Genomic DNA, 136854 nt, shown 5'->3' on the forward strand with positions numbered 1-136854 from the left:
GAATAGAGAGGCAGTATCTGTAAAATAAAACAAAACTTCAACTAACTTGTAGACAGGTCAATGGGTAGTACACATGCCATTCATTCTAATATGTTTATGTTAGGCATTGTTTAGTAAATAAACTTGGACATCACATGAACAAGAACAAAATACAATACGATATTAATATGAATTCAGACTTTACTTTCTTAACTTTTTCAAAAAAGAAATCACTTTTCCTGGAGGAATTTTCTATCTGTTTTCTTCTTTTTTTTAAGGTTGATTTGGTGGACATCCATGTCTGCTTAATTTGTTTCTTTTAATTTCCATGGAATGTTATTGGAATGTTATTGTATTGAATTGCACTGTGGTATAATTGACTCTTGGATTGTAGCTTTGATTTAAAATGTCAGAGGTACTGTCAACATAGATTATGTCGTTTATGCCTCATCCAGTTGAGGGCAGCAACACCCCTCACGTTCTGCTAATCTACTGCAATTATACAGAAGAAGAAGTTTCCGGTGTAACAGCTAGGCATCATCATGCCTACTGCTGTGATTATGGAGGAAAATTTTGATAAATTATTAGAGCAGTGTGAAGCTCAAGAGCTCGAGGTAAGTACTGAATCGCGAAATTCATTATTTTTTGTGCCAACAATAAATGTTGTCTCATAGGCTTTCTGTCTTTGAAGGCTCGGTAGTAGTGTTTCTGACAGTTAGATAGCTCATGACCAGTTTAGGCTAACGTTATGGCTAATAAGCTAGGCTGTTTTCACTACTCTAGCACAAATTTTACCTTCAAGCACTATTAAATTAACTTGTGCTAAGAGGTAGCTCGTAAATGAACCAGTGCTAATAATGCCAACAAAATGTGTCCTCGTTTAAACGGAAGTGGCAGGTTTAGCGTTACTCTGCTTTTACTTCTACTACTAGTAGGTAACGTAAGCTACTTAGCTAACTTTGATAGACACATACCGCTTCGTTATGTTGGTAAACATAGCTAAGTTACAGCTAATACTACAGTATTGTTTTTTTTACACTCTCACGTAAATGCTATTGCCATGTTTACTGTGTGGTTTCGGGTAACCTTAGGACTGACCATGTATCTTCATAAATATAGAAATATTGTAAGGTAAGGGACCAGTGCTATAACGTTTGCAGAAGCTAAGGGAAATAATAACATAACTGACTGGACGGCTAGTTCTGGCTGTCGGTAGTACAGTCTGTAGCTAATGTCTATTAGCGAATTATCTTTAAGATATACAACATGGATTGTTTAGGGAAGTCACAATAGCTTGGTTTTCTGCTTAATTTTAGCTTCAAGCTTTAATATCACACCTGCATCTGTTTCTAACAGGCTCCAGGGGGCATTGCAACACCTCAAGTCTACGCTCAGCTGCTTGCGCTCTATTTACTTCATAATGACATGTAAGTCAACTCTGTGTCTGTCTTCAGTAGCTGACAGGGTTTTCTCTCACTTTCTCTACATGGACTCATTTACAACTTTCACATTTTTGCTTCATGGATACCACGCATATTCTTTTTACTTCAGCAGTCCTTATATTCGAAGCAAAGAAATACAAAGCATCCTTAATTTCAAAATAACATGGCAAATACTTGGGATGAGCTTTTTTCTCTTCAGCTTTCCATGCTATGACTTTTTGTAGCCCATATCATAGTGCATAAAACACATGCACTATGACAGCGAAATACATTTGGTTTGGTAATGAATATGTGTGTGTGTAGCACACTACAGTAGTTACCTGAAGTCTGTTCAGTTATTTCACTGCTAACTCTGTGTTCTATTGCTGCCTGCACCTGCAACTTTATTCTGTGTGTTGTCTAACTTGGTGATGTGGGTCCAACAGGAATAATGCCAGGTATCTCTGGAAACGGACTCCCCAAGCAATAAAATCGGTAAGCATGTTAAAACATATGTGGACACTGCTAAGGAAGTACTACTGAAATCCATTTCAATATGATACATGTGATTGTCTAGCTTGTGCTGCTTTATATGGTAATTACCATATTTACCAATTTCCAACTTGTAAATACCTTTCACATCAACATCCAATGGTAATTGCAGCTCTAAACCTTGTCCTTTTTTTTTCTTTTTTTTTTTTACTCCGATATACCTGACTTGACAGTAAATAATAAAGAAGAGGCTAAAAAGCAAACAAAGATGGATGTCTGACATCAGCTAAAGTCTATTAATCAAGTTGAACACACCATATTTAACACTTTAATGCATGTTATACAACAAGTATATCCGACCAAGCAATCAGATTAGTCAACTAGACATTTAGAACGGGCTCAAATCAGCATGACAGCACACTGTGCTCATCACTAAAAATATTACTCCGCTAAGTGCGTGTCTCCCTTGTTTGCAGCTGGAGAGCAAACAGTTTTGTGACCGCAGAGAAAATGTTTTTTAAAGGTTAAACGCCAACATACATGGATTGAAGCAGAATATTTCTAGAATAAAAACGTTGTGAATTTTGGAAATTATTACATCTATCTTTTTTCAATAAATTTTGACTTTTGAACTTTACAACACTCTGGAGTTATGGAAATGTTTGGATCACATGGAAACTGTTCAGACTTGATATTCTTAATACTTGGTATTTATTATTTGGGAAGCCCCACGATCTATAGAAAGCATTAGCTCGAGTTTCCTGGCTGACTCAACAGGGACTAGAAGTCGTCTCTGTTGCTTGGTTGTTACTAAGGGTCGGAGTAGTAAACTAGGCTTCATCACATAGGATTCTACTGACGTGCCTGATTGCTTTCCAGTTATTAGTCAAATCCCATGTGTTTGCAGGGAAACGGAAATAACACTAGCAATAATTATTATTATTATTATTTTGAGAGCGAATTGCCCCACAATGTGAATACATTTTGATTATATGTTTTGTATTGTTTTGGTAACTGTTGTATAATCGCAATATTTCACTTGAGGGTGTGCTTTAACAAATTTATGGGAAATTCAGTGATGTCGTTAAAGCACACCCTCTCATGTAATATTGCTTAATTTAATGCACACACCTCCATGACCAACTCTGCCCATTATAGAAACATATGTCAACCCTATGTTAAATAATAACACGTTATTAGTAACACATGCAATTGATGTCTGATTGCATAAACACTGGAAATTAGGGTTGGACGATATGACAGTAAACCGTGTGACGGTAGAAATGTGTCCACCGGTAGAGATTTGGCAATACTGTTTCCACCGTCCCTTATTGTTTCTGCTATATATTCGGGACAGGCTTTGTAGCAAATCAGGGCTGGATTCTCACGTGATATCGCGATTCTCGTGTGATCTCACAAATCCAGCTGCCTCGCAAGGTGATGTGATTTGGGCAGCAGGACTGCTTACCATGTTCTCACATGAGAGCAGCAGTTGGTGGCAGTAATGCACCTCTAAGAGCAGGAGGAGTTGTTTTTGTTTGTATGGAAGTTCCAAATAAAAGAAGAAAATAATCGAATGTGATGAAGTACGGTATGGTTATTTAAAAACATTTCTTAATTGAATGTACAGAACAATTACTGTATCGTGATATATACCGTTACTGTGATATAAAATTACATATACTGTGATAGAAGATTTTGGCTGTATCTCCCACCCCTACTGGCAATTTATAACTGGGAAAATTTCACATCACTGTGTTCTGTCCCACAGGACAACAGTCCATGCCTGCTGAGGCAACCAGAGCTCTTTGGTTTTGCTTGTGACTGTCAACTGTACAATAAGAAATGGAATAATGTTATTGCCAGTCAGATCATAAGTCCTTGTCAGATGCTCAGCTGAGGGCATTTTAAAATGGACAGTACAGTTAAAAAAATGTAACCACTGTGATTCAATATCAAGTATTTGGGTGTGACTGCTCTTTACAGTAGCATGAAAACCATTGCCTTGCCAAGTGACGAATGCTGAAAGATTTTGAAATGCTTATCTACTTGTTGTATACAGGCAAACCCTGAATTAACAGCTATTTGGGCCGTTGGCCAACGCATTTGGCAGCGAGACTTTCCAGGAATCTACACAGCCATCGCAGCTTACCAATGGTCAGAGAATATCCTTCCGGTCATGGAGGCCCTGCGAGGTAACAACAGCAATCATGTCTTATCTGACCTTTCACAGCTTTTTATATTATGAAAACAATTCCAAATTATATTTTTATGTTTTACACATTTGGCTCTCTCATTTTAGTGAATTAAATATTTACATTTCCTCTGCATGATGTAGAATTACGATCAGCAGGGGGCACCAGCTGAACACACTTTTGGCTATGATGCAACCCAAATAACATGTTGGAAAATTAAGAGACAGTGTTTGACTGTTTATAACACTTTTTAATCTCCAGCAGTGTCACATATCAGCTTCATGAAGGCTAGTTCAGGTAGTTACAACACAGTATTCTAAATAAAATATGATTGAAGATGATATTGATATTTATTCATACCTCTATTACTGCTGTGCAATATCCTCCATCTCATTATAAATAAGCTACACTTTTTTTTGCTTAGTACTTCTGTTCCTGTGTGCACTGACCTGATAGTGAGCTGCTGTAGCAAAAGATTTTCCCTTCGGGGATCCATAAAGTATTTCTGATTCTGATAAGATATCAGAAATACTCAGGACCTCAGCCCAGACCAAGACTACGGTCTGTAGCTGTGGGGCTCGTTTAAACGATTTTTCTTACTCGTCGTGTCTCGGGCAGTCTCTTGCAACGTGTTTATTGCGCATTTTCATATCGCGACGAAAATGCGATTTATCAGTCAGCAGTAATACTTCCACTGATATGCTCTCATAATTTAACTGAATATCTAAATATTTCTGTTGTCTTGATCTTACATCAAATACATCATTTTGAGAAACATCTATCTTCATATGAGATTATTGCCCTCATGCTCACAATTGTTGGGGCATTGGCATCATGTGATGGTTCTCTTGTGCAACAGTTTAAGAATAGCTTCTCCCTCATGTTTACGGTACTTTGTGTTGATTTACCATGGATGGTGACATACAGTATGTCATAAGACACTTGGGCAACCATTGATTAGAATTTCTTGGTGTCTGTGGGAAAATCAGTGTTTGAATCTAAATGCACACCTTTTACTGTTTTAAAAACATTTTTAATAAAGCAGTTTTAAATAAGGCATAATTTCTTTATTATATAGATCATTTCTTTATGGGTATATAAAGTTCGTATTAGAAAGTGAATTGGTAGTTGTATATACACTTTTTATTGACTAAGTTAGGACTATCTTCTTGCCAGTGTTTGTGCAAAAATAACATTTTGCAGTATATCTAAATAACCACTGCATCACAAGCAACTGTCAAGTCCCAGCAGCTTATATGCCGTAAACATTAGGCTCTAAAATTAGAAAAATATCACCAAGTGGGCATCACAAATTACTAGAGCCCAAGTGATGTCTTAGTCTTTCAATTTGTCTGAAAGACAGGTGAAAACCCCAACATACATTTATAAAGAAGTAAATCTTCATATTTGAAAAGCATTTATAAGCAAATGGTTGGTATTCTTTCTAAAAAAAAAAAGAGAGAGAGAGAGAAAGAGACATAAACTTTATGTAATCATTTATTTAATCAAGCAGAATTAATCATAAAAGCTGCCAATTTTCTGTCAATTATTGCCATTGGCTGATTTAAATGTAATTATTATAACATTAACATTATAACTAATGTCAAAAGTATATGAAGAAAATTCTCAATGATAAAGTTACAGTATTTTCTGTAGTAAACAAAACAGATTATATAAATAGCAAACTAAGTAAATGACAACAAATCAAAGGAGATAAAATGGTCAAAACAACTGAGCCACAGGATGTTGACATTGACTTGTTTACCATTTAGATTGAGCTCCCTCTCTCAGGTGGAGCTCCTCTGAGCCAGTCACATGGAACCTGGTTGTCTCTGCTTAGTCCACCACTTCTGTCAGTGTTAGAGGGGACACAGTGCCCACTGGGACATGTGACACATGCAGCACTGGGTAGGAGGGGGGTCATTTCTGTGAAAAGATCCCAAGGCAGCAAGCAGGCAGGAATGTGTGCTCTGGATGGTGGAAAGGATCAGATGTCATCAGCTGTGAGGGGCTGGTATAAAGGACAGAGCTGCTAGCTCTCAGCCAGAATAGATATCGGCATTTCACAAGTGACAGCACACACTAAGGATAAGTTCGTAGAGTCTGCCTTTTTATTTTAGTTACATTTTGAAACCAACAGAAAGAGAGTGAAGCTCTTAGTTTTCTCTTGTGAAAATTAGGAAACTTGCCGGTCTAGCTGTAGGCTGAAGCTTTTCCATTATGGACGTTCAGAGGACAGGATCCATGGTTCGGCCCCCGAGCCCCATGGATAGCCTGGAGAAGCAGCTGAGCTGCCCCATCTGCCTGGACATGTTCACCAAACCTGTGGTCATCCTGCCCTGCCAGCACAACTTGTGCCGTAGTTGTGCCAGCGACCTCTACGACTCACGCAACCCATACCGCTTTTCTGGTGGCGTCTTTCGCTGTCCTACCTGCCGATTTGAGGTTGTGCTTGACCGCCATGGTGTGCATGGGCTCCAGCGCAACCTCTTGGTAGAAAATATTATTGACATCTATAAGCAGCAGCAAGAAGGTAGCAGCAGTGGAGGCACAGAAACCACCCTGAAGCCTAAAGAATCCAAAGAACCGATGTGCCAAGAACACGAGGATGAGAAAATCAACATCTATTGCGTGACCTGCCAGGTACCCACCTGCTCTATGTGCAAAGTCTTTGGCCAGCATAAGGACTGTGAGGTGGCACCTTTAGCAAGTGTTTACCAGGCCCAGAAGGGTGAACTGAGTAATGCTATCGATACCCTGGTGGCCAGCAATGGGCGCCTGCAGGCCCTGCTCAACCAGATGGAAGATGCCTGCCGTGCTGTGCAAGAGAATGCTCAGCATGCTAAGCAAGGGCTAGCTGAACGCTTTGACCTGTTATATGCTGTCCTGGAAGAGCGCAAGACCATTCTACTGGAGCAGATTGGTAAAGAGCAAGATGAAAAGGTGGCAGCTCTGCGGGCACTGGCTCAACGTTATGGTGAACGACTGCAGGCCAGTTCAGAACTCACAGATACGGCTGTGAGGGCATTGGAGCAGGGTGGTGCTGCTGAGTTTCTGGTGGCCTCCAAGGGCCTCATCATGCAGACCAAAGATGCAGCTAAATGCTCACTGGGGGACGATAGGCCAGAGCCCGGCTTCGAGAAGATGGACCACTTCACTTTGTCAACAGAGAACGTTGAAGCAGTCCTGGCAAAAATGGACTTTGGAGTGGTTGATGATGATGAATTTGAGGATGCAGAGGAGGAGGAAGAATAATGACAATTGAAGTGGTTATGGACTTGTAGGAAATACTGTAATTTGTGCTGTTGAAAATTTTTTGACACAAGTGTTTATGGCAGGGACACTGCATTTGATGGTGAAAGAAATATCAGGTTACGGTGGATGTGGGCTAAAATGGCTTGCCCTTACTTTCAGTGCAATATTTAATTTCAATGTCGTATTCGTACCTTTTCTTAACTTCTTTTTATACTTTTGTACTTCTAAGCCAGTTAAATGGAAAAATAGGTCTAGATAAATGTAAATATAGAATATCTGAAGATTGATTACACATAATTTTTCCTCATATGTAGGTTATGGAAGTAGTTATTTGTGTTTTTCTCACTTTGTCTAACTGTGTTGAATTGGTGATCAGCTGTACTGCCTGTAATCACCGAATCTGTCTTTAATGGAACGTGGAATAAAGCTGCATGAAGTTAAGCATCTATTTGCTTTATTGCTAAACGAAACCATGATGTTTAAGTTAAGGGAGTATACAAATGAAGAAAACATATGAAGACCCAGTATTATTTTGGGCCTATACATCTTCCTTGGAGTATTTCCATCACAATATTCCCCAGTGTGTCGCTGCTCTGACTTGGCAATAGGCTGAATTTAAAAATAAAAGCCCTTGCCATGTCCTGTCTGCTTTGCCTTTGCCGGTGAAGAGTGGGGGCTATTTTTACGAGGTGAGAGGGTGAGAAATGATAGCAGCCTCAGAATAGACTGTCAGGGAAGGACAGGCCAGGTCCTGTTTCTCCTCCATAAAACTCCCATCCTCCCACTCATGGACGTCTTGCTCAGCAGCTCCAACCCAACTCCGGAGTGTCAGAAGGGCATACTAAGAACGGCTGGTCCAGTTGCCACACAAGTCATCTCCTAACAGTCAACAGGCCATGGTAAAAATACATGTCTGCCTGGGGACTGGGTTACAAAAAGCCCCTTGAGATGACCTGCTTTGCTGTGTTGGTTTGCTGAGTCCTCATGTCTTTTCTAATATGCACCCAGTCAAGTGCAAGAAAGTTGTTCCAACACAAGAAGCAGTTTTATGAAGTGTGAAATATGGTTCACTTAACAGATTGGAGTTTCATACGGACTAGAGAGGGGAAAACAACTCAGTTTCCTTTGAAGTCATTCATCAATAGTGAGACACCACAATGACAAAACAGTAGTATTTCATCCACATTTGTCTGTAACCATGCCATTAAGAAAGTCTGCTTTAATCATCATAGTGTCTGAATAAGGGCTAGATATTACTCTACTACCATAACTTTGATTAAAACCATCACAAAATAATGAAGTACCTTCAAACACAATTTATACATAAACACTGCCTTGACAGTTTTCCAAGTTAATATTTTCAGTTTTTCCAGTTTCTTTTTTTTATTTTCAGGGTTTTTTTTAGACAAGTACAATAACAGAGTGAACAGGAAGCCCTTTGGACAGCAGAATGAGAAAGCGCTCTTGACAAATCTCCGGCCTTCCCCTCACAGCTGTCTTTTCTCATCCCGCTTGTTATTGTTACTGCTGCTAGCTGCTGCAACAGACTCGGGGCTGAATGTTGGTACATATAAATTGTTGCTAGGCTATAAAACACAAAAGGCCACAACCCTGAGGCATTTATGTGATAGCTGCTGCAGGAGCAGCAGCAAATACGTGCTGGTGTATGTTGTTCCACGCTGTCTCTTTGTTATCTCCACAAACTACAGCACCATGTCAAGTCAAGCTAGATAAATAGGACAGCTTTAACATTTTGGAAGCCTAAGCCAGTGTCTGCTGTGACTTGAGTGGTTTGTAGTGTAAACACTACACAGCATATAACGTTGATGATTCATTTTAAGCATGCTTCATTTAACATGAGCTATTAAGTATTCTTGATTATGGAAAATCTTAATTTCTTATTTCTTTTAGCGCATAAGTTCATCACGATCAAATCAAAGGTTCTCTAACAACAAAATACACCATTTGATTTAAACCAAACCCAGATGTTTAAGGCAATTGAACGCAGCCAACCCAAAGTTTTTTGTTCAGAATAGCTTCAGACCAACTCCTGTCAGTTGTTAAGTTGTTTGTGATCGTGTGTTTGTTTGGGGTGAGGAGTATGGGATCATTTTCCTATCTTAATTCAAGAGCTTGTTCTTTTCATTTGAGAGCATGCAAGCATTTGAGACTTATTGATTTCAGTTCAGATTTTGTAATGCGAGGAGGAGATGGAGTGGTGAGAGGAAGCGATTTCATAAACTCAAACACACCAAATTGCCATAACCAAACTGTAAGACGGAAAATTGGCAAGAGCAGGAAAAACCTGAAATAAAAAATGCACACCTCCAAGCATCACTAGACATTTTACCAGAACATACTCACCTGACTGCTAATGATCATAGCACAATACTGTTTTTTTTTGTTTGTTCGTTTGTTTTAAACAGCCCATGGCTTTAAAACCCTACTTGTCACTCTTGATTAATTGTTATTCAGTGTAGAACCTCCAATGCTGTTGCTAATTAGCAGCTTTGTTTACAAGAAACATGACTCTTAAATACAATGTTAAAATGACGTAACATACTGTTCTTGTGTCTGCAGGCTCACAGTAAGTTGCTGTTGCCCATGTACTGTATGCACTTTAAATAGAACCACAGCACAGTTTTAGCACATATGCACTCCTATACTCATATATACCTGTCTGATATTAATGTCTCTGTGGTTAATGCACCCTTCACAGAGAGCACACGGCAAAGGGCGTACAGTCTAGTGGCACAGGCATACACTTCCATCACAGCAGAAGATTTTGCTGCCTTTGTGGGATACTCTGTGGAAGAGGCAGTAAAGGGTAAGATTGAATTTACACACCCTCTTTATAGGAAATGTTATATCATCACTGTTAATTGTGTATAAATAATTCAAAAGATAAGAGTTTTCACTGATTGGGGTATTTTCTTCTTTTTCCCACCTCTGTCTTTGTCCAAAGGTGTGGTGAGCCAGGGCTGGCAGGCAGACCCCACTACTAGGATGGTGATGCCCAAAAAGCCAGGTAGGTGGCAGTATTGCCCTTTTAATTTGTACCATGTATCATTAGCCGACTGTTTTGTTGCCCAAATGGTTTTCTCTTCATGAGTAATCCTGCACCCACCTTCCTGCTGCTCTAGATTTCATTAGGCATATGTAAAAAAAAATGAGCAGGGATTTAGGAGACATTCTAATCCCAATGAAAGACGCATGACATTTTCCTTTTGCTAAATCTCCCTTGTCTGATGTCCATATTTCCAAAATTTCCCTCATCCATTCCCTATCTTATCTACTCCTGCACTCACTTATTTTGTCAAAATTTTTATCACATCATCACATGTCCTCAAGTCCAAAGAGCCATGGATTGATCCATCTTGTAAAAGAAACCTACTGATTTATGCAAACAGTCAAGAAGGAGGTTGCGGTCTATCCTCCTCTCTGTAATCATTGGACATCTGCTGCGCACATGTCCAGCACAAAACGCTAACCCACTCACCATTAATCCTCGCATGTCGGCTTTTTCCCCCTCCACAGCGTTCTGGGACTTAATAGTGCTTGGTAATTTTGGTTGTAGAGTGGATCTCACACAGGAAATCATTCTGGTTGAGATAAATGTAAAGTGTTGTAATGATCTCCAGGCTGAATGTCTCACAGTCACATGGGGAGACTCTGTAGGTAGTGTTGTTAAACAGGTTGGGGGGAGTGGTGAGCTCAGATGGCCACAGGGTGATTAACTTGAAACCTATGGCCTGCAGAGTCTGTCTGAGTTAGAACAGCCCACGTGCTCTAGCCACCGAGTTAAAACTGGGGAGATGTAAGAAGATCGATAGTACTTGGCACAGTGAGGAATCCCCCTCTGACTCAACTTCTCCTCTGTCTCTTTCGCCTCTCTCTCAACAGATCCTCCCCCTGTCTCATTGGTTCCAAATGAGCAGCAGTTGGCCAGACTCACTGACTACGTGGCTTTCCTCGAGAACTGATAACCCACCACAACCACTGCCACCCTTTTCCCCTTGCTTGGTACAGAGGGAGAATACAAGTTTGGATAGACTCTTCCTCCTTCCTACAAGTCCCACTCCCCTGATTAAGACGTACCAAAAACACATCTGTCATCTTGCATGAATGCTGCACGCTCTTCTCCAAGACCTGCCTATTTATGCCCTGTTAATACATATGTTGAAAACTGCTTATCTTTCAGACACAATGTTGTATTATATCCCTTTTTGTTCTCTTGCTCTCTACAACCCACCTGATGTATAAATTAGGGTCTGATTTCAAAGGAGGTATTACAAGTAATGTTTCCCATCACTGTCAGTATGTTTTTATTGCTAACCTAACAAACCTTCCCACACAATAGTATAAACACAAACTAGTATGTCCAGTACGTCCATTCTGTTTTAGCACTTACAGGTTGCCTTGAAACTAATTTTGTCAGGTAATAGAAGTCTTGGCATGCATGCATCACCGTGTGGAGTTCAGTCCCTCATGTTTTGAAGTTTATGTTTTGACTGGTGAATAAATATTTTGCTGTTTCTAATTTAGTGTTCTTTTATTTATTTTATTCAAGAGTTTCGTTTCATGTTGGTCTTTACAGAGCAGGCTGGGCTCAATCAAGGATGATGAATATTTAATTATTATTATTATATGGCCTTCGGGGCTTACCGGTGTCACATTTGTCTCACATGAAAATATGTTGGCCCTTTTCTGTGGCCTGGCATTAACAATTCATATACATAGGGAATAACATTATGTGTGAGGAAACATATGGCTGCTGCTGTTATAGCCACATTAGACCTTAATATTAACCATTGGTGATTTTATATTATAGTAAATAATCAGAATGAAAGCTATTTTGGTTTGTCCACATGTATACCTCAAATGGTATGAATTGCTTTGGGAAAATTAAAGTTGCAGTAACACCAGCCTTTAAGTCCACAAACCTTGACGTCTGTTGCATTACTAACATGCAAAGCAACGTTACTGTCAGTGTGAAGATTTAAAATTGCTATATGGATTTTTTTAGCTTGTTTCATAAATGGTTTCATCACTTCTTTGAAGTATTAGTAGAAGTCATTGTTAAATATTATTACCATTTAAGCTTGAATTAACATGAAGAGGTGATGGGCCTTTTATCTTGTAAAGGCATATGTGGCTGCCATCTGTTATCTGCCATCAATGCTACAAAATAAGTCTGGTAGTGATTAGATTTTTTTTTTTTTTTAGTCCCGTCTGCATCCTGTTTTGAAGAAGAATTTGAAACATACTACTTATTTATTTGATCTACAGTGTAGCTTGACATAAAAGGAAGTGGCAGAAATTTGATGTGATTGAGTGTGAAACCATGTATATCAGGGCCATTCCTTCCATCTTTGTGGCGGAAAGGAACACATTTATTTCATGACATGGTTTGCTTTGTTTTGAAAATGACACACTGGGGATGACTGCAAACCTGGAAAATTCAATTCTGTTTACATTTGCTGTGTTGGTTCTTACTGGCCTTGTAAAGTCTATTTCAGTGCAATCAAGGCTACATCCTCCTGTATGTAAATGGAAATCTTTTGTATTGTTTTTTCTTTAATATTCAGTGAATGTGGCTTTTTTTTTCTCCTCATTCCGTAATGTATCGAATGCATTTTACTGGTTTAGATCGTTCTTGCTTATAGCCTATATATAGAAATGTTATGGTATGTGTTTGTATTTGCTGTATATACACGTGTTGACTCAAACCCATGTCCAGGAATGTGTTGAACCAGCATCGGCCTCATGACAGCACAGCGTCCCAGAGGCAGTCAGCACGAGTGTGAGTGTGAGAAGGTAACTGACCCTGATCACTCTGTGTTCCAGTCTGTCACAGCGGTACTACATTTGTACACAGAGGCACATGCACGCACACAAATCAATTGGAATACTGAAATGCTGAGCTGAAGTTGCACAGCCTGAGGTACGCCACTGCAAAAATACATTTTAACTATATTGATATGGACAACCTCAATGTGTTTCTGGTGTGAAAGTCTTACAGAAAGAACTTACAAGTAGGCTACATGTTTTAACTTACTGTTTTCCAACTGGCTTGCGCTAATTTAAATGAAACTTTGGGAAAATGCACAACTGAAGCAAAACGTCAAATTACATGATACAGGCCTTAAGGACTAAAATGGGCGTGGATGCGGCTGTGTACTATATAAGGCATCTGTGCCAGCAGGCGTGTTTTCATGTAGGCCTACAGTCTACGTGAAATTTATTTTGTAGATTGGATCCCCGAGACACATACTTAGTATGTGTCTCTTCCGTCTACATGTCGAACTGACACTGAATATGGAGCCCAGAAAATGACTTATTTAAGGGCACATAAATACAAAATGAAATGCAGGAATGGAATTAATAAATACAACGCTTACATACATAAATGATGATCATTAATCAAGAATTATATTAATTATAAATAATTTGTTTCTACAGTTCTACAAAACTACATTTATTTCTGTAGGCTGACTTCTACATTTTTTTTATTTCTACATTTCTTTTATTTATGTGTCTGTATGTTAACAGTGCTGGGCAGTAACGCATTACTTAGGAACACATTACAGTGTTTACACAGTGTTTACAGATTACTTTTTAAAAGAGTACTAGTGTAAGGGATTACAATTTTAAAGTCAGTACGAGAGTTTGATGGCAGGCTGATATCAGTTTGGTTTTGGTCTGTGCATTAATTTCATTCTCTACATGTAGCTTGGAGCAGTAGCTGGAGGTGCTAAGGTGTTACCTTCGCTGTTGAGTAATTAGTTAAGTAATTCCATTTTCAATGAAGAATTGATTACATTTTTCAAGTAACTTACCCTAGACTGGTTAATAACTTAGGTAGTACAGACCTCACTCTGATGTGGTCAAAAGATCCTGCAGCTGGGGCACCAGTCAGCTAAACACCAGTTGCAAGGCAAACATAAGAGAGGGATCAATCACACTGTGATTTCATAAATATATATATATAAATGCACAAATGTATGTATAGAAATATAGATAAATAAAAGGCATTTATTTATGTCCTGATTTGTTAATAACCTTTAGTTTATATATGAATATATACAGTAGGCGATTTGAGGGGGAATGCCATCCCCCTTGTTAACCTGCCAACCCCCCCCCTCTCCATCCCCTAGTAGCAGAGAGAGTGCAGGGGCAGAGGGGTTGTTTAGTTGAATGTGTTAGTTTAGTCTGCCTGACTTATTGATCCTTTATCTGACTGAGGTTTGTGCAGGTTAGAATCTATGGCCCCGACCATGGCTCTGAAATATCAGTAGCCTAACTGTGCTGTGGATTGATAACTCCATGGCGCTGTCCGTGGTGCTGAAGTAGCAGACGGATTTGTAATTGCGACTTTTTCTTTGAGTCCCGCCCTTCTGTCAGTTTCGTCTTGGATCTATAATATTCTCTAAACTATATAGCTGGGGGAGGGGAGGGGGGGACCAAAAGAGTCGTTCATGAGTTGGTTCGCTAGTAACGGGTGAATGAAACGGTTTAGTTATTTATTTATGAATGAGTAATTTTTTTGTCCTCCACAACTGAACCCCAATTACATGGGTGAATGCGCAATAAACACTAAAGTGCTTTGGATAAAAGCATTCCTCAGAACTTCAAATGCACTTCAAATGCTGTGAATGAAACATTTTGCTCAAACTTTTGTATTTACACTGACAGATTTCATACAGACCAGAAGAAGCCCTGTACAGCACAAAACTGGACATCTTTGAGGCAATCAGTAAGGGAAACGAGCTCATTTGAAATCCTGCATGTGGATACTAAATCAGTCTTTACAGTACAGTTTTGGTGCTCTTTAAAACCATAGACCGTAAATACTGAGTAACGTGATGCATGCACATAACCAACACAGTTTTACAGGTTCATATGATACTTAAAATATGTCAAGGCAATGTTGTGAAACAGCTGGAGGAATGCTTTGAAGTGAGGACACAAGGTCATACCGTATTTCAAGAATAGGCTCTTATCATTTTTACTGCCATGGATCCAGCAGTTTAATAGTCACTTGTTGGTTCAATGAAGAAGGCCAGTGAGGTTTTAGACTTCTTTTAATGGTGATCTTTTCTGTTTGTTCCATGCATGTATGACCTGTATTTCAGCCTGAAAGTAAAGTGCCCCACAGAGGCAAACTGCAGCAACTACTTGCTTTAGTAAAACTCTACATGAGTTGTGACCTCGTGTAGAGTTCAACTCTACAAATGGTAACATTAATTGAGCTTCATCAACAATATTTCTGTTGGACAAAAGGCTGACCTTTGGTACAATTTTTCATTTTCACCGGTCACTGCTGTTTGTACCATGAAATACCGAGACTAGACTGTGCTGTTCAACACAAGTAATAACACACTGTAATAAGCTAGAGCCATTGTTACAGAAATAGTTGTCAGCACTTAAAATCAGTCTTACCTTTGCTGAGTTTCTCACAGCACAATACAAATGCCCTGCACATTTTAGAAGTCACGTTTCACTCCACCCTGCTCCCTTTGAAGTGGCTGAGAACACTGTTTTTATTATTTGTACATCCTATTTTTGTTTGCAGTGAGCCTCCAGACAGATAGCAGTTTTTAGAAACAATTAACATGAACACAGAAGAAACAGAAAAGCAGAACGAAAGACATTTTGGATATCATCATAATGTTTTTTTTTTCTTTTGGTATGTTTTGTATGTATGAAAACAGAAAACTCGTGGGACCTTAACTGGGTCAATGACCTTGCGTCTTATGAACGTCCTTTTGAAAGAGCCAGGGGCTCTTGTTCGTGAGGTAATGTTTTCCAGGGGTCAAAGGTGACTTCTTCCACACATCATAGCACATTCCACTGATATGATGTTATAGAGGGCTGCAAGGGTGGTATACAAAAACAATTCTGCTAAAGCAGGGGATTTATGGTATCACAACTGTGTTCTGATTTGCCTGAGTTATGACTCGTTTGAATTTTGCTGTAAATTGTGGCAATAGGGCGCTAAGGGTTTTAAAGTACCTTTATTGCCTCCATGAGCTGTGTGTCACAGCCACTGCTAAAGTTCCAACTGTTGACCTTGTTGATAAGCGGGACAAATCAGCAGCCAAACTACAAAAACTAACTTCCCTGCGTTTACCTGTCCGTTTCACTGCCCTGGGGAGGCACGCCTCACAGTTTGAAATATAATGTCTCTTAATAATTATAATTAGTTTTGCCTTTTCATTTAGTACTTGTTAAATCATGCTCATGAAACAGTGCAGTGTTGCTATATATACATTACATATCCATAATCTATTATTCTAGATCTTAATGGATACATTTGTGTTGTGTGTTCTTACATATTTTGATGACATATATAGCTCAGCAGTTCTGGCAGTGTCTAAATCAGGTGGAGATGATCTGTCCGGCAGTCTCATGAAAGTTGGAAAAGTTTAAGCTAACAGGGAATGCCTTGGATGTGGGAAGAGGTTACATAAGAGAGGAGATGAACCAGTAGGGGGCAGTCTTCATTTACAGTTGGTGTAGTCTCAGAGAGTGCACATTCGCCTGACATGACACATACTGCTCGCTATTACCAGATACTAAAATGCACCATAGACAAGTTTATAAAGCTTTCATCAAAAGTAGCAATATTTGTATAAGAGGAGAAAAAGCAGATTTCCTTTTTTTACATTTTCCTTTTGCTCCAACATGGGGGTGCGTTGTTTAAATTTTCATCAACAGCAGTAAAAGCTCCCTCACATCCACAGAGAAAATGTTTCCATGTGGGACGATGACTCATGAGCATGAGACCAAGAGAAGACTCCAAGAGGATGTGGGAGACTGAACAGAGGACCGTGATGAGAAAAAGAGGGAGAAGAGGGGGATCAGAGAGAGGAGGAGGAGGAGGAGAGAGATGGTGCATGGGGCCGGTAGGAGCTAAAGCGAGAGAAGTGGTGGGAAGAAGAATGAGAAGGAGAGTGAAGGAAACATTGCAGAGGCATTGCTGCATGAGTGCCAAGTGAACAAATATCTGCAGCAAAGAGGACCAAAGACAAAGATAGAGATTGGAAATTGAATATAGCTGTAGTAAAAGTGAATTTTCCAGCATTATATCATTGAGATTTGGGAATTTTTAATGATTACTGCATGGCTACATTAAAAAGATTTATGTTTCAAATTATGTCAACAAACAAATATATGAATCTGTGGCAGCTGTTCAACATGCACTTCAGTTTGTGTCATTACAAGCCACATCCAAACAGATTCTACAGCCTTGTGGACTGGAATGTGAAAAAATGTGCTTACATTTGTCTTATATGCATACAACAAAAAAACACTTGAAGACTTCCTAACTCCGCGCAGCACCACCAAGTCTTGCATCCTCGAACAAGCTCATGAGAACCAACAAAACGTGAAAATTCCTTCTCACAAACAGAGAATTAGATGCAGTGTCTCGATGCAGCTGTTTTCCAAGCCATTGGACCTCAGTAAGAGTTCCCAGATAATGGCCACAGGCTCTCACATCTCTTATCCAGGATATTTCCTAATCCACTATTAAAAGTCAAGATATCCAGCAGGGCTTGACTTGACTTAAACGGTTCTGCTGCCAGCCAAAACTGAATGGGTCTTTTATGAGCCCACCATGTACCCTTCATTCATGTCCTGCTCCTGGGGACGTCACCTTTAGACTTTGTGTAATTGCAGAGGAAATTAAGTGAGGAAAATGAATACAGATCACTGGCAGAGTATAGTGAGGACGCACAAAATTATGTTTTCATTTTATTCAGCTTTAAAGTCTGCTCTTATTTAAAAAAGACACTAAGTTAAATATAAATTCCCTCTTAATGGCAAAAACATTTTTCAAATTAAGACTGCTTTAGTGTTACATAATACTTTTTGGAAAGCATTAGGCTGAGAGAATGACATGGCTACGGGGACACGACGGCATGTAAGCCTCGGCCAGCTGGACTACACACATTGCTCTTCACCAACTGTCTATTTCAGTCATTAGTGTGACTTTTGTTACAGGCCATGCAGGCTTATATCAAAGACATTTTTCTTTTTTGTTTGCTTTCAGAAACAGGAATATTCATTTCTCATATATAATGTTTGCTCTTATACTTGGAGAACAGTTATATATAGAAAAATAACTTGTCTTACCATCAACAAATCCCATGAAACTAAAACCAACAATGGATTGATCCCGCTAACAAGTATTGTCTGTTTCTCATTGTCTGTTTCAGATGTATCGTCTCCCTCTGTGCCATAGAGCTCCATTGTTGTCCAAAAACTGCTAAAAACACATCAGACAGCCACGCTGTTGCCCTGGGTGACATGTTCCTTCATTAGCATGGAATGGGCGACTGTGGCTTAGTGGTAGAGTGGGTCGTCCATCGACCGAAAGGTCAGCAGTTCGATCGCGGCTTCCCCCAGTCCACATGTCGAAGTTTCCTTGGGCACATGACACTGAACCCTAAAGTGCTGTGAATGATGACTTTGATTGTGATATGTAGTTGCAGTGCTTTGAGTAGTCAGAAAGATTAGAAAGGCGCTATATAAGTATAGTCCATGAACACACACACACTGTAGTTTATTTTGACTCAGTCCCACACACACCGTCCTGCTGCCCCAAATACTCACTAGAGCACCAAATGTGGAAAAGAAATAGTCCCCAAAAGCACAATTTACTCCTGTTTGGATAAAGTTTGCTAAACAGTACGGTGCTCAGCTGTTTTTAGAAATTACGGAGCATTTTTAGCCATGCCAGTGGCGTGGCTCTCGGCATGGCAATGTCGGTCACTTCATCAGTTTGGTCCAGACTGAAATATCTGTACTACTATTGGATGGATTGCCATGACATTTAGTAGAGACATTCATGTTCCCCTCAGGATGAATTGCAATCACTTTGGTGATCTCTGCTTTTCATGCAGTCATCAGGTAATTCTAATGACATTCCCATCAGCCTCAGCTGTACTTTGTGTTTAGTGCTAATTAGCAAATGTTAGCATCCTAACATGGTAAATGTAGGAGAATCAACTACTTTAATCAAATAATTACACTTTAATTCACTTGTTGGAGCACCACCCGATATAATCGGGAAAACTGAAATTAATAAAGTTAATTAATTAAACTCGGATCATTAAGTTGATCAGTCTCTAAGAAGGGTTGAATTCTTTTCGATAGATTGACCTTTTCTTTAGCCAACTGTTTTGAAGCGCTGGCCAAGATGAGGCGTTTCCGCTGGCTTTCGGATGTGATGTGCAGGGTTGAATCAGCTCTGCAGAGGAAGGTGCCGGTGTGTCTACGGTAGGCCGCTCCCAGGTGACTCCGTGAAGACAGTTGGTCACCGAGCTGATGAGGTCTCCTCTGGCGGTCTCGTTTCAGGCCGAAGGTCCGGTCCAAGTCGCTACTGGCACAGTTCTCTGGGAGATGCAGGATTCAAAGTTTCTTCGGTAAACAAGAGGTTCATTCCCTGGATTCATAACTTGCTCGTTTCATGTCCTACAAAAATAAAAGTTGGGTTACACTTCAAGAAAACATGTGCTGATTAATGTTAGCTGGATTACTGATTGGTTATATAGCTAACTCACATTAATTCAGACTTGATTGCAAAGCAAGAATAACACAGTTCTTTCACTTAGGAATGCACTTTTTATGATAAGTGTCTGGCAAACCTTATCTTAGAGCACATCAGGGGGTGAGAGAGAAGAAGGAGTGTTTGTTTGGGTGTGTGTGTGAGACAGATAAGGGAGGAGAATATGTTGTTTTTAGTCTCTCCTCCTTTCTAATCCAGAGAGTCAATTTATTGTCTTTAATTTTTTGCTGTTGATCCATTAGCATGACAAGATATGCCTTTCCTCTGATCTTGTCTGGTAAGTATCCAAATTGGCACCTTTACTGCTTGAGAGGGGGTAGAGGTCAGCTGGGTCCAGAGATCTGAACAGACTACGCGGCTGTTCTCACTACATACTTGTAAACTAAGATGGTGAACATGGTAAACATTATACCTGCTAAACATTGTGAGCAAGAATGTTCGTAGTTACAGCCTTACAGAACCACCTGGCTGAAGACTTTAAGTCTTGTTTAAAAATTAAACTATATATTTCTGACCCCTTTTTGAAGATTTACATCTTCAGTAGTAGCGAATGGGTGCCACAGACAGGGTATGGAAATTGGAAGGTATTGAGACGCAAAATAATACATTGTTGGTTTTGCTGTTATTATGGAATTTGTTGACAATAACAAAAATATAGAATAACACTAGCCTTATTCTTCAAGGAGCTCTACAGCTGTAACAGAACTATTAGAAGTAGCTAATTTAAAAAGGCTCATCAGTACATTATTGTATAACTCCTTTAACTCACCATCCTGCACTGTGTGAGCTTGTGTTCCCAAAGGATCATTCCAAACGTCTCATTGTGGTTTACAGTGAGCCACAGCCTCCCTGTCCCATGTTATTATTTTTCACTTTCTCTGAATTCTCTGGATATTTGGAGGTATGAGTCATGTAACGTCACATTACACCGACCCAACTTAAACTTTGGATTGTTGTCACACAGGACATTATCTTTGATGTACGATATTCTTCTCCCCAAGCTTCAGTGTCTGTGCAGGTTGTCAAATTTCTACTTGGTCTCCCTTCTCCTCTTGGAAAAGATAAAACCCTGGAGGCCAGGTCCTTAAGCCCTGGATTGAAGAGCTTGTTTTGCTTTTCTTTACCACCACAGTATCCACCATGCAAAGGCACAAATCCAAGTCCGCACTGCAGGAAATCGACTCAAGTCTAAAATCAGCCTAATCTGTGTGCTACTTCAAAACAGGCTTGCAAATAATGCTAAAAATGGACAATAAAAAAGGATCACTCCACCGATTTTACACATGAAGTTCAGTTTACTCATCATGGTTAGTACTATGCCCGGGACTCTGGTGGGAACTCTCTACAGTCTGAGAAAATAACCCAGATGATGTCATCAGGGTCATCCCTGCCTGGGTTTTGAGACTACAAATGTATTACAGAAAACCTGCGATACAAACATGGGCATGGAGTTTGAAAGATGTAGGCATTTACAAGGTAGGGTGAGTCTAACGAGAGATGCTATTGAGTTGCATTATGGGAAATGTAGGATTGAGCATTTTTGGAGCTCACCATCTGCTGCTTCAATTGTGACCATTCCTTTTTCAATGTGTCACTCGCAAGTCCCCAACTTTGTGGAATTGTAATTATAAATCGCCGAGCATCACTTTAAATCAAGTAAAATAAAAAATTAACTACTTTGTTGTACAGTGACTGAAATTTCAGGAGTTTACCAGATTGTGGCTGATATTTTTCCAACTGGGCTTTTGTAAAATCCTCACAATCTGCATTTTGAACTGTGGTTAATAAAACTTGAATAAGTGTGGCAAAAATCATGTTTTGTCCCCAAGTCTTGGAATTGAATTGCGTTCAAGAGCCACAGCTGCACAAGATGTGAGCGTGTGTAATAATGTTGTGAAATTTCACTGCTTAGAGAATTTGCTTTGGTTACAGTTTTTTTGAATCACATCTACATAAATTCTGCTTTAACAGATTTTAAAGGAGGAAAGGATTTTAGGAGTTTGTGACAGGATGAAAAAAAAAAACAGAACAAAAGGCGCTGAGCTGGAATATGTGTAGATTGCCACTTCACACAGCAAACAAGGCTGGTTGATTCCGACAAGGTCACGCACTTCAGAAGAATGGTCTACTTAAAACAAAAATGCAAAGCTCTGGCGCCGCGGTTTAGAGAAGATACATAAGCTGCAAAACAGATTTTTATGTGATTGTCATTTTTTCCTTTTAATTAAGTTGTGGTTAGTGTGAGCTTCATTGGTAAACATGTCTATTGCTGAATTGTTGTCTCTGTAAATAATATTATGAAGAGTACAGTCTAGACCTGCTCTATAGGAAAAGTGCAGTGAGATAAATTCTGTTATGAATCAGAATGAGAAGTACTTTATGAATTGCCACTATATAAATAAACTTGAACTGAAATGTATTTAAGATCAATCACAAGCTAGTTACAGTACAAGGACTTGATCACCAGGTTGCTTAATTGGTTAATCTAATTTCACCTAAACTGCTGCTCCCTAAATAAAGTAAGTCAGGTGTACATGAAAACTTATATATTGTTACTACAATGTCATTAGTCCCACAGAAAGAAAATCTTGAAATATTTAGGTGTTGTGTGATTTAAATTTCATCCACATTGCTACACATTGTTTGGTGCATTTCTTAATCCACTTCATGATGTGTTAGAGCCAACCTGAAGGAGCAGGGGCCTAAACTATGAAGCAAGTTCAACATACACCAGATCTCATTATCTGGCTGCACTAACCCCAACAACCGCAATCAGGATAGGTGGTCACACGACGCTGGTCATCAACTCGGTAAATCAACCCAGGTTTTCCCAATCTAGTCATGAGCGCGTTCACATAACAGGGGCGGTGTTTGCAGCATATGACCAATCGCAAACATGGAGTCTACTGGCAGCAGTATGGCATATTTTACAAACGAAGAGCAAACTATGATATTAGAGAAATACGAAGAAGTTAAACACATAATCCAGGCTGAAAGCAACACAGCTGGCAAAAAAATCACTGACTGTGTGAATGCGTAAATTAATTAATTGGCTTATAATATCACTGCCCCATCATTAGGGCAAGATATCTGACTATAATTACATTTATTATAATACAGTTTATTTGTATAGCACTTATCAAAACCAGCTTTACAAAGTACTTTACACATAAAACACAAAAACACAACAATAAAATAAACAGGCAGGCATAGGGAATAAAAGAGGATTAAAACTTAAAACACTATGGATGATTCAAATTAAAACACCAAGGCTAAAATGTAAAGACAATGACTGACTTAAAACTTAAATTAGAGCAGTGCAAGACTTAGGTGCAGCATCAAGAATAAAGTATAGGCCTAATGTAACTCAATGTAACAGAACTGAAGCCCTCCACATGTTCCCTTGACTCAATTCCTGCCTCCCTTTTTAAAAACTCGCCAGGTTCCCCCATCAATCAACCTCCACGAGATCCCTCGGCGGAATACTAATTACACGCACCTGCTCCCCATCAGCATCAAATCAGTACTGGATAAAAGATCATCACTCACCCCAGTCAGTTGTCCGGTCTCGTTTAGGACGGAAAGGACTCCTCTCGACTTGCTACTGCTACCTCGTGTTTCATCCTGTTCGTGCTTCTCCTCCAGCGTGTTCTCCATCCCTGTCCGTGCCAGTGGGTTCTGTCTCCAGAGTGTGTTTTCCTGCCAGCTCTCCATTATGCTCTTCACATCAGTAAGACTAAGGACAGTATCTGGGTTCATACTTCAACGTCTGTACTGCCATAGCCTGCCATCTGTATCTGCTCTGCTGTTGTCTGAATAAAACTCCATCTTGTCTCACATTGGTGTCTCCCGACTTTCTGTCCGTAACAGAGAGCACATGTTACACCTATTTTAAAGTCTTTACACTGGTTACCTGTTAGTTTTCAGATTGATTTTATTAGTTTATAAGGCACTACATGGCCCTTCACCAGACTACCTCTCAGAAATGCTTTTAGTTTATGAACCAGGAAGGCCCCTCAGATCCTCCAGTTCTTCTCTTTTAGCTGTTCCATAAACCAGAACAAAAACATTTGGAGATGCTGCATTCAGCCACTACGTTCCAAGCCACTGAAACAGAGGATCTGAAAGCAGCTGAAAACATCGATTTATTTTTTAAAACGTGAACTAAAAACCCATCTATTTAGTTTGGCTTTTATGTAGTATTTTTATAATTTTATGGTTTTATTATTTATGCATATGTTATCATTATTAATATTGTACTCCTATTATTTATTTATTTCTTCTTTTTTTACTATCTTAACTATACATCTTTTATTGTTGTCTTAATCATTTAACTTTTAGTTTTTGATTATTTTAAATCGATTGAGTATTATTTTTAATGTGCATTAGTCTCTAAATCCATTTTTTATATCTTAAATTTTGTCAATACCTTGTAAAGCACTTTGAATTGCATTTGATTTGTCTGAAAGGTGCTATATAAATAAAGTGTGATTGATTGATTGAATACTTAAGAATGAAAATAAACCTAAAAATTGTAAGACAAAAATATAGGAAGGTAGGAGGATTTGTGTATTCCGTTAAATTAATGTGTCGGGACCTAGAGTAGGCCTACACTTCTACATCACTGCAGCCAGGTGAGAAGTTAAACCACGAGAGGTAAACAAAGACGAGCTTTTCAGGGGGTGTTAAAGAGTACTCCACTGATTTAGCATCACACTCCCATAACATTGTCAGATGGACAGTTTTTAAAAAAGGATCAAAATCCATGAGGCAGAAGAAGAGATATTGTTATTTTTATTACACACATTTTTCTACCTTGTCAAAACGTGCTGGCTACATTACCCACAATGCAACTGACAGTTCGGTCGTAGATTCGGGTGTGTTTTGTTAGTAACGGCTAATGTAATCTGGAGCCGCTATAGCCTCAGGCAGAGATGAGGAGCGGGCCACAGAGGTCTGGTAACTTCACTTTTTTCTAACTCCACACCATCAGATTTTTTTCATCTTCAAACACAACTGACACTGACTCAAGTGACATCACTTGAGGACATTTATCAGACTTCACAAAACGCTTTAAACTACTTTTTTTCACATATGCAGTAGTACTCCTCAACACCTGTAAACAGACTTTTAAATCTGTGGAATTCCCCTCTAAGTTACCCTTTACATTTCTGACACTTTTTGTCCACGCAGTAAATTCAGTTACAAAACTCTCTTGTTGGCGATAAATACAAATAACCTAAATAAACACTAAGCACATAAAAAATAGGTGAGCTTGCAAAGACAACAATCTGGACTGCAGGCTGATGTTGTTAGGAAACAAGTCAACAAAACCACTTCCAGAGGGTCTGTGCACATGTGACTTTGCACTAGTTGGCAATCTGGCATTAATGTTGTCAAGCCAAAAACTTGATGGAGGGAGCTGCTTGAAAGAAAGCTGTTGTATCCCAGTTGTAAACCAGTATCCCTCTTGTGAATTATACAACATCCCTGACTAACAGAGGTTAAGTAAGGCAACTTGTCATTGCAGTCTAATTTGAAAAGTCAATAGCTGCGGCACAAGCATAATAACTGCTCTGTAACATTACAGGAAAGCATGATGTAGATGACCACTCAGTTGAACTTCTAAAATAATTTTAATGTTATATACACACTGGGACAATACTCCTGATAACAATGACGTGACTTGTTATCAGCATTCTTTGTTGTTTTCTTTATCTGAAAAAAGAGATCAACACAGCTCAGATTAATCTTTTGATCTGATTTATCTTCTCTAAGAACACTTTCCACACCGCTGAACTGAGGAATGGGTTGAATTTAAGTTTGACTGCTATCTGATTAAACTGCCACATCATGAAGAGGAAAAAAAGGAAATAGAAACATGAAGGTGACAAAAGTTGTTTTTCAATTTGCTGTTTTTTGAATTATTGACCAATTTGGTGTGACAAAATCCACCATGTTAATTTTTATTCATAAGATACTCTCTAATTGTCTCTAACTCAAGACTCAAGAAGCAGTAATGAAATATGACTGGCCTCACTCAATGTCACCCCAGATTTTCTTGTACATCTATGGCTGCTTGTGATAGACACGTGGAATTTCCCAGTATGTCAGACTGCATTTGAAGTGACCAAGGCAAGTACTTTCCTGGTCAGCTTCCACACACCCACCTTTCTGAGAGTTCATGGTCATTTACTTACTTGCTGCACTGGCACACCCACACAGGTGATTTCACTTCCGGCTGATTAGACCTCTGCTCAGGTTGAAGTTGGGCACAGCTGTCCTGGGAATTACATGAGGTCACCAAAGTTCATGTACCAATAAGAAACACAAGATTTGATTAAAGGAGCTTTATTGTTCGTAGTGTGATTTTTCATTGATTGAATGATAGAAATTAGAGCAGATTTAATTCTCCATGATATTTCTTCTAGAATTTGTTTTTTTGTCATGATTGCAACAAAAGATCCTTACTGATTGACTGAAGTTGTAATAAATCAGAATTATCCTTTAAAAAAAAAATCTCAAAATTACCTATATTCCACAACCAGTGTCGAAACACCCCAGACTACATGCAAAACTTTAAAAAGCTTAAGCGTATCTACACAGATGTGTTAGTCACAGCCCTAACACTCTTTTTATTAGGATTACACAAACACACTTACCATACCCTAATTAGCAGTAAAATGTTTCAACTTTATGTTAAGACTAAATTGGGAAACACTGCTGAGTCTGCTCATAAACCGCATAAGGTAGTGTTTTGTTGCAATAGTCTACATAGCAAACTCTACACACATTTGAAGATGTCAGAGTGAAAACATCTGTCTCACTTGAGAAAATCTGAAGAATGCAGTCAGAAAAGACTCCTGTCATCAGAATGTGTTTTTAATATGATCCTCTACGGAGATCCAGCTGAATTCCTCTTGTGATGATAGTGTTACCTTAACTGGACCTTAAGGAATCACAGTGAATAAGATGGAATCTCTTGTCTTCAGTGCTAATTTGGTTTCTTAATTCTCCTTAAAAGTCACAGTTCTTGTTAACAAACATATTTCTAGGGCAAATGTGTGTTTATGGCTTTAATATATGGGTTTGCCTTAAAACAACTCACTAAGAACAGAGCTGAGTACAGACACCAAACTGCATCTAATCAGTGAGTTCTGTTCTGTGTTTATTGTTGGAAACCTCAAAGGCAACTTAATGCTGATCATTTAACCAAACTAATAGGATATGAATGTAGAACTCATTTGCGGAAAGAGAACTTCATAAAAGACTGTAAAAATAATCCTTGTAAGGTGTGTTTCATGGAGCATAAACACAATACAATTTGGAATAGTGCACATCATAAATGAACATAATTGATTGCAGCCAGTTACCACTAACAGACAGGCATTGAAGCACTTATATTCAGATTTCTATTTGTATTTGTATATACAAAATATAATCTACTGCTAAATGAGGTGTGTCATATTGTTCCGTTAATATTCACTTTTGAAAGGGGTTATTTATAATTGGGGGCCCTCTTTCACATTTTTATCAACACAATGTGTGATTGATATATACTAAGAAATTATTGCTAATCTAGTAAACATGCGGGCATTTCTTGCATGAGCAAAATCCACATACTATGCAGTTGGAACGCACTACATACTTAATTTGACATCATACTTTGTATGAATAGTATGTGATCCCGAACACAGCCTATAGGCTTGTTTGAGATGAATTGCTCCTCACCTGGAAAGTGGACGAGATCAGGCGGCAGCAGGGGGCGGTGACAAAAAACTGTAGTCAAGTTGAACCGTTTCCAGCAGTCTTCAAAGAATATACAGGAAACATGGATGTATTATTAGGATTGGATAAAATGCCACTGCAGCCCAAAAAGCATTTTCCCCATAGGCCACCATTATCATGTGGGCTGCATGCCACGGAAGTAAACTCGAAAGCTAGAAACTTTTTTTGGCGTATGTGCCAGGCGAGCAATTCTTATTGGATTGAATAGGTGCCATCTTGGGGTCCGGTATCCAGTTCTAATAATACATCCATTGGAAGTCATTTATTTAATAACTAAGCACTGTCGTTTAAAAATCATACAACCATAAATTTAAGAAATTGGACAACTGAAACAACAGTCCAAACATTTGTTTGTAATTATATATATGTGGAAATGTGTGTGTATCTAGCATTGTATGCTATCCTTTGTTCTTTTTATGTCTGCCTTGTAAAGCACTTTGTAATTGCTCGTTTTGACAAGTGCTATATAAATAACCTTTATTATTATTATCATCAACAGATTAAACCTTCATTGTGTTATAGTGCACAGTTTAAGGACCCAAATGCAGAAAACAAGGAAGTGGTATATGGATGAAATTGCAACCGTTTTTATTATATACTGTAAGTTAACACTGGGGGATGTGAGCTCTTCCAGAGCGGCGAGGCTCCGGGAACGAAGATGGGGAGTGTAGGTACTGGCTCGGTTAAAACCAGGGAGCAAGTCCAAACAGATCAAAGCAAACAAATCCGACAGGGAGCAGGCAAAGATACAAAAGTCGACAGTACAGGCAAGGTCCAAGGAACAAAGAATCAATACAATTGAACTCACAATAAGAAATGCCGGGATGCTGGACACGGGAACAAAGTACAGTGAAAAATGCACATTATAGGGACAACGACCCGACAATGAACAAAGGAAAGACCCGGACTAAATACACTAAGGTAGGTGAGACAACGAGACACAGGTGCAAACAATCTAAACTGGAGGGAAAGTAAACATAGACAGGAAGCAAAACCACAAGACACACAAGGGGAGGAGAACACTACAGGCCAAAACCTCAAACTATGACACAATGCACAACATGAGACAACAACAATATCCTACAATCTAGTGTTAAATATTACAGTTACACAGAAAATTAGGATTTTCTACAAAACGTGGTATTTGTGATCAAAACTAAGAGCCAGTCAGCTCTTTGATCAGGAGATCTAACCAGCATGCATTGTGCAGCGATTGCCAGTGATCGATTCTGCGCAGCCTGGCTCATCTCTTACGAGCGTTATATCTTGCTGAAATCCACAGGAAGTGGATCTCCATTCACATCACTGACAAAGACACAGAGTTTTTCTATATATATATATATATATATATATATATATATATATATATATATATATAGGAGGGTCTACCTGGGGGCTGCCAGGAGAGCAACTGTGTAGATGTTGTGCCACACCAATATGTCAAAAGGGTAAATTTTTGATTTGTTGTTTTGGGCTGTTTAACAATTTGGAACTTTCCCATCCACCCTTTTACCCATGAAATAAAACCAGAAGCCAGAAGAGGCTAAGAAGCCGGAACAGTTACTATCACCATGAACCTCACAAGAGGACGTTGCATTGCGTGGGTGAGGTGAAGGTGTGGTTGAGACAAACCTGTTCCCCCAGGCCAGAGAAACAGAACACACTCACTTAAGTGGCAGGTTGGCCATGTTTTCAAACCTGCTGCAGTTACCTGTAGTAACATTTTGTCACGTAATACCAGTGTTGAGTGTTGCACCGTGTGTTGAGAGTTTAACAAACAGCTTGGAATCTAAAGTAAATTGGTAAAGGTGTCTTATACAAGTATTTGCTAGGCCAACATATAGCATATCTTTTCATTCATTTTATACCAGGGTAATAAGTGTATAAATCTGTTTTATTTTCTTATTCTTTGGAGAAATGGGCTAATACAGGTATTTCTCTTCCCCTGCCTGTAACCTCTGCTGTGTGCCTGACTGCTGATCAGGTGAGAGGACAGCCAATGAAACTCCACTCAAACAAGGCTGCAGGCCCTGATGGCGTTTGCCCCGGGGTGCTAAAAGCCTGTGCCCCCCAGCTATGTGGAGTCCTTCACCATATCTTCAACCTGAGCCTGAATCTTCAAAGGGTCCCTGTTCTGTGGGAGACATCTTGCCTCTTTCCTGTGCCGAAGACGCCGCGTCCCAGTGGCTCCAAGGACTACAGACCGGTGGCACTGACCTCCCACATAATGAAGACCCTGGAGAGACTGGTGCTGGAACAGCTGCGGCCGATGGTCAGACCCCTCCTGGACCCCCTTCAGTTCGCCTACCTACTGGGAGTTGAGGATGCCATCATCTTCCTGCTGAAATGCATCCACACCCACCTGGACAAGCCGGCAAGCACAGTGAGGATCATGTTTTTTGACTTCTCCAGTGCTTTCAACACCATCCGGCCAGCCCTGGTGGGGGAGAAGCAGGCGGCGATGCAGGTGGATGCCCCCCCTCGTGTCCTGGATTGTGGACTACCTGACTGGCAGACCACAGCATGTGCGCCTGCAGCACTGTGTGTCGGACAGCATGGTCAGCAACACTGGGGCCCCTCAGGGGACTGTCCTCTCTCCCATCATCTTAATAAGCTACACTTAACTTGACAGAACTCATTATTGCACTATTACTTATTACTTACTTTATGCATTGTATTGTACCGTACTATACTTATCAACCTGTAACTCCGCTTTTGTACTTTACACTTATTTTAGCTTTTATACTTTATATCCACTTTTATACTTAATTTATCCTAGCTGTATTATTATGTATTATATTTTGATTTGCACATCTCTTATTTCTTACTAGAAATAATTGTCTTGTTGCAGACTTATTTTATCATTATTTCAATTTCTATTCTATTAGTACTTCTATTCCTGTGTGCATTGACGTGATAGTGAACAGCTGTAACAAAAGAGTTTCCCCTTGGGGATCAATAAAGTATTTCTAATTCTGATTCTGATTCTGATTTTTTTTTTTTTTAAACACTCGAGATCACTGAAAACGGGTCATGACAAAATTGTGGATAGTGTGATTCGCATTGGCAAATACGTTTCCAAACATTCTCCAGAACAAACTTCATGATCACTTTGGACTTTAAACTGTGCTTGATTTAACCACATGAGATTGATATAAAGAAATACAGTCAAATTTTCTCTGGTTCACAAAAGAATATTAAACGTCAAATGACAGATATTCAAAACCGTTTTATCATCTCTGGTTTGGTGACAGTCTATGAGAACCATGAGGACCATGTTGACCCTGCTGTCATTACATAATTATTCAATTTTTGAGGACAAAAAACAAAAGTAACTTTTGCTCCTCCTGTTCTTTCAGATCTCTTTGCCCATTTACGTCAGACGTTTAACTTGGCAACATTCACCACTCCAGAGAGATTTGTATACTGTATGCTCAGCATTTAGCCTGACCATGAATGGGCAATAGCTGACAAGTATGTTGGGGATGCCACAGAGTGCCTGTTTTAGGCCAAGGGAGCCAAAGGAGACAATGGGAGAGGGAAGAGATGAGTCTGCTGGTGGTTTCTGCTGTGACTCAGGAGCTGCAGATAGTGGGAGTGAATTTACAGCTCTGCTGCTCAATGTGAAAGTCATTACAGGCCCCTGACTTTTATGGCTCTTGTGGAAAGATGCAGAGCCAGCTGTGTGAGTCATCGATGGAACGACTGCATGTGTGCTGCTACAGCAGTAAAAAATCCTCAGTGTTTTCCCCAACTCTTGTTCTTTTGGCCACATACAATATAAAGCCGCCAGGGACGGAGCAGAGCTCCCACGCTCGTAGTTGAACCTTGCCAAGTTCATCAATTGGAAAATAGTTAACCAAACCACAACTACATGATCGTTCACCAGGAGGATCACTTCAGCTTCAAGGCCCCATTAAAGGGTCTTTTGCTTGGGTTTCCTAACATCAAAACACATTTTAAACCCCCAATTATTATTTCACTCATCTTCAAAAAAGTTCATGCAGATGAAACCAATGCACTTTGGTTTTCAAAATGTCTCCAGACCACACGTTTTTCAATGATGTCTTTGAACAGTTTAAGTTTGTGGCACAAAGCTCAGAAACGGTCTTTCCTCCAACAATGTTTACACTGGCATTCCCATGGCTCTATATGAATCATCAGCCTGTGGAAATGACCATACAACCACTGGTTTGGTAAAGGCACCATATGGTGGAACCAAGGAGCCTGTTCAGTTAACTGGAAGCGAACAGAGCCCCTCTCGTCGTTTTGGCTCCTGATAATGTTAGTCTGTCAGAGTGGATAGGAAGATGTTGCACATGAGGACATAAGGCGGACATTGTTCATAAACTAAATGAAAAGGCTTGAAATGGCATGGGAAATTAATGGCTTTCCAGTTTAAGCAATTGAGTGCTACAGCCACAGATGCAAGATTCAAACAAAATGTGGGCATATCATAAGTCTTAATTTACTTGAGAGGTTTTTTTTTATTTATTTATCAAGACCAAAATCAAAATATCCACTGGGAAATCTACTATGGAAACTGTGCTGAGTTCACGTCTACAAAAATCCACATAATCACTGGACCTACCAGTAGTGGCTTATTATGTGAAACCACACATACTGTAATAAATAATACATTCCTGTACCAACATAATGTCCAATATTTTGATAGAGAAAGGTTTGAAAAGGGAAAAACAGCCAGAGAGAAATGGTAGCTTTTAAATAAAATGTCTCAAAGTCTCAAACAGAGGAAGAAAGTAGTGACAGGGTAGCATGAACTAGTTGGGATAGAAAGGAAGGAGAGAAGGATTACCCTTATTTCACATGTTCTTTATGACCCATTCATCACCTTATGGAAACCAAAATAATGATTTGCACTGTTTAACAGAGCTAAGGATATTTGTTTTAATTCATATTCTGCTGGGTGGTTGGATGTTGGAAGAGACAGGGTGGTTTGCTTTGGCATGTGCTGAACGCCTCTGCAGTGTACCACAGTGAGCTGCTGTTAGTCACTTTCTGCTCATTGTGGAAATTCTGACACAGAATTGTCAGTTGCTGTGGCCTCTGTTTTTTGTTGTACATGGAGGATTGGCAGTGTTTTTTATTGTCTTTTGCTCACTTGCTCTACTTTTTAACTCCTGTGGCCCTAAAGTACACCTAACAGAGTGTCACATCAAACAAATCTGAAAATAATGGATACATTTAAGCAAGATGGCTGTGTGCCCACTGGTTCTACAACTTGTCAACTTGGATTGCAAAAAGCCCTGTGTTATATGTTTTGGTTGTGGCATGTTGCTCCAGGTACAAGTGAGAAGATGAAATATGATCCAGGATGTTCAATTTGAGAAAAAGTACTCAGATCTTTTACTTAAGTAAAAGTAGTAAAAGTAACAATACAACATTGTAGAAATACTCCATTGCAGTAAAAATCCTGGATTCATAAGTTTACTTAAGTAAAAGTATTATCAGCAAAATGTACTTGAAGTATCAACAGTAAAACTACTGAGCTCCTGTGACTGATATATTATTATATATGACATTATTAGATAGATGATAATGCTGATGCATCTCTGTGTAAGCAGCTTTCTACTGTTGTAGCTGCTAGAGGTGGAGCTAGTTCTAACTACTTTATCTTAGATGTATTATAATTAGAGGTGGGTAGTTTAGTCCAGTGGTTCCCAACCTAGGGGTTGGACCCCTCCAAAGGATCACAAGACAAATCTGAAGGGCACACAAACAGTTATTTAAATAAAACCATCTGAGAGGTTTTGAGGAAAAAGTACTGTACTTGAGTAAATGTACTTATTTACTATTTACTGCTGTTGATTGGCCAGTGCAGTACGTTGCCGGATGACATCACACTGACTTGCAGCAAAAGCACCTCCACTGCATCAGTGCAGTGGCCTCACTGAAATGAATGACGGGGCTGCATTTCTTCAAGGAATAGTTCAACATTTTGGGGAATTTGATTATTTGATTTCTTGCCGAGAGTTAAATAAGAAGATCAATACTACTCTCATATCTATCCACTAAATAAGAAGCTGAAGCCAGTAGACGGTTAGCTTAGCTTAGCATAAAAATGGAAAACAGGGGAAAACAGCTAGCCTGACATTGTCCAAAGGTAACAAAACAATAATAAATTTCAAACTATTTCTTTAACACGATGCTTTTGTCAGTCTGAACACCACTTTACACCAATCACAAGCCTTTGAATCTGCTTCATCTAGAAGAATATGTTCTGGAAAGTATCTGAAAAGAACATGAACAAGTTGAAATATATTGTATACCCTGTTATCTTCAGCGCTAACATGGTGTTGGCTTTTGGAGCAGTGATGACAGCATGAGTTGGTGATTCACTTTATCAGCTTTCGCATACATAATTTGCAAAGCACAGTGTGCTGTCATAGCTCACAATGAAGCCTGGGATGGCTGTGCAGTGGTGGATGTACACAGCGAGAGAGAAATGGCTGCTGAGACGGGCGTGTGACAGATCAGCTCCAACTGGAAAAACTGTACAGTGCATCATGTCAGTGTATATTCAAGATATGCATGTGTGTACAGGTGAAGGCAAGTTATTACACTCATTGGCAAGCCCCATACAGCTGTTTGAAAACCCCCATACATCTGTCCAAAAGTACAAATTCCCACCCACAGAGAAAGAACACTGTGGGTAAATATATCAAGTCTCACCACTAATTGTGAGCAGTTGCTTTCAGTTATGGTTTTGTATTTGACTAATTGTCCTCTGGTGTGATGTTAAAATGTGCTAACGGGATTTAACTCTATGTGATGTGGGACATTCAAAACAAGTCCCACATTAACGAAAGGCTTGAGCAACAAAATATGCAAAACCAAAAAGATCAAATCAGAGTGTGAGGTTTTTCACTAATCATGCATAATGATTAGAAATCTGTGTATGCTACTCAAAAAATTATTCCATCTGCCTGTCACAGTTATTAATATTTACATGGCCATACGCTTGTGGACACCTGAACATCTCATTCCAAAACCATGAGCATTAATTTGCTGCTGTAACAGCCTCCACTCCTCTGGTTTCAAGCTTTCCACCAGATGTTGGAGCCTGGCTGCAGGGATTTGCTCCCATTCAGCTACAAGAGCATTAGTGAGGTCCAACACTGATGTTGGGTGATATGGCCTGGCTCGCAGTCGGTGTTCCAGTTCATGAGGAGGCTGTGACTCAGGAGGTAGAGTGGGTCATCATTAATCACAGGATTGGCGGTTTGATCCCTGGCTTTCCTGTCCATGTGTCAAAGTGTCCTTGAGCAAGACACTGAATATTGTTGCTCCCGATGGGCAGTGAGGGCGTGTGTTTGTGAATGAGAGGCAAAATTGTAAAGTGCTTTGTCCAATAATGTAGAAAAGTCAGGTCAAGTTCTTCATCCCACATGTTGAAACAGGAAAGGGCCAAACACAAACTGTTGCAACAAAACTGGTCTGAAATATAACTGAAATATAATTTCCCTTAATTGAAATTACTCACTGTGGACAGGGTTGTGTGCATACTTCTGGCCACATTGTGTGCACTATGTTAAATTCAGTATTTTGCCCAAAACTTGGGTTTGGTGGAGATGAGGTTTTCAAATCATGAATACCACACAACACAAAGCTTGTTTTCATCACAATACTATTTGTGCCACATTTTGTTCAACTCTTACAAATGTCAGACTGTGTTCCATGATGGGGAAAAAGTGGTGGACCATGGTGTGAAATGAAGTGGTGATGAAATACTGGCGTGAAGTGGTGAGTCTGGGAGGAAATCAGGGGAGTTTATCAAAACAATGATCTCCTTCAAACACCCAGGAGAAATGACATCTGGAAGTTTTGCCGGGATTGGAGAGAGAACATATCCCCAGGCCTTATAAATTCACTGACCAAATATTTAATCTTCTACTCTCCACACAGTGACAAAGCTTGCACTTCTCACTTCTTTACTTTGTTTGCTTTCTGATCTCTCAAGGGATGTCTGCACCCTTGTTCAAACAGTCCAAACCTTGGAGTATACAGTGTAACATGGTCATTTTTGTAGTGTATTGTTTTCAGCCTGTAAAACTGGCCGTGGAAATAGTTTCATGTTTGAAGAGTAATGATTGGCAATAACCACTGAGCATGCAAACACTCTTTTTCATATGAAACCCACCACCACTAAGTAGTAAAACAAACTTGCTGTGGCTGCTACAGTATGAATGGGTGGAGCTGTGATACCAAGAGGAAAGCAAATTAATTTCTTGAAAACATGACGGCCAATGGAATCGACAATGATAACTACAAGTACTAGACAGTCAAAGGTCTATGAGAGTTGAAATGTGGAAATTGTGGATCCAAAGCTGGAAGATATAAAGACACTCAGTCTTATTTAAAAGAAGGATTTGTCATCTTGTCAAAATCACAAAGACCTCAACAGATAATTTGATATACTGACAGAAACATTTTGATTTCATCACACGTTAGTCATAGTCAGGATTTTAAGAATACTGAGGTCATGTGAAAGAATAGGTTAATTCCAGAACACTGTCAGCACTGAATTTATTACAGACACGGTTCGGTCATGAACCTAACCCCCAGTCACATTTAAAGAATTTGATGCAAAAACCCACTTGTTACAATTTGTCTGTAATTGTAGAATGAAACTCCTCCTCATGTTGTTAAAATCCCCAAATTCCCAAACAATCATGAGAACATGACCTTAGTGTCCTCAGTGGTATGACCCTGGTTTCTTTCAAAAAACATGTGCTTGGTTAGTTACTGTTACAGAGCCCTTTTAAAAGTATGTTGCTTCTCTCGTCTTAAACTTCGCCCATCTGTGAAAATTTGTGTAGTCAATTGCACAACAGCTCTTTACTATTTAACAAGTGTGATCCAGGTTGTCTTTTTCTTTTTTTCCATGTGAATGCACAATGTGCTGACTGTTGCGGTGTTGCTGCTAATGGTGGAGTGACCTTGGCAAACCATGTACGGTAACATCGTGTGCACACACTATGGTTAAATGGAGCACTGAGTCAATGCTCATCAACATTTACAGGGTATTTGCATCCAGGTTGTCATCAGTCACCAGCAAATATATGACATGAAGTAGAGCTTCAGCAACTGGGATACATTGTTAAATATAGGGCTTATATTGTACAAATTTATATTTACACTTCAGCCTGGTATATTGTTTGCTACTGTTTACAGTACAACTTGTACTATAAACACAGGTTTCATGAACGTCTCCCAGTTTAAAGCTGGTATTTTCTCAGCTGTTTGACAGAAGCTTTACTGGTAATCGTAGAAAAGGTTTCAGTCGTAGTCATCTGGACACTGTTTTCAGAATCAAGACGTTTCGGCTCCCATCCGGAAGTCATGACTTCAAGTGTTCCGATAGAACACTCCTGGACGAATGAGGGACTACACCGCCTTTACTGGTAATAAACTTGGAGATGTTTGACTTTACAAGTTAAATATAAAAAACACACCATTAGTTTTGGTCTCTGCAGCTAGACCGTTTTAGTCAGGGAGGAGGTGCAGGTGCGGCCTGGCCTTCAGGTCCTCTGGAAGATCCACATTAGTGGGCCACAAAGTTCAGAGGATCCAGCTTCTGGAGGTGAACACATTACGGGTCTATTCAAACTGTTTGGGCCGAGACTTTCGTCTGGGAGCTCAGTGTCACCAAACCACAGGTGGCAGCATTACACACTTAGATTAATTACCTGACAAGATAAACCTGGAGCAACAAAGAGTTCACGATAGACCAAAAAAACATGCATTAATTATATAAAACATTCGTAACAGTTTTGACATGTCACAGTAGAAAAACACAGGTGTAAAGAATGCTTCAGTTTCAGGGTCCTGGTATTGTTCATGCTGGCTCACTGTTACACTGTCATGGCTCACTGGGACACTTGAATAGAAGAGAACCATTGTTAATGTTAGTAACACCTGTAATTTTCTTACTACAACGAGTCAAAATGGCTGCTGTGAAGAAGGCCTATTTATATGAATTGATTTTGACATGACTTACTTCATGTTTAGTGAATGTTCATTCAAATAGCAGGCAGCTGGAGAGTTAATGTTTCACTTTTGCTTCTAAATTGTTGTCATTATACAGATGACAGGGACATTTTAGAGTATAAGAAACATAAATGGAATTGAATTTGAATTTGAATTTATTGAAAGGATAGTCCCTTGAGATGTAGCATCTCATTTTCAAGGGGGTCCTATAGACACAAATACAAAATAAAACACATACAAACAAAAACAGCTTTACATAACAAACATACACTGCAAATACACAGAGACAGCTCGCTCACCCTCTCCCACCCACACCCCCAGCTCTCAACTGTTAAATTAAATGTGATTCAGCCTGTGGCATGAAAAGTGTCTCCTGGGTCTATCACATGGAAAATGACTGTTTGGAATAACCATAAAAAATGAAAGGCTCAGCTTACAGGGAAATGTGTCTTAATCAGATAGTCTCGTAAATTAGGAAATAGTTTGTTACAAAATCTCAGCAGAGTATCAACTGCATGAGCCATTGGTACCACTCCTCAAAGTAAGCTAATATCCTTTGACCAAATGTCTAATGTCCCCAGTGGTAGGGCTGTAAGTATTTACCGGAGTAAAGAGCTTTCTTGTAACCTTACTTTTTGATACCTTACTTTGGTGAATAGTGGCATGTTTTTTACAAAATCCCAAAGTTGTCAATGTTAAATGTGGTCTAAACACAAGCAGCCATACAATAATGTTTATTTAAAAGCTTGGCATAAGCATACAAGTCTCAATTGCCTCATATAGATCTCAGTTAGGGATAAATCAGATTGTGATGAATTCAGGATTCTGGAATCAGGCTTTGCTCTTCTTCAGAACAGAGCTAAGAAGCAGTTAATTACAACTCATTAAATATTATTCTGTGTAACTGTACTTTCTAAGGTACTCTTAAAAGATTTTTGTTTTGATGCTTGTTTTATGGTTATGAGTTTAACCAGATCTGTCATTTACAGTGATAAATATTAATGAGTTTGGTAACATAGGACCAACATTAAACTTTGGACTGATTTCATTAATTAACTAAACAGCCAGAAAGATCATCTTAATTGCCACTTGAATATATGTGAGCACTAATGCGTCAGCTGCTCCTTATTTCACTCCAATTCGAGCAAATTTTGAATGAACTCTGGAAGAGTAAAAGACAGTAAAATAATACTAAGTACATGAAAGATGACTTTTATAGAATGGTATTAGCTTCTAGTTTTATGCAATCTTCAGCTCCTCTTTGAGCTCCACCTGAAAGGAGGTCAAATATCATTTGTACTTCTGAATCTCTGTAACTGTTTCTTGTGTACAAGTCTTAATTCAAAACAAGAAAGAAAAGAATCAGTTGCTCATGTTTATTAGAAAGTCTAATTCATTTTTATTTCCCCTATACCCAGATGAAACACAAATTTCAGTAAAACCAAATAAAACTAAAATAAAAACAGCTTGACAAGTACATTTCATTTCTCAATCGCTGGAACTTTGAGGCAGTGGATCCAGAAGTGCACTTAACATTACATTAATGTTTTAGCATTTGAGCAGTTGGTTACTGTCATTTAAATACACACACCATACACGATTTGTGTAAACATTACTGTGGATTCTGTGACTGTAAAATAGTGAATGAATGATTCCATGTGGATCAAGTGTGTTTAAAAACAATATAGATCAAAAAAAGCCAATGTTGCTATGTGAATGTGGAATGTAAAAAAACACAATGTAAAAAAAAGATAACTGCAGTGAATAATGCCAGTCCTGCATGTACTAATTTATTGCTAATCTCTGTCCAAGATATTCATATATGTTTCTTGCTTAATTGCAATTAAAACTGCATTTTAAAAAATATGAAAACTCATATGATGTCATTGTTCCAGAAAACCCGACTTTACAAAACTGAACGCACCTAACAACTCCATCTGTAAAACAAACATACTATGTAGCACCTGTAGGTTAAAACAAATCATGCAGCAAATCGTGTTGCCTTCCATCTTGGTGTGAAAAAGACTACTTCAAGAATTTTGGGGATTAAGTCCATTTTTGTGGAATCCAGTGCAGCCACCATTGCTTTGGTATTGCATCTTTACAGTATGGCCATTTTGGATGGTTCTCCTCAGAATCCCCTAAACAGAGGTGAAAGTTGGCCATGTGTGTCACTTTTGTCCTATGTTCTTATTGCCGTGATGACTCCTTGGTTGACGGGTGCTGGTGATGAACAGAAAAGAAAAACATGTTTAGCTATTTAATATGTAAAGATACTTCTTTACATATTAAGATTATGTCTCAATATCTTTTAATAACTTGAAACCATCTTTTAGCTAGACAGTGTAACAAATTATAACTGTTAATTGAAATGGCAGATATTTACCAAATGATCTGCAGAAATTTACGGAAGTGCATTGTATTCACAGAAAAATTGGAGATGTTACCTGATAATTATGACTTCTGTGTCTCATAATTATGATGTACTGTAGACTTATCTCATAATTCTTATATCATAATTACAATTACAATTTGTGTTTATTGTCTTTTATTGTGAAGCACTTTGTGAGATCTGATCTATAAAGGTGTTTTTTACTTACTATTTATTACTATTTATCTCATCACACAAGATAGATTTATTGATCATTTTACAACACAGGGTTGTATAATAGGTTTTAGTATATAAGATCCTTCTAATTAATGTAGCCATAGGTGGTGTTGTGGTAGTCAGGTAAGTTAAAAGGGGCACATTAAGATTTAGCCATATTCTAATTGCTATGTTTCATTGTTGAGCATTAACTGAGCAGTCAAATTGCTGCTTGTGACAAGTTACACCCATTTCATTGGATTGCGTTGCTATGGAAACAGCTTAAATCGAAGTTTCTTTGCTGTGAACTGATGACAGCAAACACTGAAATAGCAAGAGCCATTTATACAGTTAATGCTTCTCTTTGAAACAGTGAAAGAGATTCCCAACAATCGGGCCGCGGACTGGTACTGAGCCTCGAAACATTTGCTACAGAAAGAGAATGATGTGACTTGGCAAAAAAAGCTGAATAATAATTTCATAACTTTAAAGGCTATATTAGGCCATTTTTGTAGTTGAAGCCAGTCCATCATCACCACCTTTCAGCATTCAGCAGCACATGACATCTGTGTGGAGACAATACCTGAGTGTTGCTGAGAAGTCTGTCTTTATTTTCTAATTTAATTAATAAGCACAGTGAAACACAAACCAAATTAGGTAAAGTTTCATTTCTAGTTTAGTTTTATGGTCGCCAACACTTTCTCTTGTGCGCTCTCTTTTTTTGACTCTCTCTCTGATCTGAGGGGTTGTGAGATGAATAATTGGGTAGGAAAGAAAAAAAAATGTTCTGTATACACAGTTTCTATTGTATTTTTCGGACTTTTCTCTGATATTTACTTTTTCATGAAATATTGGATACTTTTCTTAATCTAAAAGTAACTAGAAACTAAAGCTGTGAAATGAATGCAGTGGAGTAAAAAGTACAGTATTCTTCACTGAAGTGTAGTGGAGTAGAACTATAAAGTAGCAAAAAAATAAATCAAATAAAAATGGAACTGTACTTAAATATTTTCCACCGCTGTGTGAACCCACAAACAGACTAATGGGAGACCCTGTGTCATAACTTTATCTTCCAGTGTGCATACTGTGTAATGTGTAGAACTATTACTATTGCTGAGATACTAGGTCAGAATTTTGAGACATGGAACTTTTTATTGAAATACTAAATTATCACAAGAAAACGTTAAATGTTTTTTCTTTGAATAATGTAATGCGCTTCCATAGACATTAGGCTAAGAGAAGACAGTGAAGCAGTTTATCAGCATGACTCATACTGTATACTGTAAATGCTGTAATTGCTAATTTGCAGAAATAGAAAATGGGTTAAGTTGTATTGGCAACTTTGCATGCCAACTCAAAATGCAAGACCTTGGTTTTTTTGGTTTGCTGCATCAGATAACTGCCAAAATAAAATTTAACAGCACAATAAAGGTTTTTTATATATATTTTGTTACTGCTTTTATGATTTATGTGAATCAAAGATTATGCCTTTTGATTGATTGTCTGTTGTATTCATTGGGACTTGATGTCTTGTTACATGTATCCTCTACTGAAGAAAAGCCAACCTGCAGCATAATCCACAGTGCTGCTTTCATTCAGGTGTTTCCCTTCATTTGTCAGGTACCTGTATAGACAATAACTGATCACTGAAACTGGGAGATTACTATGAACAGGACATGTACCTGGTTTTCCACAAGCCTTCACACACTGGTCATGCGTGTCAAAGCGATTCTGGTTTCCACCGCAGCCTCCATACCAGAAGCGTGTGCAGCTCTTGCTGGGGGCATCATAGTGCCACTTGAGGACAAATTTGGCACAAGTACCTTCCTCTTTGGGAAGCTGGCAAATGTCCACGGCTGTAGAGGCTGCTGTTAAGGAAGTGACAAAGAATAACAATCAGGGACAACAAGTATGAGAACACATGCTAGAAGAGCACATATCTCTGGCAAGGCTGTGTGCTTTAACTAATTGCAAATACACTAAATTAGACTTTGAATAGCAGCAATGTGCAATCAGCTGTAAGTATATCATTACCATTGTACATAATGACTAATAATAAAGAGATGATGGCAGTATTTTGCCAGTGACCTGTTTGTGTTGTGGAATGGAAATCAGTGTAATGCTTATAAATGTTTCAAGAAAAGAATAAAAGCACTTCTCTCACAGTAGACTTCTTCCATAATCATGAGATATAGCGCATTTGGTTTAGAGTACACTTTGTATTACAGTGAGTATCTTGTGCCAATTTACTCCAACGCTGACGAGATACTGACAAATTGAACTTGCTCTGTATGACAACTGCTGCCAAAAAAAACAATGAACCAGTGAACAAGGCTTTCCATTCATTTTCTCCGTGGTTATGACTTGGCTCACTCTTGTGACAAAAGCATAGCCTTCTCATTTTTCCATGCTTGGCTTTTACTTGTTCCATCAGTCATTTAGATCATCTGAGGGGCAGTGGAGGAGGTGGGTGGGTTTGCAGTTAAACACAAAGGACTTGTTGTTTTGCAAAGTGAGCACAGTTTGTGGAAATTGAATTATGTAACAGTGATATAACATGCAACACTGGTGACTTGACGTCCAGATATATGCCCAACATTAGGGGTTGTCTGAAAAGGTTTGATTGAAATCATGTTTTGCGCATGTGGATTTGCTTGTTTAAAACTAGAAGTAAACTAGGAAGTGCTTATTCTTTCCTATTGGCTAGCATTTGCATTAGAAGGCAGTTAGAAGGGAAGGAAAAGTAACATAATACTGTAGGCCTTCAGAAAACTCACCAGGAGCCGGGAGGATCTCCACCTGTTCAACCTGCTGCACTTTTGGTTGAGGTTCTGGCACTGTGGAAACATAAAAATATAAATGTGCTTTCAGCTTAAAGGAACAGACCTTCACCAGCTGCTGAAAAACAGCAAATCAGGAGGATTTTCAACATGGTGTCAAGTGCAATGTGGCTATAAATGACCAGACATTAACTCAGATGCAATCCTCATTATCTGTCACAAATTATCCACATTGGCAGGTTGCTTTTCTTTTCCTACTTTAACTCCCCCAGCACACTTATCAAACGTCTGTATGAAGATAGGAATATGCAGTAGGCGATTTGAGGGGGGATGCCATCCATTGAAAATTCACACTAATTTCTTAAACAATGGGACTTCAATTTCACAAGTGAACAAAGCATATGTCTCATTTCTAGGCAACAGCAATGGAGTTTGTCAGCTGTAGCTAGCCAGAAAAAGCTAATGCTAAAGCTAAAACTTTGCGAGTTGGTTGAATACTCTGTTTCCGGCTAACTTTTTAATATTTCCAGCTGATGTTTTAAAACAAAAGCACAGAAAAGGGTCTTAAATATGCACATGATGGCTACATAGATTATATCATGCTAAAAGACTGAGGCTAAAGCTTCTAACACGTTCTAACATAACCACTGGATGGTTTAAAAGCTTACTATAGAAAAACATACTTGGAAAAGCTAGACGGTGGTTTGATGAGGATGAGGAAGAACTGATGAGTTTGTCCAATGGAACAGCAAGTTTGGCTGGAGTTGCTGGACTGAAAATTTCCCCAAGCCAAATAAAGAGCAGGATAGAGCTGCTATCATTAGTAGCTACTAGACATACTAGTAACTTGGCTCCCACACAGTGAATGTTCCAACCCACATTCCCTCCTGGCACTAACAACCACTTACCTGACCTCATGCAGTTTTTCAAGCAGAGGGCCTCAGTGTCGAACCTATTTTCATTGCCTCCACAACCTCCATACCAGAACTGTGTACAGATCCCGTTCTTTCTGTCAAAGAACCACTTAGCCTGATAGTCTTTACACGGCATTCCAGGGTCATACTCAAATGAGCATGGGTCTGAAAATTCATTAACTAGAACATGCAAAAAAGAAAAAACAAACAACAGCAGTGATGGAGGACAGACAAGAGAGAGAGGAGGAGTTTGTGTTAAGATTAAATGAACAACTATGTGAGACATACAGCAGTTACTGTATGCTGTTAAAGAAGTTTAACTGTTTGGTAAATAGGGGTGTTCAAAAGGGTCAAATGAGTCTTATTGCTGATATGGTTCATTCTCACAGGACAAAGGAAATAGCATTCAACATAATGGCATAACATGCTACAGACAGCTTAGGATTCTTGCATTACTAGGAGTTTGGACATCTAAAAACTAAAATTAGTCAGCAGAAAGAAATAGGTTAAAATATAGGTTTCCATAGGTGAACTGAAAAGTTAGTTTGTTATAACTATAGGTTCTGTCTATAGTTTTATGTTAGTTAATTTAGTCATCTGGGATCTGCATGGCTGTGTGGTCCAGGTTAATAAACAATGAGTACCTTTGTATAGTAGTTCAGCTGAATTTGGCTGCATTACAGCATAGCACTTTATGTTGTTTGAGTTAAACCATCAGGTTTTATTTATATGACTAACATTCTGCCTAGGAAACCCCACCAAACACAACTCTGTAGATGCAGTTAGCATTAATGCACCAGGCAAATACAGAGTAAATATTGAATGGATTTGTTCTGAAAGTTCAAAGACAGCACATTGTTTAACCCTTTTTGGTTCCCATTGCAGTGCATTGTTGTTCGATATGTGGCTGATAAGGCCAGAGGTCAGCAGAAATACTAAATCCAAAGATGTTTCCTATTTCCCAGCAATGAGCACAAAGTCATATTTACACTCTTAGGGTATCACTTCAAGCTTAAAGATCCCCAAAGCATGTGGTACTGTGCACTGCATATCAATTTCATAAAGCAATATACAGAAATAGAAGAAACATTTTTTCTGCTAAATAACAAGTTATGCAGGTTCAAAATTAAGTCAAAGAAGAAAAAAATATTATGCACACACACACACACACACACACACACACACGCACATATGCACAGGCATGCACAGTCACTCACCAGTTTCTGGTTTGTCCAGTGGTGTGGTATTAACATTATCGGTGCCTTGGCTGGCTGGCTTAGGCTCTGCTGCTTCTGTCAAAGTGAAATCAGCAGTCATGGAGCAGAGTGTTTAATATTTAGTTTTCATTTTAGTTTAGCTTAGCTTTCGTTTATTTATTTGTATTTAACAACCCCCCGCCCCAAGACTATAATGCATTAAAGGAGTAAAAAAGGAATAAGGATTGTATGTATGTATGTATCTAATATTGTTACTCTCCATTCTCCAAATTGGTGTATGTTGAGTGACAGGTCAGAGCCTAGAGGCCAAATATAAAGTCTGTACATCTAAATTTACACATGAATAAATCCATGCCACATGATTTGGCTGAATACAATGCCATATTTATAAAGAAGTGCTGAGGTAATAGCAGGCTATAACACAATTATATTTTTTAAAACTATTGAGGAGTGACTAAGGCAATTACAAAAGAGATTTAAAAAATCTAAGCTTTTGTTCTAAAACTTATATATATTCCATATATACTCAAATATTTTTAGTACATTGCTATCTTTTGTGTTATGGGGCAGGGAAAATATTGCATATTGCTCTTTTAAATAATATGTCATCTTGTGGGATAAAAGGAAGCTTACAACAAATAAGTCTAGGTGTGTTTATGGACTTACTGGTAGTAATGATGCCTTTGCGGGTGGAAACAATCTGACCCTCTGCAGTGTGGGCAGTGACCACAGCATGATATGTTTGAGAACTCTCTAAGTTGTCCACGGAAAGCTCTGTGCCCGACACGTTGGTCTTCAGCACCAGAGCATGGTCGTGCAACCGTGTCACCACTACCTCAAAGTAGACAAAGAGCTTGGGGTCTGGGCTGGTCCAATGCAATTTCAAGCTGCTGGAGGTGACGTTGGAGACGTGTAGCTCATCTGCATCTGAGGGAGTAAGATATGCACAATAAAACACATGTTCACAGTTTGCAGAAAACAACAGTAGTCCAGTAGCTGTTGTGGATGAATGTCAGTGTGACTAAGATAAAGTTACTTTTCTTGTCTGGTCATAACTTTAGAGGTCAATTTTCTGTTGTGAAATGTACAACGAGTCTGAGAGATGTGTAGACCACGGTGCTTGCTGATTTATGGGCAGCCTAAAGTAGTTTAAGTTCATTTTAGTACATCCAACATCTTACCAGTGTGCTTTCTTTGATGAACTGCTTGGTGATTTTCATGATGTTTCTGATGTTTCCTATAAACGTACCAAGAAATAGTGAATAAAACCATCAATGTTTCCAACAAACTAACAACAACCAATGATACTGCATAAAAATACCACAATACTTACTCCTGTTGCTGTGATGATGTAAAGGGGTTTTTTAATGGCTGGTCACTCTGGAACCACTTGCAGTTTTTGGAGACTTCAGGGGACATGTAGAAAGCATTTTCAACTGAAAAGAAAAATAACATAGACAGACAGTATGACAAAGACAGTATGTCTCTCACAGGGACTTGATTTAACTGATGCAATTAATGACATTAAGCCTAAAGTTGCAAAAAGGCATTAAAATGGATTGATTGACAGACTGATATCTATCTTGAACTTACTGCTGATATACTTTGGCAACAGCTGGCCAAAGTTCTGGATGTGTTTGTCATAAAAGTGTGAGATGCTGTCCAGCCGCTTGAAGAAGACATCTGAGGGCTCACTGGACATGCGTGACAAGACACGAGCATCTCCAGCACTCAACTTCTCACCCACACCCAGGATGACCAGGAAGTAGCCTCTGCACTTGACCTCAGTGGCAATACGCACCAGCTGCTCCTCTTCTTCTTCCACATTTCCTGTCACAAAGATCATCAGTACTTTCCTGTCACGTTGGAGAGGCGCCTTCTCAAACACCTGCACCACTGTTGATTCGATAGCCGCTGCCAGTGCCCGGCCACCCTCTAACTGCGGTGTCTTCTCCAGCAGAAATTTGACTATATCCTGAGCTGAGTGGTGCTCGGTCAAACCGATATCCACATGGATGGGAGAGCCAGTTTTGTTGTGGAGGAACTCATAAGGTGCTTGCTGAATTACAGACACTCTGGCATGGTGTGTGGATGATGTGGGATTTGAAGACACTTGTAGTTGCTCCACTATGTATGCTATGTAGCGTTTAATCTCTGTAAACACTGTTGGGTAGGTGGACTCAGAACTGTCCATGACAAAAGCCATGTCGATGTCCACGTCTGTGGTGAAAGACCTCCTATCTCGGCCAGCCGATGGGGGCACATAGTCACACATTTGGTCCGGAGAGCAGATGTCTAAAAAAGGAAAACACGTAATGTAATGTAACTTTCATTTCTACATGGAGGTATACATGGATGTATCTCTAATTGACAAAATATGTATTAGTATTCTGCTTAAGCCAGTATACTGTCGTACCCCTGAGAGTTTATTTGTACAATGGTTATGACACACAAGGTTAAAAATATACTAATTTTCAGTTGCTCACAGAATTGTCTGAACAGAAATATAATTTTCTCACACCAGGAAACAGAACATCTTTTGGATGCATACAACAACAAATCTGGGTTTTTTTCAGAGAAAATGTGAAAAGTGAAAAAGTAAAAAGAATAAGCCTTAACTGCGATGTCATTATTAGTGCACAAACACAGAGCTCTTACCTAGGCAGACATGGCAGTTCATAACCTTTTGGATGACTGAATTGTACTGTGCACTTGTAGGGCTGGGAAGGACTATTACCTGGGCCAGTGCTGTGTTATTGACCTGGTGTACAAAGAGAAACAAAACATTTTGAAAATATAATGTACACTGTAATTTTTTTCTTTGGAGACAGACACTGTAAAGATGCCTTACAAACCTACTGCAAAGTTCCCCTTTGAGATATCTGTTTTGTTTTTGTTTTGTTTTACCTGCAGTGCTCTGCTGAGTGCTCTGTCTTCACGGTTGACCAAGAACAGGGTAGCAATTCCAGCATCATGGAGGCGAAGAGCTGCATTAGTAACTGTTTGTGCCTGGCTGATTGGCCCACCGACAAAGAAGATGGCGACCTTCCTCATAAGGAAACCACTGCGTACTCTCTTGAAGGTGTTCTGGGCTACAAAGCTCATGGCCGTCTCCAAGCTACGCTTCTTCTGGGTCTGCAGGGTCTGCAGTCCCTCAATTTGCTGCACCAGGGCGCGTTTCTTCATTGCATCAGCAAACCGGACCACAGTGGTCACTTCACTGTTGTACAGGGTTAAAGCAACACGAGCTCCTCTTGGACAGTTACTCTCAGAGATGGTGATGTCTTTGACTAGGCGCAAGACTGCGTCACGCATGTTGTTGAAGGCTGAGCGGCTACTGCCATCAGAGACATCGAGGGCAAAGGCCAGCTCAGTGGGGTAGAGCGGGCATTCCTGCTGACCTAATGGTGTACACATAGATGATTTTGTTCTCTGTATAGTAGTGCGTACAGTACATACACAGTCATTCAAACAGTTATCAAATTTATACTATTTTTTGGTACTTACCATAACAGCAAGCTGGTAGAAAAAAAGGACACAAAATATTGTGAGACATTTTTGCAGCACATAACACGTGAACCTCTTTACTTTTCCTTGTCATGGAAGGACATTGTTGACAGTTATTAAATTATACTCACGACAGTTTTCCCTGATTTTCTTGACCAGGTCACATTGCTGAAGACAAAGAGACATTTGGAGAAAAATATTGAAAGATTTTGATAACAGGCACCAGAAATGAGTTTTGCTCTGTTCAGTCAATATAATTTTAAACATTTGGATAAATGAGCACATACCACAACACCTGGTCCTCTCGGTCCTTTCTGACCCTGTGGTAACAAAAACAGTTGTGTTAACAGCTGGACATGGCCAGTGATAAAATAACATTTAAATCATGTTACAAACTTAACAATATTACATTGTGCAGTATATAGTATGTGTCATACGTTTGAATGATGTGAATTCATGAGAAGACACAAGTAAAAACAGACCACTCAAGATAGTATATATTGTAAATCATAGCTACACATATTCTGCTATGGTGGCACCATGTCATTTATACGGAATTTTCACAGTTTATAAGCAAAGGGTAGAATTTTAAGCTGCTTACATATGGCCCAGGATATCCAACCTCTCCCTTCTGTCCGGGTGTACCAATATTCCCAGAGACACCCTGAAAAAACAGTAGGAGAACAAAAATTCACTTTTAAAGCTATTTAACTCTAAATAGTTCATAAAAGAGCTTGGCTTAAAAGATTCACTCTCTTCAAAGACTCAAAAGTACCAAATGTGCATGCTCATGCAGCTCATCCACTGCCAAGACTGCATACTATGCATTTGAAACAAAACTTCAAAACCAGTCCTCTAGTGTATCACGCCAGTGATGTATCCAGTGATGGTCTTGAACAAACTAAGTGTTGGGAGGATCATGCAAAGTGATACCATACAGTATGTACTGTCAGATTTAACGTATATGTTCATATTAACCTAATCTAATTGGGGTCTGAAAACTTACCCTCTGTCCACGATTTCCTCTGGGTCCAGGTCCACCCTTGGTGCCGGGGTCACCAGCTGCTCCCTGAAATGATGGAAGTAAAGAGAATGAATGCAAATGACCAACATCAAAAGGGAGGCACACTGGCCAAAGTGTACTGTACAGCGTAACACTATAATTTGTAACCTCTGTTGAAATTTCAATTCAAGAGTCAGTGTTTTCCATTACCTTGGGTCCAGGGAATCCGGGGAAGCCCTCATCACCCTGTAGAGGAAAATGCATAAATACTTTAAGTATTATTTCCATCATTATCGTCTCATTGAATGAGTGTATAATTGCATTTGTAATATGGTTCACTGATAATTGTTAAATGGGCCAGAGCCATAGCATTCTTAATAGTGCTATTCAGTTTCACAGGAGGGATGTACTGTATGTGTGTTTGGTAAAGGATTTCATATGTCTTAAACGACAATAAACAGTTAAACAGTTCTGTAGCTCCTGTTTATCATCCTTCTTTTCATTTCTAAACTATCACTGGATATTTGAGGCTAAATCTAATTTTATCAAAGTCTATCTAAGTTTAATCAAAATAAAGACACACCTTCTGATTACCGTATAAATTACTAGAGGTCAAAATTCACTTGCCTTTCTTCCTTTAGGTCCTGCAACGCCAAACCCATCTCTACCATCTTCACCCTATAAGAAAAACAAGAAAAAAAAACTGCTCGACCAATTTTCTTTGTAAAGTGCTTATTAACTGAGCTGCATACACTCTAGGTAGTATACAGGAAAAAAGAGCAACACCCCCCCTCTCCCCTTTGTCGAAACATAACAGTGTTACGCACTGTTATGTGATAGTAAGCAATGATATGGTACTCATTCAAGATAGGACACATGGAATACGATAATTCTCATCAACAATACCAATTCCTCGATTAAAAACACACCAGATACATTTTCAGACACAGCAACATAAGTCTTGTTTGAAAGCTTCTTCAACTTGCAGCCTAAAGCAGAAGCTTATCTAATAATCATCTACTGTATTATAAAATATAGACATTTTGTTTAATAAACAACATGATTAACCATGTATGTCTGATGTTTTAGACAGTGGAAAGTTCTTATTTAGCTCATTTGTAGATTACGGTACATGCAAAGAAGATGTGGATTCATTCTTACAGGCTCTCCACGGGGACCAAGAGGTCCAACAACACCCTTAGGTCCTGGCTCTCCTGGCTCTCCCTATAAAGGCACAGAGATACAGAGAATGAGACAGAGACAGAAATAGTTAAAGATTCAAAGAGAATGTCAAGACTTTAAATTAAGAGTGAAATATTCTGTCGGGTCAGTTTCTATAGATTTAATTAAGCTCATTTGCTTCTTTTTTTTTGCAGTAGATCTCAAGCAGAGCCCTGATGTTTTCTTATAGTGCTTTCATGTTTGCTCAAATAGATTACACATGTGTGTCCAGTAATCTGAGAGAGCTAGGCTCAGGCCAGTGTGTTTGTAAATGAAACAAGCCTGTTATGGAAGAACATAAGCCACACCAAATTATGTTCCACTCAGTACCTTGCGACCAAGAGCTCCTCTTCTACCCTTATCTCCAGTGGGACCTGGGCTACCTCCAGGACCCTAGAAAACAACACATTAGGACATTAGAAGACATAACTTTTCTCAAAATAAAAGTATATTGTGCACATGATTTTCAGACAGTTAAACCAGTATTTGTTTGTGTGAAATTAGATTTTAATATGTCTGCTCTGTGTTCCCTATCTGCATTTTACCATGGTTTAAAACTGATGCTGATTTTAAATGTGCACCATAAATATATATGATTTGATTTGAATTTTAACAATATTATGTGTTTAATATGTTACAGACACAGCAGAAAAAATGTATTTAATAAAATGGCCCTAACAGGTTCACTCACCCTGGGTCCAGGGTTCCCATCTTCTCCTCTGGGTCCTGGTGCACCATTCGGTCCAGGTGGACCCTTAAAAAAGACAAACCAGAGAGCTATGATGCACCAGTTTCTTGCATATTAGAGCTGGACTTCCAACCCATGAGTAAAGAATGAACACATATTTCTAGATATATAAATACTCCAGTCAAAACTATTTATCATATTGTTATGCAGCCAAGAAAAGTATTAACATTAATGACAACATTCGCTATGATACATGTTTTGGCAAGTGCATTTGTAGATTGAATAATCTGCCAAATACTGTGAAAAGAATGATGAACTTACTCTAGATCCTCCAATACCAGGCTCTCCCTGAACGCCATCAGCTCCTGGCTTTCCAGGATTACCCTTTAGTGATATGCAAGCAGAAAAATGTTATAATTACTGCCATTACAAGCGTTATTGCAATAAGTATTAAACAATGTATGCTATCACTAAAAAGGAACTTACAGCCTGTCCAGGTGAGCCTCTTCTGCCATCAGCTCCCTAATGAAATGGGAGTAGAAATGAGTCGTTATTAACAAAAAAAACAGTGGCAAAAAAGTATTTAGCAAAGATAATGAACACAAAATTGTTTACCCTTCTTCCGAGTTCACCAGGGCCTCCCTTCTTTCCATCTTCACCAGGATCCCCCTATAATTTCAGAGCAGAAATCCCAGTGAAACAAACCCATACAAACAAAAACAACCATGTAATTTTAAACTGCTAAAACTGTTAAAAGTATGTTGAAAATGCATTGGCAGGACCACCTCAATGGTATTTGGCTTTTTTTTATAGCAATACAATGTGTGAAGGCAGACATTACCACTGGTCCAGCATCACCAGGGTCTCCTTTAGGTCCTGCGCGGTTGTTGTCTTGTCCACTTGTACCCTATAGACATATATGACTTTTTCAATTTCAGCTACATTCAAACATCCAAAAACACATTCACACACATTCTTATTCATACAAACTGCCCGAGAAAGCAATGGCAGGCTGAGGGAGGGATGTATACAATCACGTATCAAATTATCAGACACTGCAGTTTTTACCACTGGCCACTGTTGAGAGCCTAGCTCAAGGGCAGTAGAACAGTGGCCATAAAGGAATGAATGAATGTAACTTTATGACTCAATCGAAGCTGGTCTGGAAATTCCTAATAGCTGATTAGTAGCATCCTACTTCTCTGACCTTCACTTTATTATGTACTGTGTGTGCATACAAACCATATTACTAGCACTCCACAAGTAATGCACACAATAATACTTTATAATCAGCCTAGATCACTTCAGGTATCCATGTTTAACACAATATGCAATTGTATAGATGAATGTTAATTCAGAGAGTAAATGGCATTCCATAATACTCACAGGGTCTCCTCTGATTCCCATTTCTCCTCTATCTCCTGCTTGTCCTTTGGTACCTTTGGGACCCTAAAAACAATAAATATGTTTAGTGAGCATTTATCAGTACTAACCATATGAGATTTTTTTTAAACTAAAATTGTATCCAGAGTCCAAGAGTCACTCACTCTTCTGCCAGGATTTCCTCTGTCTCCTGGGGGTCCAGCCACTCCACTTTTGCCCTGAAAACATGCAACAGATGGCAAATAAAGGCCACAATCATGCATAAACCAAAGTAAATTCACGTAAATTCATGTATTTGCCACATGAACACATTGGTGGGATTCACTTGCCACACAGCCAAAAGACAACAAACGATCATACATGATTCTGTATGATGTGTTAAATCTAAAACAAATGGACTGAATAACAAAATCTAATAAAACACACACACTTACCTCTTCTCCATTGATACCATCAAGCCCAATTTCTCCAAATTCACCCTGCAAAAAGATAGCAGTGGGTTAGGTAATCAGTGTATTAGCCTTTTTTTCTGACAGGTTTATCTAATAATGAAGACTTAAAAAAAGAACACTCACCTTTTCTCCTGAGTACCCACGAGAACCCTTAACAAAAGACAAAAAATTTATTACACCATCAATTTACAATAACAACAAGTTTAAGTTGAATGTTACAGTCAATATCAAAGCTTTTACCTTGACACCTCTCTGTCCAGGACATCCCTGGAAACCCTGAGTTCCATTCACACCAGGAGGACCTCTCTCTCCCTGTCATTACAGAATAAAGACAATAAAATGTGTTGACAAAAGGCAGAAGGGATGTAATATGAAGGAACATGAAATGGTGAAAAACAACAAGAACATTGAAAGTTGTCACTGAACTTCCTGAGAACAAAAAACATGGTTAAACAACAGTTATAGATCTGCACAGTTTACAACAGGTGTCTGAAAGTCTCTCACAGAAACGTTGTCAGACTGTGACCACATACATAAGCAATGCATTCAAACTTACAGGTCCACCCTCATCTCCAGGATGTCCTTGGCTTCCTGGTGATCCTGGACTACCCTGAAAGGCAAAACAACAAAGTATTAGCTTCTGACAAACAATTATTTTCTGGTATAATTAAAGGGATGGTCTTTGTATTTTTGAAGTACTGTACATCAAAAAATATATTTTCTTTTTTTGACATTGGATACCTTCAACCCTGAAAGTCCAACTGCTCCTCTGTCTCCTCTGGTGCCAGAGCATTTGCATGGCACTGCACAGCACTCCCTCTCTGCAATATTGTCCTGTGCATCAAAAGAAAACAAATATTAAGTAATTCAACGGGGGGGAGCTCACGAAAGTCTTCTGTCTGACTGGTTAATACTCACCAGTTCTTCCATTAGCTCATAGTCCAAGTCCATGATATTTACTCGTAAGGGTCTGGTGTACCTGAAGCCCCGACCAAATTCCAGCAACAAAGCCTCCTCAAATTTGGGCACTCGCTCCAGCCCGACCAGGATGAAACTGTTCACTCCTGGTTTGCACATACAAGAGTTTCGGGAAAAGATTTATCCTCACTAATTACTTCTGAATATGATATGGCTAAAGTTTCACAGAGGTTTAAGGATAGATAGTCATCAAAGGCTGTTTGTACTGTATCATCTTTTTACCTGACAGCCGAAGCTCCTCAACTCGCCTTTTCATTTCAGCATATGGGGCATCAACACCATCAGTCAAATGAATGACAACCTTCAGGGGAAAATCACAATTCAGTTTCACACTTCCTTACATTTTTCACGAGTCTTTTCATTGGTAAGTTTGAACTGGATGTTCCGATGAAGATTGGGTAGCTGCCAATAGTCCAATTAGATACTTATATTTACCTAAATGTTGATTAAAATATAGATCTGATACATTGAAATAACAGCTGTAGTCTACCATATTTTGCACACCTTTTTTTCATGAGCTCCTTGATTCAAATACTGGAGGTCCTGGTTCAAACTGATCATCTTAAATTATTTATGTGATAAGAATGAAAGATGTGAAGAAGTGACACTATCCACTACAGAGAAGACATATCACTGTGTTGGAACTACAGGAACACTCCAGTCGCAGTTGTACAATTGTTTTGGCCTGCCATCAAGTTACTCACAGAATTAATGTTAATTAGCAACAGCTGATATGACCTGCCATCAATAAAAGCAATGAAAAAATAAGAAGCTGCTATCTGGATGTTAATGAATATACACTGCCCTTTGCTAATGAGAGAGTTAGAGTTGGAGATAAGAGAATCTATGTAACATTATTTTGCCAATGCAGGTGAACTCAAATACATTCACATTAACATTCACATTAACACAGTCTCATTTTTTCTGGGATGCGAGCAACATGCAGCAGTGAACAGCCGGGCAACGATGCAACACTGGCAGGCTGAGGTGGACTAAACACACTAGAGTTCAGTAAGGGAAGGATCTTATTTTGATTGGCTTTATTTTAGCTGATACCAATCCTTTAAAATATGCCCAGATCGGCCGCTATGCTGATCCTCAGGATCGGCTCGGGATTTCTCTAGTTTAAACTTTTTCAGTAACCAACCTTGACAACATTGTCCTGTCTGGGTTTGAACCTATTGGTGTAAGCTGAGATGGTTTTGCCATTGAGGACAAAGGGGCCACGACTCCGTAGGGCTCTGAATGCCTCAAAGAGCTCATCAGCATTGTCTGTGAAGTCCAGCTGGACAGGCTCAGAGGCAGAGTCCATGGCCAGCATGCCCACATGTACAGAGGGAAGCTGCCCAGAGGAGCAACTGATAGCTGCCATTTTGGAAATTCTTTGTAGAATGGCACCCATCTTGCTCTGGAGGTTGATCTGAGCACTGAAGATGTTCTGGGCAGAAACATCAAAGCCCACCAACACCTCTATGTTGCAGGCTGTAAAACAGAGCATGGTTTTATTTTAGGCACTTTTTTGTGAACCACAAGAAAGCAAAACTTTTCAGAAATTCTAAGTTGCAAATTAAATGTGAAACAACTTAGCTATGTCCATTAGCAAGAAAAAAAGAATACTGTCTTACTTTTAGGAGTTTCTTCTACACCAACACACAGCTTCCCCTTCACTTCATCATCCAAAGTCTCCAGGATTTGCTCATTGAGCTCTGAAAGTTCCTGAAAGGTGCTTGCTCGAGCCACAGTGGAAGACTCACTTGCTAGGTTTTCTAACTCATTCTCAGTGTCGCCCACTCCTACAGCAAAGACTCTCACACCTTTTTTCTTCAGACCAAGGGCTGCTGTTTTGCTGTCATCAGCTGAGCGTCCTCCAGTGATAACCATTAGGATCTGAGGAGTGCCCTCATCCATCCTACTGCCTTTTTCTTTGGTAAAGTGAACATCTTGAATATGTCGAATGGCTGCACCAGTGTTGATTTTTTGTCCACCTTTGTACTCTGCACGGCCAATGGCACTTACAATGTCTTGCCTGCTCTTGTATGTGTTGAGGTAGAAGACATCAGTCACATCTGCAGCATAATGTGCCAGGCCAATCCGCAGGTTGTCTCTCTCATTGAAGAACAGATCAATTAGGTTGATGATAAACGACATCACTTCATTGAAGTTGCCCCTGCCCAAGTTAATGGAGCCGTCCACCAAAAACACTATATCCGCCTTTTTTGGTGGGTCTGCTGCTATGAGAAGGAAGAGGAGATATTGAAGAGGACATGGTGAAGAAATGGATATGGATATATATAATTAGTTTAGGGTAAAATATGTCAAGTCAAGTCAATTTTAGTTATGTAGCCCAATATCACAATCACAAATTTGACTCAAGGAGCTTAGATACTACTTTAATATGTGTACGTTGTGGCACAACTTACTAGGACCCTCATATTCTGTGGGTGTTTCCTCAGGGATGGTCCCACTCAATCTGGCAATAAATCTTTCCTGGATTGCTGGCAGACCAGGGAATGTAGGGACCTGAAGAACATCATCTGCGGTGGTGGCAATTTGTGTTAGTTGCCTTGTGTCAGCACCACCAGCTCCAACACCAATGCAGTTGACTCTGGAGCCCTTAAGCAGAGGTCCATAGATAGAAACATCTTGGGGGGAACGTCCACCTGTGAGAACCACAAGATGCTGGGAGGCCTCAGCTAGACGAACACCGGCAGAGGGTTTTAACTCTTTCTGTATAACATGCTCAATGGCATCAGCCAGATCTGATGACCGGCCACCCATCTGACGAAGTCTTTTGATAGCAGAGATAACACCTGGCTTGTTTTTGTGAGAGTTGAGTGAGAACTCTGTTTTAACTCTGTCTGCATACTGAACAACAGCCACACGCACTTGATCAGGCTGCACATTGAGTTGTTGGACAATGTTGAGGATGAAGTCACGGATATGAGCAATGCCAGCAGCACCTGTATTGTCTGAGCCATCAATAAGGAAGATAATGTCCTTTCTCCCAAGATTAAGGTTGCCTGCAAAATAAGCACAACAAAGAGAAAGGGAGATATGCTTTATTTTGAAGTATATTAGAAAAACATGGATGCATTTTTTTAAAAATCTAACACTAAAATAAAACAGACTCGAGCTCCGGGGCTTTGCAGTGGTGGACGGAAACTTTACCCGTGCACCACAAGTGTGCTATGATGCATGTTTTTGCAATTACATGAGGAAAGAAAAACAGTCCAAAAAGCAAATGATTAAAACATTAATTAGTTATTGGTTTGAGCACTTACAACTTGAAGTTAACTTAATCCTTGGATATACGAGATAGTATTTCTTACCTAAGTCCACTGAGGGAGGCACATAACTACTGATGATATCAGTGGTGGATATTGTTTTGACAGAATCAATGAGCTGCGACTCCACTACTGGAAGCTGCTGGAAACTGTCAACTGTATATACAAGTTCAGGCTTCAGGGAAATCTGTCTCAGTTCATCAGGGTCTGCATTCCTTGAACCAATGGCAAGAGGTGCAACTTGGTTTCTCTTAAGTTGGTCCGCTGCAGTGGATACATCATCTGTAGACTTGCCACCTGTAACTAGAATGAGGAACTGAGGCACACCATCTTCAATGCGGCTACCCGCTGACCTCTGGTAGATGTTTCTGGAGACCCACTCAAGAGCACGACCTGTGTTTAGACGGTTCCCGCCTTTGCTTCGAAGTTTCGTCACAGCCTGGCGTACCTCATCTTTGGTGGAGAATTCATTCAGAAGAAATTCTAACTTCGGGTCATCACTGTATTGTACCACTGAAACTCGGACCTTATCCAATCCTACATCCAGCTTCTCCACAACTCTTCTTATCATTTCACGGATCGAAGGGAACTCACTACGCACCGCTGATGTGCCATCAATTAGAAATACGACATCTCTCTTTTCTCCTCCAGTAGATGATGGTGTGATTACTGCTCAAACAGAAGCATGCAAGATGCAAGCACAGTAACAAGGTATGATTACTAACTACAGAGTTCCTCATAGATTTAGAGGACATACAGTATGACTAGGAAAGTCAAATATTATGTAAAGAATAATTCACATGTAGAACTTCAAACTTGATTAAGTGGTGTGTGAGAATGTGTTTTGGCTGTAAATAATTTTTTAGACATCATTTAATTGAGTAAAATTACCATGAGAGGTTGGGAATACTGGACGCATCCCGGTGATGGCATCATCTGACAACTCAGTGAGAGTGGTGATTAAGTTTTCTTGGACTGTGTACAGGCCAGGGAGATCATCTACAGTGAAGGCAAAGTTAGGCACATATGACACCTCAAGGAGCTCTGTGGGGTTAACATCCCTGGTCCCAATGCTGAAGGGAAGAACTCTAGATTGTTTTAGAGAAGACGCTGCACGACTAATGTCATCTGTCGAAGACCCACTGGAGACGACAATTACAAACTGTGGTACACCCTCTTGCTTCCTGCTACCACGTGCTGCTGTCAGAACATCCTGACTGACAAACTGCAAGGCCTGACCCAGGTTACGTTGTCTTCCTCCTCGTTGCCTCATTCCCCTGACGGCATTCAAAACACCTTCTTTAGTTGTATGTGTGTTCAGAAACATGTCAGCCTGAGCAAAGTCACCATACTGGACCACGCCAATCCGGATCTTATTCTCGCCCACATTGAGACTCTCCACGACCCTGCGGATAAACTCTTGGATGATAGGAAATTCCCGCCCAACACCATCAGATCCATCGACAAGGAAAACAACATCCTTTCGGGGGCCCTGTGACTCAGCTGAAAGAGAAAGAGAAAAGGTAATATTATGTTCTGCTACAGAAATGATCAAAAAAAAAATTACAGCAGCAATTAAACACTGACATATGATAGCCTTTTAACACTGTTCGACTCCTTCTTGACTTGAGCCCACAATCTGTTTCAAAACTATGTATATATATATATATATATATATATATATATATAGACAGTATGTTATATTGCCAAATTTGTGGTAATCTGGAGCATGTTCAGGTCATTTACATTTTCTCCCAATTTTTCTTATATTTTCTTTTAGTGAAACCATTTACTAAAATTCAAATAATGTTTATATATGCTTTATAAATATTTGTTAAGCAAAAGTTTTATAAATATCAGTTGCAATTTTACAATTTTACAACCATCCAGTTCATATTTATGGATGGTTTACAAACCAATTATTAACCAAATTTATCAAAAAAATGTTGCTTTACAAAGTATTTAGACTGCACACATGAGAAGGAATACATTCTGCTGAATGAAAATGTCAGCAGTCAGACACTTTTTAAACCAAAAGCAGAAAACAACACAAATTGAATTTAAAATAAACACTACATCATATCCGAATAATTTATTACCAGATATATGAGTTTCCTAATGTGTCTAATAATGTTTCTTGTATTAACTGAAGCTTGTGTTTACAATATCTGTCATGTCTTTCTAGTTTGGTTTAGTCTTGAAAATGGATTTTAGCCTTTTCTTTACTAATTACATGAAAATACAGTAGCCATTATTCATCATTCCTTGTGTTGCCATCTTAAAACAATGGTGATAATATTCCCTTTATTCAAATAAGAGAATAACTGCACATGTATTTTTATTTTTCGGGACTCAAGCTTTTTTGTCCCTATTGTCATTTGGTAGAACTAGCAAACAGAAATGATACGACCTAGGCAGATCATTCCAAAGTACTGCTTGAATGTAGAAAAAGACAGGTCACTTGACAATGCTACCAGAAATGGAAAAAATATTAAAATTGCTCTCTTCTATACAAAACGGAATCAATAAGTTTACTAACAAATACTGACACAGACTGTGGATGTGAATATGAATACAAATAATCAAAAGAGAGAATATGAAAAAAAGAAAAAAAGGAAGAAAAGAAATAATAAAAAAGAAAATTAAGAATATGAATGAGAGGAAAAAGTGAACACTTTGTTGCTGGCAATAGAAAGATGTCCTTGACTGACTGAGAATCAAGAGCGTTCTCAAAATCAAGAATGTCTTTATTGTTTGAAGAGTGCTGATCTTTGAATAGAATTTGCTTCAGCTTTTGTTGACCAAAAGAAGAGACTTTTGTCTGTCAAAAAAATGACAAATCATATGAGTTCTCACTTTAAAAAAACATGAAAAATAGATTGCAATATATTAAAACTAATAATTGCAATACAGTAAAAACTAATACCTACAAAAGTGAAGGTTAGATACAGCAGCGAAATGCGCAAAAGGGCTAGGTGAAGTGGAAAATACATCAGTAGTTGTTGTAAAACTGATAACATAATTGTTAAACACAGCATTGTAAGAATACAACATAGGAGTTTTACTAATGAAGTTGGAAGGGATGCCATCACAAACAAATTTACACTGCAAAATTACATTAATTTGCACTTGATGCCAAGATCAACAAATTGCTAATTAAATTACTTTATAACAGACAAAAATGTGGTTCTGAGACATCTGTTATCATGGCATTGTTAACACAATGCAATTTCCAAAAACTCGCCTGGGTTGCCTTGTTAAAAATAGGACAATAAATAGGTACCTTAACTACATTCACTTGGTGTACATTTTCATGTTAGAAAGAGCCATGCTTGTTAACATACCAAATACAGTTGGTGATTTTGAGGTGACATCAATAACCACAGCCTCCACAGAGGACTGAAGTTGCTGCTGGATACTGGGAAGGTCAGTGAATTCAGATACAGATAGAGCATAACTGGGATCGTGGGATATCTTCTGCAGTTCCCTGCTATCAGGGCTCCTGGCTCCAATTGCAAAGGTCAAGACACCCAGCTGTTTAAGAGCAGAGGCTGGTGCATCAACACTGTCAAAAGACCTTCCACCACTTAGCAATATTAGGACCTGTGGAACGCCTTCCACGCGCCTGCTTCCGGCAGAGGCCGTGAAGACATTATCCCTCAAGTACTGGAGAGCTGCTCCAGTGTTGAGGGGTCTTCCGCCTTTGTGCCTCAAACCTCTGATAGTGTCAAGGATCTCGCCTTTTGTCGCGTATGTGTTCAGATAGAACTGGACAGTTGGATCTCTGCTGTACTGAACCACTGAGACACGGTCTTTGTTGTTATCCACGCTGAGTGTCTCTACTACTCTTTGGACAAAGTCTCGCATAGCTGGGAATCCAGTTCTAGTACCATCAGATCCATCCAACAAGAACACAACATCCCTTCCTGGTAGCTGTCTCTCCACTAGGGAACATAAAATATGAGACATATTTAGATTCATGTGTCAAATGTGAAAGTCAGATGACAAAAGCTAGACTCAATGTTTACAACTTACTCTATTAATGCTGGCAGAACTGTTTTGTCAAAGTGGAAATGGCTGACCTCAACTCAGTAAAATAGTTGAATATAGTTCAATCTGTGTCCTAACATAATCGTGGAATGTAAAAATCGGTCACTTTCTTACCAGTTACTGTTGGTGTCAGGGGCATGGCCCTCACTGGCACTGTGCTCATTACAGAGGAGAGCTGTTCTTGGACACTGGGGAGGTCAGTGAACTCTGACACTGATAAAGCATAAGTAGGATCATATGATATTTTCTGCAGCTCTCTACGATCAGAGTTCCTTGTTCCAATGCCAATCACAAAAACGGACTGCTGTTTGAGAGTAGAGGCTGGGGTATCTACATTGTCAAAGGACCTTCCACCATTTAGCAGGATCAACATCTGTGGAACACCTTGCAGGCGCCTACTCCCAGCAGATTGTATAAAGATGTTGTCCCTAATGTATTGGAGGGCTGCACCGGTGTTGAGGGGCCTGCCTCCTCTGTGTCTCAGCCCTCTGACCGAATCCAAAATATCATCTCGTGTTTTGTATGTTTTCAGATCAAAGTGGACCTCTACATCTCTGCTGTACTGGACCACAGAGACTCGGTCTTTGTTTTCTCCCACATTGAGTTTCTCCACCACTCTCTCAACAAAATCACGCATGGCAGGGAAGCCATTCCTTGTGCCATCAGAACCATCCAGAAGGAATACGATATCCTTTTTGGCAGTGTCAACTAAGAAAAGACAGGAAGACATCAAATAATAAACCTTTGCAGGAACAACTCTGATGCACTAATCATCAAGTGTTGGACTACTTTTTTAAAATCACCTAGTACTGCCTACTTCAATTGTAAACAGTAGGAAAGCACACCACCGCCACCACCTCTCTTTCAATGCACACCTGGCGCTAAACATGTATCACACTTCATTTCATTGCCTCAGCTTAGGTGAAACTAGTCATGTAGCCTTTTAGGCCAGCAAGACGCCATGCTTGTTAACATACCAAATACAGTTGGTGATTCTGGGGTGACGTCAATAACCACAGCCTCCACAGAGGACTGAAGTTGCTGTTGGACACTGGGAAGGTCAGTGAATTCAGACACAGACAGAGCATAACTGGGATCGTGGGATAAGAACTCGAGATCACTGCTATCAGACCTCCTGATTCCAACTGCAAAGGTCAAGACACCCAGCTGTTTGAGAGCAGAGGCTGGTGCATCAACACTGTCAGAAGACCTTCCACCACTTAGCAATATTAGGACCTGTGGAACGCCTTCCACGCGCCTGCTTCCGGCAGAGGCCGTGAAGACATTATCCCTCAAGTACTGGAGAGCTAAACCAGTATTGAGGGGTCTTCCGCCTTTGTGCCTCAAACCTCTGATAGTGTCAAGGATCTCGCCTTTTGTCGCGTATGTGTTCAGATAGAACTGGGCAGTTGGATCTCTGCTGTACTGAACCACTGAGACACGGTCTTTGTTGTTATCCACGCTGAGTGTCTCTACTACTCTTTGGACAAAGTCTCGCATAGCTGGGAATCCAGTTCTAGTACCATCAGATCCATCCAACAAGAACACAACATCCCTTCCTGGTAGCTGTCTCTCCACTAGGGAACATAAAATATGAGAAATATTTAGATTTATGTGTCAAATGTGGAAGTCAGATGACAAAAGCTAGCCTCAATGTTTACAACTTGCTCTATTAATGCTGGCAAAACTGTTTTGTCAAAGTGGTACAGGCTGACCGCAACTCAGTAAAATAGTTTAATACAGTTCAATCTGTGTCCTACCATGATCGTGGATTGTAAAAATCGGTCACTTTCTTACCAGTTACTGTTGGTGTCATGGGCATGGCCCTCACTAGCACCTTGCTCATTACAGAGGAGAGCTGTTCTTGGACACTGGGGAGGTCAGTGAACTCAGACACTGATAGAGCGTAACTAGGGTCATATGATATCTTCTGCAGCTCTCTACTATCAGAGTTCCTTGTTCCAATGCCAATCACAAAGACGCCCTGCTGTTTGAGAGTAGAGGCTGGGGTATCTACATTGTCAAAAGACCTTCCACCATTTAGCAGGATCAACATCTGTGGAACACCTTGCAGGCGCCTACTCCCGGAGGAGTTTGTAAAGACGTTGTCCCTGACGTATTGGAGGGCTGCCCGGTGTTCAGGGGTCTGCCTCCTCTGTGTCTCAGCCCTCTGACCGAATCCAAAATATCATCTGGTGTTTTGTATGTTTTCAGATCAAAGTGGACCTCTACATCTCTGCTGTACTGGACCACAGAGACACGGTCTTTGTTTTCTCCCACATTGAGTTTCTCCACCACTCTCTCAACAAAATCACGCATGGCAGGGAAGCCATTCCTTGTGCCATCAGAACCATCCAGAAGGAATACGATATCCTTTTTGGCAGTGTCAACTGAGAAAAGACAGGAAGACATCAAATCAAAAACCTTTGCCGAACAACTCTGGTGCACTACTTATCAAGTGGTGGGCTACTTTTTTGAAATCACCTAGCACTGCCTACTTCAATTGTAGGAGCTAAACATGTATCACACTTCATTTCTTTGCCTCAGCTGAGGTGAAACTAGTCATGTAGCCTTTCAGGCCAGCAAGACGCCATGCTTGTTAACATACCAAATACAGTTGGTGATTCTGGGGTGACGTCAATAACCACAGCCTCCACGGAGGACTGAAGTTGCTGTTGGACACTGGGAAGGTCAGTGAATTCAGACACAGATAGAGCATAACTGGGATGGTGGGATATCTTCTGCAGTTCGCTGCTGTCAGAGCTCCTGGTTCCAATTGCAAAGGTCAAGACACCCAGCTGTTTGAGAGCAGAGGCTGGTGCGTCAACACTGTCAGAAGACCTTCCACCACTTAGCAATATTAGGACCTGTGGAACGCCTTCCACGCGCCTGCTTCCGGCAGAGGCCGTGAAGACATTATCCCTCAAGTACTGGAGAGCTGCTCCAGTGTTGAGGGGTCTTCCGCCTTTGTGCCTCAAACCTCTGATAGTGTCAAGAATCTCGCCTTTTGTCGCGTATGTGTTCAGATAGAACTGGACAGTTGGATCTCTGCTGTACTGAACCACTGAGACACGGTCTTTGTTGTTATCCACGCTGAGTGTCTCTACTACTCTTTGGACAAAGTCTCGCATAGCTGGGAATCCAGTTCTAGTACCATCAGATCCATCCAACAAGAACACAACATCCCTTCCTGGTAGCTGTCTCTCCACTAGGGAACATAAAATATGAGACATATTTAGATTCATGTGCCAAATGTGAAAGTCAGATGACAAAAGATAGCCTCAATGTTTACAACTTGCTCTATTAATGCTGGCAAAACTGTTTTGTCAAAGTGGTACAGGCTGACCTCAACTCAGTAAAATAGTTTAATACAGTTCAATCTGTGTCCTACCATGATCGTGGATTGTAAAAATCGGTCACTTTCTTACCAGTTACTGTTGGTGTCATGGGCGTGGCCCTCACTAGCACCTTGCTCATTACAGTGGAGAGCTGTTCTTGGACACTGGGGAGGTCAGTGAACTCAGACACTGATAGAGCGTAACTAGGGTCATATGATATCTTCTGCAGCTCTCTACTATCAGAGTTCCTTGTTCCAATGCCAATCACAAAGATGCCCTGCTGTTTGAGAGTAGAGGCTGGGGTATCTACATTGTCAAAAGACCTTCCACCATTTAGCAGGATCAACATCTGTGGAACACCTTGCAGGCGCCTACTCCCGGAGGAGTTTGTAAAGATGTTGTCCCTGACGTATTGGAGGGCTGCCCCGGTGTTGAGGGGTCTGCCTCCTCTGTGTCTCAGCCCTCTGACCGAATCCAAAATATCATCTGGTGTTTTGTATGTTTTCAGATCAAAGTGGACCTCTACATCTCTGCTGTACTGGACCACAGAGACTCGGTCTTTGTTTTCTCCCACATTGAGTTTCTCCACCACTCTCTCAACAAAATCACGCATGGCAGGGAAGCCATTCCTTGTGCCATCAGAACCATCCAGAAGGAATACGATATCCTTTTTGGCAGTGTCAACTGAGAAAAGACAGGAAGACATCAAATAAAAACCTTTGCCGAACAACTCTGGTGCACTACTTATCAAGTGGTGGGCTACTTTTTGAAATCACCTAGCATTGCCTACTTCAATTGTAGGAGCTAAACATGTATCACACTTCATTTCTTTGCCTCAGCTGAGGTGAAACTAGTCATGTAGCCTTTCAGGCCAGCAAGACGCCATGCTTGTTAACATACCAAATACAGTTGGTGATTCTGGGGTGACGTCAATAACCACAGCCTCCACGGAGGACTGAAGTTGCTGTTGGACACTGGGAAGGTCAGTGAATTCAGACACAGATAGAGCATAACTGGGATCGTGGGATATCTTCTGCAGTTCGCTGCTGTCAGAGCTCCTGGTTCCAATTGCAAAGGTCAAGACACCCAGCTGTTTGAGAGCAGAGGCTGGTGCGTCAACACTGTCAGAAGACCTTCCACCACTTAGCAATATTAGGACCTGTGGAACGCCTTCCACGCGCCTGCTTCCGGCAGAGGCCGTGAAGACATTATCCCTCAAGTACTGGAGAGCTGCTCCAGTGTTGAGGGTCTTCCGCCTTTGTGCCTCAAACCTCTGATAGTGTCAAGGATCTCGCCTTTGTCGCGTATGTGTTCAGATAGAACTGGACAGTTGGATCTCTGCTGTACTGAACCACTGAGACACGGTCTTTGTTGTTATCCACGCTGAGTGTCTCTACTACTCTTTGGACAAAGTCTCGCATAGCTGGGAATCCAGTTCTAGTACCATCAGATCCATCCAACAAGAACACAACATCCCTTCCTGGTAGCTGTCTCTCCACTAGGGAACATAAAATATGAGACATATTTAGATTCATGTGTCAAATGTGAAAGTCAGATGACAAAAGATAGCCTCAATGTTTACAACTTGCTCTATTAATGCTGGCAAAAGTGTTTTGTCAAAGTGGTACAGGCTGACCTCAACTCAGTAAAATAGTTTAATACAGTTCAATCTGTGTCCTACCATGATCGTGGATTGTAAAAATCGGTCACTTTCTTACCAGTTACTGTTGGTGTCATGGGCGTGGCCCTCACTAGCACCTTGCTCATTACAGTGGAGAGCTGTTCTTGGACACTGGGGAGGTCAGTGAACTCAGACAATGATAGAGCGTAACTAGGGTCATATGATATCTTCTGCAGCTCTCTACTATCAGAGTTCCTTGTTCCAATGCCAATCACAAAGACGCCCTGCTGTTTGAGAGTAGAGGCTGGGGTATCTACATTGTCAAAAGACCTTCCACCATTTAGCAGGATCAACATCTGTGGAACACCTTGCAGGCGCCTACTCCCGGAGGAGTTTGTAAAGACGTTGTCCCTGACGTATTGGAGGGCTGCCCCGGTGTTGAGGGGTCTGCCTCCTCTGTGTCTCAGCTCTCTGACCGAATCCAAAATATCATCTGGTGTTTTGTATGTTTTCAGATCAAAGTGGACCTCTACATCTCTGCTGTACTGGACCACAGAGACACGGTCTTTGTTTTCTCCCACATTGAGTTTCTCCACCACTCTCTCAACAAAATCACGCATGGCAGGGAAGCCATTCCTTGTGCCATCAGAACCATCCAGAAGGAATACGATATCCTTTTTGGCAGTGTCAACTGAGAAAAGACAGGAAGACATCAAATAAAAAACCTTTGCCGAACAACTCTGGTGCACTACTTATCAAGTGGTGGGCTACTTTTTTGAAATCACCTAGCACTGCCTACTTCAATTGTAGGAGCTAAACATGTATCACACTTCATTTCTTTGCCTCAGCTGAGGTGAAACTAGTCATGTAGCCTTTCAGGCCAGCAAGACGCCATGCTTGTTAACATACCAAATACAGTTGGTGATTCTGGGGTGACGTCAATAACCACAGCCTCCACGGAGGACTGAAGTTGCTGTTGGACACTGGGAAGGTCAGTGAATTCAGACACAGATAGAGCATAACTGGGATCGTGGGATATCTTCTGCAGTTCGCTGCTGTCAGAGCTCCTGGTTCCAATTGCAAAGGTCAAGACACCCAGCTGTTTGAGAGCAGAGGCTGGTGCGTCAACACTGTCAGAAGACCTTCCACCACTTAGCAATATTAGGACCTGTGGAACGCCTTCCACGCGCCTGCTTCCGGCAGAGGCCGTGAAGACATTATCCCTCAAGTACTGGAGAGCTGCTCCAGTGTTGAGGGGTCTTCGCCTTTGTGCCTCAAACCTCTGATAGTGTCAAGGATCTCGCCTTTTTGTCGCGTATGTGTTCAGATAGAACTGGACAGTTGGATCTCTGCTGTACTGAACCACTGAGACACGGTCTTTGTTGTTATCCACGCTGAGTGTCTCTACTACTCTTTGGACAAAGTCTCGCATAGCTGGGAATCCAGTTCTAGTACCATCAGATCCATCCAACAAGAACACAACATCCCTTCCTGGTAGCTGTCTCTCCACTAGGGAACATAAAATATGAGACATATTTAGATTCATGTGTCAAATGTGAAAGTCAGATGACAAAAGATAGCCTCAATGTTTACAACTTGCTCTATTAATGCTGGCAAAAGTGTTTTGTCAAAGTGGTACAGGCTGACCTCAACTCAGTAAAATAGTTTAATACAGTTCAATCTGTGTCCTACCATGATCGTGGATTGTAAAAATCGGTCACTTTCTTACCAGTTACTTTGGTGTCATGGGCGTGGCCCTCACTAGCACCTTGCTCATTACAGTGGAGAGCTGTTCTTGGACACTGGGAGGTCAGTGAACTCAGACACTGATAGAGCGTAACTAGGGTCATATGATATCTTCTGCAGCTCTCTACTATCAGAGTTCCTTGTTCCAATGCCAATCACAAAGACGCCCTGCTGTTTGAGAGTAGAGGCTGGGGTATCTACATTGTCAAAAGACCTTCCACCATTTAGCAGGATCAACATCTGTGGAACACCTTGCAGGCGCCTACTCCCGGAGGAGTTTGTAAAGACATTGTCCCTGACGTATTGGAGGGCTGCCCGGTGTTGAGGGGTCTGCCTCCTCTGTGTCTCAGCTCTCTGACCGAATCCAAAATATCATCTGGTGTTTTGTATGTTTTCAGATCAAAGTGGACCTCTACATCTCTGCTGTACTGGACCACAGAGACACGGTCTTTGTTTTCTCCCACATTGAGTTTCTCCACCACTCTCTCAACAAAATCACGCATGGCAGGGAAGCCATTCCTTGTGCCATCAGAACCATCCAGAAGGAATACGATATCCTTTTTGGCAGTGTCAACTGAGAAAAGACAGGAAGACATCAAATAAAAACCTTTGCAGAACAACTCTGGTGCACTACTTATCAAGTGGTGGGCTACTTTTTGAAATCACCTAGCACTGCCTACTTCAATTGCAGGAGCTAAACATGTATCACACTTCATTTCTTTGCCTCAGCTGAGGTGAAACTAGTCATGTAGCCTTTCAGGCCAGCAAGACGCCATGCTTGTTAACATACCAAATACAGTTGGTGATTCTGGGGTGACGTCAATAACCACAGCCTCCACGGAGGACTGAAGTTGCTGTTGGACACTGGGAAGGTCAGTGAATTCAGACACAGATAGAGCATAACTGGGATCGTGGGATATCTTCTGCAGTTCGCTGCTGTCAGAGCTCCTGGTTCCAATTGCAAAGGTCAAGACACCCAGCTGTTTGAGAGCAGAGGCTGGTGCGTCAACACTGTCAGAAGACCTTCCACCACTTAGCAATATTAGGACCTGTGGAACGCCTTCCCACGCGCCTGCTGCTTCGGCAGAGGCCGTGAAGACATTATCCCTCAAGTACTGGAGAGCTGCTCCAGTGTTGAGGGGTCTTCCGCCTTTGTGCCTCAAACCTCTGATAGTGTCAAGAATCTCGCCTTTTGTCGCGTATGTGTTCAGATAGAACTGGACAGTTGGATCTCTGCTGTACTGAACCACTGAGACACGGTCTTTGTTGTCATCCACGCTGATTGTCTCTACTACTCTTTGGACAAAGTCTCGCATAGCTGGGAATACAGTTCTAGTACCATCAGATCCATCCAACAAGAACACAACATCCCTTCCTGGTAGCTGTCTCTCCACTAGGGAACATAAAATATGAGACATATTTAGATTCATGTGTCAAATGTGAAAGTCAGATGACAAAAGCTAGCCTCAATGTTTACAACTTGCTCTATTAATGCTGGCAAAAGTGTTTTGTCAAAGTGGTACAGGCTGACCTCAACTCAGTAAAATAGTTTAATACAGTTCAATCTGTGTCCTACCATGATCGTGGATTGTAAAAATCGGTCACTTTCTTACCAGTTACTGTTGGTGTCATGGGCGTGGCCCTCACTAGCACCTTGCTCATTACAGTGGAGAGCTGTTCTTGGACACTGGGGAGGTCAGTGAACTCAGACACTGATAGAGCGTAACTAGGGTCATATGATATCTTCTGCAGCTCTCTACTATCAGAGTTCCTTGTTCCAATGCCAATCACAAAGACGCCCTGCTGTTTGAGAGTAGAGGCTGGGGTATCTACATTGTCAAAAGACCTTCCACCATTTAGCAGGATCAACATCTGTGGAACACCTTGCAGGCGCCTACTCCCGGAGGAGTTTGTAAAGACGTTGTCCCTGACGTATTGGAGGGCTGCCCCGGTGTTGAGGGGTCTGCCTCCTCTGTGTCTCAGCCCTCTGACCGAATCCAAAATATCATCTGGTGTTTTGTATGTTTTCAGATCAAAGTGGACCTCTACATCTCTGCTGTACTGGACCACAGAGACACGGTCTTTGTTTTCTCCCACATTGAGTTTCTCCACCACTCTCTCAACAAAATCACGCATGGCAGGGAAGCCATTCCTTGTGCCATCAGAACCATCCAGAAGGAATACGATATCCTTTTTGGCAGTGTCAACTGAGAAAAGACAGGAAGACATCAAATAAAAAACCTTTGCAGAACAACTCTGGTGCACTACTTATCAAGTGGTGGGCTACTTTTTTGAAATCACCTAGCACTGCCTACTTCAATTGTAAACAGTAGGAAAGGAGCTGGCGCTAAACATGTATCACACTTCATTTCTTTGCCTCAGCTTAGGTGAAACTAGTCATGTAGCCTTTCAGGCCAGCAAGACGCCATGCTTGTTAACATACCAAATACAGTTGGTGATTCTGGGGTGACGTCAATAACCACAGCCTCCACGGAGGACTGAAGTTGCTGTTGGACACTGGGAAGGTCAGTGAATTCAGACACAGATAGAGCATAACTGGGATGGTGGGATATCTTCTGCAGTTCGCTGCTGTCAGAGCTCCTGGTTCCAATTGCAAAGGTCAAGACACCCAGCTGTTTGAGAGCAGAGGCTGGTGCGTCAACACTGTCAGAAGACCTTCCACCACTTAGCAATATTAGGACCTGTGGAACGCCTTCCACGCGCCTGCTTCCGGCAGAGGCCGTGAAGACATTATCCCTCAAGTACTGGAGAGCTGCTCCAGTGTTGAGGGGTCTTCCGCCTTTGTGCCTCAAACCTCTGATAGTGTCAAGGATCTCGCCTTTTTGTCGCGTATGTGTTCAGATAGAACTGGACAGTTGGATCTCTGCTGTACTGAACCACTGAGACACGGTCTTTGTTGTTATCCACGCTGAGTGTCTCTACTACTCTTTGGACAAAGTCTCGCATAGCTGGGAATCCAGTTCTAGTACCATCAGATCCATCCAACAAGAACACAACATCCCTTCCTGGTAGCTGTCTCTCCACTAGGGAACATAAAATATGAGACATATTTAGATTCATGTGCCAAATGTGAAAGTCAGATGACAAAAGATAGCCTCAATGTTTACAACTTGCTCTATTAATGCTGGCAAAAGTGTTTTGTCAAAGTGGTACAGGCTGACCTCAACTCAGTAAAATAGTTTAATACAGTTCAATCTGTGTCCTACCATGATCGTGGATTGTAAAAATCGGTCACTTTCTTACCAGTTACTGTTGGTGTCATGGGCGTGGCCCTCACTAGCACCTTGCTCATTACAGAGGAGAGCTGTTCTTGGACACTGGGGAGGTCAGTGAACTCAGACACTGATAGAGCGTAACTAGGGTCATATGATATCTTCTGCAGCTCTCTACTATCAGAGTTCCTTGTTCCAATGCCAATCACAAAGACGCCCTGCTGTTTGAGAGTAGAGGCTGGGGTATCTACATTGTCAAAAGACCTTCCACCATTTAGCAGGATCAACATCTGTGGAACACCTTGCAGGCGCCTACTCCCGGAGGAGTTTGTAAAGACGTTGTCCCTGACGTATTGGAGGGCTGCCCCGGTGTTGAGGGGTCTGCCTCCTCTGTGTCTCAGCCCTCTGACCGAATCCAAAATATCATCTGGTGTTTTGTATGTTTTCAGATCAAAGTGGACCTCTACATCTCTGCTGTACTGGACCACAGAGACACGGTCTTTGTTTTCTCCCACATTGAGTTTCTCCACCACTCTCTCAACAAAATCACGCATGGCAGGGAAGCCATTCCTTGTGCCATCAGAACCATCCAGAAGGAATACGATATCCTTTTTGGCAGTGTCAACTGAGAAAAGACAGGAAGACATCAAATAAAAAACCTTTGCCGAACAACTCTGGTGCACTACTTATCAAGTGGTGGGCTACTTTTTTGAAATCACCTAGCACTGCCTACTTCAATTGTAGGAGCTAAACATGTATCACACTTCATTTCTTTGCCTCAGCTTAGGTGAAACTAGTCATGTAGCCTTTCAGGCCAGCAAGACGCCATGCTTGTTAACATACCAAATACAGTTGGTGATTCTGGGGTGACGTCAATAACCACAGCCTCCACGGAGGACTGAAGTTGCTGTTGGACACTGGGAAGGTCAGTGAATTCAGACACAGATAGAGCATAACTGGGATCGTGGGATATCTTCTGCAGTTCGCTGCTGTCAGAGCTCCTGGTTCCAATTGCAAAGGTCAAGACACCCAGCTGTTTGAGAGCAGAGGCTGGTGCGTCAACACTGTCAGAAGACCTTCCACCACTTAGCAATATTAGGACCTGTGGAACGCCTTCCACGCGCCTGCTGCCGGCAGAGGCCGTGAAGACATTATCCCTCAAGTACTGGAGAGCTGCTCCAGTGTTGAGGGGTCTTCCGCCTTTGTGCCTCAAACCTCTGATAGTGTCAAGGATCTCGCCTTTTGTCGCGTATGTGTTCAGATAGAACTGGACAGTTGGATCTCTGCTGTACTGAACCACTGAGACACGGTCTTTGTTGTTATCCACGCTGAGTGTCTCTACTACTCTTTGGACAAAGTCTCGCATAGCTGGGAATCCAGTTCTAGTACCATCAGATCCATCCAACAAGAACACAACATCCCTTCCTGGTAGCTGTCTCTCCACTAGGGAACATAAAATATGAGACATATTTAGATTCATGTGCCAAATGTGAAAGTCAGATGACAAAAGATAGCCTCAATGTTTACAACTTGCTCTATTAATGCTGGCAAAAGTGTTTTGTCAAAGTGGTACAGGCTGACCTCAACTCAGTAAAATAGTTTAATACAGTTCAATCTGTGTCCTACCATGATCGTGGATTGTAAAAATCGGTCACTTTCTTACCAGTTACTGTTGGTGTCATGGGCGTGGCCCTCACTAGCACCTTGCTCATTACAGAGGAGAGCTGTTCTTGGACACTGGGGAGGTCAGTGAACTCAGACACTGATAGAGCGTAACTAGGGTCATATGATATCTTCTGCAGCTCTCTACTATCAGAGTTCCTTGTTCCAATGCCAATCACAAAGACGCCCTGCTGTTTGAGAGTAGAGGCTGGGGTATCTACATTGTCAAAAGACCTTCCACCATTTAGCAGGATCAACATCTGTGGAACACCTTGCAGGCGCCTACTCCCGGAGGAGTTTGTAAAGACGTTGTCCCTGACGTATTGGAGGGCTGCCCGGTGTTGAGGGGTCTGCCTCCTCTGTGTCTCAGCCCTCTGACCGAATCCAAAATATCATCTGGTGTTTTGTATGTTTTCAGATCAAAGTGGACCTCTACATCTCTGCTGTACTGGACCACAGAGACACGGTCTTTGTTTTCTCCCACATTGAGTTTCTCCACCACTCTCTCAACAAAATCACGCATGGCAGGGAAGCCATTCCTTGTGCCATCAGAACCATCCAGAAGGAATACGATATCCTTTTTGGCAGTGTCAACTGAGAAAAGACAGGAAGACATCAAATAAAAACCTTTGCAGAACAACTCTGGTGCACTACTTATCAAGTGGTGGGCTACTTTTTTGAAATCACCTAGCACTGCCTACTTCAATTGTAGGAGCTAAACATGTATCACACTTCATTTCTTTGCCTCAGCTTAGGTGAAACTAGTCATGTAGCCTTTCAGGCCAGCAAGACGCCATGCTTGTTAACATACCAAATACAGTTGGTGATTCTGGGGTGACGTCAATAACCACAGCCTCCACGGAGGACTGAAGTTGCTGTTGGACACTGGGAAGGTCAGTGAATTCAGACACAGATAGAGCATAACTGGGATCGTGGGATATCTTCTGCAGTTCGCTGCTGTCAGAGCTCCTGGTTCCAATTGCAAAGGTCAAGACACCCAGCTGTTTGAGAGCAGAGGCTGGTGCGTCAACACTGTCAGAAGACCTTCCACCACTTAGCAATATTAGGACCTGTGGAACGCCTTCCACGCGCCTGCTTCCGGCAGAGGCCGTGAAGACATTATCCCTCAAGTACTGGAGAGCTGCTCCAGTGTTGAGGGGTCTTCCGCTTTGTGCCTCAAACCTCTGATAGTGTCAAGGATCTCGCCTTTTGTCGCGTATGTGTTCAGATAGAACTGGACAGTTGGATCTCTGCTGTACTGAACCACTGAGACACGGTCTTTGTTGTTATCCACGCTGAGTGTCTCTACTACTCTTTGGACAAAGTCTCGCATAGCTGGGAATCCAGTTCTAGTACCATCAGATCCATCCAACAAGAACACAACATCCCTTCCTGGTAGCTGTCTCTCCACTAGGGAACATAAAATATGAGACATATTTAGATTCATGTGTCAAATGTGAAAGTCAGATGACAAAAGATAGCCTCAATGTTTACAACTTGCTCTATTAATGCTGGCAAAAGTGTTTTGTCAAAGTGGTACAGGCTGACCTCAACTCAGTAAAATAGTTTAATACAGTTCAATCTGTGTCCTACCATGATCGTGGATTGTAAAAATCGGTCACTTTCTTACCAGTTACTGTTGGTGTCATGGGCGTGGCCCTCACTAGCACCTTGCTCATTACAGAGGAGAGCTGTTCTTGGACACTGGGGAGGTCAGTGAACTCAGACACTGATAGAGCGTAACTAGGGTCATATGATATCTTCTGCAGCTCTCTACTATCAGAGTTCCTTGTTCCAATGCCAATCACAAAGACGCCCTGCTGTTTGAGAGTAGAGGCTGGGGTATCTACATTGTCAAAAGACCTTCCACCATTTAGCAGGATCAACATCTGTGGAACACCTTGCAGGCGCCTACTCCCGGAGGAGTTTGTAAAGACGTTGTCCCTGACGTATTGGAGGGCTGCCCCGGTGTTGAGGGGTCTGCCTCCTCTGTGTCTCAGCCCTCTGACCGAATCCAAAATATCATCTCGTGTTTTGTATGTTTTCAGATCAAAGTGGACCTCTACATCTCTACTGTACTGGACCACAGAGACACGGTCTTTGTTTTCTCCCACATTGAGTTTCTCCACCACTCTCTCAACAAAATCACGCATGGCAGGGAAGCCATTCCTTGTGCCATCAGAACCATCCAGAAGGAATACGATATCCTTTTTGGCAGTGTCAACTGAGAAAAGACAGGAAGACATCAAATAAAAAACCTTTGCCGAACAACTCTGGTGCACTACTTATCAAGTGGTGGGCTACTTTTTGAAATCACCTAGCACTGCCTACTTCAATTGTAGGAGCTAAACATGTATCACACTTCATTTCTTTGCCTCAGCTTAGGTGAAACTAGTCATGTAGCCTTTCAGGCCAGCAAGACGCCATGCTTGTTAACATACCAAATACAGTTGGTGATTCTGGGGTGACGTCAATAACCACAGCCTCCACGGAGGACTGAAGTTGCTGTTGGACACTGGGAAGGTCAGTGAATTCAGACACAGATAGAGCATAACTGGGATCGTGGGATATCTTCTGCAGTTCGCTGCTGTCAGAGCTCCTGGTTCCAATTGCAAAGGTCAAGACACCCAGCTGTTTGAGAGCAGAGGCTGGTGCGTCAACACTGTCAGAAGACCTTCCACCACTTAGCAATATTAGGACCTGTGGAACGCCTTCCACGCGCCTGCTGCTTCCGGCAGAGGCCGTGAAGACATTATCCCTCAAGTACTGGAGAGCTGCTCCAGTGTTGAGGGGTCTTCCGCCTTTGTGCCTCAAACCTCTGATAGTGTCAAGGATCTCGCCTTTTGTCGCGTATGTGTTCAGATAGAACTGGACAGTTGGATCTCTGCTGTACTGAACCACTGAGACACGGTCTTTGTTGTTATCCACGCTGAGTGTCTCTACTACTCTTTGGACAAAGTCTCGCATAGCTGGGAATCCAGTTCTAGTACCATCAGATCCATCCAACAAGAACACAACATCCCTTCCTGGTAGCTGTCTCTCCACTAGGGAACATAAAATATGAGACATATTTAGATTCATGTGTCAAATGTGAAAGTCAGATGACAAGAGATAGCCTCAATGTTTACAACTTGCTCTATTAATGCTGGCAAAAGTGTTTTGTCAAAGTGGTACAGGCTGACCTCAACTCAGTAAAATAGTTTAATACAGTTCAATCTGTGTCCTACCATGATTGTGGATTGTAAAAATCGGTCACTTTCTTACCAGTTACTGTTGGTGTCATGGGCGTGGCCCTCACTAGCACCTTGCTCATTACAGAGGACAGCTGTTCTTGGACACTGGGGAGGTCAGTGAACTCAGACACTGATAGAGCGTAACTAGGGTCATATGATATCTTCTGCAGCTCTCTACTATCAGAGTTCCTTGTTCCAATGCCAATCACAAAGACGCCCTGCTGTTTGAGAGTAGAGGCTGGGGTATCTACATTGTCAAAAGACCTTCCACCATTTAGCAGGATCAACATCTGTGGAACACCTTGCAGGCGCCTACTCCCGGAGGAGTTTGTAAAGACGTTGTCCCTGACGTATTGGAGGGCTGCCCGGTGTTGAGGGGTCTGCCTCCTCTGTGTCTCAGCCCTCTGACCGAATCCAAAATATCATCTGGTGTTTTGTATGTTTTCAGATCAAAGTGGACCTCTACATCTCTGCTGTACTGGACCACAGAGACTCGGTCTTTGTTTTCTCCCACATTGAGTTTCTCCACCACTCTCTCAACAAAATCACGCATGGCAGGGAAGCCATTCCTTGTGCCATCAGAACCATCCAGAAGGAATACGATATCCTTTTTGGCAGTGTCAACTGAGAAAAGACAGGAAGACATCAAATAAAAACCTTTGCAGAACAACTCTGGTGCACTACTTATCAAGTGGTGGGCTACTTTTTTGAAATCACCTAGCACTGCCTACTTCAATTGTAGGAGCTAAACATGTATCACACTTCATTTCTTTGCCTCAGCTTAGGTGAAACTAGTCATGTAGCCTTTCAGGCCAGCAAGACGCCATGCTTGTTAACATACCAAATACAGTTGGTGATTCTGGGGTGACGTCAATAACCACAGCCTCCACGGAGGACTGAAGTTGCTGTTGGACACTGGGAAGGTCAGTGAATTCAGACACAGATAGAGCATAACTGGGATCGTGGGATATCTTCTGCAGTTCGCTGCTGTCAGAGCTCCTGGTTCCAATTGCAAAGGTCAAGACACCCAGCTGTTTGAGAGCAGAGGCTGGTGCGTCAACACTGTCAGAAGACCTTCCACCACTTAGCAATATTAGGACCTGTGGAACGCCTTCCACGCGCGCCTGCTTTCGGCAGAGGCCGTGAAGACATTATCCCTCAAGTACTGGAGAGCTGCTCCAGTGTTGAGGGGTCTTCCGCCTTTGTGCCTCAAACCTCTGATAGTGTCAAGGATCTCGCCTTTTGTCGCGTATGTGTTCAGATAGAACTGGACAGTTGGATCTCTGCTGTACTGAACCACTGAGACACGGTCTTTGTTGTTATCCACGCTGAGTGTCTCTACTACTCTTTGGACAAAGTCTCGCATAGCTGGGAATCCAGTTCTAGTACCATCAGATCCATCCAACAAGAACACAACATCCCTTCCTGGTAGCTGTCTCTCCACTAGGGAACATAAAATATGAGACATATTTAGATTCATGTGTCAAATGTGAAAGTCAGATGACAAAAGATAGCCTCAATGTTTACAACTTGCTCTATTAATGCTGGCAAAAGTGTTTTGTCAAAGTGGTACAGGCTGACCTCAACTCAGTAAAATAGTTTAATACAGTTCAATCTGTGTCCTACCATGATCGTGGATTGTAAAAATCGGTCACTTTCTTACCAGTTACTGTTGGTGTCATGGGCGTGGCCCTCACTAGCACCTTGCTCATTACAGAGGAGAGCTGTTCTTGGACACTGGGGAGGTCAGTGAACTCAGACACTGATAGAGCGTAACTAGGGTCATATGATATCTTCTGCAGCTCTCTACTATCAGAGTTCCTTGTTCCAATGCCAATCACAAAGACGCCCTGCTGTTTGAGAGTAGAGGCTGGGGTATCTACATTGTCAAAAGACCTTCCACCATTTAGCAGGATCAACATCTGTGGAACACCTTGCAGGCGCCTACTCCCGGAGGAGTTTGTAAAGACGTTGTCCCTGACGTATTGGAGGGCTGCCCCGGTGTTGAGGGGTCTGCCTCCTCTGTGTCTCAGCCCTCTGACCGAATCCAAAATATCATCTGGTGTTTTGTATGTTTTCAGATCAAAGTGGACCTCTACATCTCTGCTGTACTGGACCACAGAGACACGGTCTTTGTTTTCTCCCACATTGAGTTTCTCCACCACTCTCTCAACAAAATCACGCATGGCAGGGAAGCCATTCCTTGTGCCATCAGAACCATCCAGAAGGAATACGATATCCTTTTTGGCAGTGTCAACTGAGAAAAGACAGGAAGACATCAAATAAAAAACCTTTGCAGAACAACTCTGGTGCACTACTTATCAAGTGGTGGGCTACTTTTTTGAAATCACCTAGCACTGCCTACTTCAATTGTAGGAGCTAAACATGTATCACACTTCATTTCTTTGCCTCAGCTTAGGTGAAACTAGTCATGTAGCCTTTCAGGCCAGCAAGACGCCATGCTTGTTAACATACCAAATACAGTTGGTGATTCTGGGGTGACGTCAATAACCACAGCCTCCACGGAGGACTGAAGTTGCTGTTGGACACTGGGAAGGTCAGTGAATTCAGACACAGATAGAGCATAACTGGGATCGTGGGATATCTTCTGCAGTTCGCTGCTGTCAGAGCTCCTGGTTCCAATTGCAAAGGTCAAGACACCCAGCTGTTTGAGAGCAGAGGCTGGTGCGTCAACACTGTCAGAAGACCTTCCACCACTTAGCAATATTAGGACCTGTGGAACGCCTTCCACGCGCCTGCTTCGGCAGAGGCCGTGAAGACATTATCCCTCAAGTACTGGAGAGCTGCTCCAGTGTTGAGGGGTCTTCCGCCTTTGTGCCTCAAACCTCTGATAGTGTCAAGGATCTCTCTTTTTGTCGCGTATGTGTTCAGATAGAACTGGACAGTTGGATCTCTGCTGTACTGAACCACTGAGACACGGTCTTTGTTGTTATCCACGCTGAGTGTCTCTACTACTCTTTGGACAAAGTCTCGCATAGCTGGGAATCCAGTTCTAGTACCATCAGATCCATCCAACAAGAACACAACATCCCTTCCTGGTAGCTGTCTCTCCACTAGGGAACATAAAATATGAGACATATTTAGATTCATGTGTCAAATGTGAAAGTCAGATGACAAAAGATAGCCTCAATGTTTACAACTTGCTCTATTAATGCTGGCAAAAGTGTTTTGTCAAAGTGGTACAGGCTGACCTCAACTCAGTAAAATAGTTTAATACAGTTCAATCTGTGTCCTACCATGATCGTGGATTGTAAAAATCGGTCACTTTCTTACCAGTTACTGTTGGTGTCATGGGCGTGGCCCTCACTAGCACCTTGCTCATTACAGAGGAGAGCTGTTCTTGGACACTGGGGAGGTCAGTGAACTCAGACACTGATAGAGCGTAACTAGGGTCATATGATATCTTCTGCAGCTCTCTACTATCAGAGTTCCTTGTTCCAATGCCAATCACAAAGACGCCCTGCTGTTTGAGAGTAGAGGCTGGGGTATCTACATTGTCAAAAGACCTTCCACCATTTAGCAGGATCAACATCTGTGGAACACCTTGCAGGCGCCTACTCCCGGAGGAGTTTGTAAAGACGTTGTCCCTGACGTATTGGAGGGCTGCCCCGGTGTTGAGGGGTCTGCCTCCTCTGTGTCTCAGCCCTCTGACCGAATCCAAAATATCATCTGGTGTTTTGTATGTTTTCAGATCAAAGTGGACCTCTACATCTCTGCTGTACTGGACCACAGAGACACGGTCTTTGTTTTCTCCCACATTGAGTTTCTCCACCACTCTCTCAACAAAATCACGCATGGCAGGGAAGCCATTCCTTGTGCCATCAGAACCATCCAGAAGGAATACGATATCCTTTTTGGCAGTGTCAACTGAGAAAAGACAGGAAGACATCAAATAAGAAAACCTTTGCAGAAAAACTCTGGTGCACTACTTATCAAGTGGTGGGCTACGTTTTTGAAATCACCTAGCACTGCCTACTTCAATTGTAGGAGCTAAACATGTATCACACTTCATTTCTTTGCCTCAGCTTAGGTGAAACTAGTCACGTAGCCTTTCAGGCCAGCAAGACGCCATGCTTGTTAACATACCAAATACAGTTGGTGATTCTGGGGTGACGTCAATAACCACAGCCTCCACGGAGGACTGAAGTTGCTGTTGGACACTGGGAAGGTCAGTGAATTCAGACACAGATAGAGCATAACTGGGATCGTGGGATATCTTCTGCAGTTCGCTGCTGTCAGAGCTCCTGGTTCCAATTGCAAAGGTCAAGACACCCAGCTGTTTGAGAGCAGAGGCTGGTGCGTCAACACTGTCAGAAGACCTTCCACCACTTAGCAATATTAGGACCTGTGGGGCGCGCCTTCCACGCGCTGCTTCCGGCAGAGGCCGTGAAGACATTATCCCTCAAGTACTGGAGAGCTGCTCCAGTGTTGAGGGGTCTTCCGCCTTTGTGCCTCAAACCTCTGATAGTGTCAAGGATCTCGCCTTTTGTCGCGTATGTGTTCAGATAGAACTGGACAGTTGGATCTCTGCTGTACTGAACCACTGAGACACGGTCTTTGTTGTTATCCACGCTGAGTGTCTCTACTACTCTTTGGACAAAGTCTCGCATAGCTGGGAATCCAGTTCTAGTACCATCAGATCCATCCAACAAGAACACAACATCCCTTCCTGGTAGCTGTCTCTCCACTAGGGAACATAAAATATGAGACATATTTAGATTCATGTGTCAAATGTGAAAGTCAGATGACAAAAGATAGCCTCAATGTTTACAACTTGCTCTATTAATGCTGGCAAAAGTGTTTTGTCAAAGTGGTACAGGCTGCTGACCTCAACTCAGTAAAATAGTTTAATACAGTTCAATCTGTGTCCTACCATGATCGTGGATTGTAAAAATCGGTCACTTTCTTACCAGTTACTGTTGGTGTCATGGGCGTGGCCCTCACTAGCACCTTGCTCATTACAGTGGAGAGCTGTTCTTGGACACTGGGAGGTCAGTGAACTCAGACACTGATAGAGCGTAACTAGGGTCATATGATATCTTCTGCAGCTCTCTACTATCAGAGTTCCTTGTTCCAATGCCAATCACAAAGAGCGCCCTGCTGTTTGAGAGTAGAGGCTGGGGTATCTACATTGTCAAAAGACCTTCCACCATTTAGCAGGATCAACATCTGTGGAACACCTTGCAGGCGCCTACTCCCGGAGGAGTTTGTAAAGACGTTGTCCCTGACGTATTGGAGGGCTGCCCCGGTGTTGAGGGGTCTGCCTCCTCTGTGTCTCAGCCCTCTGACCGAATCCAAAATATCATCTGGTGTTTTGTATGTTTTCAGATCAAAGTGGACCTCTACATCTCTGCTGTACTGGACCACAGAGACTCGGTCTTTGTTTTCTCCCACATTGAGTTTCTCCACCACTCTCTCAACAAAATCACGCATGGCAGGGAAGCCATTCCTTGTGCCATCAGAACCATCCAGAAGGAATACGATATCCTTTTTGGCAGTGTCAACTGAGAAAAGACAGGAAGACATCAAATAAAAAACCTTTGCAGAACAACTCTGGTGCACTACTTATCAAGTGGTGGGCTACTTTTTGAAATCACCTAGCACTGCCTACTTCAATTGTAAACAGGAGCTAAACATGTATCACACTTCATTTCACACTTTTGCCTGCCTCAGCTTAGGTGAAACTAGTCATGTAGCCTTTCAGGCCAGCAAGACGCCATGCTTGTTAACATACCAAATACAGTTGGTGATTCTGGGGTGACGTCAATAACCACAGCCTCCACGGAGGACTGAAGTTGCTGTTGGACACTGGGAAGGTCAGTGAATTCAGACACAGATAGAGCATAACTGGGATCGTGGGATATCTTCTGCAGTTCGCTGCTGTCAGAGCTCCTGGTTCCAATTGCAAAGGTCAAGACACCCAGCTGTTTGAGAGCAGAGGCTGGTGCGTCAACACTGTCAGAAGACCTTCCACCACTTAGCAATATTAGGACCTGTGGGCGCCTTCCACGCGCCTGCTTCCGGCAGAGGCCGTGAAGACATTATCCCTCAAGTACTGGAGAGCTGCTCCAGTGTTGAGGGGTCTTCCGCCTTTGTGCCTCAAACCTCTGATAGTGTCAAGGATCTCGCCTTTTGTCGCGTATGTGTTCAGATAGAACTGGACAGTTGGATCTCTGCTGTACTGAACCACTGAGACACGGTCTTTGTTGTTATCCACGCTGAGTGTCTCTACTACTCTTTGGACAAAGTCTCGCATAGCTGGGAATCCAGTTCTAGTACCATCAGATCCATCCAACAAGAACACAACATCCCTTCCTGGTAGCTGTCTCTCCACTAGGGAACATAAAATATGAGACATATTTAGATTCATGTGCCAAATGTGAAAGTCAGATGACAAAAGATAGCCTCAATGTTTACAACTTGCTCTATTAATGCTGGCAAAAGTGTTTTGTCAAAGTGGTACAGGCTGACCTCAACTCAGTAAAATAGTTTAATACAGTTCAATCTGTGTCCTACCATGATCGTGGATTGTAAAAATCGGTCACTTTCTTACCAGTTACTGTTGGTGTCATGGGCGTGGCCCTCACTAGCACCTTGCTCATTACAGAGGAGAGCTGTTCTTGGACACTGGGAGGTCAGTGAACTCAGACACTGATAGAGCGTAACTAGGGTCATATGATATCTTCTGCAGCTCTCTACTATCAGAGTTCCTTGTTCCAATGCCAATCACAAAGACGCCCTGCTGTTTGAGAGTAGAGGCTGGGGTATCTACATTGTCAAAAGACCTTCCACCATTTAGCAGGATCAACATCTGTGGAACACCTTGCAGGCGCCTACTCCCGGAGGAGTTTGTAAAGACGTTGTCCCTGACGTATTGGAGGGCTGCCCGGTGTTGAGGGGTCTGCCTCCTCTGTGTCTCAGCCCTCTGACCGAATCCAAAATATCATCTGGTGTTTTGTATGTTTTCAGATCAAAGTGGACCTCTACATCTCTGCTGTACTGGACCACAGAGACTCGGTCTTTGTTTTCTCCCACATTGAGTTTCTCCACCACTCTCTCAACAAAATCACGCATGGCAGGGAAGCCATTCCTTGTGCCATCAGAACCATCCAGAAGGAATACGATATCCTTTTTGGCAGTGTCAACTGAGAAAAGACAGGAAGACATCAAATAAAAACCTTTGCAGAACAACTCTGGTGCACTACTTATCAAGTGGTGGGCTACTTTTTGAAATCACCTAGCACTGCCTACTCAACTTAAACAGTAATTGCACAGGAGCTAAACATTTATCACACTGGCGCTAAACATTCACACTTCATTTCTTTGCCTCAGCTTAGGTGAAACTAGTCATGTAGCCTTTCAGGCCAGCAAGACGCCATGCTTGTTAACATACCAAATACAGTTGGTGATTCTGGGGTGACGTCAATAACCACAGCCTCCACGGAGGACTGAAGTTGCTGTTGGACACTGGGAAGGTCAGTGAATTCAGACACAGATAGAGCATAACTGGGATCGTGGGATATCTTCTGCAGTTCGCTGCTGTCAGAGCTCCTGGTTCCAATTGCAAAGGTCAAGACACCCAGCTGTTTGAGAGCAGAGGCTGGTGCGTCAACACTGTCAGAAGACCTTCCACCACTTAGCAATATTAGGACCTGTGGAACGCCTTCCACGCGCCTGCTTCCGGCAGAGGCCGTGAAGACATTATCCCTCAAGTACTGGAGAGCTGCTCCAGTGTTGAGGGTCTTCCGCCTTTGTGCCTCAAACCTCTGATAGTGTCAAGAATCTCGCTTTTTGTCGCGTATGTGTTCAGATAGAACTGGACAGTTGGATCTCTGCTGTACTGAACCACTGAGACACGGTCTTTGTTGTTATCCACGCTGAGTGTCTCTACTACTCTTTGGACAAAGTCTCGCATAGCTGGGAATCCAGTTCTAGTACCATCAGATCCATCCAACAAGAACACAACATCCCTTCCTGGTAGCTGTCTCTCCACTAGGGAACATAAAATATGAGACATATTTAGATTCATGCCAAATGTGAAAGTCAGATGACAAAAGCTAGCCTCAATGTTTACAACTTGCTCTATTAATGCTGGCAAAAGTGTTTTGTCAAAGTGGTACAGGCTGACCTCAACTCAGTAAAATAGTTTAATACAGTTCAATCTGTGTCCTACCATGATCGTGGATTGTAAAAATCGGTCACTTTCTTACCAGTTACTGTTGGTGTCATGGGCGTGGCCCTCACTAGCACCTTGCTCATTACAGAGGAGAGCTGTTCTTGGACACTGGGGAGGTCAGTGAACTCAGACACTGATAGAGCGTAACTAGGGTCATATGATATCTTCTGCAGCTCTCTACTATCAGAGTTCCTTGTTCCAATGCCAATCACAAAGACGCCCTGCTGTTTGAGAGTAGAGGCTGGGGTATCTACATTGTCAAAAGACCTTCCACCATTTAGCAGGATCAACATCTGTGGAACACCTTGCAGGCGCCTACTCCCGGAGGAGTTTGTAAAGACGTTGTCCCTGACGTATTGGAGGGCTGCCCCGGTGTTGAGGGGTCTGCCTCCTCTGTGTCTCAGCCCTCTGACCGAATCCAAAATATCATCTGGTGTTTTGTATGTTTTCAGATCAAAGTGGACCTCTACATCTCTGCTGTACTGGACCACAGAGACACGGTCTTTGTTTTCTCCCACATTGAGTTTCTCCACCACTCTCTCAACAAAATCACGCATGGCAGGGAAGCCATTCCTTGTGCCATCAGAACCATCCAGAAGGAATACGATATCCTTTTTGGCAGTGTCAACTGAGAAAAGACAGGAAGACATCAAATAAAAAACCTTTGCAGAACAACTCTGGTGCACTACTTATCAAGTGGTGGGCTACTTTTTTGAAATCACCTAGCACTGCCTACTTCAATTGCAGGAGCTAAACATGTATCACACTTCATTTCTTTGCCTCAGCTTAGGTGAAACTAGTCATGTAGCCTTTCAGGCCAGCAAGACGCCATGCTTGTTAACATACCAAATACAGTTGGTGATTCTGGGGTGACGTCAATAACCACAGCCTCCACGGAGGACTGAAGTTGCTGTTGGACACTGGGAAGGTCAGTGAATTCAGACACAGATAGAGCATAACTGGGATCGTGGGATATCTTCTGCAGTTCGCTGCTGTCAGAGCTCCTGGTTCCAATTGCAAAGGTCAAGACACCCAGCTGTTTGAGAGCAGAGGCTGGTGCGTCAACACTGTCAGAAGACCTTCCACCACTTAGCAATATTAGGACCTGTGGAACGCCTTCCACGCGCCTGCTTCCGGCAGAGGCCGTGAAGACATTATCCCTCAAGTACTGGAGAGCTGCTCCAGTGTTGAGGGGTCTTCCGCCTTTGTGCCTCAAACCTCTGATAGTGTCAAGGATCTCGCCTTTTGTCGCGTATGTGTTCAGATAGAACTGGACAGTTGGATCTCTGCTGTACTGAACCACTGAGACACGGTCTTTGTTGTTATCCACGCTGAGTGTCTCTACTACTCTTTGGACAAAGTCTCGCATAGCTGGGAATCCAGTTCTAGTACCATCAGATCCATCCAACAAGAACACAACATCCCTTCCTGGTAGCTGTCTCTCCACTAGGGAACATAAAATATGAGACATATTTAGATTCATGTGTCAAATGTGAAAGTCAGATGACAAAAGCTAGCCTCAATGTTTACAACTTGCTCTATTATTGCTGAGAAACGTGTTTTGTCAAAGTGGTACAGGCTGACCGCAACTCAGTAAAATAGTTTAATACAGTTCAATCTGTGTCCTACCATGATCGTGGATTGTAAAATTCGGTCACTTTCTTACCAGTTACTGTTGGTGTCATGGGCGTGGCCCTCACTAGCACTTTGCTCATTACAGTGGAGAGCTGTTCTTGGACACTGGGGAGGTCAGTGAACTCAGACACTGATAGAGCGTAACTAGGGTCATATGATATCTTCTGCAGCTCTCTACTATCAGAGTTCCTTGTTCCAATGCCAATCACAAAGACGCCCTGCTGTTTGAGAGCAGAGGCTGGGGTATCTACATTGTCAAAAGACCTTCCACCATTTAGCAGGATCAACATCTGTGGAACACCTTGCAGGCGCCTACTCCCGGAGGAGTTTGTAAAGACGTTGTCCCTGACGTATTGGAGGGCTGCCCGGTGTTGAGGGGTCTGCCTCCTCTGTGTCTCAGCCCTCTGACCGAATCCAAAATATCATCTGGTGTTTTGTATGTTTTCAGATCAAAGTGGACCTCTACATCTCTGCTGTACTGGACCACAGAGACTCGGTCTTTGTTTTCTCCCACATTGAGTTTCTCCACCACTCTCTCAACAAAATCACGCATGGCAGGGAAGCCATTCCTTGTGCCATCAGAACCATCCAGAAGGAATACGATATCCTTTTTGGCAGTGTCAACTGAGAAAAGACAGGAAGACATCAAATAAAAACCTTTGCAGAACAACTCTGGTGCACTACTTATCAAGTGGTGGGCTACTTTTTGAAATCACCTAGCACTGCCTACTTCAATTGTAAACAGTAGGAAAGCACACCACCGCCACCACCTCTCTTTCAATGCACACCTGGCGCTAAACATGTATCACACTTCATTTCTTTGCCTCAGCTTAGGTGAAACTAGTCATGTAGCCTTTCAGGCCAGCAAGACGCCATGCTTGTTAACATACCAAATACAGTTGGTGATTCTGGGGTGACGTCAATAACCACAGCCTCCACGGAGGACTGAAGTTGCTGTTGGACACTGGGAAGGTCAGTGAATTCAGACACAGATAGAGCATAACTGGGATCGTGGGATATCTTCTGCAGTTCGCTGCTGTCAGAGCTCCTGGTTCCAATTGCAAAGGTCAAGACACCCAGCTGTTTGAGAGCAGAGGCTGGTGCGTCAACACTGTCAGAAGACCTTCCACCACTTAGCAATATTAGGACCTGTGGAACGCCTTCCACGCGCCTGCTTCCGGCAGAGGCCGTGAAGACATTATCCCTCAAGTACTGGAGAGCTGCTCCAGTGTTGAGAGGGTCTTCCGCCTTTGTGCCTCAAACCTCTGATAGTGTCAAGGATCTCGCCTTTTGTCGCGTATGTGTTCAGATAGAACTGGACAGTTGGATCTCTGCTGTACTGAACCACTGAGACACGGTCTTTGTTGTCATCCACGCTGAGTGTCTCTACTACTCTTTGGACAAAGTCTCGCATAGCTGGGAATCCAGTTCTAGTACCATCAGATCCATCCAACAAGAACACAACATCCCTTCCTGGTAGCTGTCTCTCCACTAGGGAACATAAAATATGAGACATATTTAGATTCATGTGTCAATTGTGAAAGTCAGATGACAAAAGATAGCCTCAATGTTTACAACTTGCTCTATTAATGCTGGCAAAAGTGTTTTGTCAAAGTGGTACAGGATGACCTCAACTCAGTAAAATAGTTTAATACAGTTCAATCTGTGTCCTACCATGATCGTGGATTGTAAAAATCGGTCACTTTCTTACCAGTTACTGTTGGTGTCATGGGCGTGGCCCTCACTAGCACCTTGCTCATTACAGAGGAGAGCTGTTCTTGGACACTGGGGAGGTCAGTGAACTCAGACACTGATAGAGTGTAACTAGGGTCATATGATATCTTCTGCAGCTCTCTACTATCAGAGTTCCTTGTTCCAATGCCAATCACAAAGACGCCCTGCTGTTTGAGAGTAGAGGCTGGGGTATCTACATTGTCAAAAGACCTTCCACCATTTAGCAGGATCAACATCTGTGGAACACCTTGCAGGCGCCTACTCCCGGAGGAGTTTGTAAAGACGTTGTCCCTGACGTATTGGAGGGCTGCCCCGGTGTTCAGGGGTCTGCCTCCTCTGTGTCTCAGCCCTCTGACCGAATCCAAAATATCATCTGGTGTTTTGTATGTTTTCAGATCAAAGTGGACCTCTACATCTCTGCTGTACTGGACCACAGAGACACGGTCTTTGTTTTCTCCCACATTGAGTTTCTCCACCACTCTCTCAACAAAATCACGCATGGCAGGGAAGCCATTCCTTGTGCCATCAGAACCATCCAGAAGGAATACGATATCCTTTTTGGCAGTGTCAACTGAGAAAAGACAGGAAGACATCAAATAAAAACCTTTGCAGAACAACTCTGGTGCAATACTTATCAAGTGGTGGGCTACTTTTTTGAAATCACCTAGCACTGCCTACTTCAATTGTAGGAGCTAAACATGTATCACACTTCATTTCTTTGCCTCAGCTTAGGTGAAACTAGTCATGTAGCCTTTCAGGCCAGCAAGACGCCATGCTTGTTAACATACCAAATACAGTTGGTGATTCTGGGGTGACGTCAATAACCACAGCCTCCACGGAGGACTGAAGTTGCTGTTGGACACTGGGAAGGTCAGTGAATTCAGACACAGATAGAGCATAACTGGGATCGTGGGATATCTTCTGCAGTTCGCTGCTGTCAGAGCTCCTGGTTCCAATTGCAAAGGTCAAGACACCCAGCTGTTTGAGAGCAGAGGCTGGTGCGTCAACACTGTCAGAAGACCTTCCACCACTTAGCAATATTAGGACCTGTGGAACGCCTTCCACGCGCCTGCTTCCGGCAGAGGCCGTGAAGACATTATCCCTCAAGTACTGGAGAGCTGCTCCAGTGTTGAGGGGTCTTCCGCCTTTGTGCCTCAAACCTCTGATAGTGTCAAATATCTCGCCTTTTGTCGCGTATGTGTTCAGATAGAACTGGACAGTTGGATCTCTGCTGTACTGAACCACTGAGACACGGTCTTTGTTGTTATCCACGCTGAGTGTCTCTACTACTCTTTGGACAAAGTCTCGCATAGCTGGGAATCCAGTTCTAGTACCATCAGATCCATCCAACAAGAACACAACATCCCTTCCTGGTAGCTGTCTCTCCACTAGGGAACATAAAATATGAGACATATTTAGATTCATGTGTCAAATGTGAAAGTCAGATGACAAAAGATAGCCTCAATGTTTACAACTTGCTCTATTAATGCTGGCAAAAGTGTTTTGTCAAAGTGGTACAGGCTGACCTCAACTCAGTAAAATAGTTTAATACAGTTCAATCTGTGTCCTACCATGATCGTGGATTGTAAAAATCGGTCACTTTCTTACCAGTTACTGTTGGTGTCATGGGCGTGGCCCTCACTAGCACCTTGCTCATTACAGAGGAGAGCTGTTCTTGGACACTGGGGAGGTCAGTGAACTCAGACACTGATAGAGCGTAACTAGGGTCATATGATATCTTCTGCAGCTCTCTACTATCAGAGTTCCTTGTTCCAATGCCAATCACAAAGACGCCCTGCTGTTTGAGAGTAGAGGCTGGGGTATCTACATTGTCAAAAGACCTTCCACCATTTAGCAGGATCAACATCTGTGGAACACCTTGCAGGCGCCTACTCCCGGAGGAGTTTGTAAAGACGTTGTCCCTGACGTATTGGAGGGCTGCCCGGTGTTCAGGGGTCTGCCTCCTCTGTGTCTCAGCCCTCTGACCGAATCCAAAATATCATCTGGTGTTTTGTATGTTTTCAGATCAAAGTGGACCTCTACATCTCTGCTGTACTGGACCACAGAGACACGGTCTTTGTTTTCTCCCACATTGAGTTTCTCCACCACTCTCTCAACAAAATCACGCATGGCAGGGAAGCCATTCCTTGTGCCATCAGAACCATCCAGAAGGAATACGATATCCTTTTTGGCAGTGTCAACTGAGAAAAGACAGGAAGACATCAAATAAAAACCTTTGCCGAACAACTCTGGTGCACTACTTATCAAGTGGTGGGCTACTACTTTTTGAAATCACCTAGCACTGCCTACTTCAATTGTAGGAGCTAAACATGTATCACACTTCATTTCTTTGCCTCAGCTTAGGTGAAACTAGTCATGTAGCCTTTCAGGCCAGCAAGACGCCATGCTTGTTAACATACCAAATACAGTTGGTGATTCTGGGGTGACGTCAATAACCACAGCCTCCACGGAGGACTGAAGTTGCTGTTGGACACTGGGAAGGTCAGTGAATTCAGACACAGATAGAGCATAACTGGGATCGTGGGATATCTTCTGCAGTTCGCTGCTGTCAGAGCTCCTGGTTCCAATTGCAAAGGTCAAGACACCCAGCTGTTTGAGAGCAGAGGCTGGTGCGTCAACACTGTCAGAAGACCTTCCACCACTTAGCAATATTAGGACCTGTGGAACGCCTTCCACGCGCCTGCTTCCGGCAGAGGCCGTGAAGACATTATATCCTCAAGTACTGGAGAGCTGCTCCAGTGTTGAGGGGTCTTCCGCCTTTGTGCCTCAAACCTCTGATAGTGTCAAGGATCTCGCCTTTTGTCGCGTATGTGTTCAGATAGAACTGGACAGTTGGATCTCTGCTGTACTGAACCACTGAGACACGGTCTTTGTTGTCATCCACGCTGAGTGTCTCTACTACTCTTTGGACAAAGTCTCGCATAGCTGGGAATCCAGTTCTAGTACCATCAGATCCATCCAACAAGAACACAACATCCCTTCCTGGTAGCTGTCTCTCCACTAGGGAACATAAAATATGAGACATATTTAGATTCATGTGTCAAATGTGAAAGTCAGATGACAAAAGCTAGCCTCAATGTTTACAACTTGCTCTATTAATGCTGACAAACGTGTTTTGTCAAAGTGGTACAGGCTGACCGCAACTCAGTAAAATAGTTTAATACAGTTCAATCTGTGTCCTACCATGATCGTGGATTGTAAAAATCGGTCACTTTCTTACCAGTTACTGTTGGTGTCATGGGCGTGGCCCTCACTAGCACCTTGCTCATTACAGTGGAGAGCTGTTCTTGGACACTGGGGAGGTCAGTGAACTCAGACACTGATAGAGCGTAACTAGGGTCATATGATATCTTCTGCAGCTCTCTACTATCAGAGTTCCTTGTTCCAATGCCAATCACAAAGACGCCCTGCTGTTTGAGAGCAGAGGCTGGGGTATCTACATTGTCAAAAGACCTTCCACCATTTAGCAGGATCAACATCTGTGGAACACCTTGCAGGCGCCTACTCCCGGAGGAGTTTGTAAAGACGTTGTCCCTGACGTATTGGAGGGCTGCCCGGTGTTGAGGGGTCTGCCTCCTCTGTGTCTCAGCCCTCTGACCGAATCCAAAATATCATCTGGTGTTTTGTATGTTTTCAGATCAAAGTGGACCTCTACATCTCTGCTGTACTGGACCACAGAGACTCGGTCTTTGTTTTCTCCCACATTGAGTTTCTCCACCACTCTCTCAACAAAATCACGCATGGCAGGGAAGCCATTCCTTGTGCCATCAGAACCATCCAGAAGGAATACGATATCCTTTTTGGCAGTGTCAACTGAGAAAAGACAGGAAGACATCAAATAAAAAACCTTTGCAGAACAACTCTGGTGCACTACTTATCAAGTGGTGGGCTACTTTTTTGAAATCACCTAGCACTGCCTACTTCAATTGTAAACAGTAGGAAAGCACACCACCGCCACCACCTCTCTTTCAATGCACACCTGGCGCTAAACATGTATCACACTTCATTTCTTTGCCTCAGCTTAGGTGAAACTAGTCATGTAGCCTTTCAGGCCAGCAAGACGCCATGCTTGTTAACATACCAAATACAGTTGGTGATTCTGGGGTGACGTCAATAACCACAGCCTCCACGGAGGACTGAAGTTGCTGTTGGACACTGGGAAGGTCAGTGAATTCAGACACAGATAGAGCATAACTGGGATCGTGGGATATCTTCTGCAGTTCGCTGCTGTCAGAGCTCCTGGTTCCAATTGCAAAGGTCAAGACACCCAGCTGTTTGAGAGCAGAGGCTGGTGCGTCAACACTGTCAGAAGACCTTCCACCACTTAGCAATATTAGGACCTGTGGAACGCCTTCCACGCGCCTGCTTCCGGCAGAGGCCGTGAAGACATTATCCCTCAAGTACTGGAGAGCTGCTCCAGTGTTGGGGTCTTCCGCCTTTGTGCCTCAAACCTCTGATAGTGTCAAGGATCTCGCCTTTTTGTCGCGTATGTGTTCAGATAGAACTGGACAGTTGGATCTCTGCTGTACTGAACCACTGAGACACGGTCTTTGTTGTCATCCACGCTGAGTGTCTCTACTACTCTTTGGACAAAGTCTCGCATAGCTGGGAATCCAGTTCTAGTACCATCAGATCCATCCAACAAGAACACAACATCCCTTCCTGGTAGCTGTCTCTCCACTAGGGAACATAAAATATGAGACATATTTAGATTCATGTGCCAAATGTGAAAGTCAGATGACAAAAGCTAGCCTCAATGTTTACAACTTGCTCTATTAATGCTGGCAATACTGTTTTGTCAAAGTGGTACAGGCTGACCTCAACTCAGTAAAATAGTTTAATACAGTTCAATCTGTGTCCTACCATGATCGTGGATTGTAAAAATCGGTCACTTTCTTACCAGTTACTGTTGGTGTCATGGGCGTGGCCCTCACTAGCACCTTGCTCATTACAGTGGAGAGCTGTTCTTGGACACTGGGGAGGTCAGTGAACTCAGACACTGATAGAGCGTAACTAGGGTCATATGATATCTTCTGCAGCTCTCTACTATCAGAGTTCCTTGTTCCAATGCCAATCACAAAGACGCCCTGCTGTTTGAGAGTAGAGGCTGGGGTATCTACATTGTCAAAAGACCTTCCACCATTTAGCAGGATCAACATCTGTGGAACACCTTGCAGGCGCCTACTCCCGGAGGAGTTTGTAAAGACGTTGTCCCTGACGTATTGGAGGGCTGCCCGGTGTTGAGGGGTCTGCCTCCTCTGTGTCTCAGCCCTCTGACCGAATCCAAAATATCATCTGGTGTTTTGTATGTTTTCAGATCAAAGTGGACCTCTACATCTCTGCTGTACTGGACCACAGAGACTCGGTCTTTGTTTTCTCCCACATTGAGTTTCTCCACCACTCTCTCAACAAAATCACGAATGGCAGGGAAGCCATTCCTTGTGCCATCAGAACCATCCAGAAGGAATACGATATCCTTTTTGGCAGTGTCAACTGAGAAAAGACAGGAAGACATCAAATAAAAACCTTTGCAGAACAACTCTGGTGCACTACTTATCAAGTGGTGGGCTACTTTTTGAAATCACCTAGCACTGCCTACTTCAATTGTAAACAGTAGGAAAGCACACCACCGCCACCACCTCTCTTTCAATGCACACCTGGCGCTAAACATGTATCACACTTCATTTCTTTGCCTCAGCTTAGGTGAAACTAGTCACGTAGCCTTTCAGGCCAGCAAGACGCCATGCTTGTTAACATACCAAATACAGTTGGTGATTCTGGGGTGACGTCAATAACCACAGCCTCCACGGAGGACTGAAGTTGCTGTTGGACACTGGGAAGGTCAGTGAATTCAGACACAGATAGAGCATAACTGGGATCGTGGGATATCTTCTGCAGTTCGCTGCTGTCAGAGCTCCTGGTTCCAATTGCAAAGGTCAAGACACCCAGCTGTTTGAGAGCAGAGGCTGGTGCGTCAACACTGTCAGAAGACCTTCCACCACTTAGCAATATTAGGACCTGTGGAACGCCTTCCACGCGCCTGCTTCCGGCAGAGGCCGTGAAGACATTATCCCTCAAGTACTGGAGAGCTGCTCCAGTGTTGAGGGTCTTCCGCCTTTGTGCCTCAAACCTCTGATAGTGTCAAGGATCTCGCCTTTTTGTCGCGTATGTGTTCAGATAGAACTGGACAGTTGGATCTCTGCTGTACTGAACCACTGAGACACGGTCTTTGTTGTCATCCACGCTGAGTGTCTCTACTACTCTTTGGACAAAGTCTCGCATAGCTGGGAATCCAGTTCTAGTACCATCAGATCCATCCAACAAGAACACAACATCCCTTCCTGGTAGCTGTCTCTCCACTAAGGAACATAAAATATGAGACATATTTAGATTCATGTGTCAAATGTGAAAGTCAGATGACAAAAGCTAGCCTCAATGTTTACAACTTGCTCTATTAATGCTGACAAACGTGTTTTATCAAAGTGGTACAGGCTGACCGCAACTCAGTAAAATAGTTTAATACAGTTCAATCTGTGTCCTACCATGATCGTGGATTGTAAAAATCGGTCACTTTTTTACCAGTTACTGTTGGTGTCATGGGTTTTCATTTTGGATTCAAACAATAGAAAATAAACTTTTCAAAAAGCATTCATCAATACACAATAGTCCACATTTTACTGCTTTTTTGTCTGAACAAGAATTTCTGCTTGCCTGACAAATTTTCACAATCAAGATTGTGTTTTCTATTGTAATACTGAAGCATTGAACAATAACTTTAGGTTTAATTTTCATTGCAGTGACCATTCCTTTTTAGATACTATCTGTGCCTACACCAGCCACCATTAGCCAGTATGACCCTAATATTATAAGAAAGTCAGAGCCCCTACAGTTAACAATATTAGATTTTATCCAACAAGTATAAATTTAATGAGTTATTTATATTGAATAATTATGTATTCAATTTGAAAACAATCCATTTTCATCTATTTACAAAATGATTGTGATTTTGAAAGTGCTGCTAAATGTGTACTTTTATCATTATTTTTAACTCTTTCTCTCTTTAACTCTTTCTGCCTTTCTAACATTTGCTATCTGCTTTTCCTTTTACCATTTAATTTCTTAGATACTTAAAGGTTATTTTTCTTAAAGGATAATTTTATAGTTCATTAGTGAAGTAAAACACCATATAAATCAAACAATTGTCAAATCATACATCAGCCTAAATGTTGCCTGTTGGCCAGTATAACTTCCCTGAAATGCTACCCTGTCAGTTGGAGCTTCTGCAATTTAAATTTTTGTGTGTGGCACAATGGCTGCTTTAATTTAAGGGTTAAGTTAGTACATGAGATGTTTCTTGTCTAATTGTAGATCAAATTAAACTGTCAAAAAGAAAATGAGAGGCAAAGAAATTTGGAGATGAAATATCTTAGAAAGGTGCATTTAAAATGTAGAAACAAAAAGTAAACTCTAGATGTAATTTCAAAAATCAAGATCATTCTACAAATCCATTAGAAATATATGTATTCATAATTTTGATCATTATTGTAAGACAGAATAATTAAAATATAATTTTTATTGGCTTATTTAAGGATAACTGTATTCTTTTCTTATTGTTTAGAATTGCAATTAGAAATACATTTTATTTAAATGTATCAATTAAGTAATCAATCATAAGTAACAGAAAAAATACATCATTTTTCACTCTAAATACCATATATTCTTGTTCCTGTTTGCAAAGACTGTTCTTTTCGGTTTGTCTAAAAATGTTTCATGTCCCCATTATTACAGATTTTAGCACTGTCCTGGTGTTGGCAACGGAATCAGACAAAAGCAGTCTGGTGAAACCTATTGTGGCATAGTTATGCATTCTTGTGTGGCAATTATGGGTAAATACTAACCTAGTTGGCTCTGACTGCTGACATTCAGCAGCTCTGTCTTCGTCATCCTAGTCAGTGTTCCTGATGTAGGTAGGCTGCCTGCAGTACTGTCAGCAGCACCCTGAACTTCTGATTTCTATTTAATTTTCTCAGCAGCTTTGACTCTGAGATTAATGTATATAATTTTCTGTTGTTGTAGAAGCTAAAATTAGCTAGACTAGCTGTTCAACTAGTACAACAGCAGAGCTAATGTGAGAATATTGGACTCGCCTGCTGTTTTTAGACTATTGTGTACTGTAATGGAACATGAAATGCTGCTTCTGCACATTTGTCAGGCAAGGAGAAATGTTTGCTTTATCTCACACAGATATTACTGAGTCAAGGCAAAGTGTAATCCACACTCACTTTCTGTTAGAGGTGGGACGGTCAGTGCCTATACTGCCAATACTAAGTCTTGTTTTGAGTATTGATACTAGAAAAAAACAGAGCATGCGCTCTTTGCTTTTCTGCTGCTGTTGTGTGCATCTGCACAGTGGTCACCTCATAAGTTCAGAGAATTCGCATTAAACATTTGTTTTTTACATTTACAAATGGTTCTGTGTTTAATTAGGTTTAACAAAGGATAGTAAAAAGAGATGATTAATGTTGGGCAAATCATTTGGCCGTATTGGTCTCTGTATCAATATAGGTGATTCTGGCCCTGGTATCGCCCACCCCTACTCTGCGTATCAGTAACCGACACAAATAATATCTAATAGTGAGTGTTAGTGTGGATCCATGCATTGAGATAATGTTGAAAATGGCAAATGGCTTCCTTAACATGTATTAGAAAGAACTGTGTACTTGAGTATAAACTGAATCATGCAGTGTACAGTATATATGCAATTATTCTTACCAATTACTTCTGTTTTTGAAATTTCATTTTTGAAATTTTCTTCTGTAATTGCAGCAACAACTTGCTCTTGTATACTTGGAAGTTCAGCCATTTCAGAAACTGATAAAGTATAACTTGGAGCATTTGAGATCTTCTCCATTTCCTTGTGGTCAGAGTTTTTTGTTCCAATGGCTAATATTGTGACACTACTTTCTTTTAGAGAAGCAACAGGCAAATCCACACTGTCACTTGATGGTCCACTACTTAAAACAACAAGAATTTGTGGCACATTTGCAGTGTATCTGCTCCCTGTGGCAGTTGTGAATACATTTTCTTTAACATATTTTAGAGCTGCACCCGTTTTGAGAGGTCTTCCACCTTTGTGTGAGAGCCTACTGACAGCTGTTAAGACATCTTCCTTCCTCATGAATGAATTCAAAAAGAAATTGGCTAGTGCCACATTGCTGAACTGAATCACAGCAACTCTGTCTTTATTTGGTCCAATGTTAAGCCTTTCTATTATTTTGAACAGGAAATCTTGAATGGCTGAAAATCCATTTCTGGTATTATCAGATCCATCCAAAAGAAAAACTATGTCTCTTCCTTTTTCATCACGTTGCTCTGTTAACAAAAATAGATATTATTTTTATGATGTTAATCACAATAATCATAAATATATTCACAGCTAAAGTTTATTTATTTAAATAATGATTCAAATAAACTAAATTCTTACCTGCTTTAGTTTCCTCCTCAACTCCCATTTGAGTAAGATGACTCATCAAACTTTGTTGAATACGAGGGAGATTTGCAAAGTCAGGGACTGAGTAAGCATAATTTGTGTCAGAGGAAATTACTTGCATCTCAGCTGAATTTGACATTCTTGATCCAATTGTAAATGTGACAACCCCTGCAGCCTTGAGCATACTAGCTGGACCTCGTGGAGAATCTCTAGATCTTCCACCAGCCAATATGACAAGTATCTGCTTGGCACCTTCATGACGTCGACCTCCAGCATTTGAAACTAAGACATGATCCCTCACAAACTGCAGTGCTGCTCCAATATACTGCGGCCTTCCGCCTTTTGGTTTTAGGCTTGCAATGTGCTTAAGAACATCATCTCTTGTGTTGTAAGTATTCAGATTGAAATTGAGTTCAGCATTGTTGCTATACTGTACAACAGCGACTTTATCTTTTCCTTGGTCCAAGTCAAAGATGTCAACCATTTTTGCAACAAATTCACGTATAGCAGAGAATCTACTCCTGACATCATCAGATCCATCAATGAGAAAGACAATATCTCTATTCGAACTGGAGCTTGAACCTAGAAAAGTCCACAGTCATGTAAATTGTGTTAGTTAGCAATTCAACAGAAATCTGATTACTGTTCAAGTAACTGAAATATGTGCAGTTTACAGGGTGTGACTATATTTATTATTAGATGTATCTATTACTTAACGATTTATTAAAGATAAAGTAAAATTAATTCATTAATATTTGTTTTCACTCACCTACACCAGGGATGACAGTGACTTTGTGAGATGCAATGACTGAGAGCAACTGTTCTCTCACAAGAGGAAAGTCAGAAATCTCCTTGATAAAATATTCTGCTCTAGGATTATGTGCTAATTGCTCCATCTCCAACCTATCTGCATTATTCACTCCAATACTGAAAAGGACAATTCCAGCATTTTTCAGTCTGTCCACTGGACCTAAGACATCATCTTCTGACTTTCTCCCACTTATGATGATCAATATCTGTGGGACTCCCTGCTGGGCTCTGCTTCCAGATGAAACAGTGAACACATTGCTCTTTACATAATCAAGGGCTACACCAGTGTTCACGGTGAACCCTCCTTTCAGTTTTACATTGCTCAGATGACTCAAGACATCATTTTTCAGTGAGTATGTGTTCAGGAGAAAATCAGTTGTGGGCTCTGTGCTGTATTGAATCAAAGCAACTTGTACTTTGCTTGGCCCAATTTCTATTTGCTTGACAAACTCTCTGACAAAATCCAAAATTTGTCTTTCACTTGCTCGCATATCATCAGATCCATCAAGGAGAAAAACAATATCAGCACTCTGGTGTTCTAATTCTGCATTTGTGGCAGTGCCTGAAATGGATACAAACAAACGGTAACACTTCATTCGAAGGGGTGTGCATAAGACTGGCACCGTCATAACTATGACATGATACGTGTCATGAACATGAAGGAGTCTTCACGAACTTTTATGACTGTTTTCATTAAGTGTTATTCTGTCAGTTGTCACTTGTAATGCAAAGTTGACATTGTTTGAGATGTCTTTATTATGACAACTTGACATTAATCAAGAAAACATAGCCTGTTAATGTCTTTGTTATGACAACATAACCTGTCATAAACATGCCAAAGCTGGCTTAATTATCAAACTTAAAGAAACTATTTAGCTTTATGTGTTAACATTACATTATACTGTGGTTGGTTTTGACATTGGTTGCCATGAGACCATTATAATTGTGTCATGAATAATTCCCTTGACCTCATGTAAAGTGAAACCTTTTGGACTTGTCATAAAGATGTTAAATGTTATAAGCCAGTTTGACGACAGAGTATAGTACCGATGTGATTTAAGGAGTTTCCTGATGGACTTTATTTGTTGATAAAGTAACATTAGTAACATTGGTGGTGGTTGAGGTGAGTTCCCCCCTTTACTGTGAAGCACGTTGGGTATCAATATAAAGCACTAACATTATATAAATGTAACTAATCCATTATTATTATTATAACCACTAACTGCTGCTAACTGTAACTGCAACTGCTGCTATTAGCTAGGTTAGCCATTTAGTCCAGCCCTCCTATTAACTGACTCAGCCCTGGGGGGCCAGGAGCCATACCCGGCAAGAAAACCACCTCGGTACTGTATTTCCTGTCAAACTGTACACCGTCGGTCTCAGAGGTTGTGTTCGCCCCGGCCCATCCATGTTCACTGGAATCAAGACGCTGACACTAGCTGCATAGCAGGGGGACGCACATTCAGTGATTGGCAAAACGCCAATCAATATCCGCGACAAGTCCCTCCCTAGCTTCCTGTTTTTACAGGAAACACGTAAATATGCAGAATCAAATAGCACTAGCCGTTTTGCTCCCCCGGCTGGGACCAAGACCGAACCTAACACAACCTCTGCGACCGACAGTGATAGTTTGACAGGGAATACAGTACCAAAGTGGTTTTCTAGCTGGGTTTGCTTCCTGGGATCCCTGGGTTGAGTCAGCTAATAGCACGGCTGGCTGCACAGGTCTAACCAAGCTAACTAGCTAACGGCAGCTAACAGTCACAATTAGCAGCAGTTAGTGGTTATAATAATAGTAATAGTACTGGATTACATTTATATAACGTTAGCATTTTATCTTGATACCCAAAGTGCTTCACAGTGAAGGGGGGAACTCACCTCAACCACCACCAATGTGGTTAGGTTAGCTAATGTTACTTTAGCAACCAGTAAAGCTATCTGTCCATTAGGAAACTATTTCACCTTGGTACTATTCTCTGTCATCGAACTGGCCTTATAATATTACTGACATGTTTATGACAATTCCAAAAGTTTCCACTTCACATGAGGTCAAGGGAATTATTCATGACACAATTATAATGGTCTCATGACAGCCAATGTCAAAACCAACCGCGTATGACATTATAATGTAATGTCAACACATACAGCTAAATAGTTTCTTTAAGTTTGATAATTAGGCCTGCTGTGGCATGTTTATGATAGGTTATGTTTTCTTGGTAAATGTCAAGTTGTCATAACAAAGACATCTTAAACAATGTCAACTTTGCATTACAAGTGACCTAATTGACTGAATGACACACCCCTTCAGATAAAGTGTTACCCAAACAAACATTTTAAAAAACCAACATCTTTGCTGTTAACAGAAACATTTTCAATATACCCATGGTACATAATTATACCATGTCCATGTAGAAGATACTACTACTTCTTACCAATAACTGTTGGAAATTCAGCTGTTTTTTGTGCACCCCTCAATGTGGCTTCCACAGAAGGATGTATGCTTTGCAGATTGTTAAAATCTGTGACATGAAAATAATGTGCTGGCGTGAACGAGATGGTTTGCATTTCCAATGTATCAGCATTCTTTGTTCCAACACTAAAAGTCTTTATTCCATTTTCTTTGAGTGACTGTGCTGGTCCTCTGACGTCATCCCCTGATCTCCCACCGCTAAATACATACAGATATTGAGGAACTGATTCTGCATGTCTACCTCCAACTGAAGCAGCAAAGACATTGTCTCTGACAAACTCAAGTGCTTTGCCAATGTTGAGAGGTCTTCCCAACTTGTGCCTCATTGTTCCAATGGAATTGAGCACATCATTCTTGGATGAATAGGAATTCAAGTAGAAATTGACTGTGGCATCACGGCTGTATTGAACAACAGCTACTTGGTCTCTGTTCTCACCTAGATTTAAACTTTCAACAATTTTTTCAACAAAGCCTCGTATCTCTTCAAAGCCATTTCGTGAGTCATATGATCCATCAATAAGAAATACTACATCATGTTTCTTAGAATCTGCAACAAAGACAAAACACGTAGAAACAAAGGCAATGTGATTTTCTGTAGGTAACAGGTTAGCAGCTACAGTGACAGTCCCCTATGATTTAGTCATGGGCCTAAATAGAAGTCATCTCAGTTTATTTTGACCCCATCCCCCTCTTCTCTTTATATTATTTATTTAGTTAAAAGGTAAAAACATTACATCTTACCAAAACCCTTTGTGGGAGCAGTTTGCTCTACATGGTGGGAAGCCTCTCTTAACAATGAAAACACATCTTGCTTAGCAGTAGGAAGCTCCTCATAATCATTAATAGAGAGCGCATAATTGGGTTCATGAGATATTGTCTGTAGCTCTAGGGTGTCAGCATCAGTTGTTCCAATTGCAATTGAAATAACACCAATCTCTTTAAGCATTCTGACTGGGGTTCTGATGTCATCTCCAGATCTTCCACCACTCAGTAGTATGAGTATCTGTGGAACTCCCTCAAGGAGTCTACTTCCTGAGTCAGAAGTATATACATGGTCCATCACATACTGGAGAGCCGCTCCAATGTTGTGAGGATGACCTCCTTTGTGACTTAGGCCTCTTACTGCATCAAGAACATCATCCTCTGTTGAGTAATGTCTCAAGTTAAAGTTAATCTCTGCTGTGTTGCTGTACTGGATCACAGCCACGCGATCTTTGTTTGCATCAATGTTTAGGTCCACCACTATTCTCTGCACAAAGTCTTTAATATCTGTGAATCTTCGCTGAGAATCATCAGAACCATCAAGCAAAAAAACAATGTCTCTTCTGTTGGGATCTGTAATCACACAGGCATTTAAATTGGTGAACAACAGTGATGAAATATGTGATTAAAAGTGTTTTGTTCCTGCAAATGTTCAGTAACCCCATGTGCACAACTTGCTCTGATATTTTAGTGGACCATTTTTGTTGACGCAATCCTGGAACAGAGCTCTTTGCTTGACAGAATGGGACGGAACTCCCAAAACAACATGGAGGAAAGCATAGAACAGTTATCATGTCCAAAATGCAAACATGCTGCGTTCCTGACAACTTGGAACTCTAAAATTTCTGACCTCCTACAAGAAAAGGTACAATGGAACGCCACTTAAAGTTGGAGTTCCTACTTGTGAAGTCGGGGCAAACCCATCTATCACGACTTCATGAAGAATCAGTTGTCTGATGTCACACAAAAATGGCAGCACCCATGGAAGCGCACATTAGGCTACGTTTCAATAAATAGGGGAGTGGGGTGGGATGTATTTGTATACTACAGTATTGTATTAGGCTAGTGAATGGAATATTAAGATACATTTCCAAGTATAAAAGTGCCGTAAAATAATATGTAGGCCTATAATGGCGTTTGTTCATGCATCGTTTCCTCCTCTGATCCGTTTATATATGCAAGGAGGCTGTACTGCTGAGAGCTCAATTGTGTGTACACTTGCCAAAGAAACATCAGTTTGTCATGGTCAGCCATGTTTTTTGTTTATGTTTGACGCCGTGCACCTGGAACGCTTGGAGGTCAGAAGTCGGAAATTTTAACTGGGAAATTCCAACCTCAGTCTTTGACTGGAATGCAGCATCAGCTTGGTTGTCATGATTAGTGAAATGGGCCAGCAATGGAGGAAATGTGTTTAAAAAATGGCATGTTACATTTTAATCATCATTAAATCACAAGTGTAATAAATCACAACCACAATAAAAAAATTTGATGTGGAAAAAGTCTGAATTGTTTTTTTTTTGTCTGAATAAAGCCAAAATATTTTGTTCATATAAATATTTTGTCCGTCATCCACTTCCTACTTGAGGTTGTACTGACGCAGAGTTTTAAAACGTCCGACGTATTCACGATCTAATGGCCAGCGGATCCAAAACGGAACTATTCTGTTGCTGTCCATCATTCATCCTCAGTTGGAATGAATGACGTGAAGTTGTGCACGTGGCGTACAACATGAAGTCATTACGGTCATTACAGTCTTACCATATGATACTGGTTTGATAGCAGGGGTTTCACTGTTCTTGATCGCAGAAAATATTTGTTGTTCAATGCCTGACAGATCACTGGAGTCTGCTGCAAAGAAAGCATGACTGGCTTCCTGTGAAATAGACTGAATCTCAAGGATATCTGCATTCCTTGTTCCCACCACAAATATCATCACACCAATTTCTTTCAAGTTTTCTAAGGCATTTCTGACATCATCACTGGACCGTCCGGCAGTTAAGAGAACCAAAATCTGAGGGACACCCTGTTGGTACCTACTTCCAGAAGAGGCTATAAAAACATTGTCCTTGATGTACTGGAGGGCTGCACCAGTATTGCGGGGTCTGCCTCCTTTATGCCTCAGAATTCGCACATTGCCGGCAACATTCTGCTGTGTTTTATATGTGTTCAGAAAAAATTCAACAGAAGGTTCTCTGCTGTACTGCACCACAGAAACATGATCTTTGTTCTCATCCACATTGAGTTTCTCCACCATTCTCTCAACAAAGTCAAGCATTGCCTTAAAGTCATTTTGCATTTCATCCGAGGAATCCAGTAAAAATACAATGTCACAGTGAATGGATTCAGTTTGATCTGCAGAAACTTTGACAGACACAAGGATGATGCTCAGTTAAAGTTATACATGAAGTTGTCAAATAATGAAATATTGATTATGACTACAATAAATAGATAGATAGATAGATAGATAGATAGATAGATAGATAGATAGATAGATAGATAGATAGATAGATAGATAGATAGATAGATAGATAGATAGATAGATAGATAGATAGATAGATAGATAGATAGTCTTACCTAGACCATTCTGCGATTTTAGTCTTGGCTGCTGTCGAGGCACCCTTTTCACAAATGACACAAGTTGTTGATGGATGCTCCCAATATCATCAAACCGAAGCACGGAGAAAGCATAAGAAGGATTATGTGCAATCATTTGGTGCTCGAGTATGTCTGCATTTCTTGTACCTACACAGAATGAAACAACTTTGTCCTGTTTTAGAGCTGCAGCGGCACTTGCAACATCATCTTGAGATCTTCCCCCACTCAACAGAATCAGTATCTGAGGGACACCTTCTTGATGCCGACTCCCAGACGATTCAGCAAAAGCACTATTCCTTGCATAGTCAAGAGCTGCCCCAGTGTTGAGGGGTCTGCCTCCTTTATGGTTCAACAGCTGGACAGCAGCAAGAACATCTTGTTTTTCTGTGTAGGTGTTCAAACTGAAATGTGTCTGTGAATCTCTGCTATACTGGACCACAGAAACACGGTCTTTGTTCTCACCAATACTGAGTGTTTCTATCACTCTTTGGACAAAACTTTTCATTGCTGGGAAGCCACTCCGTGTGTCATCTGACCCATCCAATAGAAACACTATGTCTCTTTGAGAGGACTCTTCTAATTCAACTAGAAAATAATAGGAAAACCTTGTTTAAGAATCAGACATATAACACATAAGCTAAAATATATTGTGGTGCAATCATTACACATTGGATGGTTGGTAAAGCCATCAGGAGCTGGTTATCAAAGTTCATACTTATTACAGCAATAAAAAAGGTGTTAGATGTCAGAGCATTTAAGAAAACTGGTAGATGAAGAAATTATCGAGAAACTTGGAAATAACTACAAGGGGTATATTCCTCTTTCACAAATGAAAGATGGAGAAAGCTGATTTTAATATTCTTTCTCTCTAAATATTCAGTCAATGATGTGATTATCATTGGCTCAAGGAAGAGCTTAAGAATAGAAAGTAAGGACATTTGATGATTTGGGGCTGTCAAGAACAGACTCTCCAGGGTACAAGAAGAAAAAGGATGAGAGCCAAACAAGAAACAGCATAACCAGGAAGATGCCTTCTCACCAGTGGAGACAGTTTGAGAAACATTCTACAGAAGATGATGCAGTTTCATTGCAATTCAAACTATTAAAGACCAAATGTGCTAAAACATAAGTAGGAGTCAGTTTGATTCTACAAATCAATGACACTTCTTACCTACAACAGTGAGAGGCTCAATTTGTATTTCTGCCTGGACAAATGCAGCTATCTCTGGCTGAATGGACAAAAGTTCACCAAAGACAGGAAGGTTGAAAATAAATCTGGAGGAGAAGGAAATTTTTTGAAGCTCCTCCTGTTTAGTGTTTTTCATTCCAATGGCAAAAGACAGAACACCGATTTGTTTTAGGTTCAACGCAGCTCCTGAAACATCATCATTGGATTTGCCACCAGTCAGTAAAAATAGAATCTGAGGGACTCCCTCCAGGCGTCTACTCCCAGATGAAGCTGTGAAAACATGGTCTCGCACAAACTGTAGAGCAGCTCCAGTGTTCCGAGGTCTTCCTCCTTTATGACGAAGACTTCTTACAGCATAGATGATAGCCTTTTTGGATCTGTGAGTTTTTAAGTTAAAGTAAACTGTGGTGTCATCACTATACTGTACAACGGCCACTCGAACCTTATCTTCTTCAATGTCCAGCTCTTCTACCATTCTTCTTATGAACTCTCGAATAGCTGGTAGTCCATTTCTGGAGTCATCCGACCCATCAAGGAGAAACACTATGTCCCTCTTATTGCTCCCTGTGTCAACAAGGTGATACATGGATAGAAAGAGAATTCACGAACTGCACGTTCAAGACTTTTCTACGCTCATGCATATTTATCAGCATGAGCAAGTTAGAAGCTCAGAGGAATAAACTGAGCATGGAAAGACAGATGAGCTATTGCTCTGAAAGTGTTATTTCAAGCAGAACTGCTAAAGAACCATCTTTTTATCAAACAGATGTATAAAAATATTTGTCGACTTCTTCTTCAAAGCAACATTGAAGTGGAAAATTGGAAAGAGGTATAAAAGAAGGTTACATTCTTGAAAGCCTAAGAAATACAGAACAGTTGTTTTTTTCAAACATAATAGATGTTCTAGCGAGGGTAATCACAAATGTCATACAACAGAAATGTGCCAAAACTATTTTTAATCATTTATCACCTTATCATCAATCATTGGACTCAGACAAATAATGTAATACTGTACTCCGGTTTTTGGCATGTATTCAAATGTGGAATTCTTACCTACTAAATCAGAAATTCCAGTCATAGTTTCCTCAGTGTCTTTGTTTATGTTCAGTGTAGCAACAAGTTGTGATTGGATTGAGGGCAACTTGAAGAAATCAGTGACCTTGTATGTGAAACCAGGTTTGAAGGCAATCATTTCCAACTCTGAAAGATTCGCATCTCCAACTCCAACCCCCACTGACATAATTTCATGCTCTTTAAGAGCAAAAGCTGGGCTTCTCACATCATCAGTGGATGGTTTAGCACTTAGAAGAATTAAAATCTGGGGCACTCCTTCTAGTCTTCTACTGCCCATGGAGGACGTGAAGACACTGTGCCTCACAAACTGAAGAGCTCCCCCGATATTAAGGCGCCTCCCACTCTTGTGCCTTAAATGATCTATCGCATTTATAATGTCATTTTTTTCCTTATGAGAATTCAGATAAAAGTTGACCTCAGGGTTATCAGCAAACTGAACCACAGACACTCTGTCTTGGCTCTCACTGACAGAGAGGCTCTCCACTATGCTCTTAACAAAGAGTTTTATCTCTGAGAATCCATTTCTTGTGTTATCAGAGCCATCCAGTAGGAACACAATATCCCTTTTTTCAGCATTGCTTTGTACTAAGACACAACAAATAATATTCAGTTATCCTGATAAAGCACCAAAAACATTAGTAGAAGTGTTGTTTGTCTTACAGCAAGTTTAACACGCCAATAAGAAAAGAGATTTTACTTACCTTGCTGTAGGACTACGGCCAGATCTTCCTTTGTAAGAGTCACATAGTTATTGAGCCTTTGTGGTATGGTACTAAGCTCACTGAATTCCTTCACATTGTAGGCAAATGAAGGGTTGTGTGAAATGGCTTCAATCTGCTTTGGGTCTGCATCCTTGACACCAACACCAAACGGTACGACTCCCTCTGTCTTCAGCGCACCAGCAGGCTCCTTCACATTATCCCTGGACCTGCCTCCAGTCAAAACAATCAGAAACTGAGGGACATTTTGCGCAGCCCGACTACCATGCCTTTCAGACAAGATGGTGTCCTTCATGAATCTTAGAGCAGATCCTGTGTTTAGACTACGTCCACCAGCCGGTGTCATTGTGTTGACAGCTCTTATCACTTCATCTTTGGTTTGATAAGTGTTAAGGTAGAAACTTGGAGTTGGCCTCTCGCTGTGTTGAACCACTGAAATTCGTACCCTGTCAATCCCAATGTCAAGTGGTTCAATTACTTTAATGATAAAATCCTGGATGTAGGCAAAATCTGCTCGAACATTTTCTGTGCCATCAATGAGGAAGGCAACATCCCTTTCAGCTCCAGGGACGACAACTGAGGGAAAACACACACACACACACACACACACAAATTATTGTACCAGGGAAACTGTGATATATGTCACATTTATTTCATTAATAGGAACAGAGAAATACAAATCTCACCAGATTCATCAGGGAATGTCACATCTGTATGGCCAACCACTGTTATCAACTTTGGCATTATTAGTTCAGCCATAGCTGGTAAATTAGAGAAGCTTGTTTCATGGTAAGCCAAATCTGGAACAAAGGCAACTGTTTTCAGTAGGTTGTCATCTGCTTGTCCAGAACTGACTGTGAAGGTCAAAACACCAGCCAGAGCCATTTTATCAGCTACACTTTTAACCTCATCCTGGGCTGGGCCACCTGTGATCAGAACCAACACCTGCTGGACTCCCTGCCTCCTGCGTGACCCAGCTGATGGCTGGAACATGTTGGCAAGGGCATAATTCATGGCAGCTCCTGTATTCAAAACTGAGCCTCCAGTCAGCCTGAGTTGAGAGATTGCATTCACAACATCTTGCCTGCTGCGGTAGCTGTTCAGATAGAATTCAATTTTTGGATGGTCAGCAAACTGAAGGAGACCAATCTGGACCCTGTCAGGACGCACATCCAACTGGTTGACCACGTTGATAATGAAGTCTCTCACATATGGTAAATTACTGCTGCCAATGTAGTTTGAACCATCCACAAGGAAGACAATGTCTCGGACCACTTTTTGAGTCTGCACTGTGGTTATCTCGACCACTAAGGAAAAGCACAAACACAAAAAAAAATCCTCTGTGAAATACCATGTACACATACTTTTAGGCTCTAGAAGATGTAACACTGTAAGTGACACATTAAAAGGTCAAATGATGCCCATTGAAACTGTTATCTATAAGTGCTATGAAGTTGATTCTTTGCTTTGGGCACAGACAGTTACCCCTCACTGCAAGCTGAAAGCCAGAGAGGAGCTACACGTGGCACACGTCAGGGCGGGGCTACACATTTAGCACCATCCACACCCCAAAAAGTTATAAATTGTCTCTCAGCAATGAAAAAGAGGCAATAATCTCTGAGATGCTAAAGGTATAGGAAGTAGATTTGTAACTTAATGTGTTTCCTGTTGTATGTTGCTAGTCATCAGTCATTTAGATTATTTTTTCAAACATTTTTTACTTAGTTCTATTAAGAATGCATACAACTAAGTTAACTGAAACTAGCCGGCAGCTAAACTAGCGCTATTTAGCTACAACAGGGACATGTATAAGTTATCCTGACACAGGTAGTTTGGGTTGCTGTGTATTTTTTAACTTCATGTAGACCAAATATAACATGTATATTAATGTAAATTTAAAAAATACATAACATCTGTTACATACTATATATCTGTTGAAGCTATAGCACTATCTTACCTGTATCATAAGCTGAGTCATAATTACTACAGCTGCTTGAGGGCTTTGTCACTTGAATGTAAACATATATAGGCATTTGGACTGTCCTTGATTTTTTTTATTACAAGGTGCATTGCTTTCTCTTCATGGCTCTACACAGAAACACAAACAGTACCTGTGTCAGGATAACTTTGATACATGTCTCTGTTGTAGTTAAATAACGCTTGTTTAGCTAGCTTTAGTTGACAAAGTTTTTTGTATTCTCAATAAAACTAAGTTGCTGATTGAGTAAAAACAACATTAGACTTCAAGTTACAAATTTACTGCCTATAGCCATCAGCATCTCGGAGATTATTGCCATTTTTTCATTTCTGAGAGACAAACTTTTGGGTGGTGGGCGGTGCTAACAATTAGCCCCTCCCCATGTGAACAATGAATAGCCCTACCCACGACTTCCAGCTTGCAGTGAGGGTCTTTTCCTTGCAGATGGGTGACAAATTAAAAAAACAACATGAGGTATCTTAGTAAAGTGTTGGTCCAGCACAAGCCAGCAAGCACAAGCCAGAAGTTGAGTCATGAACAACCGACCCCACAGTGCACTGGATGTGTGCTGGCTCAGACAAACTGCAGTAAGAGCCTGCAGCTCTTTATCTACCCAGCTCAATATGCTTTTTTCTTCTTTAACCATTCCTCCCTGGAATATTTATTCCCTGATCAACTGACCAAACTGTGCTAACTATGTCCTCATCTTGTTAGGTAAGTACATTTTTATTGGAAAATACCACAGATAACAAAGTTCCACAAATCTTGATGACAAATACACTGTATTTCTTTAAAATGCTTCACAATAAAAGTCTCCCAGTGGTACGCTGTTGGAAAGCATTTAATGTAAAGCAGCAGAAAATTTACACAGCTTAAAGAAATAAAATCAGTAAACAGAGGCTGATATCTGTCATTTAAAAGTACAAATGGGAACAAAAGTGAAACTAAACTCTCTCCATTCACCAGCACAACTACATGTGTTGAGCCAATCAGTTTAGCACAAGGTACTGTTTTGGTTGAGGGAGGAGACCATAATGGCGGACGCAGTGGAAACCCATGTACAGTAATCATGGCTCTGATAAGCATAGCAGAACTGCAGCAGGCTATACCAAGCCCATAGAAATAGGCCGCATTCAGACCGACTTTAGCCCTGTGTGAGAAAACGCAGTCCAATCATTGATACGAATAGAGCCAGTCTGGCGACACACTGGACTTGAGAAAAAAGAACATATGTGTGACATATGAAGTGTGCATTCCTGCTGTAGTACTTTGTACGGTGAACAACGTATTTCTACTGTTTATCTCGTTGTCATTGCATCGAAAGATAAAATAATTCCCACCGTCACAACATTCCAGAGTTGCAAAATCCACTGCTGTGCAGTGTTTTGGCAACTGTTACTTACGGCTTGATTCCACCGATCCTCTTTATACCCCACCAGAAGCTTTCCAGAAGCTGAGCATTTTGCCTGCCTGCTTTGTTGACTTGCTCAGAATGTGCTGATTTGTTAATTTTTCCTTGTTTTTTGTGCTTCTACCATGGGTAAGTAGGCTACATAGACTGAATTGACTGAATGCTCTATGCCATTCTTCTGTCTGACTGCCTGCCCGGCTCAATCTGCTCTGTGCAGCTTGACGCAGGTTCCATCAAAAATAGACTAGGTGCAAATTTTAAGCTGAGCAGAGCAGAGAGCTACTTCTGGGATGCTTCTGAAACACGTTGCGGCATGTCTGGTGGAATCACAAGCATTGTCTAGAGTGGCCGTGATGCAGCCATGCCCAGTGGAATCAAGCAGTTAAACTGGACTTCCTTGATTGTATTTCATGTCTCTTTCATGTTTAATGGGGCACCATTCTTCCAAAAGACATTTCCTCTTTTGTTGGTTTGATGATAGTGGCGGAAAGCACTGTCTTTTCAGATGGTAAGCGACACTCTGCCTGCATACTTGCTTGGATCTGCCTCTCGTTTAAAATGTATTACTAGGCGCCTCAATCGCTCCCTGTCTGAAAAGTCCTCAACCCGTTGGTCCAAAATTTCCCATAAGTGTTGAGATCTGCTCAGCAATTTTATACGTCACAGAGCATGTAGGAATTGAATGGCTTAATTTTACCATGCAGCACACTTTTTCAGAAGAAGCTGCATATGTCGTTTTTTCACCTATTTATTCATAGTTTTCTTTTAATTTGTCACTCATCTGTATATTTCCATTTCATCAAAGACCAGTTCATTCATTAATTGAATTACACTTGAAATGTATTGAATGTGTGTAGAAAAGAAAGCAATACCTGGCTCAGTCGGTTGTTCGGTCATCACCACCACCCCAGCTAGAGTTGAGAGCGCATCACTAATTTCCCTTGAGCTGCGGGCCAGTCCACGGAAGTCCCTCATCATGAACACAACACTGTCAGCAAAGGCAATCTGTTTCAGCTCCTGCTCATCAGCAGCCCTGGAGCCTGCAGCTAGAGTCAATACGCCCATTCGCTGAAGGGCCTTAGCAGGTTCTTCGACACTGTCACTGGACTTTTTACTGGTCATCAGCAGTAAAAGCTGGGGTACCCCCTGTTCAATACGACTGCCCTTCTCTGGTCGCAGCATATTCGTCCGGACAAAGTCCAAGGCTGCTCCAATGTTGATTGCCTGTCCAGGTCTTGGTTTGAAACCGCCCAAAGAAGCAATTACTGCCTCCCTGGATCCATGGGAGTTGAGATCCATCTCAAGTCGAGGGATATTGCTGAACTGGGCCACACCCACTTGAACTTCATCTGGACCAATTGGCATCCTTTCGACAAACTTCCTGATGAATTCGCGCACGGAGTTGATGACCAGTGAACCCATTGTACTGTCGACAAGGAAAATGATGTCTCGTTTTCCGACTACTGAGACTGAAAAGAAAAGAAAAAACATTAATATGAGAATAAAAGCTGATTTTGAGAAATGTTATAATAATAAACTACTGAAGACTAACAAAGCCAACCAAGGCAATTCTATAATTAGATTTATATTTTATATTTATGTTAGACTATTTGGGATATGTCTTATATTGACATACTAAACAAAACAGGGACTCTTTATAAATGTTTTATCTTAAAGATGTACTCTCATAAGGCATGAAATACGATTTGCAATCAAAATAAATAGTATTAAGAGTAAGAGTATTTTTTAATTAATGTTTTGACAGCTGCATGGACAAGACATGTGGTAGACGATATCAATTACGCTTAGAATATGAATAGAAATGCTCAATAACATGAATGGTTAATCAACAAAATTTTAAATAAAAATACATACTATAAGTGACACTGGACTGTTTGTATACTGAATGTATTTGTTCTCAGCAATGATTGTTGGAACTTTCTCTTTCACAAAGTTTGACAAACAAAAAAAAACTACAGTGAAAAGTATACTACGCACATCTTGTAGTCACATAAAATTATTTACTTGAACAAAACACTACAAACATGTAACTACAAAATACTTTAAACTGTATCAAGGAATATTTTTGGGCATACATGATATGATATGGGCACAACCCATTCTGCAATTCTGTGCAGCTTTTCAGATCAGTGACTTGGGTCTGGAGTCTGTAGGGTAAGTCACTCACAGACTCCCCATAAAAAAAATGTGGACAGCATGTCCCATCACCCAAGCTCACACCAGCCAGTTGTACTCAACCTGCCAGCATGAAAATGGTGGAGAGCCAGAATTAACAAGTGGAAGATTAAAAGAGTCAAACATCTAGCAAGGCAAACAGACCCAGATATTTTGACAAGTAGTAAAACATGACTGCAATGGGATGCCCCGTTGCTATGTTTCTGTTGGATGTGTAAGTACTGTTGGACAAGTATTTGACAACATGTTCATCATAACAACTTGCAAGAAGACATTATAGTGCATGTATAATATGTATAAGCTTGTAGCTGTTAACTTGTTTTGATGGCCTTTTGCCATATAGCCATTAAAAATAACTTAATGCAGCTTCAATTAATGCCACAAAAAAGGGCCACATGGTGTACCAGAGATGTTCCCTTATGATATCATGTATTATTAATACAAATTTGTACTAATATTTGTGCAAATAAACTAAACTAATACTAATTTGTGATACTATTTTCATTGTTTGCACTAGCTGAGATGATGTCCCACCACTGTTGAAAATATGCTGTATAATATAAACCAGGTTCTGAAGGGCATAGTAAGGTAGCAAAGCCTCTTTCATTGTAATTTTCTTAGTAAAATATCTGTTCTTATCTACCATTAGGCTGTTTACCTTTACAATGGTTTCATAGAACTTTGTGGATCTATAAATTTGCAAATTCCAAGTGCAGAACAATAACAAGAGTTAGTACTTCTAACCTTTCCTGTGTTATTGCCACCTCTGTTAAAAGCCCTTATTACAATTGAGAATAAAGCAATTTCAGGTTTAGCACAAGCATATCTTACCTTGCACTCTATATTACATTCATTATGAGCTCTTTGGGCTTTTAATTTTTTTAAGTCCCCTCAACCACTATTCCCCGCCAACATTTACAGAGAAGTTACATACCTTCTGTGAACTCATTCTGAACTATAATGGTGCGCTGGACCACCCCGTTAATGTATGGGAGAAGCTGGTCACCCATGCTTGCCACTGCTCTGAAATCAGGGGCTGACAGGACAAAACTATTATCTGTAGCAACTGCTTCCAGATCTGCAGTGGCAGTGTCAGCAATCGCCAGGCCAAATGTGATAACGCCAGCCCTCTTAAGGGCCCGGTCACCAGCACCAGTATCATCAGTGGATGGCGCAGCACTGATAACCACCAACATCTGGGGCACACCCTCGTCTGCCCTGCCCCCAGCTGTTTGGCTCAAAAGGCTCTCGGCCACTTCCTCCAAGGCAGCCCCCAGGTTAGATTCGTCGCCCCCTGAGTAGGCGAGGCCCTTCACAGCTTCCAGGACTGATGATTTGCTGTCATAGCTATTTAGATAGAACTTTATCTCTGGGTTGGCGTTGTACAGGGCCAAGGCCACCCGAACAGTGTCCCTGCCCACATCAAGGCGCTCAATCATTCTCAAAACCAAATCACGCACAAAGGGGAAGTTTGTTGCTCCAACGTTCTGTGATCCATCAATTAAGAGTACTAGGTCAGCTGAATCTTGCGCTTTAAGGAGAGAGAGAGAAAACAAAACAAAATGGAACTTGTGAAAGCGTTAACATAGTGAGACATAGACAAAGAATCCAATCAAGGAACTCGTGCTTGCATATCATTGCATGTGTCAAGTGACATTCAAAGTGAACAAATCAATAACAACATTGCAAAACACATCATACTGCATGTAGGCTGAACCAAGGAGATTTCCTAAAGTGATGTCATTTGTTGTTGTTTTTTCCCTAAATGTAGTTTAGCACTCTTTAGTGAAGTTTGTAAACTATAGTGTGATTTTTCCCTATCATAGAATGGTTATTTGGATTGGATATGGATTACAGTGACATAAGGGTGACTGATGAAGTACTGTACAGTAGTGTTGTAGTCAGTATGAATATCGACCACTGATTATTTAGCTAATACTCTACGTCTTGTACGGCCAACAATAACAGCTTAATGAGGCCAAAATGCATATTTAAATTCTAGAAAAACAGTTTTCCAACATCAGGGGAAGATTAGAACTCTGCCACAATGTAAAGCAAGAAAAAATTGTAATAAATAGCCAGAAATGTTTAATGTGACATTTCTTCTAAAGTTTTTGAGCTTTAATATGGGAAAAGTTGGAAAGTATTTTAATTGTTAAATTATTAGAATTATTTATAATAATTAATATTATATAATATAATACTATGACTACAAGTCAATAATTAAGCAGTTTTATCATTAAACATTTTACAAAGTTCCTTATTAAATGTGTGTGATATGTCCCTTGTATAAGCTCCACTGAGTTCAGCCATCCCATGCAGACTCTTGTTACGGACCTTAGATAAAGTGACCAGTCATGATCCTGTGGCCTATCCTTGGTGCCTACAAGTTTACAGTACTTGAGAACATATTGCATGTAATTCCATGTAAAATGACTACACATTTGTTTATTAGTAATGTTTCCATTCATTTTAATTTGAATCATATGTACTGGCAAAGGTAATGTCTTCTTTGGACACTTGCCTTTTTATGTATGTAGTTTCGTAGGAATGTTTTTTCTCATTCCAGTAACTCATTGTAACATATTGTACATAATTTATGGAAATCTACATATAAAACATTCTCAAAGTACTTCTGCAGGTCAAGGATGAGTCCAAGGTTCATCACTGTTTCAAATACAGAATATTGCACATATTTTACAGATAGACATTGTGACTGATAAAGACAAACATACAAAGTGCAAGACACAAAAGCAGTGGTGCGTGGTTAGCTCTTGTTAAAAGCTCATTGTTTGATTTTGAGATGTGATGTTTTAAAGGGTAAGGCATCCTCGAGTCCATGTTCTTTTCCAAAGGTTTTCTGAAGGAATGTCAGTCTGAGGTGTCACTATATGGATTTTATTCTGTTGCTGTCTGTATATGTGTCCTCTCACCTACAGCTGTCTAATACAAACAGGCATCATCTGAGGTTATGGGTGTATGCCAACACAGTACTTAAATCACTGCCAATTTTAAAGGCACCTGGAACAGAATGTTTACATCGCTTATATAGCTTTCTCTCAATCCACACTCATTGTATCTATTCTGGCTTTGCACCAGCATATATAGTATCTGTGCCATTTCACATGCAGATCTTGTTGTGATTTTTAAAGCATTAGGAGCATATTAAATGTGGTAAGACAAAACAAGTGATGTTAATTTTGCAGGTGGATAGTGAAAGGTTATTGTGGTTAAAAATACTTGACTGTGTTAATAATAAAATCCAGTCACAACCATATGCAGCAGCTTTTTCCTGCACATGTAGACACATTAGTATGGTAGTGACACTGGTCCCATTTCATTACCTGTCCCTCCTCCAGCCACAGGGGCCTCGTTTGCCACTGGAGCCCCCCCTGACTGGGTCACTGCTCTGCAAAGCCCCACTACTAAATCTTGGATTATATCCCGCAAGTTCAGGAAAGAGTCTACATTGAAAACATGAGTGTCATGGGGCTGGCTAGCCATCTCCCTGAGCTCCGAGTCCACTGCATCCTGAACTCCAACTGCAAACACCTCCACGCCAGCCAGCCACAGCACCTGAGCTGGCTTGGCCACATCATCCTGGGAGCGCCCGTCTGTTAGCACCACCACCACCTGGGCCACTCCTTCAACAGCACGGCTGCCCGAAGCAGTGGTCAAGTGTGTACGAATCAGGAAATCCAGGCCCAGGCCAGTTCGGGTGCCACCACCACGGTAAGACATAGCCTTGATGTGTGCCAGGACTCCCTGTGTTGTTGGGTAGCTGTTGAGCTGGAACTCAGTTTCAGGCCTGTTACTGTACTGCACAAGGGCAAATTTAAACTTGTCCCCTCCAACCTGGTGCAGTGCTTGTGTCAAGCTGTACAGAAATTGTCTGATATGCTCAAAGTTCTCCTCTCCCATACTCCAGGATGAATCCACTAGAAAGTATATATCAGCTGCCAACCCTTGTGCACAATCTTCAAAAGAGAGTGTTTGGAGGACAGAAGTGAAGACCAGTGAGAAGATGCTTTGTGTTTGGTTCCAAAATATAGTTTTGGTGCCAAACACTAATGCTGTTGCACAATACAACTGAAATGTTTAGGAAATTATAAGTTTGACAGCATCATTCTGTTGATCAAAAGCATCAGACTGGATTTGGTACTCTCCTTTGGTAACACTCCTTAGGCCTCTATTCTATTTTTTGTATTATTTTTTTGTTGAGATACGCAGTTTGAATTCAGATTTTTTTTAAATTAAATTAAATTAAATAAAAAAAAGAAAATTATCCATTTTACCAACAATGAACAATGTGTAATTACTTTATCTACATTGTGATTTGTTTTTGTTAGAATGTGATAAGCACTTTTATAAATCCCACTTTTCTTTGCAATATATGAACAGGTGTAGATTGTGCAGATGTAGATTATATGAATTTAGTTCAACTTACCTTCCTGAGCATCAAGATTTTGGAGGAGTCCTGCAAACAGGACGCCCAGGAGGGCACATAGCGGTAACAACCGATGCCTCTTCATCTTCTATTACCTAAACAGCAAAGGGGACACCTGTGAAACCAGAAACAAACATGGTATAAATATGAACCAGAAAGCACATACAGCAGCCCTATCCTAATACCACAAGGCCTGTCCTATACTTTAGACTTCAAATGAGTCGACTGAAAAAGATTAAGTGGGCGAATGTTAATTGAAATAAAATGTTATGATGTTATTTTTACTTTGTGTCTATACAGTATACATTTTACATGAACATGCTCCAGTACAAACTAGGCCTGCTTTAAGGTTTTTAATATCCTATTTTCACATACAGCTTGTATTTCTGGAGTGGTTTGGTGAACAAGTTTGACTTGTAGGGATATCCTATTGGAAATGTTTTTGCACTCCCTATTTTTGCTGCACTGCTTTTCTAAATATAACACACAGGATTGCATAAGCTTGTTTCATTGGACAAGAGTGCAACATTTAATCTTTGACACACCACACAAGAGAAAAAACATGCCTCATGTCAGCCTTTTTTGATTGTGTGCAAGAATATGAGATATCCCACTGTTACTACTGCTGAAGAATTTTTCATTTTTCACATTAACATCTGCTTAAGCCTTAAAACCGGCATGGTATCTGTCATTAAAGGCTGCTATGTTTTAATTAAAAAAAATAAAATTGAATCGCCAGCACTTTTCTGACCTTTTGGTTTTGGCTTGTAAGTGAGGGAGCTGTAGCATGTGTTGGTGTATCAGTAGCAGACCTGAAGCACACAGTGAGAATGATCAAAACCACCTGTTAAAACTACCAGCCAATGTGCTTTAGTAATTAACTCTGCTTGGCAAGAACTGAATTTTCCAACTCACAAAATAATGTGTTCTTAAGAGGGGTGTTGGACTGGAAAGTCCGGTTTCACAGCAGGGGTGTGTGTATTTTCTATTTAGTCAGATTTTCCCCCATTGTTATCTTGAGTAATGTCACAGGAAATGAAAGGAAGGTCACACGTGGCTCACTACTGACCTTATAAATTTAGCTCATGAATAAAGTGTGCATGCATGTGCAGTAAGTGTGTGAGGTTGAGAGGAGAAAAAGGGGATATGCTGTTATTTATTTAGCCTATAGTACTGGAAATATTTCAAACATTAAATCTAATCCTAACTCAAATATGATCAAATATTGTATGTAACCGCTGTTGTGTCACCCAAAGTCACATTTTCTCCAAGCAGGTTACAAACACAATTGTTCATCAATCTTTTGCTATCAATAAATAATTCCTGAAACACACACACACACACACACGACTAAAATGAAGTCATATCCCAGTGAGAGCCTAAAATGTCACCACCAAGATTTCCTCATTATGAAATCACTTCTGACAAAGATAGATTTACTGTACAGATACAAACACACACACAATGGTACTTTTATACTTGTGAGGACTCTCTTTGGCACTATCCATTTCCTAGCCTATATCCCTAAACTTAACCATCACAGCTACATGGCAAACCCCTTTGAGAAGTGAGGATTGCCTTTACTTTCCTCACTCTCTAGGTCACTAAAACTCACAATGGACCTCACAAAGATAGACGGCCAAGAGCGCACACACACATAACCTATTCGATTTCAGACCACCCTGACGAGATCATATGGGTGAAATATGATGAAAGACACAAGAGCAGCCAGAGCAGGAGCGCAAGAGCAATTGCATTTTAACACACTGAAGCAAACTTAAAGCTGCAAAACTCTGACCTGAGAAAAACAAATGCCACACAAATTAACCCAAACTTCCATCTGTGACCTGGCAGACTCACCACTCTGCAATTAGGAAGGATTTTCACACAAGCATATAAAGACTTATCTATAACAAAAAAGGGATCTTGAAAAATAAAATGGCCTGAGATGGCACAACATGGCTCATGGCCAATGACCAATGACGTCTTAACCATTAGACTAATGATGGGGGAGTGAAGGTAGACAGCTCTGGCTGCTGGCAGACACGCAATAAAAGCTCAGCACTAAGGGCGGCTGTAAGAAACGTGGAATTTGGGTAATTAGCACTTTACTGCATATCTGCTTTATTGGGAATAAAAGATTATCACTTTTTATAGCATGTGCAAGAAGTTTGCATATTCCAGTGCCAAAAAATGTATACAAAGTTGTGTTTTCTTTATCCATTGTGCATTTATGATGATTGAGGATGGTATCATGGATACTGAGGCACAACTGTGACAACACTGAAAATTACTAATGCCCCCTAGTGGAAAACACAGGTATAACACTTTATAACAGATCCTGATTTTCGAGAAACAAGTAGCACATATAACTTATGTACTGTTTAACTGTCTTTTATCATGAGTCATGAGGCTTATGTAATGTAGAAAAGGTGCCAATGTCTTTGTGTGCAGGAAGATTTGACTTGGGAGGCTGCAAAATTTTTGAAATTTCTGTCCCTCCTATTTTGTGCTTTCGCTGATTAACCCCAACAATTACTTTCAGTGGGGTTGAATAAGAGCCCGTACTGCACCAGTTTTACCTGCCTGTGGGTGTTTGTGTTTGTGACCACCTATGGTAAGCTGTGGGGGCTTGATTTTGCTGACGTGAATACCTAAAACAACACACTCCAGCACATATTGTCGAGAATGAGCTGCCCAGTAAAACCGCAGCCCGATATGTTGCAGTTGGGGGTGCAGTGTCTTGCTCGAGGGCACCTCCCAAACCAGATTTGTCCTGCGGATCCAAGGATCCAACTGGCAACCCAAACTTTAGGCTACTTCCACCAGTGCCCCAAGCAAAGCCAGGAAAAACCTTGTCACTAATATAAATACACCAAAATCAATTTTGGCTCATAGATTGCTACTATTGAAGTGGTTTTTGCAACTGCTAATTGGGCTTATCATTGCAGAATGAAAAAATGAAAAAATATCAAATGAAAAAATAACAGAGGAATACAAATAAAACACACGGCGAATTAACATAAGGCACAGGCTGCACAGATCGTAGACTAAACTGCAAAATAGATCATGCTAAAGTGATTTTTGCTTACTTTGCATTATGTCTGATTCTAAATCTTGGTCAACAACACACACCAGTTTTATTAACTCTCAGATGTAGAGGATTTCTGAGTCTACAGTGGATTCTGGACCAAGTTACCCTCTGATCTTACCAAATGTGCACTTCAGTCCTATTTAAATGAAATTATTTTTGCTGTGGAGTAAAAAGGACCCTTTCAAGAGGATAGGAAAGCCTGGGTCAGCTAGGCTTGAATCAAAGCCATCCATAATACACAGCAATAATGAATCATAAACACATGGCTGGTCGTATTTAATGCAAAACTGCAGGAGTTGAGTTTGTTGGCGTTACCGTGTGTATATTTGTTGTGTCCACTGTTAATGCAGACCGCACTTTACAGATGAGAATGAAACTCTGAACTGGTGGCAAAAAAACTGTTTTTAGACCCTTTAACTTTTTGGACCCATCAGTGTGTAACATCAAAACACACTGACCAAACAAAACTTAACAAACAATTTTAAGAACGTTGGCCATTCAGTTGAAGACTGAGGAAAGCTACTGAACTGAATATAGAAAAGGCAGCTGCAGAGTTGTGTCACACAAAATATCAGTGCCAGTTATTCCTAAACTGTACAGCAAACACATTTGCCCACTGTGAACTGGTGGGGTCATTTTACATTGCCCAACAAGATCATGATGATAGCACATTAAAATTTTATGTGATCATTTTTTCTTTATAAAACACACAAAGTGCTTGGAAAATATATATTTCAACCAAGTAAAGACAGTTAAAAAAAAAAATCCTTTGAACAGAATTCACAGTTGCAGTGAGAAATACGTATCCCTGCAGTCCCCTTATGCTGTCACTATGCAGATACAGTACAGGGCCTAAATCACCAAGTTCCTTTAGTTCAAGGAAATCTAAGCTGTCTTGGACACTGCAACAGATGTTTGTGTTCTCCACTCATGCTCATGTGATTTCAGGTCACTCAAAAGCCACTTCTCTGCAGAGTTTGCCAGGCCTGGCCAATGTGTCAACACTATGGCTTCCCCTCACTGCCACAGAGGAAAACACAGTAGCACAGTGGAGTCCTGTTTTCTCTGACACGAGCTGCCAAAACAATGGCAGTATGGGGAATTACATTAGAGAGAAAATTAAGCAAGAAAGTTAAAATACACTGTCTCAAATCACTAACTTAAAGCTGCATTAATCTTTTGAAAGGGAGAAAAGGAACTCACAAATTCTAGGGGAAAAAGGACAATACAAAAGGTAATTTGCTCTTAATTTCCTAACCGATAAATATGATTATTACATACACTCTCTGGTATAAATCTCAATCCCTATCAGAATCCCAAAATGATTATTAGGTGTAAGCACAAATCATCTGAGGCAAACATGTTTCTGGCATTCCTAGGGAACTAAATAACTCCATTGTTAATCTCTTCTTCTTTCAGAAAAAAACTTGTGTCAGTTATACTCTCATTCACTGCATGCACCAAATACTTCAGCCAAATAAAAGATACAGGTCACAGCTTCAAAACTGTCTTTGTGTTGCTTTCGGCCAATTCCATATTAGTATCCCCAGGTAAAATGCATGGGAGCTTGGAGTATGTCAGCATGCATTGCAGTCTATTAGAGTGTCTTTTTTGTTACTACCACTAGGAGTTGCCAAAGTCCAAAATGTTTAAATTTTAGGTGCTTTAAGAAGCTAAAGATATGCATGGGCCATCCAAGTACATCTATCATGTTGCATGCCTGAGCCTGTTAGCATAGCAGAGACAGCTATATATGTATAGCATCGTGATAGTCTAATAATAACAAAGAGGTCTAGAAGATGGGGAGTCGAGACCTGTTAGTATGTTTGTGTTTTTTTCTTCTGATCTGGTCCACTTGTGTGTGTCACTATGATATTCTGAGTCATCACTTAATCACTATAAAAGTCACCACTATAAAGACAGCTCAGGGTTTAAGTAGTGAGTAGTTTATGTTATACAGCGACCAGAACATACTTCTCTGAACACTGAACAGTATATCTTGCTCAGTGGTTTTATGTATAGTTAACTGTGTCAGTTTGATTGATAGACGCTGCAGTGTGCCCATGAGCACCCTGAAGCACGTTTGCAGCTGGACCTCACGCACTCATTTATAGCGAAGACCACACATACACACCACACACACACACATACACATACACACAAACATGCATGTACATAAACACACTCACACTAGCTTACAGTGCAGTGCAGCACAAAATTCCATCAGCCTCAATGACAGAAGCCAGTGTTATTAATTGTTAATTATCACCAAACTCTGCTCTCTATGGGCGTTTCAGCATCTTTCGGGTAATTGTTTTGGTTTTCCGGCCTGCAACTTTGCTATTTTGGTTCACTCTCATCAACATTGTTTTTGGCCACAGAAGGCAGCTGTTGTCAGTGGGAAAGCTCTAAAAACTCTTTGTGCTCTATCTGCCCAGTACCAAGCGGCAGACTGACAAAGTGAGCAGCTAGTTGGTGAACATGGTGGAGCATTTAGCAGCTAAAGAGCAGATATTTCCCTCAGGAGTTAGTGGAGACCAAGAGCTAAAAGGAGAGTGAATATTGGACTTAAATTCATCAGGTGGTCATAAGCACGATTCTAAATTAACGCTAATGTAGCTTCTGCCCCTAAGTGGCCAAAAAAATCTGGTTTAACCTGAGTCTAGATTGTATAAGTCAAATAAAGATTAAATACAGACCATTCCCATACACACTTAACAAACCGAAGAAACTGGAATAAAGTAGTACCAACACATTCTCCATGAATTGAATGAAAATGTAACTATTAAGCATTAGTGATTTATGTTCAAAGCCACCACTCAGTGCTAATATCAGAGGTAGTGTGATGTTCATATAGTGCACTGAACGTTTTGTCAATACAGACACATACATTCTGTGACATACTATGAAAAAAAACAACATTCAAATGGGGGCAGGTACATTTCCCCACTAAAAAAGTTGCATGGGAGTTTAACTGGTGGAGATCCTGCCACACTGGCACAGCTGCATTTCTTCTGGCAATTAAATCCTCAGCCACAGTGTAGCAGAAAGTACATCATTAAAGATATTCAATTTGATCCCTTCCACTTGCAGATAATATTTCTCTTTTGTTTTAATTGTGTCATTAATTTTATATAGTGTTGCAATTCAAGCTTACACACATACATGTATAGAGGAAATTATCATATTGTGCAGTTTACATTAAGGAATTGGAATTTGTCCAAGATAATATGCATCTAATCAGAAACCTTAATGTGCAGAACACATGGTATGCTCTGGGCTTAATGGGTAATAGTGTCAAATTGCCTAAAGTTTAGCAGCTCCCTTAAAACTTTATTACAGACGTGTACTTATCCATTAAAATGTCAACAACAGTTATTGATGCCAATATGCCTAAAACACAAGACATCTCTTTGCAACCTGTTGACAAACTTGACACTAAAGAGATCAGTAAAATAAGTGAAGTCACAAGGGATGTGAGTCATTTCAGCAGCTTCTGAGTGTGAGACAACTCTACACTGCCACTCACTGGCACCATGCGAGGAAATATCATTTGTACATACAGTATGTTTAACTTTGTGCTAGCATGCCTCCGCAAGTATGAATCAATCGCGAGGCTGTGTGGACCAGCACACCCAACCCACCCTTCAGCTGGAAGGATGTGACATGACATATGTGGCACAGATCAGAGGAGGACCGATGATAAAGTTAAAAAGGGAGGGGGAGGGAGGGGAGGGGGGGGGGGGAGGGAGGGGGGAGGGAGGCTAGGCAGGCAGTTCCACACAGCTGGTGTGTATTAATCCGTCTGACACCTAGCAGATGTGTGTTCAAGCATCATGGCCAATCTAAGCCTGCAGGCTGGCTGAGTTCAAGTATTAAAACGTGATACACAGTTAGTAAAGTGAGTTCATTTCTAACACCTATTTTTCTCCTGATATCCCTGTGATCTTAATCAATTAATCAACACGTCAAAATGATCACAAAAAACGTCAAAGATGACAAATACTATGGTTACTCCTAATTTACATCCTTTGCAATAATAGATGGTTGCTTCCTTTAAAAGAGAACATTGGAGCGGTAGTTCCTTGAGAATAGATCTTTCTGAAAAATGTTCCAACCTTCCAGACATCTGTGCTGCATCATGGAAAAAAAGACACAAAGCTGGAGAGAGTGGAGTAGTCATAAAACATATTAATGTTGATTTATACTGTATATCTAAAAATCCTTTGTTAAGAATCCTCCTGATGCAGCTCTGCCAATAACAATTTAGATACTAGCTTCCAAGGGCAGCTATAGCATTGTCGTAATGCTGGCAGTAAATTATGTGAAACACTGCAATGAAGACGCAGCTGAATTCCTCTGTCCCTACTTGGACAGTCTTGTAGGAGACGTGGAAGATTAATGCCTCACACCTGGTCCACTAAACCCTGCAGCCCACTACCACCACCACCCTCCCCACCTCTTTTGTCCAATGGACCAAATCCATTCTGGTACTCGTGGTCCATCTGCCAGTGGTCTGGAAAACACTTTCTTCACACTTTTCCACTCCTGCACTGGTTTCAGAAAGGGTGTGGTTTTGGGCTACAGCAGCAGTGGAAACATCTACCCATCAACTCTTCTTTAGAGCTCACATGTGGGTGTGGAGATTTTAAACAGATCCCCTATTTAGATTTAATTGAATGACCAAAAGATACGATTCCAGAATACTAACAAAGTGCACAAAAATGCGCTGTTGAAAGATGATCACTGACATTTCTTATTTCTTGACATACGGGTTGTGACAGGAGACTTAAGTAATCTATTGTATTACATGATGCATTCATTACACAAAAACTGCATTCTACCATAGAAGTACATTACAAAACTTTGATAAATTGACATTACTCAGTGCAAAGCAACTCCTGACAGGTTCACAGCTCCAACACTGATCTGGGATCACAGCTTGAGAATTTAGATGTAGCATCTCAGGGATTTTACTTTTTTCTCTCGCCACAATTATTTGACACCTAGGCAGTAAATTAAACTTTGCTCAAACGAAGAATGTCAAAAAGAATGGTAGCATTTTAAGACTTTTGAAGAAAACGCCCCTCTACACGCACATGCATCATACATAACATTGCTGAGGTCTCCCTCTTCACCCTAACTGCGGTTCACCTCTTGCCCTTGCAGCACTCTCACCACTAAAGTATAGGTTTCAGTCATGCTGCTAAACGCATGCTGTCTGATATTTATGAGCTATAAGCCAAAAACTTTGTGCAATCCTATGATTATGACACCCATCATAGTTTACATGTTATGACTAGAAACTATGCTATGGTCAATGCACTATTTATAATCAACATACAGTGCAATCAAGGTCAATCCTTAAAGAAGTAAAGACTGAGAAATGAAGCAAGAATGAATTTGTAAAAAAACAAAACAAGCAGAAACCTCTTTCTGCAAGTTGATTCACCTTGATAACATAGCAGAGTTAAAACTTACCCTGAGCTGAAGAAGTTGTACTCCACTCTATTTGTTTTTGAAGAAAAAAATGATCAGTTATGTAAAATGACTGCAAGCTGAACTTTTGGTCATTATCCTCCTGGTAAATTCCCCCTGCTGGCTTTTCCAGCACCTCCCAAAGGAAGGCTGCTGAGCAAGGCAGTGATAAGGTCACTGATAAGAGATGTACAGAGAGAGGGGTCCGGAGTGAAGGGAGGAAATGGTTGAGACAGAAGGAGACAGACACCCTGACGGTCTCAAACCAGAGGAGCTGTGGTGCTGAGTTCAAGGCTGGGATGGGACAAACTTCCAAACTCCTGGAGTTCTGCCACCTCTCTCTTCCTCCTCCCACTTTCTCTAAAGAATGGAAAAAAAAGAAAAAGAGGAGGGAGAGAAGAGGAAAGGGTGGGTGTTGGGGGTGGTTTTGGGGGTTGGGGGTTGGAGTAAATGAAAACCAGACACATAACCCTGTTTGGTCTGGATGTGAGCAGTGGGGAGGATGATGTCACAAATCTGGCGCAGGACTTTCTCCTTACCTTTTCCTACATTTTGCCATTTCTCCATCTACCTCTGTAGGGCCCTTTTTCTTACATTTCAGCTATTTGGATATTCTTTTTGGTTTTTGTTTTAGAACCCAAAGGAAGAATGTTCAAGGAGTAGTGCATCTTTTTCCATCCTTTTGCTGTTACAGTAAAATTACACTCGAGTAAAAAATATGGTTTGATTAACTGGCATCCATTGGTAAAGTGATTTAAGCCACGCAAGTTCGTCTTGAAGATGGTTAATTAATGACCGATTAGCTGATAACTGTGATGTATTGTCTGTGGGCCATCTTGGCAAGAAGTCACACCAAATTAAACAAATAAACTCACAAATTTCCCACAAAGGAATGCACAAGACAGTGTTCTGGCAGAACACTGTGCCATAAATGTAATTATCACACAACAATAAAATAAAATTAACATTCAGCAAACGCAGCCTATAACACTGCTTATGAGTTCATTTTTATTACCAACACCCTCACACAGCCACACTTTGCAAAATACATGTACCATTTGTATTACTTCATATGCTTGTAGGAGTTCATGAGAGACTAGCTGTGTCTCAACATACAACACATTAACCTTTTTTTAATAATGCAAAACAGCACACAAAGTAATAATCTTTAATCTGTACAAATCAATATTTTTTATATTCAAGCTGCACTAATCAATATTTTTATATTTACAATGGATCAAATTGTTTACAGCCACAGCAGGCATCTGTTTTCAGTGAAAAAGCTCTAAAAACCCACTGTACACTACCTGCTCAACACCAAACAGCAGACAGACAAAGGTGACAAATTAGCTGATGAACATGGTGGAGCATTTAGCAGCTAAAGAGCCAGATATTTCCCTCAGGAGTTAGTGGAGACCAAACCAGGGCTGAAAGGAAAGTGCATACACATGTGAATAACATGAATGCTTATTTTGCTCTATGTCTGCTGGATGTGTAAATAGGAAATTGTTTGCTAACACAAACACACACACACACAACAACAACTTTATAAGATGTTAATATGTTAGTGTTTTACTGCATTTTCTGCTTCTGCCAAGTGGCCAAAAAAAAAAATCAATTAATGCCGCTATAAAAAAAATTCAAATGACTATGTGTGATATGAAAGGTTTTGCTTGTAGTGACGAACCAATAGACAATGATCACCCTACTCTCAGTTCCCCTCAGCTCAGCGAAGCCTTTTAGCCACTTTTAGCTCACTGTTTTGGTTTTCTGGCCTGCAACTTTGTTCTCATCAACCTTATTTCCAGCCACAGCAGGGTGCTGTTTTCAGTAAAAAGCTTTGATAAACATACAGCACACTACCTACCCAGCACCAAAGGGCAGACAGACAAAGTTAGTAACTTGCTGGTGAACATAGTGGCGCACTTAGTAGCTTAAGAAACAGACAGAATAAATATTTTACTCACATTTTCAGGTGGACAGGAACTAATGATTTTTGCTAATGTTGCTCTGGGTCTGCTGCTAACATGTTTGCCAACTTTACAATGTGATCATATGTAAATGTTGTGTTTACAGCATGTTCTGCTGCCCCCAAGTGGCAAAAAAATGTTCAGTGAATGCAGCTATAAACCTTTCAGCTCATTTTGAAATTCTTCATTTTAAAATTGGCAGTGTTCCAAAGTCACAATTTGACTGGTGTATTATTGTGCATACCTTGTACATATAATATCCTCCACTATCAACACTAGTATATTAGTGTATACTTTAAATCATTAGTAAAGAATGCATGAATGGTATGGAATGCTTTATAATATTTACAGTGGACTGCACAATATACGAAATGTCAACAGGAAAGAACCCTCAGCAGCACTTGAACTCTTAAAAATGCCCAAGCCAAATAAAGGGAGGATTGCTGCAGCATTTTTCTGTGAGTGAGCTAAAACAGACTTTGTTTCCAGAGGTCAGTATGCTCTGAAATTAATTCCCTCACATCTGTGTGAATAAAAGTGAAAGCTGAGCTCTAACGGCAGTTGATTATCGGGCCAGGTTACCTGAACAATTGAACTATCTCTGCATTTATACTGTATTTCTTAAATCATCAAATGCATAAAAAGGCCCCAAATGCACCATATGGAAGTATTTATAACACTGGCCCATTGCATCTATGTTCTGTTGTCTGTAGGTCATTACTCACACCACCAATGTTTCCTGCAATGCGTTGCACTGTTATGATGGTGCTAGGCAACCACTGTTGTAATATGAGAGAAAATTAAGATCTGATAAGCAGCAAAATTGTACAAAAATTATGAGCAATTAAACTGCTTCAAAACAAACAAACATTGGTGACTATATTTCTCCTTTGAAAATAACAATGTATAACAGTTCTTATTTAATGCATTCATCTATGCTGTGAGTTAAGATCAAAACAAGAAGCGGGCAGATCGACTAGATCCAAATATTCCTTCATCATTTAGGAAACATGTCTTACACATATTCCCTTGTGAGTGCACACTAACCCAACACAGACCACTCAAAATCAAAAACTTTCACATTCGCAGTGTGACGAGGACTAATAATTATATTGCTGGGTGATGTTAATGTCACGCTCACAGCTTTGAACAATTGCCTGAGACGTCAAGGCAGGGTAGAGCTGACATCTGTGGTAAAGGGATTCTTTGATGCATGCCACCAAGGTGACTTCATGTGGATGGATGAAAGTTTAGATTGTTTCCTGTGATGCTTTTAAAAGCTGCCCTGACCCTCTCTCATTAATAACTGCCAGCTTTCATAACACAGACAAATGAGAATCACTCAACTTTAATCACTTTTAACATAAAAACCAGAACAAATGGACATTCAGATGATGTTTTGGGTGTGGCTGTAATGTCACAAGGTTCCTGCAGTATATGGAAGTTATGAAAAACATAGGAAATGTGTCCTTAAGCCCTGTAAAACACACACACTCAGTGTTTATTTTATTCTCAAATAAAAGCATGAGACTCCCCTCCACATAACTGGAGTATTCAAACTCTCTCTCTGGAAGTTGCTTTCCTCGTCTATGAAGACGTTACCAGTAGGAACAAATTGTTCACTGGCCAGTTTGAGGAAAATGCATGTGTTGATTCCACGACATACTTATTTCCATCGCAGCATAAGTAAATAAATGGGTGAAGATGGATTGGCCTTACCTCACTCCAACCGTGTCTGATGAGGAAAGTATTAATACTCACAGTAACAGTAGATGTTCAACAGAAGGAGGTGCAAATGGAGAACACTGAGCAGTCACTATTTTTTTTTACCTTTTTAAAGATGCTTCCCTTCAGCCATAACCCACAAGCATACATGTATATTTGTCCCAATATAAATGTTGAGTGCATATAAGGATAATCTGCAGAGAACATTACACTGGCAACAGTACTTTCTTTCTCCTTAGCTTTCAGGTTTTGTGAGCGTAGGCAAGTCAATGATTTTTGATTAACAAGTAGTTCATTCCAGTTGAAAATGTTTAAACACCTGTTAATACAGGTAAAATAAAATAAATAAAAACGCAAGAGCAAACATTAAGTCAGATGGACAGATAGGTAACTTATTCATTGGTTTTGTTTATGTCATCCTGCATCAGTGGAAATCCAATTTGGGTCACTGACAGAAAGTCAGGCAGCACGTTAATGCATCTTATGTTTGTATTTATGCTCTCTGGTGTCAAAGATTACTTACATATAGCACCTTTCTAGTCTGACTACTCAAAGAGCTTTAACTACATATCACATTCACGGCAGGTGAAAGAAACTAATCATTCACACAATTTGGGGTTCAGTGTCTTGCCCAAGGACTCTTCGACATGTGGACTGGGGGAAGCTGGGATCAAACCACCGACCTTCCGATTGGTGGACGACCCACTCTACCACTAAGCCGCAGTCGCCCACAGAATGCAAAAGATGTCTTACTATAACTAATATTACTCAGGGAGAGATAGTTAGTTAGTCGCTACGTTCACTTACTTTATAATAGACTGCCAAAATACATGAACACAAGCACAGCAACACACTTCTGTTTTCACACTTTTCACTCACTTTTTCAAAAGTGAAAACGCATCACAATAAGCAAAGTTAGTAAGTTCTGAAACTCTAAAAAAGGAAAATACAGTAAATTATTAAACTGCTACTAGTCTAGTTTTGTTGAGTAAAGCAGATACAATGCACACTATACCAAAGATGCACACTGTATTACTTGAATATTTGACACACGGTACATTAAAGGCCTAACATTTACTATCAAAATTCAGTTCAGAAAGACAGGCAAGATTTTTCAAAGACCCCTGTAATCTGAGCGCTACTTGACAGCATGACTGAATCAAAGTCAGCAGGCAATGAAAAAGAGAAAAATGTGTACATACTGACCTCCAGCAGGGAGGAGTTAACAGTTCAGAATAGGAGGTCAGATGCCAAATATTCAGTTTTACTCTGGGTCAGGTTCAAAAGCACACCATAGGTCTGCAGAGAAGTCAAAGCCAGTGATATGCCTGTTGAAGTGATCTGCTTTTTCTTTTGAGCTGGATCATACAAGCATTACTGTTCAGTCCCTTATGAGGTGCAAGTGTTGTATGTTTTGCTGTATAGTGGTATGTGGACCCAAAGGAAGCGGTATCAGGGTGAACTAGCCGGATGGCTACAGGGTTTATTGGGGTTGATGTGGTTTGCAAGCAGGTACAGGCAAGTACAGGCAGACAGACCATCAGTGGGTTGCCGGCTGGCAGTGGTGGAAACAGGGAAGTAAGTCCAAGTCCAAGGTGGCTAAACAGTCCAAAAGGGAGCAGGCAAAGTACAAAACCCAGAATCCAACCAAGGTCCACGGGAGACAAAGAATCCAAAACAGAACAAAACGGGGAACTGGGCACTGGAACCAGGTACAACAAAAAGTGCAACAAACGGCAACACACACAAAGGTAGGAAGTAAAACCACAAGACACACAAGGGAAGGAGAATACTACAAAATAAAACAGGAAATGAAAAACCTTAAACTACCACAGCAAGCATGTGGGGCATCAGCCACTGCACAGCCCCAAGTCATCTTCAATCCATAAGGTAGTCTATAATAACCATTTGGGTAATCATACTGGTCTGTTATGTTTGACAAAAGACCAGAAACATTGATGGCTGAAACACAAAGTCATAATCATAAAATCTTTTCTGTGGTTTTTATATTCCTGCAGATGGTATAATACTGACTGGCACATGTGCTGTACTTTCCACTTTCTGAATGACTTTGACTCAGTAACACCCAATGACTCATGAAAATATGAGACTCCTATGAAACAAGCCTTTTTTTTGTATTTTACTCAGGAATCTATGGTCTCTTTAAGCCAGCCAGCAACTGTAGAAGTGGTGCCAGCACTATATTAGAAAATCTCACATCATTTCCAATGTCTTGGTGACTTAATAATAGTAAAATTAATTGTGTTCCTTGTACTGCCAGAAGTCAACAGTATAAGCAAGCAGAGAGGGTGGGACTTTGAGCTACTTTTTTGTGCTTCCAACAGGTAGCCATATCCAGAAACCAAGCTACTGTTCATTTCCTGAAGTGGGATATAGCGATCACATCTGGACATACAAGCCGAGGCATCAGTCTAAATATGGAACTTATCTAAAGACTGTTCTGTTGAGTCCTGACTTGAATAAGTGGCTAGATTATAGGCTTCATTTGTCCGGAGGAAAATGCTGAGTAATCGCTCCAAGCTGGCTTGACAGGGTGACGGAGGTCAATCTAATGCTTTGGAAGCTTTTTGTTGTTTGAGGTGCAACGCGTTATTCTAGGCTTATACACTTTCACAAGGGCAGATTTGAGAGTACCAGGACAAACTTGTAATGTTCCCAAATGAAAACAGAATAACACTTAATTCAAGTACAACATACATCTACAGGTGTCCTATATATTATGATTCATTTATTAATATATTTGTTGTTGGCTCTTTAGCACTTTTAAGCGCAGTAATTGCATTGTACCTTGCAATTCTGGGTCGTTGTCATATCTGGATTTTTGTGGTTAACTCTGGAATCATGAACATGATGTTGCACTGAGATAGGCCTATTTGTACAGGAAACAATTCATCACAGAAGCAGCAAAAAAATCTACTTCTCAGACAACAAGCCTCAATAGACCACAGGGCAATGCTGCAACAAATAATGTTGCATTATGAGAATACATGGCTCTTAAGGAAAGTTCAACCAGGAACACTACCCCTCTAATTCTTAATTGTTTCTTTTATGCAATGCCTCTTTACTTTCCCATCGCCCAAAATAAATCTAAGGGCGTCCCCTACATGGTTCACACTCTTGTATTATGTTAGTGAAAATGACCATTTCTCTATTTCAGCCACACAGGGGCTAGTTTGCTCAACATTTATCATGCTACATCCAGCTCCTGATGCTAACTATCAACTTTTTCCACACCCCTGCAACAGTCCCGCTGTCAGAGACACACACATTAGCTCTCTCTCTCTCTCTCCCTTACTGTGACGTCCTCTGCTCTCTTGATTTTCTGTATGGCTTTGGCTACATTTTCAGTCCTCCTTTCCTATGCTGCTGTCTCTCAAACATGTAGGCTACTAGCTTGCTAACGTTATTTCAGTAACCAGTAGTGTAGGGGTTTACAATTTGGGGAGTCAACTTGTTTGCGGTCATACCAGGAGTTGAATGTGTGGGTTGCTATTAGTTTCATTTCTGTGCATTCGTTGGACAGACTGGTTCCGGGACGTGTTAGCAGGGGCTAAGAGTGCCGGGAGGTGGCTAGCTTCACCAAAAGAGGAGGACTATGCCTTCCAGTAACTTCAAAGATGTGTAATTTACAAGTTGTGCCATTTTAGCTGGCTAGCTAGCCACAGATAAGGCTGTGCTCTTTAGAGCTTCATTACCAAGACAGGACTTTTGGAGTGCTGCGTGCAGTCGCCAAGGCTAAGCTAGCTGCTAAATCACTATGTCTTTTTTTTTTTTTTTTTTACTAGTGGAAGAGAAGATGCAATATGGTAGTGTCGCGGCTTTATTGGAAGGCACCTTTGACAGAATTGACTGTAACGTAACAAGTAATGGAAATAATTACTATTGCTTTGGAGTAATTAGGAAAGTCATGTAAAGACTCTTTCAGTAAGTTATAAGTAATTAGTAATTCTTGGCCAACAGTTCAATACTGGCACATTCATTTAGAATGGCAAACTCCTGTGTCACAGGTGTCAGGTTCTAATGTCCTGTGATCATGTGCAAGCCAGTCAGAATTGAGAACTCTCACTAGCCATGTTATAAATTACAGTATAAAAGTAATCTTATTGAAAGTTTATACAATATCTGCAATTAGTTATCAAATAAACCACTAAGGAGATCATAAAGAGGAGAAATGTGATAACTAAATAATATATACCCTACAATAAAACATAATACGCACCCCTTCGACTGGTAGTGGAGAAAGACTGATTAAGACAGAACAAGTGATTGATCGGGCTGTTTGTCTCCCACAACTAAACTTTCCATCTTTGTATATCTATAGTCACAGAATAGTCACCATTCCTTCTACCCATAAACTCTAAAATGTGTCCCAGACACATTTCACTAAGCTGCCACAACTTACAAAAACAAATTAACTTAGCTTTGTGGAATTCTGTATGAATCTATAGTGACATCTGTGTTTGCTATTCTCCTCTCCCTTCACTAAATGAATGTATGCAGGGTGCAACAGTCAGTGGTTTTTCTTTGTTGAGAACACGGCTTCTGATTCTGAGCACAAAAGGGAACCCCCTGGAGTTTATATAACAAGGTCTCACTGTAATCTGATTAGTCACTTCCTGGCACGAGACACATCCAAATAACCAAAATACACCTCAGACATAATTAATTTGACCTTAATCCACTGCTTGACTGTCAATTGCTGCTTGACTGACAGGCCTCATAAACATACTGTTTTAACATCCCATTAATCTTGCCTATTGTGTTTCCTGTCCTCTCCTGTAATTTCAGTTCCTGCCCTTGTGTCTCTCCTGTCCCTAATCACCCACACCTGTGCCCTATTACCTACCCCTGGGTTCTCTCTTAGCAAACCCCTTAAATATACTTCCTGTGTTCACTGCTCTTTGCCAGATTGTCCTTGCCTTTGTTGTACCCCGTGTGTTCATTGCTCTCCAGCAGTTCCTAATGTATGTGTTTTTGGTTTTTGGATTTTGCCTTGTTTTTTGGATTATTGGATTTTGCCTGCTCCCTGTCTGATTTGTTTGCTTGCCTCAGACTGACTTCCTGTGTATGACTGCATGGCTCTTCACTAAAGATTGCTTTTTTGAACTTTGCGCTGTGTCCTGTGCTTTTCTCTGCTTCAGAGTCCCTGTTCTAACCAGTCATTACAGCTGTATTAAGGCAAAAAAAAAAATACCCTGATTAAAATACTTGAATGAATATGTACAGATGTAAATATAACTTGAAAGTGTTGCAATAAAGTACATAATAATCATATAGTTGTGATTTGTGAACTAAATATTAAATATAATGATGAACAATTAACATACACTTAATATACACATAACGGACATAGCAGAAATGTATGTAACAAGGTTCAAATATAAATACTTTCAGTGCTCTTTCTTTTTTAAGTTTACCCTAATGCTGTGCTTGCGGCTGCTATCTCCATTAGGCAGGAGATACAGAATTGAATTTAGCTCATAACTCTGACAGATGCACCAGATGTGCACACCTGTGTGTGTGTGTGTGTGTGTGTGTGTTTTGTGTTCAGGTGTTAAAGTAAACTGCTTACAGATGACATTTGTTGGGAGAGCAGAGGGGAACACACTGGCCCTCCCTGAGTGAGGAAACACACGTAAATGTATTTCCTGCAATAGCCATTTCTTGAAAACTTGCCATTTTTACAATATCCTGTGTTATTCTCTCATTGTTTTGTCTCTTTAACTGTAGTATGTGTTTGGCATGGTAATGTGTGTGTTTGTGAGTGTTTTGCTAACCTTGTGTAAACCAATTTGAATTTTAGACTGTTAAAATAACATTTTTGTCAAGTGAGGTAATTTTGGCTAGACATCAGCTCTTGGCTTGGCTTTAGGGTTGAAAATAGTATTATGATTACTTTTACTAAGGGTCAACAGTAGCACTGTCGTCGCAATATTGAAACTGACTTTGGATTGATACTAATACTTATCATTTAAAAAAATGTTTTTAACACATTTTGCTTTACACTAAATACATTAATAGTCTAGGAGGTCCTGGATTAAGTCAAGTATTGTGGTCTGAATTTAACACCCCAACTGGAATGTGGACTATGTACAATCAACTATGATGGGAAATGTGAGGCAATGGGTTGCTGTACAACAATGATAGATTGGATCTTGAAATTATTTTCAGCTCATACTTTACATCCATGTGCCGGTGAAGTGGGATTTCATTTGTGAACTATTTGGTGGTCCTGCACAGTAGCTTCCTAGAGTCTCCGCTGGTTGCCTGGCAACCTCATGTTGAAGACAAGATAAATAGTCTGGCACATAACGCCACATAGCAATGGCGTATGTTGTTTTTACATTTCTGTTTTTGTGCAGATTATACAAATGAGATGTCATGTGTTAATTAGTGAGCTCTTCGGGTGCTGGTAGGCAGTTTTTGTTACCTTTGGACAGAGCCAGAGACATATTTACTGTATAGACTTGAGGGTGGTATTGATCCTTTCATCTAACTCTCAGCAAGGAAACAAATTAGTTTATTTCCCAAAATGTCGAAGTGTTTCTTTAAGGATGATTGGATGTGCCAGAATTTTCTTCAAGTAAACAAAGATAAAACTGAAGTCATTGTTTTTGGAGCCAAGGAAGAACGATTAAAAGTCAGCGCTCAGCTTCTATCAGTAATGTTAAAAACCACAAACCAAGTCAGAAATCTTGGTGTAGTCATGGACTCAAACCTGAATTTCAACACATTACGACAACCACATAACCACATTAAGATTATTACAAAGTCAGCCTACTATCACCTGAAGAATATATCCAGGATTAAAGGACTTATGTCCTTTAGGATTTGGAAAAACTTGTCCATACTTTTATCTTCAGTTGACTCGACTACTGTACCAGTGTCCTTACTGGTCTCTCTAAAAATCAATCAGACAGCTGCAGCTGATTGAGAACGCTGCTGCTCGAGTCCTCACTAAGACCAAGAAAGCGGATCACATCACTCCAGTTCTGATGTCTTTACACTGGTTTCCTGTGTGGCAAATAATTAATTTTAAAATACTGCTGTTGGTTTATAAAGCACTGAATAGTTTAGGGTTAAGAACATTTCTGATCTTCTGCTTCATTATGAATCATCCAGACCTCTCAGGTCGTCTGGGACAGGTCTGCTTTCTGTCCCCAGAGTCAAAACTAAACATGGAGAAGCAGCATTCAGTTTTTATGCACCACATATCTGGAACAAAC

At 41.0% G+C, this 136854-nt stretch overlaps 6 protein-coding genes across 6 annotated transcripts; 2 read left to right on the forward strand and 4 right to left on the reverse strand.

Annotated features, from left to right (window-relative positions):
- The first annotated feature begins 438 nt into the window (after positions 1–438).
- cops8 (COP9 signalosome subunit 8) lies at positions 439–11882 on the forward strand. Its single transcript, XM_044217363.1, has 7 exons — positions 439–593; positions 1336–1406; positions 1847–1895; positions 3955–4087; positions 10062–10169; positions 10308–10370; positions 11246–11882. Exons 1-7 carry the CDS (start codon positions 522–524, stop codon positions 11323–11325), a joined length of 576 nt encoding a protein of 191 aa, XP_044073298.1. The 5' UTR covers positions 439–521; the 3' UTR covers positions 11326–11882.
- On the forward strand, positions 5655–7783 carry trim63b (tripartite motif containing 63b). The gene has a single exon (XM_044217362.1). The coding sequence runs from the start codon at positions 6308–6310 to the stop codon at positions 7340–7342; it is 1035 nt and encodes a 344-aa protein (XP_044073297.1). The 5' UTR covers positions 5655–6307; the 3' UTR covers positions 7343–7783.
- A 27195-nt stretch (positions 11883–39077) lies between the features above and the next one.
- On the reverse strand, positions 39078–92618 carry col6a3 (collagen, type VI, alpha 3). Its single transcript, XM_044217686.1, is given in 96 exon segments — positions 39078–39938; positions 41985–42170; positions 43080–43139; positions 43991–44176; positions 45214–45288; positions 45880–46140; positions 46395–46450; positions 46547–46649; positions 46807–47508; positions 47872–47974; positions 48121–48614; positions 48721–48732; positions 48852–48888; positions 49008–49040; positions 49322–49384; positions 49727–49789; positions 49934–49969; positions 50351–50401; positions 50885–50947; positions 51275–51337; positions 51636–51698; positions 51954–52016; positions 52119–52154; positions 52248–52301; positions 52474–52539; positions 53019–53081; positions 53180–53233; positions 53450–53494; positions 53591–53617; positions 53708–53779; positions 54024–54077; positions 54209–54301; positions 54386–54531; positions 54668–54746; positions 55593–55927; positions 56071–56676; positions 56866–57465; positions 57775–58398; positions 58621–59232; positions 61074–61673; positions 61894–62487; positions 62757–63356; positions 63577–63909; positions 63912–64169; positions 64388–64987; positions 65208–65801; positions 66018–66365; positions 66368–66412; positions 66415–66615; positions 66836–67429; positions 67648–68020; positions 68844–69058; positions 69275–69877; positions 70098–70691; positions 70928–71085; positions 71324–71528; positions 71749–72342; positions 72561–73160; positions 73381–73570; positions 73759–73973; positions 74191–74397; positions 74514–74789; positions 75010–75603; positions 75821–76423; positions 76644–76833; positions 77022–77236; positions 77454–77611; positions 77779–78055; positions 78276–78869; positions 79088–79245; positions 79347–79686; positions 79907–80500; positions 80720–80909; positions 80953–81320; positions 81544–81617; positions 81777–82137; positions 82368–82525; positions 82627–82966; positions 83187–83260; positions 83505–83778; positions 84027–84233; positions 84350–84625; positions 84844–85437; positions 85656–86255; positions 86476–86808; positions 86811–87068; positions 87335–87678; positions 87680–87935; positions 88156–88749; positions 88967–89566; positions 89787–90119; positions 90122–90379; positions 90599–90914; positions 90916–91199; positions 91420–92012; positions 92281–92618. Coding segments are annotated over 95 exon segments (26451 nt in total). The 5' UTR covers positions 91679–92012; positions 92281–92618; the 3' UTR covers positions 39078–39897.
- Positions 92619–92665: 47 nt separating this feature from the next.
- On the reverse strand, positions 92666–94337 carry LOC122885914 (collagen alpha-3(VI) chain-like; the record flags this gene model as incomplete). The annotated part of the gene is made up of 3 exons (XM_044217687.1): positions 92666–92879; positions 93100–93692; positions 93959–94337. Coding segments are annotated over 2 exons (720 nt in total), but the record flags the coding sequence as incomplete, so codon positions are not given.
- LOC122885916 (collagen alpha-3(VI) chain-like) lies at positions 94310–116814 on the reverse strand. The gene is made up of 6 exons (XM_044217690.1): positions 116238–116814; positions 113828–114424; positions 111570–112166; positions 107995–108615; positions 107291–107884; positions 94310–94558 (listed from the first exon to the last, which is right to left on the reverse strand). The coding sequence occupies exons 1-6, from the start codon at positions 116812–116814 to the stop codon at positions 94341–94343; spliced, it is 3204 nt and encodes a 1067-aa protein (XP_044073625.1). The 3' UTR covers positions 94310–94340.
- LOC122885036 (collagen alpha-3(VI) chain-like) lies at positions 101407–106346 on the reverse strand. Its single transcript, XM_044215632.1, has 4 exons — positions 105498–106346; positions 104306–104911; positions 103490–104092; positions 101407–102304 (listed from the first exon to the last, which is right to left on the reverse strand). Exons 1-4 carry the CDS (start codon positions 106099–106101, stop codon positions 101700–101702), a joined length of 2418 nt encoding a protein of 805 aa, XP_044071567.1. The 5' UTR covers positions 106102–106346; the 3' UTR covers positions 101407–101699.
- Positions 116815–136854: the final 20040 nt, after the last annotated feature.

Source organism: Siniperca chuatsi, linkage group LG12 (genome assembly GCF_020085105.1).
Source record: "Siniperca chuatsi isolate FFG_IHB_CAS linkage group LG12, ASM2008510v1, whole genome shotgun sequence".
Taxonomy (NCBI): domain Eukaryota; kingdom Metazoa; phylum Chordata; class Actinopteri; order Centrarchiformes; family Sinipercidae; genus Siniperca; species Siniperca chuatsi.

Coding starts and splice junctions, on each gene's coding strand:
- cops8 (XM_044217363.1), top strand. CDS start 522: ATGCCTACTGCTGTGATTATGGAGGAAAATTTTGATAAATTATTAGAG. Junction 1,407..1,846: donor TATTTACTTCATAATGACAT/GTAAGTCAACTC, acceptor TGGGTCCAACAG/GAATAATGCCAGGTATCTCT. Junction 4,088..10,061: donor GGTCATGGAGGCCCTGCGAG/GTAACAACAGCA, acceptor CACCCTTCACAG/AGAGCACACGGCAAAGGGCG.
- trim63b (XM_044217362.1), top strand. CDS start 6,308: ATGGACGTTCAGAGGACAGGATCCATGGTTCGGCCCCCGAGCCCCATG.
- LOC122885036 (XM_044215632.1), bottom strand. CDS start 106,101: ATGTATCACCTTGTTGACACAGGGAGCAATAAGAGGGACATAGTGTTT. Junction 104,093..104,305: donor AAAATCGCAGAATGGTCTAG/GTAAGACTATCT, acceptor TGTCTGTCAAAG/TTTCTGCAGATCAAACTGAA. Junction 102,305..103,489: donor TATCAAACCAGTATCATATG/GTAAGACTGTAA, acceptor GTGTGATTACAG/ATCCCAACAGAAGAGACATT.
- LOC122885916 (XM_044217690.1), bottom strand. CDS start 116,814: ATGGGAGAGGAGAACTTTGAGCATATCAGACAATTTCTGTACAGCTTG. Junction 112,167..113,827: donor TCAGAATGAGTTCACAGAAG/GTATGTAACTTC, acceptor TTTTCTTTTCAG/TCTCAGTAGTCGGAAAACGA. Junction 107,885..107,994: donor GACATTCCCTGATGAATCTG/GTGAGATTTGTA, acceptor GTTTTCCCTCAG/TTGTCGTCCCTGGAGCTGAA.